This window comes from Bos indicus x Bos taurus, chromosome 1 (genome assembly GCF_003369695.1).
Source record: "Bos indicus x Bos taurus breed Angus x Brahman F1 hybrid chromosome 1, Bos_hybrid_MaternalHap_v2.0, whole genome shotgun sequence".
Lineage (NCBI taxonomy): Eukaryota > Metazoa > Chordata > Mammalia > Artiodactyla > Bovidae > Bos > Bos indicus x Bos taurus.
The window spans coordinates 140,907,810-141,030,191 of record NC_040076.1 but is presented as its reverse complement, the minus strand read 5'-3'; the positions used below and the strand labels follow the sequence as shown (position 1 = coordinate 141,030,191).

The following is a 122,382-nucleotide window of genomic DNA, read 5'->3' as shown; positions in this document are numbered from 1 at the left end:
GAGCCTGGTGGGATACAGTCCATGAGGTCACAAAGAGTTGGACACAACTTAGAGACTAAACAATGACAACATAGCTATAGACAGAACAAAAGCAATGAAAAGCAGAGGTCAAAGTAAAAGAAACACATCCAACATGGAGTCAGATTTTGTCTGTTATATTATCACTGCACCATTGATTGGGGAGAATATTCCTTCCCCACCCCACCTCCCCCCCAATATGGAATCTCAAGGGAAGGGAGGGGAGAGAGTGATACTGAGCAGGATCTTGTGGGGTTGCTGAGCACAAAAGCCTTTCTGTGTCCCCCATTTCTTGATTACAGAAAATAGGCTTCATTCAGCCTCCCTTCCTGAGTTCCAGCAGTTGCCGATTAGGGAAGGGAGGTGATGCTGAGACAAGGGAGAAACAGTTGAGAGGCAGTAGTACAGCCTTGGACCAGGGTCCTGGTTCCCCATCAAGGGACGTATAAAACAATATCTTTGAGCTGTTCTGCAGATACTGAAACTCTTGCCAGGTGGGAGAAATTAGTGGTATGTTGCCCATAAGTGCATAGACCTCAGAGGTTGATTCATCACCAACCAATGAGAAGAATGTCCACAAGCTGACCATGTCCTCTTTGAACCATTACCCTAAAACTTCTCACTACCCTCTTCAAGTTGGGACACACAGTTTTGAAGGCATTAGCTTATTGTGGCCCCCTTTGCCTGGCAAATCAATAAAGCTGTTCTTTTCTACTTCATCCAAATCTGTCTCCAAAAATTAATTCAGTGTGGGGGTAGAGAGGCTGGAATCAGCTTCAGGAGGGATCATATTCAAGCGTAGGCAGATCACCAGATTTTGATCAAAGCAGATTTCACCTGTAGGAGCAGGTCTACAGTGTCCAAGGGCAGAGGAGAAAGGAAGGCCGCGCAAGATCTCAGGGAACCCTGCCCCTCTGCCTGGATGTTAAATATAACTGCTTTTGTTCATTTCACAGGGAGACACCCGGACCTACCCATCTCTGAATGGCTGCAGGAAAGAAGAAATTAACCTACCCCTCCCCAAGACTGGTGAAACCAGGAGATATTTTACAGGACTTCTTTTACTTTACTTCCTCACCTCCTTCCCTTCTCTGTAAGCTGTCAGAGGCTTAACATACAGTGAATGGTCAGACCACATGTGAAAAATCTGACCTTTAGGCTGGAGCGACTTGTCTAGGAAACCAATTCATTTTTTGCGGTAGCCAACCAAGGAAGCCAGCCTGTCTCAGGCCAATTTGTAGGAAGTCAGATCGCTGTTTCCAATAGTCTGGGACGTCAAACAGTAACTCCTGGAACAATTAGCTTCAAATGACCAGGGATTTGTTACCAAACCAGGTCTGTTTGCAGCAGAGAAAGAGTTTATTCACAAAGCAGCCAAGAGTGCGGAAGAGAGAACAAGTCTCAGATCCACCTCCCAGAATATGAGGGAGTTGGAATATTTATGGGGTAAGCAGGGTGGTCTTAGAGTTGGGGAAAGGTGATGGAGATGGAGGAAAAAGCTGAGGTCATTGGCATTCTGCACAGGCACATCTGGGTTGCATACATTGACTAAAAAATTATTTAGAACCTAAAAGTTGAGAGTTACATTTTATTCAGCAGGGATTTTTAGGACTTCAAGCCCGGGAGGCAGGATCTCAAGTAAACCCGAGAGAACTGCTCTGAGGAGGCAATGGGGGGAGCCAGGATGAGTAGAAGTTTTTGCAGCAAACAGGTACTTGGAGCATCAAAAGATTACTGCTGCTAAAAGAAAACTAGGTGTCTCAAGTTAAGGAGTTGAGCACTTTTCCAAGTATGGGAAGATGCAAGAGTTTGGGCTCACTGAAATCTTATTCCTTTGATATGCACCTCACCTATCTGAGGCCAGGATTCTTTGTTTTCACATACTGTTTCCTCAGGGCTCAATTAGGGTGTAGCTGTAGTCTGATGGTTGCTAGGTGGCAGATATTCTTTTCCATCCTGAGTTCCCTCGGGGATACCGACTCACCATCAGCTGTGGCTGCAGTCACTGATCACTGTGACATCACTGTTTACTGATATGGCAGGAACGAATCCATTTATCACTGGTTTCTGTGTGGGGCTTCCCGGGTGACTCACATGGTAAAGAATCCGGCTGCAATGTGGGAGACCCAGGTTCCATCCCAGGGTCAGGAAGATCCCCTGGAGAAGGGAGTGGCAACCCACTCCAGTATTCTTGCCTGGAGAATTCCATGGGCAGAGGAGGAACGGGGTGCACAGTTTCAATTCGGTTATTATGTAACCACCAGATGGCATTTCTGGGGCCTCCAAGTCCTTTATGTCTGAGCACAGGAAAGAATTCAGCAAGAGGTAGTGTGATAGATATGAAGTGATTTATTAGAATATGAAGTTTATGTGACTTATAAGCAGGCAGGCAAGAGGGTGTTGCACCTCAAGAAATTAGTGGGATCCAGTTTTATAATCAAAGGAAAAGCGGGGAGGGGAAAAAGACCACTTTCTTCCTCTTTCTTGAATAGACGTCACACTTCCATCATCAGCTCCACTTCAGGCAGGCGAGTTTTCTTGTGCCTACACGGTCAATTCTGGACTGTCATGTTCAACAGAAATGAGCAAAAAGGTGGTAACATATGCTAAAAATAGAAAATCAGCTTAGGTTTTAGTATAATGTCACCTTTTCCATATATATATATATATATATATATATATATATATATATATTGGAGAAAGCAATGGCACCCCACTCCAGTACTCTTGCCTGGAAAATCCCATGGACAGAGGAGCCTGGAAGGCTGCAGTCCATGGGGTTGCTAAGAGTCAGACACGACTGAGCGACTTCACTTTCACTTTTCACTTTCATGCATTGGAGAAGAAAAGGGCAACCCACTCCAGTGTTCTTGCCTGGAGAATCCCAGGGACGGGGGAGCCTGGTGGGCTGCCGTCTATGGGGTCGCACAGAGTTGGACACGACTGCAGTAACTTAGCAGCAGCAGCAGCAGTGCAGAGGATGGTATCCTAGGAATTATTAACTTACTGAGCTCACTGGGCAGGATGTGAGTCTCATGCCACCATTGTATTTTTGTTTGGGGGCATGTTTCATGTTTCTGTTGCATGGTTTTGTTGCTAAGCAAGCCTGCTTGGTTTTGAGGTTTCGAAAACCACTTGAGCACTATCTTGAGTGATCATTCACTTACAAGGGTCTCCCATACTTTTTCTTTACTTACAATCCCTAGTGGGATTAACTATTTAATCACCTCCTTCTTCCTTTTACTCTGTCCCTACCAATAAAGTCTCACTTTTTTGTCCCCACTTTTAACTTAAGACTGTAAAGAAAAAGAATTGTTGCCTGACATTCCAGTTCTACAAGGATCAAGCCATTGGGCACCACAGTTGCCCACTCACAGTGCACCTGAGGGGAACACAGGAGGGGGAAAAAACAAGGAGCACTCTGTGCTTAGATACACCAGCCCTTAGATACCAATCATGAAGATGTACACTAAGGAAAAGTTTCAATGGCCCCAGATTCTTGCATCTTCTCCTATTTAGAAAAGCACTGAAATCATTAACTTGAGATATCTGTTCTTTGTGACCAGCAGTAATCATTTTCTGCTTGACCACATGTTTTTCTTGGGCTTCTGTGGTGTCTCAGGCAGTAAAGAATCTGTCTGCCAATGTAGGAGAGCCGGGTTTGATCCCTGGGTCAGGAAGATCCCCTGGAGGAGGAAATGGCTACCCACTCCAGTACTCTTGCCTGGGAAATCCCATGGACAGAGAAGCCTGATGGGCTACAGTCCAGGGAGTTGCAAAGAGTTGGACATGATGGAGCCTGCACACACACACATGTTTTTCCTAGCAAAAAATGTTCATAAATATCCTGGCTTCTCTGTTTTCTCTTTGGAGCAGCTTCTCAGTGCAATCTGAGCCTTCATTTCCGCCCCTCCCCCCCCCCCCCCCCCCCCGCCCCCGGCCGACCCCACTATTAAGCTTTCCCACTCCTCTGCCTGTCCTTGAGTTTCTGCCAAAATGTAAGCAACCGTGGCTGACCCGCTTGCTACCACCAGCTGTAAATGAGTAAGTTTGCTTGTCCTTGTGGACTAAGAATGCCTCCAGAAGGAACCAACCTTGCCCACACCTGGATTTCAGACTCCTGGCGTCCAGAACTGTGAGAGAACGAACTTCTGTTGTTTTAAGCCCCCCAGGTCGTGGTGCCTTGTGTTGGAGTCCCCGGAAACCTACACACCTGATACTGAGCATCTTCCCCAGATGCCTCGCACCTAAGTTTTGGGGTCAGTCCTGAGGTGGTAAGTGAGAAGGCTTGGTTGAGGCTGTGTGCATGTGCACACAGGTGTGAATGCATGTGTACACATGTGTGAAATGTACCAAGTATTTAGGGGCAGCTTTGACTATACAAGTTATGACACAAATGATAACATCAGATTTCATTTTTCTTAGATTCTATTGTTCACAACTGCATTTATACTGTGAAGGGATTTGATTCTTTTCTTTAGTTCTGCTACTATTTGTACCTGTGACCCAATTCATAAAATGAGGAGGGAAAGCCAAAAATAAGAAAAGTATGATACCTAAACTGAGACCAATGCTTGTCTTTTAAATTTTCTCATAATCTTCAATTTTGATATTACACTTCTTTAAAATCAGAGTAAATTTGTAAGACATGGATTCCCACTTGTACCACTTTTATTTAACATAGTATTGGAAGTTCTAGACAGAGTAGTTAGGCAATTTATGGAAATAAAAGGCATCCAAGTCAGAAATGAAGAATCAAAATGATTTTGCTTCACAGATGATATGACCTTGTGTGTATTAGAAAAACCATAAATATACCACAAAACTATTGTAACTAAGAATGAATTCAACAAAGTAGCAAGATATAAAATCAACACATAAAAATGATATATGTAAATTTACATGTATGTAAATTAGCAGTGAATGATTTGAAAAGGAAATTAACAATTCCATTTACAAGAAGACCAAAATACTTGGTAACTAAGGGACTGAAAAACTTGTACACAGAAAACTATAAAATATTGCTTAAAGAAATTAAAGAAGACACAAATAAATGGAAAGACATCCTATGTTCACGGATTGAAAGACTTAATATTGTTAAGATGCAAGCACTACCCAAAGCAATCTATGGATTCATTACAATTTCTATCAAAATCCCAATGACCTTTTCTTTTGGCAAAAATAGGACAACTCATCCTAAAATTCATATGGAATTTCAAGGAAACCTGAACAGCCAAAACTCATGGGAAAAAAGGACAAAGCTGGAGGACTCAGAGTTCCTGATTTCAAAACTTACAAGTCTACAATTATCAAAACAGTATAGTAATGTCATAAAGACAGTCATATAGACCAATGGAATAGAACAGAAAGCCCAGAAACAAGTCCTTGCATATATGGTCAAATGATTTTTGACAAGGGAACTAAGATCAATAGGGAAAGAACAGTCATTAAAAAAAATGGTGCTAGGAAAACTGGATATCCATATGCAAAAGGATGCTTATCTAACATGATATACAAAAATTGTCAAAATATCAAAGAACTAAATGTAAGAATTGACTGGAAGAGTCTTAGAGCTGAGGACTTCTCTGTAGACCTAGAGGTAAAGAAAAATTAGAGGGAAAAATTGCTGGCAGTTTTGAACACCTGCTTTGGGACACACAGTTTGTAAAAATGGTTTCACTTAACTCTCCTAAAATTGCTGTGAAGTCATTAGCTTAGTTCGAGGGAGAAAATAAAATTATCCATAATCCCCCGATCTAGAGATGACCACTGTTGTGAAGCTCTATATTTTTTTAAAAAATGTTTTTCATTATTAAATTTCTCTTTAAGACTTAATACAGCAATGGAGCTCACTGCATTCAGAGAAACTAAATTAAAAATGGTATCACTCAGCTGGTTTCCTCTAGGGGGGCTGGGAAACACCATCACAGCAAATGATGGGAAGCACGTGGTACGACTGAATTTATAAGAAAAGGACCAGCTAAGGGACACCATTCCAAACAACCAAACTGGATTTAAGCCACAGCCTCAGGTAATCCCCATCATTCATTTGTTCAATGAGATATTTATTAAGTGAACTACTATGTGCCAGAGGCCACGCAAGATTCTGGAAATACAAAAGAATAAGAACTGACCTTACCTCTCTGAGGTCTCCTAATCTAATGGGGAGGGGTGACAAGTGAACAAAGAATGGCGGTAGTATTTAAGAATATTGTAACTGGGAGCTATGGGGCCCAAGGACTGGAGAGACCCCTCTTCACAGAGGACCGGGAAGACCTCCTGGAGGAGGTGACAGCTCTGAGCGGCTCAGGACTTCAGATATAAACTCTTGTTCTGAGTGCAGTACAGCAGAGATAGATGCAGACAGCAGCAGAGAGGTCTGGCCCCACACAAGAGGCCAATTCCTGGACCACCTCCCTTAATGATCATGCACATAAGCAAAACCCAGAAGTACTGCTGTTGCTTTGGCATTTACCCCTTGAAATGGGGGAATTCGTAGAGAGCTTGCTGTGCCTGAGTCAGCCGAAAAATCTTCTCCTTCAGGAATTTCCTCTTGGTAGCTGTATCACTCTGTTCTTGAAGCAGCCAGGAATAGTGCTGTGTGTCCTGTAGTAGCTGCATCATGGCTTTCTGGACCTTATCGCCATTCTCTTGGAGCATAAAATACTGAATGATGAATGGGATCTGATTGGCGAGACGTTTGCTGGTTTCCTGGAAGAAGGGGTAAGAGGTCAGCTGGAGGGGTCTATGGTTGCAGAGAGAAGTTCCTTGGATGCATGCTAAGTCCTGGGGTCCTGTCCACCTCCACTCCAGTGGTCAGTACCAACCAAGGGAAGGATCTATTTGGGTTGCCTCATTTTCACTACTCAGGTATTCCCTCTGACACTAAGATCCACCTGAAGGCCAGCAGAACCAGCCACCTTCTGGACATCCCAGTCTTCCTGGAAGGGATCTCCTCCTCACTTCCACTTTCCTCCCTGGAGAGACCTCCTGGCAGTGAACCCCAGGTCCCTTCTGGGAGATGATCGGGACATATTTCAATGCTTATTTCATTCACTCGTTTCATCAGCATCTCCAGTTTGCCTGACAGCTGGACCCCACATCTGGGTCACTCTACTTTCTATCCTAATCAAGAAAGGGTTTCAGGAGTTGGGTAGTTTAAAAGCTACCTTCTTGGACTTCCTTAGTAGTCCAGTGGCTAAGACTCTGCATTCCCAATGCAGGGAACCTGGGTTCGATCCCTGGTCAGGGAACTAGATCCCATATGTCACAACTAAGATTCCATGCAACCAAATAAATAAATAAAAATTCAACTAAAATAAAAAGCTACCTTCTTTTCCATGCACCCTAATACTTTAATCAATGGATGAAGCCTTAGAAACCATGAAGTCAACTGGACCGCAAAATTTAGGGACAGGCTTTTTCACTTCCACTTTGTGGGACTTAGTTTGAGTTTGAGGCACTCTGGGTACCCTCTGAGAACATGCAGGAAAGCTAAAACATAGCCAGTAAAGTTAGTGCTTATGTTTGGCTGTATTCTGATCATAGTAATTTTGGAATTTATGCAGAGAATAAAATATAATGAACTTTGGAGTTGGAATTAATTTTGAGTACTGCTGCTGCTGCTGCTAAGTCACTTCGGTCATGTCAGACTCTGTGCAACCCCATATACAGCAGCCCACCAGGCTCCCCATCCCTGGGATTCTCCAGGCAAGAACACTGGAGCGGGCTGCCATTTCCTTCTCCAATGCATGAAAGTGAAAAGTGAAAGTGAAGTCGATCAGTCGTGTCTGACTCTTAGCGACCCTATGGACTGTAGACTACCAGGCTCCTCTGTCCATGGGATTTTCCAGGCAAGAGTACTGGAGTGGGGTGCCATTGCCTTCTTCAATTTTGAGTACATGTTCTGCTAAGATGAAAAATCTGATTTGGGGCAAATTAATTAAAAGTGTCTTATTAGGGTTACTGTCCCTGGTGGCTCAGATGGTAAAGAATCTGCCTGCAATGCGGGAGACCAGGGTTCAATCCTGGGGTGGGGAAGATCCCCTGGAGATAGGAATGGCTACACACTCTAGTATTCTTGCCTGGAGAATTCCATGGACAGAGGAGCCTGGAGGGCTATAGTCCATGGGGTCTAAAAGAGTCGGACATGACTGAGCAACTAACTCTTTCCCTTTCAGTGTTACTGTAAAACTATGATGAGATGATATATGAGTAGGTTTTCACAGCCTAAAGGGCTTTGTACGCAGCAGTGCCCTGTTCTTTGCTCAGCTAAGCAGCTGTCCACCAGGATACCTGCTTTCTGCTCGGTAGGGACCACAGCACACTGACTTGTATCCCTACATGCTCACCATGAAATATGCGTTCAGGTGGACCCCAATCTCAACGATGGAGGAAATCGAAGATTGATCATTTAAAAAGGGCTGCTTCGACTGAGGCGTCTCTGAAGCCTTTCCCATGGAATTAAAAATATCTTCTCGGACTTTGTTCAGAACCACGCCGTAAATCTGGTCTTGACAAAAAACCAGCTTCTCCATCCTGAACTGAAGTTGGATCAGATTTGCTGCTTCTGCCATTTGTTTTGTTTTTATGTCTTCGATCTTGTTCTGGTGGAATAAGGAAGAGAAATACATTACCTTCCCTTTTCTTCCCCTGCTGTTTAAACAGCTTAGGAAGTATTATTACTATTACTATAGTACCGTATTATACCATACTATTATTACTTATTATAATACCGTACTATTATCACTTATTATAATACTGTACTATTATTACTTATTATAATACCGTACTATTATTACTTATTATAATACTTTACTATTATTACAGTACCGTCGAACACTGAATTAAAAATAATCCAAGGTCAACGAAGGTGTGAGACTTTTCGAGCAATTTTCAGAAGCTCCCACTTTGCCCTCTGCTGTGTCCTCACCTGTTGCCTCTTGTGGCTCCCCGCCTTGCACATGCCATGCTCACCCTCTCTCCTGCCTGTTGTGTGTTTGTCAGTATATACGCTGCTGAAGCGAGCACCTGTCTGTTCTTTCTCTTGGCCCCAACCTGTTTCCTCGCACGTTACTGCCTTTCTGCTTCCTCAGTTACGGTTTAGTCCACAGGTTCAAGCCCATCACTCTTGTCTCTGTTGTTGGCTTGAATCGAAGCATTCAAGAATGCATGCAGTACTAATGAGCACCATGGGATAACAGCTCCATCTCTGTGCTTCCCAGAAATCCTGCGACTCCTGAGTCATGCACATGGGCAAGGGCATCCCAGGAAAGGGAGAGGTGACTTGGTGGAACTGGGTTACAGGTTGACTTTTGAGTTTCAAAGGGATTTTTGTGCACTGAAGGCAGAGACAACAGTTTGCGAGAAGAGAGAAAGTGAGAGCTTCACAAGGGCAGGTTCTTTGTTGGAATGTATGTGGCCACAAATACGTATGTGACAACTCACTCTCCTTGCAGATTGGGCGCCTGAGAGCAGAAATGGACTGTGCGTCACTTCCAAGAGGAGTTTTATGGAAGGACACAAGATCCTGGCTTCTGATCAGACTCAGGAGAAGAAGGTACAGATGGTGGAGGGAAGTGGCTGGCTGGGAGCCAGGAAGCTGCACCCAGACCTCTGTTCATCCCTCACCCAGACCTCTGTTCATTCCAGGATGCTACAGGGATCAGAGGCCTTTGAACTTTCCTGGCCCCAGAACAGCCTATGCTTGCAGCAGGTAAGAATACTGGAGTGGGTTGCCATTTCCTTCTCCAGAGGATCTTCCCAGGCAGGGATCAAACCCACGTCTCCTGCACTGGCGGGCAGACTATAAGCAAGCAAACTGCGGGAGCTTACCTGGACTGTTTGATGCAGATTGCAAAATTCAGCAAAATGCTTTTTGGCTGTGTCCTTGAAAGTTTGCCAGACAATTTCTGATCAAGGAAAGAACGAAACATCAGCAAAATGCAAGCAGGAATGAAATGGGTTAAAGACACAGGAGGATAAATCATGATACACTGGCCCCATTCTGGTGCTGAGCTCCTCAGATTACAGACCAAGAGAGAAGGCGGGATGGCACATAATACCATGGAGACACCAAATCCACCCCCATCCTAAGCAGATCCTGTCAACTTCTGGTCCTTTCCTGGGTGTGCATTCTCGGCAGGATTGCCGCTGTTGTTTAGTCACTCAGTCATGTCCAACTCTTTTGCAACTCCATGGATGGTAGCCTTCCAGGCTCTTCTGTCCATGGGATTCTCCAGGTCAGAATAGGAGTGCGTTGTCATTTCCTCTTCCAGGGGATCTTCCTGACCCAGGGATCAAACCCACGACATCTGTGTCTCCTGCATTGGCAAGCTTACTCTTTACCACTAGTGCCACTTGGGAGCCCCTTTCTGCAGGGTTAGCAGCTAATTATTCCACACACTGTGTCATCCAGGCTTAGGTAAGAGGTACATAAAGCTCATACACACTCTCAGTTCAGTTCAGTTCAGTCACTTAGTCATGTCCAACTCTGCGACCCCATGGACTACAGTACACCAGGCATCCCTGTCCATCACTAACTCCCAGAGTCTGCTCAAACTCATGTCCATCAAGTCAGTGATGCCATCCAACCATCTCATCCTCTGTTGTCCTCTTCTCCTCTTGCCTTCAATCTTTCCCAGCATCAGGGTCTTTTCCAATGAGTCCATTCTTTGCATCAGGTGGCCAAAATATTGGAGTTTCAGCTATAGTATCAGTCCTTCCAATGAATATACAGGACTGATTTCCTTTAGGATTGACTGGTTGGATCTCTTTCAGTCCAAGGACTCTCAAAAGTCTTCTCCAACACCACAGTTCAAAAGCTTCAATTCTTCAGCACTCAGCTTTCTTTATAGTCCAACTCTCACATCCATACGTGACTACTGGAAAAACCATAGCTTTGACTAGACAGACTTTTGTTAGTAAAATAATGTCTCTGCTTTTTATACACTGTCTAGGTTGGTCATAACTTTTCTTCCAAGGAGCAAGCATCTTTTAATTTCAAGGCTGCAGTCACCATCTGCAGTGATTTTGGAGCCCCCCAAAATAAAGTCTGTCACTGTTTCCATTGTTTCCCTATCTATTTGCCATAAAATGATGGGACCAGATGCCATGATCTTAGTGTTTTGAGTGTTGAGTTTTAAGGCAACTTTTTCACTCTCCTCTTTTACTTTCATGAAGAGGCTCTTTAGTTCTTCACTTTCTGCCATAAAGGTGGTGTCATCTGTGTATGTGAGGTTATTGATATTTCTCCCAGCAATCTTGACTCCGGCTTGTGCTTCATCCAGCCTGGCATTTCACATGATATAGTCTTCATATAGGTTAAATAAGCAGGGTGACAATATACAGCCTTGACAACACTCTCCCCCTCCCGCTAAATGGACAAACATCTGCAGGCTGTGTTTGATACTTCCATTCCAATCTCTCCCTCCAAGCACTGAGACCTATGGGAGGTACAAGCGTAACAATCTGAAAGTTTTTTTTATGAGAGTTCCTCACCCATGGCCTTCTGGAGCATCTTGAGTGCTGGGTCTATCAGCTGCCCCAGGTAATGCTTCACGACAGTCTCAAATGTCTTGTAATTGACAAATCCAAGAAGTTCTTTGCCTCGATACTTCTTTTCATATTTTGAGACTTCTTCGTTAAGGATACTTTTAACTGCAATGAAAACAAACCACCAGGATAAATTCTAATAATTTCACAGACAGTTTAAAGATAGGGATTTTTTTCAAGTCTTGCTTACCCAACGAATCCTATGGCAATGTTTCTAAATAGAGTTTCTTTTCATCATGAAAATAATTATCTGTGGCCTGATAATGCCAGTTTGAGAAATATTGACTGTTAAGAAACAAAAATCTTTTTATACTCCATTGTGTTTCAGTTGAGAGTCATCATGCCAGGAGAGAAGCTGAGTGTTTATAATTGGTAGGAAAAAAATCTGATTAATTAAATGAAAATAGAAACAAAAAATTCTTGTGGCCCTTACAGCTCTTCTTCCAAGGCTACATGTAGCTGGAAGGCTCTTACCATGGAAGGGATAGTGCTGCTTTTATTCAATGTCAAAACAGAGCTTCCTCAGTGGATCAGTGGTTAAGAACCCACCTTGCAATGCAGGGGACACTAGTTCCATCCCTGGTCCAGGTAGACCCCACATGCTGCAAGACAACTAAGCCCATGCACCGCAATCACTGAGCCCACGCCCTAGGGCCCATGAATCACAACTGCTGAGCCCACATGCAGCAATGACTGAAGCCCGAGTGTCCTAGAGTCTGTACTCCACAACAAAAGAAGCCCCTACTCTCTGCACCTAGAGAAAGCGTGTGTGCAGCAATGAAGGCCCAGTGCTGCCAAACATAAATAAATAAATATGGATTTTAAAGTGTCAAAGCAAAGATACACACACATACACACACTACAACACCACACAGGCACACACCCTATTGGCCTTTGGGCTGGAGCAGATAGAAGTTGGAACTCTGCCAGAGGAAGTAAGGAGTTTGTTGTCAAAGCATAAACCTTGCTGATCTCGGAATGGGGGTAAAGAGGAGGAAAGAGACAGGGTAAGAGAAACTGCCGAGCCTCAAAACACAGAAGCAAGGAGATAGTTGGAAGTAGGTGGTGGAATGGTCTACTATTGAATTGGCAAGGGCCGTGCTCCACAAGAATGGCTGGGAAGCTGTTATAGATACTAAGAGGTCCCTAGTATGGGCACAGTCGGCTCTTTGCACAATTTTTATGTGCCAGAAGTTGCTTCTGGTCTTGGTAAACGTGATGTTGCTTTTGGGGAAGCCCTGTCCCAGGACTTACCTTTTTCGATATTGGTGGTAAGTATGAGTATCCAGCTTGTAAACTCCTCTCTGATTTTGTTACATAAGCGAGACTCTGTCTCCATTACAATTTCTTCTCCTTCTATTAACTTTCCAATGTCCTCATTAAATACCTTAATTTTCTGAAAAGATGAGATAAAATCATCAATCTGTGCTGTAATTATATTAAAGAGCAGGGATCTGGATCAGCCGTGCATGGTGGGGTGGGGGCTGGGGCTCCAAGGGGGTGAGATGACCCACCACCCACCTCATACATCCCCCACCCCCTACCCCCTCCCCACACCCACCACCTCATGAGAAACAAGGAGGGCAGAGCAACAGGGAGTCCTGGGTAATCCCCACCTCAATGAGGAAGAACATTTTATCCCCTTCATCGCTGGGAATGTCGTCCCCATATTGCTGCAGCTCCTCTGTCGCCCTCTGGTGCTTCTCCTTTATTTGGTTTTCTAACAAGGGGAGCGATTTCTGAACAAAACAAGAGCAAGCAATGAAAGGCTGCAGCGTGATGAACTTGTTTTGTTTTTAAGTCGCTAAGTCCTATCTGACTCTTTTGTGACCCCAGGGACTGTAGCCCGCCAGGCGTCTCTGGGATTTCCCAGGCAAGAACACTGGAGTGTATTGCCATTTCCTTCTCCAGGGGATCTTCCCTGATAAGAGCAAACAAGGAAATGCTGCCGCTTGCTGAAATTAGCTGACGGGTATCTTAGGTGTATGGGCAGAATCCCGTTTGAAAGCATTCAGCTTCTATTATCCTGTGACTCTTGTTGAGCGCGACTCCTGCTAAGAACTCAAGGAGGACTCGGGATGCAATGCTTGAACAATCTGGTGTTGAGAATTCTGCAGCTCTGTCATGTGACCAGAGTGGGGAGGGGATCGGTGGTGGCCAGTTTGGGGTTTTTTGTTTGTTTGACTCAGAGCTTTCATTGAGATAACAAGTACCTTTGAATATAATGGAAGGTTTCCTTAGTGAAATGTTCCCTATAACATTTGAGTGTTATAAACTGATAAACGGTGCTTTGGAAGAGGTTATGCCTATGTGTTGGTGTCGGCTGGCAAAGGTCCAAAGCAGTCAATGTTGCGATGACAATTTAACAAAGTGGAGGAGCAGGAACGATGGAGAGGGCACCGAGGAGGGTTGTCTTTGGGTTGAGCATCATTCCAAGTCCTTTACATCTTAGTGAAGCCCTGCGCTGTGGTACAAAGCACATGACTTTGTTGCCTGTTTTTCACAAGAGAGGAAAAGGCTCAGAGAGACAAACTGTTTGATATCATCACTGAGGTGGTAAGCAGCAGACTTTACTTCACAGCTGCTCACACCTTTACAGCCCGAGCAGGTAAAAACTGCAGGTAAAGATATCTGAGTGAAGGATGTTAGTGTAGTCAGCCAGGCAGAATGAGCTATTGGGATTTAGAGGAAGTTTGTGGAGTAGCGTACCAAGAAGTTGATAAGGTCTCTCCTCTCTCTCTTTGGACAGTTTGTATCTGTAGGCAGAAAGGTATTAATCTTTTTCCTGGTATTTCAAACGATCATGATTGCGTCTTGATATAAATTTTAAAATTAATTTAAAATAGTACAAAACTGAAATTCAAAATTTTAAGTTCAATATTTAAATGTTGAGAACTGTTACAAAAAAATTATCAAAATACAACATCTTTTTAAAAAAGATGCTTTTCTCAATTAGATAGGAGATATAGCTTTTAGACGGGCTTCCCCAGTAGTGTTAGTGGTAAAGAAAGTGCTTGCCAATGCAGGAGACAGATGTAAGAAATGTGGGTTAGATCCCTGGGTTGGGAAGATCCCCTGGAGGAGGGCACAAAAACCCACGCCAGTATTCTTACCTGGAGAATCCCATGGACAGAGGAACCTGCCAGGCTACAGTTCATAGGGTCACAAAGAATCGGACACAACTGAAGGGATTTAGTACTAGCAGCATAGTTTTTAGACAGGGTTATTTCTTTTAGAATTCTCTGCTGCAAACTGAAGGGATTTCACCAGAATCAGTACTTCTCCAAGTATGTTCCCAAAGACCACCTGAGAAAAACAAATTCATGGGCCCCACCCCAGACCTACTGACTCAGAAGCTCAGCCAGGGCCCAGGAATACGAATTTAAACAAATTTTCTAGGTAACATTTTTGCCTGTGTGTTAGGCAAAAATTCTCCAGGCAAGAATACTGGAGTGGGTCGCCGTGCCCTCCTCCAGGCAATCTTCCCAACCCAGGGATCTAGCCCACATTTCCTACATCTGTCTCCTGCACTGGCAAGCACGTTCTTTACCACAAGCACCATACACAGTTTGAGAAATACTGCCCCTCTACAAACAAATATTTTGAATATGTGTTTTCTGGTTCAAAAGAATTCATTGTTTCCATGCAACGTGCAATTTAGCACGGACTGGGATCCAGCCCTTAGGTTCCACCTCTGTTCTCAAGGTTCATCTTCTCATGTACAAGGGTTCAGGCAAGCATGACAAATATTCCATTTATCATTTGGCTTTCTCTCTATTGTTCTGACTGAGTGATTTCCATTATTCTATCTTCCAGATCACTTGTTTATTCTTCTTCATTATTCATTCTGCTATTTATTGTCTTTAGATCAGCTTTCATCTTGGCAAATGAATTTTTTTTTTTTTTTTTGCTCCTCTTTATAGTTTTTAGTTCTTTTTTTATACTAACCTGCATTTCTATCCATGGCCTTTCTTAATTCCTCCAGTATTTTCATTATCTCCCTTTTGAACTCAGCATCTATGAGACTGAAGAAGTCTCTTTCATTGTTCTTTCAGGGGCATTCTCTTGGCCTTTTAATTGAGAGTTGCTCTTCTGCATCTTCATTTTACTTGTATTTCTCTTACTCAGAGAGTTTAGGAGAAATGATTATCCACTGTGGTCTCAGAGGGCTATTTTGAAAGGGTCCTTGTGTAGCTTGTGTGGGTTTAATATTTTTAATAGGAGGACTATTTTTAGTATGGACACCTGCCACTCTTTCCTCTGCATGTTCTGGCCATTATCCTCTTGATTTGTTGTTGTTCAGTCTATAAGTTGTGTCTGACTCTTTGCAACTGCGCAGACTGCAGCATGCCAGGCCTCCCTGTTCTCCACCATCTCCCAGAGTTTGCTCAAACTCATGTCCATTGAGTCAGTGATGCTATCCAACCATCTCACCCTCTGTCGCACCCTTCTCTTCTTGCCTTCAATCTTTTCCAGCATCAGGGTCTTTTCCAATGAGCCAGCCTTCCACATCAGATGGCCAAAGTATTGGAGCTTCAGCTTCAGCCTCAGTCCTTCCAATGAATATTCAGGTTTGATTTCCTTTAGGATTGACTGATTTGCTCTCCTTGCTGTCTACTGGACTCTCAAGAGTCTTCTCCAGCACCACAATTTGAAAGCATCAATTCTTTGGTGCTCAGCCTTCTTTATGGTCCAACTCTCAAGTCATCCTCTTGATGGGGGTATGCAGATGCAGTGGCTGGTGCCTGGTCCTGGAGCCCACAGTGGTGATGGTGATGGCTATAAATATTCTATTTCTCAATAAGCACTAAGCCAGAGTCCCCCTTCAATGACATCATGAGAACTTTGTGGTTTTCTTATTTTGAGAATCACTGAAAACCGAACATTTATTTCCTACAAGTTTGAAGGTAGGAAAATGTTTTATATTTATATTTTTAAATTATTGTTTAAAGACTTGTTGAGATGAACCATTTTAAAGTCTTTATTGAATTTGTTATAAGATTGCTTCTGTATTATGTTTTGGATTTTTGGCCTTGAAGCACATGGGGCCTCAGTTCCCTGACAAGGGATCCAACCTGCACCCCTGCAATGGAAGGTGAAGTCTTAACCAGTGTTCCATCAGGAAGTCTAAAAGGAAAGTGATTTTTATATTGTGAATTGTTAACAAACTATTAAAAATTTGCTAACTCAATATTCACTCCTTTTTACACTGCTAACCTGGTGTTAGAATTTTTCTTCTCTCTTTGCTTGCCCCAAATTGACAGATTCAACTCTTTATTTCAACACTATGCAGTTACTGCTTTTCTGTTTCAGAAGCTCTTTTGTGAGCCTCTGACCAGGAGTGATTTGGTTTTCAGAATGTTCTTATTTATCTGCTGGTTTGGACATTTCACTGGAGTATCCTAGTCAACCCATGACTAAGAAAGTGACCTGGACAGGCTGTCATTTTTTTTTTTTTAAGATTTGTTTTTTGCTGTGGATCATTTTTAAAGTCTTTATTGAATTCGTTACAATATTGCTTCTCTTTTATGTTTGGTTTATTGGCCACAAGGCATGTGGGATCTTAGCTAGAGGTTGAACCTGTATTGCCTGCATTGGAAGGTTAAGTCTTAACCACTGGACCACCAGGGAAGTACCCAAGGCTGTCATTTTATTTTATAGCTTGCAACTTAAACTACTGACTCACATTGATGTGCCAGATGAGCTCGGTGGTAAGTCTTTCTGCCAGAAGAGGCACTGTGGCCTTTCCTTCATCCAGAAGAACTCTGAAACAAGACAGAACACACATGAATTTAAGAAGGGCCCTTAGGATCACTTTCCAGTACTGTACCTTATCAGTGGGTAGATGAGCTCAGTTCCGTGGAGCGACACACACCATCAGAAAAGCCAGGTGGTACATGAGGACAGTTGATAATTAAGGAGCAAGATCACACCTAGGCAAGCATAGTACTAGAGAGGTTACTTTTTTTTTCTTTTTGTGTCCCAATAAACTCAGGTGGTAAGTCATTTTTTCAGGAAAAGCAAAACAGTACAATTTCATAGAGGTTAAGTGACTTGCCCAAACTAGTATTTTATTTCTTATAGCAAATATTTATCCTTGATTAGGTGTATCAATCTTGAAAAGAAGAAGAAAGCTAGAGACATCATATTTCTGATTTAAACTATATTGCAAAGCTACTGTAATGAAAGCAGTATGGAGCTAGAATAAAGACAGATATAGTCCAGTATTCTCATCTGGAAAATTCCATGGACAGAGGAGCCTGGCCGACTAGAGTCCATGAGGTTGCAAAGAGTTGGACATGACTTAGTGACTAAACCGTAACAGCAGAGACCTATGGGACAGAATAGCAAGCCCAGAAACAAACCCATGCTATGCAGTTCACTGATTCTTGCAAAAGTGCCAAGAATACACAATAGGAAAAGGATAACCACTTGAACAAATGGTGTTGGGGAAATTAGATAACCACAGCAAAATGGAGCCTCTTCTTACACTAGACACAAAAGTCAACGGAAAATTGATTAAGGGCTTAAATGTAAAACCCAAAACTGTAAAACTCCTAGAAGAAAACATGGGGGATCATCTTCATCATATCGACCTTGGAAATGATTTCATCAATATGACACTAAAAGCACAGGCAACAAAAGCAAAAATAGACTGGTAGGACGATGTCCAACTAAAAACTCCAGTACTGCAAGTGAACAATCAACAGAGCAAAAGGCAACCTACAAAGTGGGAGAAAACACTTGCAAAACCTTGTATCTGATAAGGGGTTAATTTTCAAAATATGCACAGAACTCCACAATTCAATACCAAATAAACCCTAATAACCCAATTTAAAAATGGGCTAAAAAACTCGAATAGAGATTTCCTCAAAGAAAACATAAAAATGGCCAAAAGGCACATGGAAAGATGATCAGCATCACTAATTATCTGGGAAATGCAAATCAAAACCACAATTAAATATCACATCATATCAGTTGGGATGATATTAAAAAAAAAAAAACAAGACAAGTGTTGGCAAGGATGTGGAGAAATTGCAACACTAGTATACTGTTGATGGGAACTCAAAATGATGCAGCCTCTATGGAAAGCAGCAATAAAGTACTGTAAAAAATTAAAAATGGAAATACCATATGATCTAGCAATCCCACTTCTGGGCATTTATTCAAAAGAATTGAAATTAAGATCTCACAGATTTATTAGGGCTCCTCTGTTCACTGTAGCACTGTTCACAAGAGCCAAGATGTAGAAACAATCTCAATGCTCATGGAAAGATAAATGGATTGAAAATTGTAGATACATGCAATAGGATATAATTCAGCATTTCACAAGAAGGAAATTTTGCAGTATGTGACAACATGAATTAACCTTGAAGATGTCATGCTAAGTGAAATAAACCAGTCACAGAAAGACAAATACTACATGATTCCATTTATGTGCTCTTTCTAAAACAGTCAGACGCAGGCAATCAGAGAGAGGAATGGTGGTTTCCAGGTGTTGTGGGGAGGAGGAAATGAAGAATGCTAATCAAAGGGCAAAAAGTTTCTGTTACGAAAGATAAACACATTCTAGAGAGCTGCCGAACAATATCGTGCCTGTACTTAACAACACCACATTGTGCACTTAAATATTTGTTAGGAGGGTGAGCCTCATGTTAAATGTTCTTTCCATAGTAAAATTAAATTTAAAAAATGTTTACATTGTCTGTACTAAGTGCCTATTCCATTCTAAGGGCTTTACAAATATTTAATCATTGAACAACCAATTTTAGAGAGCGAAAGGCAAAGGCACAGGAATGTTAAGCAGCTTGCCCAGAGTCACAGACCAGGTGGTCTGGCTGCAAAGTGTTTACCTTTAACATAAATTCACAAAGGACCCAGTAGGATCATTTTTTCCAGTGCTGCTGCGAGCATCTTTGCTGTAAAAGAGCTGAGTCCCAGCACTTGGGTACACAAGGATTGAAACGCAGATGTTCAGTGACAAAGAACTTCAGCACACTTTTTCATCCAAGCCTTAACTTTCCCAAAGACCTTGAACAGGGTTTTCAAAGTGTGGTCCCTGGACCAGCAACGTTGACCTCAACTGGGAAATTGTGCTTGTGCTTAGTCACTGCCATGTGACTCTTTGAGACACTTTGGATTGTAGCCTGCCAAGCTCCTCTGTCCATGAGATTTCTAGGCAAGAATACTGGAGTAGGTTGCCATTTTTTCTCCTCCAGGGGACCTCCCTGACCCAGGGGTCAAACTCAAGTCTCTCAAGTCTATAGCATTGCAGGTGGATCCTGTACCTGCTGAGCCACCAGGAAGGTCTGGGAACTTGTTAGAAAGTCTGGGGGCCTACCTTAGAACTCAGAAACTCAGATGGCACAGCTAGCTGAATTTTAACAAACTCTCCCACAAATTGGTCCTTGAAAGAAAAACTATGACAAATCTAGACAGCATATTAAAAAGCAGAGACATGACTTTGCCAACAAAATCTGTAGAGTCAAAGCTGTGGTTTTTCCAGTTGTCATGTAAGGGTGTGAGAGTTGGACCATAAGGAAGACTGAGCACTGAAGAATTGGAGCTTTCAAATGGTGATGCTGGAGAAGACTCTTGAGAGTCCCTTGGACAGCAAGGAGACCAAACTAGTCAATCCTAAAGGAAATCAAACTTGAATACTCATTGGAAGGACTGATGTTGAAGCTGAAGCTCCAATACTTTGGCCACCTGATATGAACCCCTGACTCACTGGAAAAGACCCTGATGGTGGGAAGGATTGAGGGCAAAAGGAGAAGGGGATGACAGAGGATGAGATGGTTGGATGGCATCACTGACTCAATGGACATGAGTTTGAGCAAACTCTGGGAGATAGTGAAGGACAGGGAAGTCTGGCATGCTATAGTCCTTAGTGTTACATAGAGTCAGACACAACTGAGTGACTGAACAACAATAACCCACAAATTCTGTTGCTTGCTCAGGGTTGAAAACCACGTGTGTGATTGTTACAGAATCTTCTCTTTGCTTGGCAGCAGTCTTCTCTGCTGTAACCCTCAATACTTCTGAAAACCTTCTATTTCTGTCATTCAGGGCCAGAGCAGAGAGAAAGAAGGAACCAAGGTGATATTTATGGTGTGCTGGCCAGAACATTTGCATGTGCCATGTTATTTAATCCTAAACCTAATCCCATGAAGCAGTAGCAGGACGTTCTGAGCAGATGAAAAAGCAGAAGCTCAGAGAGGTTGAGCCATCTCCCAAAGGCACAGAGTAAGTAGTAAACCAGGTCTGCAAAAATTCACCAGTTTCCCACAGTCACTCCTTAAAGTGGGAGTGACCACTATATCTTATTACCCTCTCCCCCATGGTTCAGGAACAGCAAGTTCCTAAATAAAAGGAAAGGAAAAAAGTATCCAGTTCAGTGGAAAAAATCCCAACGTCTTTCAAGACTTTGTGGGACTCAAAAGAGAGAGCAAGGGAAAACATTTTGGGAAACCAAAGTGTGCTATGCCCTGTGACAGTGGTTCCCAACCTTTTTGGCACAAAGGACTGGTTTCCTGGAAGACAATTTTTCCACAGAGGGGAATGGTTTTGGGATGATTCTCATAAGGATCTTGAAACCGAGATCCTTCACATCAGCAGTTGACAGTAGAGTTTGTGCTTCTATGAAAACCTAATGCTGCTGTTAATCTGACAGGAGATGGAGTTTAGGTGGTAACATAAGCAATGGGGAGCAGTTGTAAATACAGATGAAGCTTCACTCGCCCATCAGTCACCTCCTGCTACGTGGCCCAGTCCCTAAGAGGCCACAAACCTGCAATGGTCCATGGCCTGGGGTTGGGGACCCTTGCCCTGTGAAATACTCGACTTCAATTTTTAATCAGTGTCATCATCGGAATTCAAGAAAAAATGATTTAAGTAAGCCAATGCATTTAATACCAAACTAATGAAAACAGTTGGTTATGCTAATTGTGAATGTCGACATTTTAGGAATCAGCGAACTAAAATGGACTGGAATGGGTGAATTTAAGTCAGATGACCATTATATCTACTACTGTGGGAAAGAATCCCTTAGAAGAAATGGAGTAGCCATCGTAGTAAACAAAAGAGTCCGAAATGCAGTACTCGGATGCGATCTCAAAAACGACAGAATGATCTCTGTTCATTTCCAAGGCAAATGATTCAATATCACAGTAATCCAACCAGTAATGCTGAAGTAGCTGAAATTGAATGGTTCTATGAAGATCTACAAGACCTTCTAGAACTAACACCCAAAAGAGATGTCCTTTTCATTATAAGGGACTGGAATGCAAAGGTAGGAAGTCAGGAAACATCTGGAGTAACAGGCAAATTTGGTCTTGGAGTACAGAACGAAGCAGGGCAAAGGCTAATAGAGTTTTGCCAAGAAAACACACACAAGAGCAAACACCTTCTTTCAACAACACAAGAGAAGACTCTACACATGGACATCACCAGATGGTTAACACTAAAATCAGACTGATTATATTCTTTGCAACCAATGGTGGAGAAGCTCTATACAGTCAGCAAAAACAAGACTGGGAGCTGACTGTGGCTCAGATCATGAACTCCTTATTGCCAAATTCAGACTGAAATTGAAGAAAGTAGGGAAAACCACCAGACCATTCAGATATGACCTAAATCAAATCCCTTACGATTATACAGTAGAAGTGAGAAATAGACTCAAGGGACTAGATCTGATAGAGTGCCTGAAGAACTATGGATGGAGGTTCATGATAGCAAACGGGGATCAAGACCATCCCCAAGAAAAAGAAATGCAAAAAAGCAAAATGGCTGTTTGAGGAGGCCTTACAAATAGCTGTGAAAAGAAGAGAAGCGAAAAACAAAGGACAAAAGCAAAGTTATACCCATCTGAAGGCAGAGTTCCAAAGAAGAGCAAGGAGAGGTAAGAAAGCCTTCCTTGGTGATCTGTGCAAAGAAATAGAGGAAAGCAATAGAATGGGAAAGACTAGAGATCTCTTCAAGAGAATTAGAGATACCAAGGGAACATTTCATGCAAAGATGGGCTCAATGAAGGACAGAAATGGTATGGACCTAACAGAAGCAGAAGATATTATGAAGAGGTGGCAAGAATACACAGAAGAACTATACAAAAAAGATTTTCATGACCCAGATAATCATGATGGGGTGATCACTAACCTAGAGCCAGACATCCTAGAATGTGAAGTCAAGTGGGCCTTAGGAAGCATCACTACAAACAAAGCTAGTGGAGGTGATGGAATTCCAGTTGAGCTATTTCAAATCCTGCAAGATGATGCTGTGAAAGTGCTGCACTCAATATGCCAGCAAATTTGGAAAACTCAGCAGTGGCCACAGGACTGGAAAAGGTCAGTTTTCATTCCAATCCCAAAGAATGCTGAAACTACCACACAATTGCACTCATCTCACATGCTTGTAAAGTAATGCTCAAAATTCACCAAGCCAGGCTTCAACAGTATGTGAACTGTGAACTTACAGATGTTCAAACTGGTTTTAGAAAAGGCAGAGGAACTAGAGATCAAATTGCCAACATCCGTTGGATCATGGAAAAAGCAAGAGAGTTCCAGAAAAACATCTATTTCTGCTTTATTGACTATGCCAAAACCTTTGACTGTGTGGATCACAACAAACTGGAACATTCTGAAAGAGATGAGAATACCAGACCACCTGATCTGTCTCTTGAGAAACCTGTATGCAGGTCAGGAAGCAACAGTTAGAACTGGACATGGACCAACAGACTGGTTCCAATTAGGAAAAGGCTGTATATTGTCACCATGCTTATTTAACTTATATGCAGAGTACATCATGAGAAATGCTGGGCTGGATGAAGCACAGGCTGGAATCAGGTTTGCCAGGAGAAATATCAATAACCTTAAATATGCAGATGACACCATTCTTATGGCAGGAAGCGAAGAAGAACTAAAGAGCCTCCTGATGAAAGTGAAAGAAGAGACTGAAAAAGTTGGCTTAATGCTCAACATTCAGAAAACTAAAATCATGGCATCCAGTCTCATCACTCCATGGCAAATAGATGGGGAAACAGTGGAAATAGTGACAGACTTTAATTTTGGGGGCTCCAAAATCACTGCAGATGGTGACTACAGCCATGAAATTAAAAGATGCTTGCTCCTTGGAAGAAAAGTTATGACTAACCTAGACAACATAATAAAAAGCAGAGACAATACTTTGCCGACAAAGATACATCTAGTCAAAGCTGTCGTTTTTCCAATAGGTCATGTATGGATGTGAGAGTTGGACCATAAAGAAAGCTGAGTGCTGAAGAATTGATGCTTTTGAACTGTGGTGTTGGAGAAGACTCTTGAGAGTCCCTTGGACTGCAAGGAGATCCAACCAGTCCATCCTAAAGGAAATCAGTCCTGGATGTTTATTGGAAGGACTGATGCTGAAGCTGAAACTCCAATACTTTGGCCATCTGATATGAAGAGCTGACTCATTTGAAAAGATCCTGATGCTGGGAAACATTGAAGGCAGGAGGAGAAAGGGTCGACAGAGGATGAGATGGTTGGATGGCATCAGTAACTCAATGGACATGAGTTTGAGTAAACTCCAGGAGTTATTGATGGATAGGGAGGCCTGGCATGCTGCAGTCCATGGGATCACAAAGAGTAAAAAAGCTGGACATGACTGAGTGACTGAACTGAACTGATGTTAATTGTATAATTTTTAAATATGGTAATCATCTTGGCCAATTCTGGTAGGCAGGGCTGGTTTCCATCGAGTCCAAGGCTGTCGTAAAGAATCTTACCTGAAATACGGATGCGTCTCAAAGAACATCGTTTCTTTCCTGGTTGCCTCTGCCAAGCTCAGCTTGTTGGTGATATCCTGCTGGCCCCGGCACTTCACGATCATATAGCCCTTCTTGAGATGATAGGTGAGGTTCTGCATGACCTTCAGGACACCTTTCTCGGTGCCCTTGTCCACCAGGTCTGGTTTGGTCAGGATCCCTGTGAGATGATTAGAGGAGGGCAGTGGAAAGGTCAATTTTCTCTTCAAATATATTGAACACTGCTAGGCTATGGGGTCTTTTTTGGCCAAGACCAGCAGATTATCATTTTCCCATTGTATATTCTTACCACTTGTGCCCCAAATCAGCTAACTATACAGACATGGATTTATTTCTGGGCTTGCTATTCTTTTTGCTAGCACCATACTGCTTTAATCGCAGTCGCTTTGTAATATACTTAACATCAGGAATTATGATGCCTCCAACTTTCTTCTTCTTTATCAAGATTGATACGACCAAGAGTCTTTTCTGCCCAGTGCCTCTCAGCTCATTCTTTCATTCCATTTCATTCCTATCACTTGTATTTTTATTTGCTCATCCAGTCACTCAACTCATTAATTGCCTTGTGTAATTTATTTAACAAATGTCTCTTGGGTGCCCTCTGAGTCCCCAACACTAAGGCAGCAGGCATCATCAGAACCAACTCACTCCATCACCATGTCTCCAAAAGCACATCACTCCCTACTGTAAGGAGGGTCTGTGACTCTCTAGGGTCTCCTGTCACAGACTCACTCTGCCCCTCTAGTGGTACCTCCTTTGAGATCCTCCCTGCCTTCCTCTCCCACTCTCCTGCCCTTACTCCTCTCGCTCACACTGGACTGAAGGCTTTGAATTCCAAGCGACTGTGATCTTGGTGGATGCTTGGTTTGCTTCCACCTTTTGGCTGCTGTGTACTTGAGTGTATATTCCATTTCTTTTTTTAAATTTAGCATACTTTTCTCTATTTCTATACTTAACCTTGAATGCATGGAAAATTTGCACACTGTTATAAGGCTGTTTGGAATATACTAAGGCCTTATTGTGTATACTCTTTGTGTATAGTACTTAACTGAATTTACAACAATAATACTTATTATTTAGTGAAAGCTTACAGATTATCAGAGTTTGTGGCTAATGAATGCTGGAGTGGGTAGCTATTCCCTTCTTCAGGGAATCTTCCCTACCCAGGGATCAAACCCATGTCTCTTGTGTCTTCTGCATTGGCAGGCAGATTTTTTTTTTTTTTTGACCACTGAGCCACCTGGGAAGCCCCATGAGAAGAATAGAAAACTCCTAGTAAGAAGTATTACTCAATTTCTATAAAGAGATGGATATCCAAATAGATCTATCTACTTAACAGATGAAACTGTCTTCTGTGGTCCTTAATGAGACATCCCTAATGACTTATGATTGCATAATGGTGGATGACCCCAAACCTGAGTTTTCTCTCTGGTTCAATGTATTCTAGATGCCTGGAGAAGTCAGCAGGTAACAGGGTACAAGTCTAGTCTGACATATAATAACACATTAAACTTGAGTTGTATTCCCCTACTGTTATTTTTATCCTTATTGGAAACCTGGGCATTTGTTGGAAAAAAAGTGGAAAAGGCAGTAATATACTGGGTATCCATTTAGTCAAAGAAAATGACTGGCACGTTTTCAGGAAAGTAAGCTCAATGGGTAAGTGAAGTGACTGGGGAGAAGTGATATTCAGTAATATTATTAGAATTTTAAAAATAGCAGCTCTCATTTGCCCAAGGATATGTAGCCAGTAAGTTGTAGAGCAAGGATTGAAACACAGGCAATCTGTGCTCTTAAACCAAATCCCCTATAATGCCTTCTGTGGGGGACATTTTTTAAAAAGGAATTTAAGAGCACCCATCTCCCCAAGGAGGAGTTCTACTTGAATATAAACTCTGTAGACACCTGTGCTGCAGTGTAAACCTGTAAGTGTATTCCCGGAATACGTTCATACACGCCCTGGCAGGATCTTTTCCATGAACCAAAGACTCACAAGAATTTTTCCTGTGGACTTGCAGAGTTGATGGGCCAGTCATTTCCTCCTTTCTGGACCATTGTGGGAGAGAAAATAAGGCATTTCTCCTCCCCGATCCAGAATGGGTTGAGAATGCAAATAAGGGACAATAGGAAGGAGGGCAAAGAACCCCCAAATATTGGCCATACATCTAGCCCTGACCATGAGTGAGGGTGACCCGTCTGCTGTGTTCAACTGCACCCTGAGCCCACAGAGTTTCCCTGGGAACAGAGTTTGTATCTGATGCAGGATGTGGGCACCTCTAACAGAGCTATTACATCCAGGACCTTCCAAATATCTGAGGGGTCTCCCCCGGCTTCCTGTCCTCTAAGAAGCTTGGTGCTTTCTTCTTACCGATGGTCCTGTCTCCATCGGGGTCCACCTCCTGGGCCATGCTCAGCGCCTCTGTGGTGGCGATGTCCACGTTGCAGGGGACTACCACCAAGTTGATGGTCTCCTGCCTCTGGATGTACTTTTTGATGAGTGCCTTGATCTGATGCCAGGGAGTCACAAAGGAAGAGCACATCTCTGGTCACCCAAGAGCACAGCTGGTCATCCCAGAGCACCACCCAGTTTTCACACTTCTGAGCTTTGGCTTAGCCTATACCCTTCCTCTAGAATGTCTGACCACCTGCCCCCATTGAGCTCTCTGTTGATGTCCTGCTTATCCTCCAGAGCTCATCACTGGTATTTCTTCTTTCCCAAAGGCTCCCTGATTCCCGTGGTCAGATGAGACCCCTCCTTCCTCGACAGATCTTCCCTGGGATGCTTCTGAGCTGACAGCAGGAGGAAGAGGCATGCTCTGACCCCAGGCAAGCATTTTTGTCATGCCCTGGGAAATCCCACCCATTTACTGAGTGAAGCAGGGTAAGAAGTGTGGAATTAGTCCCTTAATTCAGGAAGGGGAATGACCTAATTACAAGGCTCCCAGAGACAGAGAATGGTGATCTGGATGTTGAGGAAGAAAGAGTAATCAAGTGCCTAAGACAGTGGGGCCAGCAGAGACCCATCCAAGAGGGACTGCCATGGTCTTAGTTGGGCTGTAATTGGGTTCCCAACACTGTCAGTGTACTCCCCCGCTTCGGAAAAGGCAAGAGGGCATCTGTGACCTCAGTCCCAGGGGAAGAGGATCTCATCTTCTCCCTCTCCTCCACCCCGTCTCTTTACACCCTGGACAGCAACCCTGCTTCTGAGACTGTCCTTGCCTCCTTGGCCTCCATGTGAGCTGGCTTAGCAAGGCTTGACAAGGCTGGTCTCAGGGTAGACCCAGCCAGAGATCAGGTGTGATTCTGGCATCCCTGTGATGACTATGTTCTCAGGCAACCTTAAGTGGGAAGGTCTTTGGTAAAGAAGCCCCAGGCTCAGCAGCTGTTGGTTTGTATCGGTCAGAACTGCTCTGCGGTTCTCATGCCTCCACTGTACCAGCCTTCTTGTCCCCAGCCAGAGACCACAATCTGTGTCCTGATTGACTTACGTAGAATTACTTAAAAAACTTGTGGCTAAAATTGGCAGATCCCATGTAAAAATCCAATGTCTGATTTCTTTTAAGTATTAGGATAGTGGTAACACTGGATCCATATTTCCGCAGGACAGCATTGGGCAGGGTGTGCGTTATACACCTCCAGGCCTACAGAGTCAGCTTTGCCTGTTTCCATGGCTGCTGGGCCCTTGTCAGACCCCAAGTATGAGGCCCTAGCCCTAGACTGTCCTCTTCAGTCTCTTCCTCAACTACTGAGAGCAGGCTGGGAAGGTGCACCAGAGCCCTGGGGGCTGCCGGCAGAGACCTCAGAAGTGCCCCCTGCTGAGCGTGGGGCCCACTCCCAAGTCGCAGAGAGGCTCACCTGCAGTCCAATGTCTTGTGGCTGGTTTTCCACAGCCACCCTGGTGATGCCAGGAAGGTCAATGAGGGTCAGATCTGGGACCTCAGGGGAGGTGATCTCCAGATTAATGAGCTCATGGCTGATGCCAAGTCCATTCCCAGCTATGATGTTCTGGGCTGTGGAGACCAAGAGAGGAGAAACCCTGAGTCCAGATGAAGAACCCAACCAAGCAAAAGCAGTGGAATCTGTGGGCAGATTTATGTTCCTCACCTATTTATGTGTTTCACCTGTATCTGGGGACAGTCCTAAGGTGAGAAACAGGGAGGCAATTTAAGCACAGCCCTGATGAATTGCCTAATTCTTTAGAGATTAGGAGGTGGGAGAATGATGGCAACCAGGCTACTTTGTAAATGTTTCCTGTTTTAGCTATCAATGCACCCCACTCCAGTACTCTTGCCTGGAGAATCCCATGGACGGAGGAGCCTGGTAGGCTGCAGTCCATGGGGTCGCTGAGGGTCGGACACGACTGAGCGACTTCACTTTCACTTTTCACTTTCATGCATTGGAGAAGAAAATGGCAACCCACTCCAGTGTTCTTGCCTGGAGAATCCCAGGGACGGGGGAGCCTGGTGGGCTGCTGTCCATTGGGTCGCACAGAGTCGGACACGACTGAAGCGACTTAGCAGCAGCAGCCCAGTCACTACTTAAGCTATGATTTTGTAACTCTGTATTGAAGTGAAACATACATACAGGAAAGTACCCTTTGTCTTAAACCTGTGACTTCGTGAGTTTCACAGGCGGGACCCATTGGTGTCACAGAAACACATATCAAGAAACAGAACATGGTCAGCGCCCCCTACCCTGCTAAAGCCCCTCTCTCCCTGTGGATCACTAGCCCTCAGGTAAAGTAGCACTTATCTTAAGCTTTACCAGCATCTACTCTTTTGCCCATTTTTGTACTTTATACTTGGTTGAGCTAAGTGAATTTGCTGATGGATAATCACTTTTGACCTACAAGACGAGCATTTTCCTGTGGTCCCACCTAATTATAAAAGGAATCATAAACTATGTCTTCTCTTGGTATCATGCATGTGTGCATGTATGCTAAGCCAGTCATGTCTGACTCTTTGCGACCTCATAGACTGTACCTCGAAAGCCTCCTCTATCTATGAGATTCTCCAGGCAAGACTACTGGAGTGGGTTGCCATGCCCTCCTCCAGGGGATCTTTCCGACCCAGGGATCAAACCCGAGTCTCCTGTGGCTCCTGCATCACAGGTGGATTCTTCACTGCTGAGCCACTTGGGGAAGCCCTCTCTTGGTCCTGCTTCCTCAGCTCAACATTTCGTTTGTGTGATTACCTTATACTGGTGCTTGTGGCTGAGGGCTGTTCCTTTTCATTGCCATTCTGTGTCTTGATCCAGTCTGTGGGGTGTGGGGGGGTTGGGGCTGGGGGGTGGGGGATGGGTAATCATAGTTGCTTGCTTGCTAAGTCACTCAGTCATGTCTGACTCTTTGCGATTCTATGGACTGGAGTCTGCCAGGCTCCTCTGTCCATGGGCTTTTCCAGGCAAGAGTGCTGGAGTGCGTTGCTGTGCCCTCCTCCAAAGGATCTTCCCGACCCAGGAACTGAATCTATTATGTCTCCTGCATTGGCAGGCAGATTCTTTTACCACCATCGCCATCCGGGTATCATAATAGTGCTGCTATAGAGATTCTAGAAGCGACTTTGTGTGCACATTTTGGCTGGGGTATACTTGGGATAAAGAAAGCTGAGAGCCGAAGAATTGATGCTTTTGAACTGCGGTGTTGGAGAAAACTCTCAAGAGTTCCTTGGAGACTGCAAGGAGATCCAACCAGTCCATCCTAAAGGAGATCAGTCCTGGGTGTTCATTGGAAGGACTAATGTTGAAGCTGAAACTGAAATCCTTTGGCCACCTGATGTGAGGAGCTGACTCATTTGAAAAGACCCTGATGCTGGGAAAGGTTGAGGGCAGGAGGAGACGGGGACGACAGAGGATGAGATGGTTGGATGGCATCACTGACTCAATGGACATAAGTTTGGGTAAACTCTGGGAGTTGGTGATGGACAAGGAGGCCTGGCGTGCTGCAGTTCATGGGGTCGCAAAGAGTTGGAAATGACTGAGCAACTGAACTGAACTGATACTCAGGATTAGAGTTTTGAGGTGTCATGGGGTGTGCACACAGCCTTAGTGGATATTTTGTCAATTTTCCAAAGTAGTTGCACCAACTCACACTCCTACTTGCAGTGGACCAGAGTTCCCAGATGCTATAGATGCTTTAGAGATGCTGTTCTAAAGATGCTTATTACTCATCCTTACACAGAACATTCATCCACGTTCACAGAACGTACCCTCCCAGACCTGCCCACAGAGCTCACAGCTAGAGAGACTGGGCAGATCTCAGCCACGCTGAAGGATGTGCTGGGCACATGTGGACAGGATGGGTGTAGCAGGCATGGCAGTGCAGAGCTTTTATCATTTGAAGCTAGGAAACTTGCCAGGTGAAGATCTCAGGAAGTTCCTGTTTTGGGGGTGGATCTAGAATTGAGGCAGCACCTTGCAATTTGGGGAGTGATCCCTCTGGTGAGCTAGCTGGAGACACAGGGTTCTCAGGGAGCTGAGCCCAAGGAGTCATGTGAAAACCCCAGCCTCAGATGCAGTTTGCTGCTCAGTGAGGCATAAGCCCATCTCCCTAGAATGGAAGCTATGGCCACAGAGTTTCTTGTTATGATCAGAGGGAATTTTTGCCTGTCTGGCTGAGCCCAGCTTGAGAGCAGGAAGGGGAAGATGCCTTGGGGAGGGGTGGGCAGGCTCAGGGACCTTGGAGGCAGGGCTGCGAGGGGATGACCTCCAGGGTCCCCTCTGAGTGGGTATGGAAGTGGATTTCAGGAGCGTGTGTGCGTGCTACTTCAGTCATGTCCGACTCTTTGTGACCCTATGGACTGTAGCCCACCAGGCTCCTCTGTTCATGGGATTCTCCAGGCAAGAAGGCTAGAGGGGGTTGCTATGCCCTCTTCCAGGGCATCTTCCCCCACCCAGGGATCAAACCTGTGTCTCTTATGTCTCTTGCATTGGCAGGCGGGGTTCTTTACGGCTAGCGCCACCTGGGAAGACATTCCAGGAGCAACTGAGCCTTCTCATTTGGTGGTTCCCTCAGGCTAATCTCAAGAGCTGGATGTACTTCTAGGAGTGATGGGTGAGCGGGGCTTGCCTTGGGGAAAACCTCAGGGCTTGGGGACAGGGATGCGGCCACAGGCAACCAGACACTTCAGGTTAGAGCAGCACCTCAGGACACACGTCCCCAGCACTGACCAGGGTAGCTGAAGCAGGAGTGCTGCCCGGGACACTTCCCAGAGGAGAGGCAGGTAAACTGACAGTCACAAAAGGGTAGGGTTATGTAGCAAGGAGGAGGGACATGTGAGAGGCAGAGGGCCGGCACGTGGGAAAGCCTGGAAAGAAGAGACGGTGCTCGCTGTGGAGCTGGAGAGGCCTGGGTGACCGCTGATGACCCCAGGGGGAGAAGGAGCCGACTTGCAGACGCCCGCAGGGCCCTACCTCTCCGAATCTCCCACTCCACTTCGGAGGGATTTTGCAGCTGCTGCGTAATGTTGCGGTAGGTGATTTTCCCGGTCCATTCACACTCCCGCTTTGTCAGTTTCAGCACCAGCGGACACCGGGTGATGATTCCTGAGAGAGAGTTTCCCAAACAGCCTCTAAGTTTCCCTTAAAAAGAAGTATTCACAGGTGCCCTTTTCTTTTCTTTTTTGACTGCACCACAAGGCATGTAGAATCTTGGTTCCCTGACCAGGGATCGAACCCCCATCTCTTGAACTGGGAGCATGGAGTTCTAACCACTGGACAACCAGGGAAGCCCCACCCTTTGCTCTTATCCTCCCCAGTGTCCTCAGAGGCCTTGTCTGAACTCTGTATCCCTCTCTAGGGAGGACTCAGTCCAGCCCCACTAATTACCCCCGGCCCTAGGAAGGCCTCAGGCACAGACCAGGTGGCAGCCAAGGGCCAGGACTGGGGTAGGAGTGGGAGGGAAGCAGTGAGATCTACCTGACCCCATCCAGCCCTCCCAGCCCCTGACACTCGGGCATGGAGGGAGCCCAAAGCACTACTGTAAGGGGCTCCTGCCTGCCCCGAAAGACTGCCAGGGCCACACCGGCCTCCAGACGCTTTGCTCTGTTGCTTTTCTCCTGGAAATGCTGAACCCAGGGTGGAGAGGAGGAGCTGCTGGTGTCCACTCTGACTCCATCACACACCAGAGTTGGGCTGATGGGGCTCTCACAGGAGACCCTGGAGTAAAGGACCGGCTGCCCATGCTTGGGAGGGCACACAGGCCGGGGCTCCTGGTCTGGGTGGTTGTTGAGGGCTGTGCAGGGTCCATGAAGCCCCCATACCCTCCTCTGTGCCCAGGAGGCAGCCCTGGCTCCCTGGGTTCCTGTTGTTTTTGACGGATGGGCAGTGCTGGAAGAAGATGGGCATGAGAGGGAATCAGGACAGGGGAAACTACCCACTTTAGGGTGCCAGGTCCATCCTTTTTTCCCCTTTATAATTATTTTCATTGTCAGAATGTATGACAGCTTTTTCATTCTGTGCTTGAATGTGTGTGTACTAAGTCACTTCAGTCATGTCTGACTCTTTGTGACCCCATGGACTGTAGCCGGCCAGGCTCCTCTGTCCATGGGATTCTCTAGGCAAGAATACTGGGGTGGGTTGCCATGCCCTCCTCCAGGCGATCCTCCCAACTCAGGGATTGAACCCAGGTCTCCTGCACTGCAGGCAGATTCTTTACCGACTGAGCCACCAGGGAAGCCCAGACGATCATAGTAGTAGTAGTGTTAGTTAGTTCTGTCCGACTCTGAGACCCCATGGACTGTAGCCTGCCAGTTTCCTCTGTCCATGGGATTCTCCAGGCAAGAATACTGGAGTGGGTTGCCATGCTTAATTCTACACAGGCTTAAATTTTTTTGTCTTTTGTTTTTTTTTGAAAGGAAGCAGGAACGTCCTTGGTGGTCCAGGGGTTAAGACTCTGCACTCGCAATGCAGGGGGTGCAGGTTTGACCCCTTGTTGAGAAACTGAAAGCCCACATGCCTTGAGACGGTGACCAAAAAAAAAATTTCTTTTTTAAAATGAAACGTTGTGTCTTATCACACCATGATCCTGGCTAGTAGCTTCTCAAATTTGAGAAAATTCTTCAAAAAGACTTTACATGTTACCAGAAACTAACAAATTAACATAGAAATGTTTCTAGAGTCTTAGAGGACTAGACAGAGAAGGCAATGGCACCCCACTCCAGTACTCTTGCCTGGAAAATCCCATGGATGGAGGAGCCTAGAAGGCTGCAGTCCATGGGGTCGCTAAGTGTCAGACACGACTGAGCGACTTCACTTTCACTTTTCACTTTCATGCATTGGAGAAGGAAATGGCAACCCACTCTAGTGTTCTTGCCTGGAGAATCCCAGGGATGGGGGAGCCTGGTGGGCTGCTGTCTATGAGGTCGCACAGAGTCGGACATGACTGAAGTGACTTAGCAGCAGCAGAGGACTAGAAAGAAACCAACTGATACAAAGCCCAGCAATGACTGTTGCCACGTGAAAGAGGACTCAGAACCTAGGGGCAGCAGGAGCATCCAGGTCCACCCCCCCACCGCCCCCTGCCCACATCACCGGTCCAGGGGGGCTTCCCGTGACCTCTCCTGAGCCTACTGGTCCTGGGATGCTCTGTGGCTTGCAGGAGGCTGCCCCAGCAGTACTTACCGCTGCCCCTGGGGAGGGCAACCCCCGACAGAGCCTCCAGCACGGAACTCTTGCCGGAGCTCTGGTCCCCGATAACGGCAATGGCGGGCAGGGCCAGGTCCTGCTCCACGCCCAGGGCCCGTAGGGAGTCGATGAGGTCAATGCAGGGCCGCACCTTCTCCTCATACTTTCTGTACAGGTTGTTTTCCGGCCCCTGGAGGAGACAGACAGACTCACAGCCTTGGCCTTTGATGGACTCCCATCGCTTTCTGGAATTTGCGACTGAATTGGTGAATCTGCTCATGTGGGGTTGGAGACAGGAGGGGCGAGAGGCGGACCCAGGTGTGCCAGAGGCAAGGCCTCTGCATTTGTTCCTGCAGAGGCTTGGCTTCCACTGCTGTGGGCTGGAGGTGGAGGTGCCCGTGTGAGTTGGGAGATGGCCCTGCGAGGGCAGGCACTCCCAGTTGGAGGGAGGGGAGAAGCCCACCCCGGGCCTGCAGGGCTGGGGTAGGGGGTGGCTGGCAGTATGACTGTGGCAGTCACAGTTGGAGGGAAAGCTCCCAGGCAGGAGACCCCAGCACAGAGAACGGAGGCCCCAGATCCATGTCCAGGAAGGTCATGGTGCCCCAGAGACTGTTTCTGCCCCTGGGGCTTGTTGGAAGTGCCCAGAAGGTTGGGGGAGGGGGAGGGCACCAGCTGTGCCATGGGGACTGGACTAGACTGGTAGGTTTTATTCCCCACTTCCCCCCAACCCCTCCACCTTCTTTCAGATGGTAAAGAATCTGCCTGCAATGCAGGAGACCCAGGTTCCATCCCTGGGTCGTAAAGATCCATCCCCTGGGGGAGGAAACGGCAACCCACCCCAGTACTCTTGCCTGGAGAATCCCATGGGCAGAGGAGCCTTGCGGGCTGCGGTCCATGGGGTCTCAAAGAGTCGGACACGACTGAGTGACTAACACACACACTTCTCTCCACATCCCCCCAGCCCTCCCCATGCATGCACCCTTCCTGACCCACCCTCCTCTCACCTTACCTTTGACATCTGTTGGCCCCCTTTTGCTTCTGGCTGCTGAGGGTCCAAATTCAGCTGATTGAAGTTGTTGGGAAGGAAGTCTGGGTTGCTCTCTTCCACCTGCCATTGTGGGGGACTCATTGTCTGCCCCAATGGTGGCCCTGGTGGCTGCTGATGGAAGTAAATGTCTTGCTTTGGGTGGTGCTGAGTGGAAGTCTGAGTGTGCCTCTTGTACTTCAAAGGCCTGAAGGACATCGACATGACTGTCTGCTCGGAGAGCTGGGGTGTGCGGTCTTCGGGGCTCAGTGCCTCTGGTCCTCTCGGCAAGCTCTGCAAAGACGCAAGACGGGAATGTGGCCCAGAGGTCCCCCAGCAGACCTTCCTGGGGGCTGTATTTCTTCCAGCTCTGCCTCATCTAATCCCTTACAACTCACCTGCTGCTCACCGACTCAGGGGAGACCAGCAGCCCAGCTCAGGCCTGTCTGCAGACGGGGCTGATGGCAGCAAACGGGCACAGAACACAAAAGGGACGTTGGTGGGCCTGGAGACAAGTGGACTCTACGCTTCCACGGGAGAGTCTGAAGGTTCTGCTGTCACTTCTGCTGGGCTCCGCGTTGTCACCTACAGCTCAGGGCGAAGAGGAAGCAGTAAGGCGTGGAGAGATGACAGGGAGCCCCTCCAGGGTCCCTTGGTAGCCAATCTCTGCCCCGCCGTTGCTGTTTCTCACCCAGGCTGGGTCAGGCTGCTGGAGATTCTGGGAGAAAAGGTTTCTGGGGTCTCTTACTTCTCCGTGGGACCTATAATCAGGTGGTCTTCCGCCTAGAGACAGCTGGCCTCACCCAGCACTGCTCTGAAATGCTCATTTCACAGCAACCTATGATGCTATTTTCACAGCAACCCTGCATGTCAGTGCCTAATATGCACTTTTTCAGGTCAAGAAGGTAAAGTGCAGAGGTCTAGATACTGGCCTGAGTCAGGGCCCAGAGGCCGGCCAGGGACTCTGGGTCATGAACATTTTCCCACTATGCCCAGCCCCCAGCCACCCCACTACTGGGGCCAGAGTGGAGACAGTGAGTTGGATGGCTTCGCTCCCTCCCATGCGAGTCCACCTGGATATGTGACTGTGACCTTATTTGGAAAAGTCTACTTGCAGTGGAATTGAGGCAGATCTGGGGATGACGGTGGGCCCGAAATGCAAGAAGAGACAGGCGGAGAGGGTTTGAGACTCAGAGCCCCTTGGCTGTAGGGCAACGGAGGCAGAGACTGGAGGGTCGCTGCCCCACGTCAGGGACCCCCGAGGGGATCAGGGGCCCAGAAGCTGGGAGAGGAGCCTGAAAGGGGTTTCCCTCAGAGCTTCTGGGAAGAACTAACTCTACCGACACCTCACCCTGGAATTTCTGGCCTGAGAACCGGGAGAGAATAGATGTCCTGTGTGTCTGAGTTGGGGGCATCTGTCAGGCCAGCTCCAGGGCACTAACCAGTGGGGAGGATTGGAGTCTCGAGGTGGTGCCTACCCCATAGCTGCCCCTTGGGGCATCCATGTGTGCCCCGTTTCCAGCCCTCCATCCATCCCCTCCTCACAACAGTGGTTCCACCCTTGCACACACTGTGGCCCTTTCCCGTCTAAACCCTGGCTCATCCTATCACTGCGCTTTCTAAAAACTTCTGGGGTCTTTTTCTTTCAGAACAAAGTTCCTAAAGAATTTGGTCCTAACCTACCTTTTCCTATTTGATGCCACCTCTGAATGCTGGGCCAGGTTTTTTTACCTTCCCTCAAACTGGATCTGCACATTCATCGCCTTGTGTGTGCCATTGGCCTAGCTTTAAAAGTGCGGGTGGTTCATTCACTTATTCATTCATTCAACAGATGTGTTTTGAGGACTGATGCAGGGTGAATTGTGTCCCCAAGTTCATAGGTCAGAGCCCTAACCCCTAGGACCTCGGTGTATGTCTATACTGGAGAGATGCCCTTTAAAGAGGTGATTGAGGTAAACAAGGTCACTAATCCAATCTCACTGGCGTCTTAGAAAAAACAGATTAGGACAAATACACACAGAGGCAAGAGCGGATGAGGACACGGGGAGACCGCCGTCTCCATGCCCAGGCGGCCTCGGGAGAAAGTAACCCTGCTGACACCTTAGTCTTGGACTTCTGACCTCCAGACTGGGAGAAAATAAATTTCTGTTGTCTAAGCCATCTACCCTGCGGCACTTCGTTACAGCAGCCTGAGCAAACTAATACGAGGACCAACTATGTGCGAGGTGGTTCCTGCCATGAGGATTCAGTGGTGAGCAAGCCAGATGAAGTCCCTGTCTCCGGTACACACATTCTGTCACGGGGACCCCCCCCCCCCAAAAAAAAAACACAAGAAAGCCGATCAATGAAGAAGCCTGCAGTAATGCAACCCCAGGTGACGATGGAGTGTCTGGACGAAAGGGCGTGGGTGACAGATGCTGGGGTCAGTGTCAGAGGTGGAGGCAGGGGCTGTTTGAGGGCGGGTCCGTGTTTACAGAAAACAGGAAATGAATGAAGAGAGGAACTATTATGTGAGGACCTGGGGAGGAACCTTCCTGGCAGAGCAAGTCCAAGTGCAAAGGTCCTGAGGTCAGGATGAGCTCAGGGAACGGGGAGAAGCACACTTGTCTCCTGGGGGCTCAGAAAGCCCAGCCCAGGGGCGGCTCCTTTCTTTGGGATTGGGGGCTGGCCCCTCTGGTCCTCTCTGCCTTGCTCTTTCCGGGCTGTGCCCTGGCCTTTCCTGACATGGCTGGGGCTAGACCTGACATTTGGGTATGGGCTGGAAGGAGGTGGAGAAGTCTTCTACCTGCACTTTTCTGAGCAGTCAGCCCCACTGACCTGGAGACCCTAAGGAAAGGGAGACCCCCCCAGGCTCGGCCCCGCTCCTGGGGGAGCCCTGCAAAGGCTGTCCAGTGGAGGGAGCACCCTTATCTCGGTGCTGAAATCCTAAGACAGCACCTCTGTTCCCTCCTGTGGATGAAGGGCAGTAAGACTGCTCAGCTGAGTGTTGGGTGGAAGGCCAATCTTACAGGTAACCCCAATCTATGGTCAGCCAATTCCCGATGTGTGGGGCTGCTGGGGGATGAAGCGGGCACTTCCGGGCCAGGAATTGCTGGCACGCAGCCCTCAAATGCCCTGTGGCTAGCTTTAGAGGAAAAGACTCTCAGCCAGCCCCTCCCACTGGTTGGGGACTAAAACTAAATCTGGGTTTTTACAGCTCTTTTGCATCTTTCTATTCTTCATTTCTCTGAGTCCCTGAGGTTTAGCCTTTTCTCTGTTCTGCATCTGATTGTTTCCCATGGGGCCAGTCTCCTCCACGAAATTCCTCGTCTTACAAAATACATGACCCTTCAGCAAGTGTCTAGAGAAAGTATGATCCCATGAAAAGGCCTCTGCTTTTTGGTTTTCATCCTGCTGGCAGCATCCTCAGATATTTTCCCCCAGTAGTGCCAAGGAGTGCTGGCAATGAGCAGAAGCTGGAAGAGACAGGGATGGACTCTATGCAGAATCTCAGGAGGATTTGCTAATGCCTCCATCTCAATCTTCCAGCCTCCAGGGCTGGGAGAGACTAAATTTTCATTTTGTAAGCCCTCTAGTCTGGGATACTGTGCCATGACAACCCTAGGACACTCACACCATTGCTGTTCAGTCACTCAGTCGTGTCTGACTCTCTGCAACCCCATGGACTGCAGCATGCCAGGCTCCCTCTTTCACAGTCTCCTGGAGCTTGCTCAAATTCATGTCTATTGAATCGGTGATGCCATCCAATCATCTCATCCTGTCATCCCTTTCTCCTCCTGCCCTCAACCTTTCCCAGCATCAGGGTTTTTTCTAATGAGTCGGCTCTTCACATCGGTGGCCAAATTTTTGGAACTTCAGCTTCAGTATCAGTCCCTCCAATGAATATTCAGGGTTGATTTCCTTTAGGATTGACTGGTTTAATCGCCTTGCTGTTCAAGGGACTCTCAAGAGTCTTCTCCAGCCCCACAGTTCAAAAGCATCATGGTTTATACCTAATCTGTTCCCCCCAAGTGCCTTTTTTGCTGGGTGGACTTGGCATCATATCTGTCTCTAAGTAAAATTCTGAAGGTGTAATAATCCACCAGTTCATGCTACAATGGGAATCAGCAAATGCTAGAAAGCAGGTGTCCTTGCCCCTCGAGAAACAGTGTCAGGAGGCCTCTTGGCCACTACTGCCTCAAGCAAGAGGGATCCTGAAGCTCTGAGATCAGGCTTTGGGGCTTCAATTCTGATACGAGTTCCAAAGTGTGTCATTCTATATCATCAAACAGTTGACTCAATTCAGACACTATCTACCGGGAGATGACAGCAGACTATTATCAGATGGGGTGCACCCTACTCACCTGCCCCCACCCCATCCTGCTGCCAATTGCAAATGGGCACTTGTCATCTGTCTCTAGGCTTCCCGGGCGGCACAGTGGCAAAGAATATGCCTGCCAATGCAGGAGACTTGGGTTTGATCCCTGGGTCAGGAAGATCCCTGGAGAAGGAAATGGCATCCCACTCCAGTATTCTTGCCTGGGAAATCCCATGAACAGAGGCACCTGTTGGGCTATAGTCCATGGGGTCACAGTTGGACACAACTGAGTGACTGAGCACACACACAGACACACACACACACATACACACACACACATCTAACTCTACAAGGATTAAATCCTGAGCCACTGCAGTAGCTCCCCTGAAAGTAGTTCAGGATGGAGATCAGGAACAAGGCCCTCTGTGCTCTGGGAAAAACTGGCAGAACAGGTATTCAGATAGATATTTTCCGGAGAAGATTTTATGAGCACAATTCTTGAATCTCCTCATATCTAGAAAAGCACTAAAATCAGTAATAGTGACATCTGCTCCTCATGACTAGCTGTGAGCTTCTGCCGAAATGCGTGCTTGATTGCATGTACGCCCTTCACTAAAATCAGATATTACTGACTTCCCCACTAGCTGTTTGTTGCAGCTCCTCAGAGCTATCCAAAACGCTGTCTCCCAGTCTACCATCCTCATTTTGCCCCAAATAGAACTTAACTCACAAATCTCATGTGCATTTTTTCCCCAGTCAACACTGCCCATTTCAGATGCAAACTGCTAGCAAAGACACCCCCAACCTCATCCCACCGCCCCTCTTGGGTTTGAATAATCTGCTAGAGCAGAAACCTTTCACTGACTAGATCACAGGTTAATTATAAAAGGATTTCCCAGGTGGCGCTAGTTCTTTACAGAACCTGCCTGCAATGCAGGAGACAAAAGAGACACGGGTGGGAACCCTGGGTGGGGAAGATCCCCTGGAGGAGGGCACGGCAACCCACTCTAGTGTTCTTGCCCAGAGAATCTCCATGGACAGCCTGCTGAGCTACAGTCCGTGGGATCACAAAGATTCGGACATGACTGAGTGAAATCGCACGCACACAGACACAACTCAGGAGAAGTGAAAGTGAAAGCCGCTCAGTCACGTCCGAGTCTTTGAGACCCCATGGACTATACAGTCCACGGAATTCTCCAGGCCAGAAAACTGGAGTGGGTGGCCTTTTCCTTCGTCAGGGGATCGTCTCAGCCCAGGGATCGAACCCAGGCCTCCCTCATTGCAGGTGGATTCTTTACTAGCTGAGCCGCCAGGGAAGCCCAGCTCGGAAAAAGCCAGATGGCAGGCGCCGGGCGAGGGTGGAGCTTCCGCTCCGTCTGCGAGCGCCGCTCTCCCGCATCTCCAGCGCGCTCCAGAAGCCCTCCAAACACTCGGGTTTTCAGGCGGCTTCATTGCATAGACCTGAGTGATTTCATCACTGACCATCAGAGATTGAACTCAACCTCCTGCCCTGCTTCTCTTCCGGGAGGAAGGGAGTGGCTGGAAGTGCCAGTCCTCTGTCACGTGACCGCTCACCTAGGTAACCGGCTCCCATCTCATTAACATAACACAGGGACCTGACACCACCTGATTACCATAACAGAAGCCGACGCTCTCCTCCCTTCTGAGGGTTTTAGGAACACCTGTTAGGCTGGAACTGACACAGACCAAATAATCTCTCCTTTTCCCCTACAATTGTGAATATTATGAAATAGTCACCTGGATGAGTTAATATCTATCCTCATACTTACTTTTTTTTTCTTGCGATGAGGACTTTTAAGATCTACTGTTTTTGTTGTTATTGTTTAGTCTCTAAGTCGTGTCTATTTTGCAGCCCCATGGACTGTAGCCTCCCAGGCTCCTCTGTCCATGGGATTCTCCGGGCAAGAATAGTGGAGTGAGTTGCCATGCCCTTCTCCCGGGGATCTTCCCAACCTGAGGGTCGAACCTGCATCTCCTGAGTCTCCTGCATTGGCAGGCGGGTTCTTTACCACTACTGCCACCTGGGAAGCCTTCTACTCTCTTAGCAACTTTCTAAAATGCTACACATTATTAGCTGTGGAGATGCAATGTACAGCAGGTGACTATAGTTAATATATTTCTTATTATAAATCACAGCTTCACAGAGCATGAAACTCTCTCCCCTCCTCAGGATGTGCAACTTCCATGGAAGTTCCAGAAGCCACCTCTGAGTGGTCACAAGGTCTTTGGCCAGACTCGGGGAGATGGGGACCCCCTGTGTTCCCAGTCCCGCCGCTCCCTTTCTAGAGCGTGCATGCAGGGATGGCTAGGGGCCAGCACCAGCGCACAACGCAGGCAACTTCAGAAACAGCATCTTTCTGCCTCCAGCCTTCTGGCACAAGCCACGTTTATCAGGAAGCAGATCTGCTGCAGGAAGACGCAATAAGCAGCCCTCCCCGCACTGACCCAGCTCTTACCTGTGCACTTGTAGGAGGGAGGCCGGCAAGTCATCTCTGCCCATTCCTCCCTTTCTTTTTATAGGATCCCTCCTGCCCTCGTGGCTTGCTTTCCCAGAAGTAAGGGAAATGAAACTAACGGCTTGCCCTAGAAACGAAACCATTAGCCTGCCACAGAAATGAAACCTGAAGCGTCCATCCATTTCCTGCTGCTTCACACAGTGATACTGACTTCAGCTGCATCAGTCTCCTGGTGGGCTCGTGAACCACAGGGAGGGGCGGGGTGGGGGGGCGCGGGTAATGGGGCTAACAGGTTCTCCGGCAGGCCGGGGCTGACCACACTTGGAGAATGGGTCACTTAGCATGGCGCTGCCCAGGCCTTTCTGAGATTCTGTGTGCTGCCACTCTCTGCCCGTATTAAGCTCTGAACATTCCAGGAAGGGACATCCACAGCTCCTCCACAGCATCCTTCATGTAAGCGCGAGGTGCGTACCCTCACACTTGGGCTGGTTCCCAGGAGTGAGCCTGACTTCCTGGTCCTGTGTGGGTTACTTCGCCTGCAAAACTACAGGTATGCACCCCCTGGGGGTCCCAAAGCCCTCCCTTCGCTGTGACTGAAGTGAGGGTGAGTTGGGCACTCCCATCACCAGAGTATTGGGGGCCCCAAGGAGACCTGGGGGTTCTGGGCTGGCACAGGATGGGGGGATTCTGCCTCCGTCTCAGCGTCACACCCATGAGGCTTTCCAAAACAAAACAAAAAATCTTAGAAAATTAATAAAATGAATCCCGAGCACTTTTTTGCTCATTCACCTGACTTGTGGGCAAAATTTCCTCTAAAGAAGAAATTTGGAGGCTTAAAAGATGGTTTTCAAAGCCTGGCATGAAGAGGTCCTGGGGGGAGTTTCCAGGATCTGCGTCCTGCAGGACCTGATGCCCAGGTCACCATCCAGAGACCCCTGGGCAGAGGAGGAAGATGGAGGGAAGAACTGGACAGCTGACTTTGCAGTGAGTTTTCTGATTCATCAACTGTGTCACAGGGTGGATGCCTTTGCAGCTCCAGGAAAGGCACAGGGAAGACACTGCAGAGGCCAGACAAAGTGGGACCACTTCCATGGAGGCAGCGAGGGAAGTTCGCTAAGGAGGTGGCTGAGGACCCACCCTCCCCAGCAGCACAGCAGCGCCCCTCGGCACGCCCTTCAGGAAGTCTCTCTGGGAAGGATCAGGGCCTCAGCAGCATCAAGGTGCTGGACTAGTTCGTAAACTGCTGTCCGGGGTTTCAGGCCGGAGCTTGGTGATGAACCCTGGCCGGGGTCCCTCATCCCACCCGGCCCACTGACCCTCCGAGGAAGGGCTGGCCCGGGTGCTCATACACCCTCAGCAGGACTGCTCCTTCTGAGTTTGCTTTCTCGGTTGCGCAGAGACCATGCAGTGTCTCCCCCACTAATGGCTTGAGGAGGTGAGGAACTGGGAGCCTGTGCACAGGTGAGGAGTTCTAAGTGTGTGTCTGTGCAGGGTGGTGGAGTGGCAGAGGCCTCTGTGGGTGGAAATCCCCCAACTTGTCACTGTCTGGACCCCCCCTTGCTCCAGCGGTGCAGGGGCGGGGCTGGGGGATGATGGTGACCCATCTCAGGGCAGGTGCTAGGAGGCTGTCTGCCCTCATGCATGCATGGTGCCTGTGGACGGAGGACAGGCCTGGGTGGGCAGTGTCTGTCTGGGCTAGGGGGTGACAAAGGGCTGCTGGGCAGTAGAGGGGCTCAGCTCCTTAGACAGGAACATGCTCCATTTCTGAATCTGTGATGTCTAAAGTCCAGTGTGTGTGTGTGTGTGTGTGTGTGTGTTCAATCACTCTTTTAAGACCCCTTGGACTGCAGCCCACCAGGCTCCTCTATCCATGGGATTCTCCAGGCACAAATACTGGAGTGGGTTGCCATTTCCTTCTCCAGGGGATCTTCCCGACTCAGGGATTGAACCCGCATCTCCTGCATTGACAGACGGATTCTTTACCGCTGAGCCACCAGGGAAGCCTGTCAAAAAATCCAGGCATATTGGTAATAGAGATTCTTAGAGCTCAGAAGTGCCTGCCTTTCACAGGGTGGAGGTTAGAGGCCCTGCCTTCTCATGGGAGGGGCAGTCCTTGCAGGTCCACCCGCTCTCCAGCAGCAGAGAGAGGCGGGGCGGCCCTGCTGGGAAAGTTCTTAGGGTGGGGCTGGGGGTAGGGGAGGCTCAGGCTGACTTCCACATGGGGGCAGGGTGGGGCGTCTGGGGAGAGAGGACAGACGCTCAGGACGGGTGGCTGCCCATCTGAGTCTGTTTCCTTGACAGCTTTGTTTTGTAATAGACTTTATTTGTTTTAGGTTCACAGTAAAAAGAGGAAGATACAGAGATTTTGAGATTTCCCCTAGACTCCCTGCCTCACCCCCCATCACAGGCACAGCCTCCCCTCTGTCGACCCCCCCTCCCCCCCCTCCAGAGGGGTGACCCCCGGACTGACACATTGTCATCACGCAGAGCCCATGGTTTACAGTAGGGTCACTCTTGGGGTTGGACGCCCGGTGGGTCTGGACAAGTGTGTAATGCCAGGCGCCCACCGTGAGTCCTGAGAGGAGTCTGCTGCCCTTCAAGTCCTGATCACCCCTCCCTCCTCCAGCCCCCACCCTCCTGGGATCTCCATTCTGCTGCCTTTTCAGTGACCCTCAAGTTCCCTTCCAGGCTTCCTCTAAGGTGGTTCAGAGCCCAGAAGGGGGTTCTCTCTGATGGCCTGTTTGTGTCCAAATTTCTCCTTTTTGTTAGGACACCAGTCACACTGGATAGGGGCCACCTGACTTGAACTTATTACACCAAGAGTGACCCTATTTCCACACAAGGTCACATTCTGTGGTGCTGCCGGTTAGTTATGACTCAACTCACGAGTCAGGGAGGAACAGAGTCTAGCCTGTAACAGGGCCCCAGCCAAGATCCCACCGAGTGGTTTGCAGACTCCTCTGCAGAAAGAGACGCAGGCTCCCTGAGGGGCCGACGGTCACCCCCCGCCACTGCCAGGAGGCTGACGTTCACCCTGGTTGGCAGCGGGATGCAATGATGAGGGCTCACATGTGTCCTGGCAGGATCTCTGGCAAACATCTGCACTTGTGCTCTCTCTGGCTTCCATGCCCAATAGGGACCCTCCTTCAGCCTGGCCCCCACGCTCAGAATTGAGCCTCCACTGCCCTGCAGCCCGTCTACAACCATGGAGGACTCAGCACTGCTGTCAGCCACTGAGACTTGGGGAGTCGGGTCCTGCAAGGATGCTGAAATTCAGGGTGACACATACTGCCATGTTTTTAAAAGGAGGCCTGCTGATAAACGTACTTGAAAACCGTTCAAAAAAAAAAAAAAAGAAAACCGTTCATCTGTTCCAACCCCTCTATGGATAGATGAGAAACTGGAGGCTAGATAAGCACTATCAAGCTGGCATCAAAGTCTCCTATCGTTTCTGGGAGCCAGATTTGGGAGGGAGGTCAGAAAGAGCATTTGGCAATGACTTGGTTTTCTTAACCCCAAGGCACTGGGCATCTTGGTATGTGGATCTACTGTGTGTCTCCTAGGAAGTCTGGGTTGTACAGTGGTCCTCCTGAGAGCAGCCCCTGCCCACCCAGCCCATCAGAGATCCCTCCTCCCCATCCTGTTAAACAAGGTGCCACTGGAGCAACACCCCTGCATGGAGGCAGACACTGAATCTCTTCACCATCATATTGCTTGTGCCTGAGTTAGGCGCACCCACATTTGTGGGATGAATGAATAAGTTCAGGGACCTGCAGGGAGAGCTCAAGAAGGTTGACCCAAGAAGGTAGCTAAGCCCTATGGCTGCTGCTCATTGTCCCTACGAGATGACCGTCCATAACAAGGGTGTGCTCCGTGGTCGGAGAATAAAGGTTTTCTCTCTGCAGAGCTATCTGGACCACATGGGTCAAACTTGGATCTGATGATAAAATAGCTCCACACCTGGACAGGCAGGGGCTGCTTCCCAGGTGATGTCACTGAATCCTCTTGAACACTCCCGTGTATTTCAGCTCAACATCTTCACTCTATAAACACTGGCATAAAAAGTCTGTGGGACAAGATTTTATACAACTGGCAAATATTTTGATTGGTTGGTTGACAAACCTGAAATATTCATCAAATATTGACCATTGGAAAAGGGCCGTAGTCCATTCAGGATGCATTTGTCTATAAGAAGCCCATTTATCGAGGCGGGGCAGTGTTAGCTGGGCCCTTTTGGTATGCAGCCTTCTACCTGGATCTCGGCTGGCCAGCCAGAATACCTGTTCTTCACATCATCTGAGTGGTTGATCTGTGCAAAGGAAAGAAAAGGATTTAATGTATCCATTCATCTAATCAACAATGTTTAATGTGCCAGCTGTGAGCAAAATAAGAAAAGAGGATCAATTCCTAGAATGGGATTTGCTCCAGCCTACTCAGTAGTCACTTACGGATGTGAGAGTTGGACCATAAAGAAGGCTGAGTGCTGAAGGATTGATGCTTTTGAACTGTGGTGTTGGAGAAGACTCTTGAGAGTTCCTTGGACTGCAAGGAGATCCAACCAGTCCATCCTAAAGGAAATCAAGCCTGAACATTCATTGGAAGGACTGAGGCTGAAGCTGAAACTCCAATACTTTGGCCACTTGATGCGACGAATGACTAATTGGAAAAGACATTGGTGCTGGGAAAGATTAAAGACAGGAGAAGGGGATGACAGAGGATCCCCTTCTGAGACGGTTGGATGGCATCACTGACTCAGTGGACATGAGTTTGAGCAGGCTCCGGGAGTTGGTGATGGACAGCGAAGCCTGGCGTGTTGCAGTCCATGGGCTTGCACAGAGTCAGACCAACCGAGCTACTGAACTGATAACTGACTTATGTTTCAGGTACACTGCGAGGTGATTCAGTTATACATGTACACATATATTATTTTTCAGATTATTTTCTGTTATAGATTATTACAAAATATTGACTATAGTTCCCTGTACTATATAGTAAACCTGTGTTGCTTGTTGCATATCTATAAAATTCATCTATTTAAAGTGGTTTTTACTGGTTTTAATGGTAAAGTGGTTACTCAGTGGTTTTCAGTATATTCAGAGACATGCAACCATCATTACACTCAATTTTAAAACATATTCTGGGAATTCCCTGGCAGTCTAGTGGTAAGGAATTGGTGCTTTCACTGCTGGAGCCTGGATTCAAACCCTGGTCAGGGAACTAAGACCCTGCAAGCCACATCCTGGCAAAACACAAACGAAAACATTTTCACCCCTGAAATAAGAAAGCACATACCCACTTACCATGCCTCATAGCCCAGTGAGCTCCTAATCTACTTTCTCTCTCTGGGTTTTGACTGTTACGGAACTTTCATACGCGTGGAATCATACGGTATACGGCCTTTTGGTTTTGGTTTTCCTCACTCAGTGTGTTTTCAAGGTTCACTCATGTCACAGCATATATCAATACTTCATTTCTTTATGTGCCTGAATAATGTTCCAGTGGGCACTTATATCTATTTTATTTATACATTTTTAAGTCCATTCATCCAATCTTTGGGTTGTTTCTGCTTTTTTGCTGTTAGGAGTAATAGCACATTCCTGCGCAAGTTTTTGTGCGAATATGTGTTTTTGTTCTCTTGGCTGTGCATCTGTGAATGGAATTGCTAGGACATACGGTAACTGTCTGAGAAGAAGGGATGTTTAACAACCACTCACCTTTTCTCTCTGAATTCCTGCAGGAAGTTCAAAGCCTTTTGCTGCCACAAACACCCAGCTTGACCTGAATCGCATGTTCCTGATCTCTGTACTTCCCAGGGCTTCTATGGCCTTCTTGGCATCTTCCTTCAGCCTGGAGGGATGCAAAGGGGGGAAGCCTATGAATGTCTCACCTGCAGACTTGGGTGTGTACCCTAGAACACAGTCTGGTCCTAGGACAGGTTTCTAAAGCAGCATCTGCTATCCTGGGGCACAGGGCAGGAGAGAGACGTGAATACTGGCTGAGTGTGTCACATCTTTGTGTGCATGTGTGCTCAGTCGTGTCCGACTCTTTGCAACCCCATGGGCTGTAGCCTGCCGGGCTCCTCTGTCCATGGGGTTTCCCAGGCAAGAAGACTTGAGTGGGTTGCCATCTCTTTCTGCATGGGATATTCCTGACCCAGGAATCGAACCTGTGTCTCCTGCATTGGCAGGCAGGTTTGTTACTGCTTGAGCCATCCGGGAAGCCTCTAGTTACCCATAAAGCCACATCCAGGACTCTTTGGAAAAGACCCTAATGCTGGAAAAGATGGAGGGCAGGAAGAGAAGGGGGCAACAGAGGATGAGATGGTTAGATGATGAATAAAAAACTCAAAACTCAATGGACATGAGTTTGAGAAAACTGGGAGACAGTGGACAGGGAAGATCACAAAGAGTCAGATGTGACTGAATGACTGAACAGCAACAACAAAGGACCGTTTTAGATTCAATCTGGGCACAGAGTTTTAATTCTCAATTCTGAAAAGCCCTGGGCTATGGTCCAATTATCCTCACCCCCAAACAACATAATTTCCGGTCCTTGCTGCTGCCTGTTTACTGACCACAGAATAAAACAGACAGAAAATGCTGAAAGATGAAAGCAAATGTCAAAACTGTATCTTTCATATTCACAAAAGTCAGTATCAAAAAAGAAAAAAAAAAACAAACCTAAACATCTTGGAAGTGAAAGTCACTCAGTTTCGTTAAGACTCTTTGTGACCCCATGGACTATACAGTCCATGAAATTCTCCAGGCCAGAATACTGGAGTGGGTAGCCATTCCCTTCTCCAGGGGATCTTCAACCCAGGGATTGAACCCAGGTCTCCTGCATTGCAGGCGGATTCTTTACCAGCTGAGCCACCAGGGAAGCCCTAAACAATCTTACTTTGTAGAAAGCTGCCATTTAGAGCTCACAAAGGAAAGAGGGCAGAAAGGAAAAGAAAAAAATAAGCTCAGATTTTCCTAAGTGGGCTAAATCCAAGTTTTTCAAAGCATATGCCAAATAATTTCCGCCCGGGAAGATACTCTATTAAAGAAGAAGATCTGAATTCAAACACATCTGGGAAATGTCTTGTTCAGTAGTCCCATCTTGGGAAGTCACAATGCAAATCAGGACCTTGAGGTTCTCGGAAGTTATGCAGTGAAGATGCACATGTTTACTTAGACGAGCACATCTGGAGAAACACTGAGCCAGGTCACTTTCTCTCTCATAAAAGCACTGTATCTGAGTGCACGTGTGTGTGTGTGTGTGTGTGTGTGTAAATCCCACTCTGTGTTTAGCTCTCTGGCCAAGAAATAGCTTTGCTATTTTATTTACTGTCAGTGATGAGTTTGTCTTGCTACCTGGAAATAGTTCTTATTTCTAGGATTCATGTGCTCCACCAGCTCATCATTTTTGTGGAAATGCAATCTGTTCATTGTGGCCTCCCATTCCTTCTCCTTGAAGGAGCCTCCTGTTCCTTGGAGCTCTGTTCTCTCCCAAAGGGTGTCCTGCGGGACCCTGACAGGGCTGGCACTCTGCCCTCAGCTGGCATCTCTGACTCTGGCCCCTGCGGTGATACAACTGTACACTTACCTGCTGCTGCCATCATCGTGGGTTACCATGAAGAGCAAGGACTTCGAGGGAGCGCTCTGAATAAACTTTGTCATCAGTCCAGAGTTATCTGCCGGGTCAACGTACATCAGATTTAGGACCTTCTCCGTCAGGTGAGGCTGTGACCCTAGAGGTTGCTCTGCTCTCAGCTCTGTGCTCTGTGTTCTGAACCTCTGATTCTAGAGCTGTCTCTCCCCCATGCACCTGATCCTCTAGTGCCCTCATGTAAATGACCTGGGTTCCACGGTGGGGCCACGTGAAGTGGGCAGCACGATCAGATCATAAAGACTCTTGTGGTTGACTCTCAAACCAACCAGCAATGACTTCACAGATCAGGTGGGCTTTTCTCTACAATCACTGAGAAAGCACCAGACCTGGTGTGACCATCTTAGAGCTGAGTGGCCCTAGGACACTGAGGAGCAATAGGAGGCATACACACCTGACCCAGACAGGTAAGTCTTTGCTAAGAGACCCCTCTGTTTCTTACAGGGAGAAAACAAAGGCTCAGCTCAAACCCCGTTATTTACCATTGGAGCTTGTTATTTATAGTTACGATCAAGTTTAATGACACAGTGAAAACACAGTATTCCCAAGGGCATTGGGATACTTCTTAATTGTTCCTCTCCATTACCTTTACAAAGAGTTGTTTCTGTTAATTCTCAGGGTTAAATAAAAATAACTGCAGTGGAGATTCAGAGCCCAGAATGGAGGGATCATTGGAGGAGGGTGGGCACATGGTCTCCAAAGTCATGCCGACCAACAAGCCCATCACAGGGAAGACAACGATATATATGATGACATTCAGGACTGGGCACTGAGCACGTTATTCTACCTGTCTGGTTTAAAACAAAAAGAGATGTTTTTTCTTTTCCTTTATCTGATGAAGGAACAGAAGCAAAGTTCCAGGACAAGTGTGAGCAGAGAAGAGACACTCTCTAGATCATGCCTTCCAACTGAAACAAACTCACTTAGAGACCACAAGGATTGTGTCAGACCATTCTAGAGCACTCACGTGCACTTCCGGCAGCTTTCTTGGTAGACAGAATAAGAACGTTTGACATTTTTGATTGCGGGTTTTTAATCTCAATTCATTTTAATTTGATATAATTCATTTTAAATTTAAGAGGAAAAGAGTTTTCTTACCACCTTCGTACATATCGAAATACTGTGTTGCTATCACTTTCCCAGTCACATCTGGAAATGAAAGAAACAGCTTTTGAAAGATGGTTCATGGAGACTCAGGGTGCACGTGTGGTACTGCGGTTCTGAAAATGGGCGTCCCTGGTGGCTCAGGGGTAAGGAACCTGCCTGCCAATGAAGGTGACGCAGGTTCAATGCCTGGGTCTGGAAGATCCCACAGGGGAGAAAATGGCAACCTGCTCCAGGATTTTTGCCTGGAGAATCCCATGGACAGAGGAGCCTGGAGGGCTATAGTCCATGAGGTCAAAAAGAGTTGGACACAAGTGAGAGACTGAACAATAATACCAAAGTTCTGAAAATGGTGTGTTCCTTCTCCCTGTCTTCTAGGAAGCATGATGTCTGGTCCCACCTGAAGGAAAGGCCTGCCTTCCCTGGAGGGGCCCCCAAGGATGTGGGTCAGGAAGGTAGGGCTCCTCATCTGCCCAGAGCTTCCCTCCCACCTGCTTCCAGTTAGATTCTCATCTATGCTCTTGCGCAGGGCACCTGCCTCTTCCTGAGAACACTGGGGCCGCCCTCAGCCCTTTCTGCTCCCTCTGTATATCTTCCTGCCTGATTATCAGAGCAGGCACACATTCCTCAGGATCCTACAGCCTGCGATCACAGGAGTCTGTGCTCACTTCGCTCACAGGGACAGACACCACTGGAAGCCCCTTCCCTAAACCTGCTACCGTCCTTACTGTCAGGGGTCCCAGTGGCAAAAGGGACAGGTGTTCTTTTCCAGGCCTAAGAGGAGGTCAGGCTGTGCTTCTCTGAGGTCCTTTCATCAGACAAGGTAGGAACTGGTATCACCCTCTGCTAGGCAGCAGAGCAAACATGAGGCCCACCCCCAGGGCGTCTGTGTGCTCAGGTCTGCTGATCCTGTTTTAGCTCTGACTTCTGCAGGTCCTTCTTTGTTTTCTTAAAGTCGTTTTAGATTCCACAGATATGCACGAATACAGGATATGTGTTTTTCTCTTTCTGACTGACTTCACCCTATGAAAAACTCTAGGTCCACATGTCTGTACAAATGACCCTATTTTGTTCCTTTCAGTGGCTGTACCACATCTTCTTTATCCATTCATCTGTTGTTGAAAATTTAGGACATATATACAATACCATATGTAAAATAAATAGCTGGTGGGACCCTGCTATAAAGCGCAGGAAGCTCAGCTTGGTGCTGTGTGGTCCAGAAGGGTGGGATGGAGGGAGCAAAGCCCAAGAGGGAGAGGATACGTATACACACATAGCTGATTCACTATATCGTACAGCAGAAACTAACACAACACTGCAAAGCAATTATACACCAATAAAACTTAGTAAATTTATATCCGATTTCATTTTTTGGGGGGAAGAATCACAAATTTATAGAGTGAGGCATTGTAAAAATAGTTAAATATATACTCTTAAGTGCATTAAAATATAAACCTAGACTAGACTGTGTGCAAAAATCATAAAGAAACCCAAGGTACCACGGAATACCCAATCACAAAGCTTTTAGACGTGTTTTAAAGAAAACATTTAATAACTTACAGTTGACAATGGCAATGTTTATTCCTCTTGCAACATTTCCAGTCTTTTCTCCTATGAGCCTGAAATGTAAATAAGCATCAATCACAGAACTTTCTCACTGAGCAGTGAGCAGCCCTCCCGGCTCTATAAGATCTTCTCTTGGTAGAATTACTATTTATCCTTTGTCACTTATCATTTCCTTGTAGATATACACTGGCTTTGGCCCAGCTCCCTTGAAAGTCATCCCTACACTTGCTGTATGCATATCCATCCCCACACACAGGTCTGTAGATGGAATCCCTCAGGGAATCTGGGAATTGCATATAGTGTCATAATCTACACAAACAGCCAGGGAGAGAAACACCAGTGTTTGCTTAGCACAGCATTTCTGCAAACACTCTCTCACTAAAGCTTTAACCTCCTCATAGGAGGGCATTCATTTTCCAACCATATAAATATGGAGAACAACCACCAATAGAATGCATTAGAAGCCAGAAAGTCTGTAGACAAACAGACACACACACACATACTTTACCTGGTTACTTGCATAGTCTAATGAAAGTTTACTAGACCATGAACAAGGAGATGAGAAATAGGAAGAGAAAGGAAATGGCAAAGTAAAGAGATATTGAAGATGTATACTTGCTGGGCTTCGACAATGGGTGGGATGTGAGACACACAGAGAAGGGGGTGGCAAACATGACTGACACATTCAGCCTGGCTGGCTGGAAAAAATGAGGTACAAGAGGTGAATGAAAAGAGCTGGGTCTGATCCAACTCTGGTGTCAGCTTCTATTCATCCTGTTCTGCTCACTGCTCTGACAGAGCTTTTGCTGATGCCTGGGAAGCTTGGCCTGTTGCAGTCCATGGGGTCATAATGAGTCGAACATGACTGAACGACTGAACAACAAAGAATCCTTTTATCCAACCACAAAAAGTAACCCTGTTTATCTCCTTAAATAAATTCCATTCACTATCTCACTTAATTTTTACTTTTAAATTGGAGAATATGAAATGCCCAGGTTCAAGCGGATTATGCCTTAAAACCAAGGAGAAAACTGACTATCCTGGAAATGGGAAACATTACTGAAGACCTCTGGAATTGTGTGTGTGTGTCCATCTGTATGTGTGCACGCATCCTCTGTCAAGTTTTAGAATCAATGATACGATAGCTTCATAAAAAGAATTTGAAAGCTGTCCTCCTCTTTCCGTGCTTTAGAACAGTAAATACGGCCCTGGAATATTCTGTTCTTGCCATGCTTATCTAAAGTCCCCATGGATCTTCCAAACTAAGTCCTTTTGCAGAGAGTAGCTTTTAGGGGGCAATTTTAGAGAATATCCTATAACAATCTGAAGAAAGAAAAAATGGGTATTATAAATCTATTCTCTTATAGGGAAAATTTTTTAAATGGAACTTAAAAAAAAAAAAAAGATCTGCTGAAGTATGCTAGATTACCTAGTAAGTAGTAAAGCATTCTTAGCCAAGATTTTTGAGAAGGCTAAATTTCAAGGTGGTGACCAGCATTTAAAGTCACTTTAATACTAGGACCATTTGCTGATTTCAGAGAAAGTACAAAAGATGAGTAGCATTTCTGACAACCATCTGAGGCAAGGAGGACAAAGGTTGGAAGCTAGGGCCAACCAAAGGGAGGGCCCTGATAAACCCTCCACTTTTGTTTGGGTTGGGGTCAAAAAGAATTGAATCCTAGAAGTGAAAATGAATCAGAAAAAAAAAAAAAAAAAAAAGAACTTGCATGGCTGTGATGCTGTTTTAAGTCCAATGGGTGGCTCAGAAAAATAAATCTCAATCCTTAACATATATTCAGATCATTCTGTTTTGCTAAAGATTCTGCATCCCTATCAGAAGCAAAAAAAAAAAAAAAAAAAATCCTCAGTAGAAGATAATACCATCTAATGCCTCAGTAAAAAACAAAACAAACAACAAAACCCAAAGCAAAGCAATTTATCAAATGCACTCTCTGGCATACTGCATGTAAGGAGAGAAGCCAACATAAAGAAGAACCAACACAACCAAAAAAAAACTGATGATAAGGATAGACTCATGGACCCCAAATAGTAGAATTATCAAACAGACTTTCAAACAACCATACTTAATATGTTCAAGAAGATGACAGATAAGACTGAAGATTTCAGAACTGGAAACTACAAAAGAAAGATAGATTAGAAAAATAAAGTTCGGATAATAGAATATTTAAAATTAATAATTTAACGGCAGATTATCCCACGTCCGAGGTCAGCGGCAGTGGCCAAGAGTGCCAGACTGCGATGGCGCAGGAACGGCCGAGAGGAGCTACCCCACATCCGAGGTCGGGGGGGCGGCCGAGAGGAGATACCCAGCGTCCGAGGTCAGGGGCGGCAACAAGAGGAGTTACCCCGTGTCAGAGGTCAGGGCGGCGGCCGAGAGGAGATACCCCACGCCCCTAAGCCTGAGGCCAGGGGCGGCGGGTAGGAGTAGCTACCCCATGCCCCCACACCCAAGGCCAGGGGCGGCAGCCGGGAGGAGCAACCCCAAGCCCGAGGCCAGGGGCGGTGGCCGGGGAGACCAACCCCACGCCGTGGCTGCTTGGGCACAGGAGGGCCTAGAGGAGCTATCCTACATTGAAGGTCAGGAAGGGTGTCGGTGAGGAGATACCCCTCGTCCAAGGTAAGGAGCATTGGCTGCGCTTTGCTTTAGTAGCCGTGCAGAGATACCCCACGTCCAAGGTAAGAGAAACCCAAGTAAGATGGTAGGTGTTGCAAGAGGTCATCAGAGGGCAGACACACTGAAACCATACTCACAGAAAACTAGTTAATCTAATCACACTAGGATCATAGCCTTGTCTAACTCAATGAAACTAAGCCATGCCCGTGGGACAACCCAAGGTAGGCGGGTCATGGTGGAGAGATCTGACAGAATGTGGTCCACTGGAGAAGGGAATGGCAAACCACTTCAGTATTCTTGCCTTGAGAACCCCATGAACAGTATGAAAAGGCAAAATGATAGGATACTGAAAGAGAAACTCCCCAGGTCAGTAGGTTCCCAATATGCTACTGGAGATCAGTGGAGAAATAACTCCAGAAAGAATGAAGGGATGGAGCCAAAGCAAAAAGAGTACCCAGCTGTGGATGTGACTGGTGATAGAGGCAAGGTCCGATGCTGTAAAGAACAATATTGCATAGGAACCTGGAATGTCAGGTCCATGAATCAAGGCAAATTAGAAGTGGTCAAACAAGAGATGGCAAGAGTGAATGTCAACATTCTAGGAATCAGCGAACTGAAACGGACTGGAATGGGCAAATTTAACTCAGATGACCATTGTATCTACTACCGTGGGCAGGAATCTCTCAGAAGAAATGGAGTAGCCATCATAGTCAACAAAAGAGTCCAAAATGCAGTACTTGGATGCAATCTCAAAAACGACAGAATGATCTGTTTGTTTCCAAGGCAAACTATTCAATATCACAGTAATCCAAGTCTATGCCCCAACCAGTAATGCTGAAGAAGCTGAAGTTGAATGGTTCTATGAAGACCTACAAGACCTTTTAGAACTAACACCCAAAAAAGATGTCCTTTTCATTATAGGGGACTGGAATGCAAAAGTAGGAAGTCAGGAAACACCTGAAGTAACAGGCAAATTTGGCCTTGGAATACGGAATGAAGCAGGGCAAAGACTAATAGAGTTTTGGCAAGAAAATGCACTAGTCATAACAAGCACCCTCTTCCAACAACACAAGAGAAGACTCTATACATGGACATCACAAGATGGTCAACATCGAAATCAGATTGATTATATTCTTTGCAGCCAAAGATGGAGAAACTCTATACAGTCAGCAAAAACAAGACCAGGAGCTGACTGTGGCTCAGACCATGAACTCCTTATTGCCAAATTCAGACTTAAATGGAAGAAAGTAGGGAAAACCACTAGACCATTCAGGTATGACCTAAATCAAATCCCTTATGATTATACAGTGGAAGTGAGAAATAGATTTAAGGGCCTAGATATGATAGATAGAGTGCCTGATGAGCTATGGAATGAGGTTCGTGACATTGTACAGGAGACAGGGATCAAGACGATCCCCATGGAAAAGAAATGCAAAAAAGCAAAATGGCTGTCTGGGGAGGCCTTACAAATAGCTGTGAAAAGAAGAGAAGTGAAAAGCAAAGGAGAAAAGGAAAGATATATCCATTTGAATTCAGAGTTCCAAAGAATAGCAAGAAGAGATAAGAAAGCCTTCTTCAGTGATCAATGCAAAGAAATAGAGGAAAACAACAGAATGGGGAAGACTAGAGATCTCCAAGAAAATCAGAGATACCAAAGGAACATTTCATGCAAAGATGGGCTCGATAAAGGACAGAAATGGTATGGACCTAACAGAAGCAGAAGATATTAAGAGGAGGTGGCAAGAATACACAGAAGAACTGTACAAAAAAGATATTCACGACCCAGATAATCACGATGGTGTGATCACTCACCTAGAGCCAGACATCCTGGAATGTGAAGTCAAATGGGCCTTAGAAAGCATCACTACAAACAAAGCTAGTGGAGGTGATGGAATTCCAGTTGAGCTATTCCAAATCCTGAAAGATGATGCTGTGAAAGTGCTGCACTCAATATGCCAGCAAATTTGGAAAACTCAGCAGTGGCCACAGGACTGGAAATGGTCAGTTTTCATTCCAATCCCAAAGAAAGGCAATGCCAAAGAATGCTCAAACTATCACACAATTGCACTCATCTCACACGGTAGTAAAGTAATGCTTAAAATTCTCCAAGCCAGGCTTCAGTAATATGTGAACCATGAACTTCCTGATGTTCAAGCTGGTTTTAGAAAAGGCAGAGGAACCAGAGATCAAATTGCCAACATCCAGTGGATCATCGAAAAAGCAAGAGAGTTCCAGAAAAACCTCTATTTCTGCTTTATTGACTATGCCAAAGCCTTTGACTGTGTGCATCACAATAAACTGTGGAAAATTCTGAAAGGGATGGGAATACCAGACCACCTGATCTGCCTCTTGAGAAATCTGTATGCAGGTCAGGAAGCAACAGTTAGAACTGGACATGGAACAACAGACTGGTTCCAAATAGGAAAAGGAGTTTGTCAAAGCTGTATATTGTCACCCTGTTTATTTAACTTATATGCAGAGTACATCATGAGAAGCGCTGGACTGGAAGAAACCCAAGCTGGAATCAAGATTGCCAGGAGAAATATCAATAACCTCAGATATGCAGATGACACCACCCTTATGGCAGAAAGTGAAGAGGAACTCAAAAGCCTCTTGATGAAAGTGAAAGTGGAGAGTGAAAAAGTTGGCTTAAAGCTCAACATTCAGAAAACGAAGATCATGGCATCCGGTCCCATCACTTCATGGGAAATAGATGGGAAACAGTGGAAACAGTGTCAGACTTTATTTTTCTGGGTTCCAAAATCACTGCAGATGGTGACTGCAGCCATGAAATTAAAAGACGTTTACTCCTTGGAAGGAAAGTTCTGACCAACCTAGATAGCATATTCAAAAGCAGAGACATTACTTTGCCAACAAAGGTTCGTCTAGTCAAGGCTATGGTTTTTCCTGTGGTCATGTATGGATGTGAGAGTTGGACTGTGAAGAAGGCTGAGCACCCAAGAATTGATGCTTTTGAACTGTGGTGTTGGAGAAGACTCTTGAGAGTCCCTTGGACTGCAAGAAGATCCAACCAGTCCATTCTGAAGGAGATCAGCCCTGGGATTTCTTTGGAAGGAATGATGCTAAAGCTGAAACTCCAGTACTTTGGCCACGTCATGCGAAGAGTTGACTCATTGGAAAAGACTCTGATGCTGGGAGGGATTGGGGGCAAGAGGAGAAGGGGATGACAGAGGATGAGATGGCTGGATGGCATCACTGACTCGATGGACATGAGTCTGAGTGAACTCCGGGAGTTGGTGATTGTCAGGGAGGCCTGGCATGCTGGGATTCATGGGGTCGCAAAGAGTCGGACATGACTGAGCGACTGATCTGATCTGATATTCAGTAGAAAAGAGAATTAGGGAACTGAAAACAGCCCTGTCCACAATGAAGGGCAGAGATACAAAGATGGGAAACAATAAATGGAGTCTATCCTTGGAAGGAAAGTTATGACCAACCTAGATAGCATATTCAAAAGCAGAGACATTACTTTGCCAACAAAGATCCGTCTAGTCAAGGCTATGGTTTTTCCTGTGGTCATGTATGGATGTGAGAGTTGGACTGTGAAGAAGTCTGAGTGCCACAGAATTGATGCTTTTGAACTGTGGTGTTGGAGAAGACTCTTGAGAGTCCCTTGGACTGCAAGGAGATCCAACCATCCATTCTGAAGGAGATCAGCCCTGGGATTTCTTTGGAGGGAAGGATGCTAAAGCTGAAACTCCAGTACTTTGGCCACTTCATGCGAAGAGTTGACTCATTGGAAAAGACTCTGATGCTGGGGAGGGATTGGGAGCAGTAGGAGAAGGGGACACCAGAGGATGAGATGGCTGGATGGCATCACTGACTTGATGGACGTGAGTCTGAGTGAACTCCGGGAGTTGGTGATGGACAGGGAGGCCTGGCGTGCTGTGATTCATGGCGTTGCAAAGAGTTGGACGCGACTGAGCGACTGAACTGAACTGAACTGAACTGATTTTACAGAGAACATAGCAATCAAGTCTGGCATACGTTTCATCAAGAGTACTAGAAGTATGGGAGACAGTGAATGGGGCAGAAGATTCAATGATGACGAATTTGTTAAATGTGATGATGGACTTCAATAGGCACATATTTAAGAAGCCAAATAAATTCCAAACAAGATAAAGCAACAAAAACAATAGACAAAGAAGGTGCAAGTACTGAAAACCACAGACAAGGAAAAAAGTCTTTAAGGTGATGAGGGGGGGGAAAAAAAGAGTTACTTTTACAGTATCAGCTTTTAGATTGTTGGTTGACCTCTCAAGAGAAACAATAGAAGCCAGAAGACAATGGAATGGTATCTTGAATGAGTTGAAAGAAAAATAATAGCCAACTCACCACAGAAAAAAAATCTTTTAGAAATGAAGATGAAATAAAGATATTTGAAAAAGACAGTCAAATAAAGAGATTTGAAACTTAGAAAATTCTCCACCAGCAAACCATTCAGTAGCTTTTGCTCCATGTCTTTTGCTGTAACAAATTTTATCTGTAGTATTAACTCTTTTTTAGTCTTATGAGTCCTAGTCATTGAAACTAAGGGTGTTTATGCCCCTCCCCCAATACTCAACCAAAATATATGCACATATGCAGCAAAAGTATGAATAGAACTATTTATAGCACCAGGATTAATCACAACTCCAGAGTATAAATGACCCAAATGTCATTCAACAGGAGAATGAATAAATAAATTGTACTATATTTATGCAATTCAATATTATACAGCAATGCAAATCAACTGCTTTTATATACTAGCAACAAAAAATTGGAAATTAAAAATTTAAATTATTTTGTAGGTTTTAATTTAAAAAAAATGCACAATAGCATAAAAGTGTGAGATGTTTAGAGATTAAAAATGGCAAAAGGTCTGTAAGATGCATACACTGAATACTACAAACCATTACTGAGACAAATTAGATTTAAATAAATGGAGCTGAGTAAAAGACTCAATATTACCAAGATGTCAATTTCCCCCAAATTATGTAGAGATCCAACACAATCTCAATTAAAAAAAAAAAAAAATCGAGTTGGCTTTTTGTATAGACATTTATAAGTTTATTCAAAAACTCATATGGAAATAGAGTTTCCATAGAGGATTCAGTAGAGAAAGACAGTGTGATGAACACATGGTTGTAGAAAATTAGCCACATTTTTAAATGATTACGATTCACATTTCACATCATTTGCAAAAAAAAAATTCAAAATGGATATATCATCTCATATAAAGTGAAAACCTAAAACTATCAAAATTCCAGAAATTTAAAAGAAACTTTGGAACACTTTGGAGAAAAAATCTGTGACCTTGGGTTAGACAGAATGTTTTTAGATATGCCATGAAACACATGTTCTGTAGAAGGACAAAAACTGGTAAATTAGATTTCATTAGAGTTAAGATTCTCTGGGCTTTGATAAACACAGCTAGGAGAAGAACACAAGACACAAAATGGGAAAATCTGTATGCAAATCTTATATTTAATAAAGAGCCTGAATACAAAATATATAAAGAAACCTCGAAATTGATAAGAAAACAACCCAATTAAAAATGAGCTGATTTGAATAGGTATTTCACAAAACAAAATACACTTACAACAAATAAACACATGAAAAGAGGCTCAACATTATTAGTAACTAGAGAAATGCAAATTTAAACCACAGTCTGCACACCTATTAGAATGTCCAAATTAGAAAGACTGACCATACCAAGCACTGGTGAATATAGTGTCTAAACTGTAACTCTTATACATAGATAGGGAATTAAAATGGTATGCTCACTTTGCTTTAAATATTTCACTCCAATTTCTTCTTGCATGGTTTCTTCTTGCTTGCATGATTTCTGAAGGAAAGTCTGATGTAATTCTTATCCTGTTCTTTTACAGGTAAGGTGTTTTTTGTTTTGTGGCTATTCCCACCTCCCCCGGCTAGTTTCAAGATTTTCTTTTTTGTCTTCAATCTTCTCTAGTTTGAATACAGTTTACTTAGGTGTACATTTTGGGGTATTTATCCTACTTGGAATTCTATGAGCTTCCTGAATCTGTGGTTTGGAGTCTGTGTCTAATTTTGAAAAGTTCTCAGCAGTATTACTTCAAATATTTCTGTTGCTTTCTCTTTTCCTTTTTCTGGTATTCTTATTACATTTATTATACTTTTTGAAGGTGTCCCACAGTTGTTGGATGTTCTCTTCTTTTTGTTTTTCCAAGTTTTTCTCTTTTTTTCTTCTCCTTTTCTCAGTTTGGGAGGTATTACGGACATATTCTTAAGCTCACTGATTCTTTCCTTGGATGTGTCTAGTCCACTAATGAGCCCATCAAAGGTGTTCTTCATTTCTGCCTTTTCCTTTTGATTCTTCCTTGGGATTTCCATGTCTCTGCTTACATTACTCATTTTGTTCTTGCATTCTGCCCACTTTTTCCATTACAGCTCTTAGTATATTAACCATAGTTGTTTTAATATTCCTTTTGTGTTAATTCCAAAATCTCTGCTCTATTTGGATAAGCTACTGATGCTTTTTATGTCTTTTAAATTGTTGTTGTTGTTTTTTTTTACTTTTAATAAGCATTGTTATTTTTTGCTGAAAGCCAGACATAGATAACTCAGTGTTTAACATGAACTTTATGTTCATCTGGCAAAGAGTTGGGTTGTGTCAGAGGCTAACATTTCTCCCTGCCTTCTTGAGTATCCCTATAGGCTTTTTAGACCCTGATGCTGGGAAAGATTGAATGCAGGAAGAGAAGGGGGTGATAGAGGATGAGATGGTTAGATAGTATCACTGACTCAATGGACATTAATTTGAGCAAGCTCCAAGAGATTGTGAAAGACGGGAAAGCCTGGTGTGTTGCAGTCCATGGGGTCACAAAGAGCCAGACTTGACTTAGGGACTGAACAACAACAGACTCTTTAACACTGGGTTTGAGACTTTCGGTTCTTCTCAGCTTTAATCCTTTGTTATTTTACAGGAGCCCTATTATGTGGTACAGAGATGTTGGATGAGGACGTGTTCTCTAGTCATGTGACTAGGTCTCAGTCTCTCAGTGAGCCTGTGCCCCTGGGTTGTGGCCTTCACAAGTGACCTTATTTTTTCTTTCACTCCTTAGGTGAGACAGAAAGGCCAGAGGGGCCTGGAGTTGGGTATTTTCCTCCCCAACACAGGTCAGCCTTTGTTAAAATCTACATTGGTTAGACTCTGGTAAAACCACTTCCCTTGAAGGCAGGCTATTGTTAAGGAGAACAGAACACTGTGAACTTATTTCAAAAGGGCTATTTTTCTACTGGCTTCCCTGGAAGTTCAGCTGGTAAGGAATACACCTACAATGCAGGAGACCTCAGTTAGGTTCCTGGGTTGGGGAAGATCTCCTGGAGAAGGGATTCCCTCCAGTATTCTTGGACTTCCCTGGTAGCCCAGTTGGTAAAGAAGTGAAAGTGGCTCAGTCATGTCCGACTCTTTGTGATCCCGTGAACTACACAATCCATGGAATTCTCCAGGCCAGAATACTGGAGTGGGTAGCCTTTCGCCTTCTCCCGGGGATCTTCCCAACCCAGGGATGGAATCCACATCTTTTGCATAGCAGGTGGATTCTTTACCAGCTGAGCCACAAGGGAAGCCCAAGAATACTGGAGTGGGTAGCCTATCCCTTCTCCAGCAGACCTTCTGGACCCAGGAATTGAACCAGAGTCTCCTGTATTGCAGGCGGATTCTTTACCAACTGAGCTATCAGGGAAGCCCTAGTTGGTAAAGAATCGGTCTGCAATGTGGTAGACCTGAGTTTGATTCCTGGGATGGGGAAGATCCCCTGGAGTGGGAAATGGGAACCCATTTCAGTATTCTTGCCTGGGAAATCCCCATGGACAGAGGAGCCTGGCAGGCTACAGTCCATGGGGTTGCAGAGTCAGACACTACTGAGCGACTTAGCAAAGCACAGCACCACACAGCACTTTTCCACTGCCACTGCCAGAAGCTCAAGGGGATTTTTTTTTTTCTTTTGATTTTCACTCTGAAAGCCTGGTAGGGTTCTTGGAGGAAAAACTCAGGAAGGCTTAGGAGCTCCTCCAAGGCTTGGCTTCCAGGAGTTAATTTCTCAAGCTTGTCCAAGCTCAATCTCCAGCAGTTAGTCATTTCACCTTTAAGGGTTCCTACCTAATGCAGGCTCCAGCTGAGCTCTCTGCTCCAGGTAAGCTGTGATTCTATGAATCTGCCTGTCTCTCCAGTTTTCAGGGTACTGGTTTGCCCTGTGATCTCAATTATTTTGTATGTACATGTTTTTAATATACAGCATAATTTGGGAATTTTGTGCTGTGATTCATCTAAGAGTCACCTTGGCAGTTTATAGGCCACTTATTAACATGTGAGATATATTTGTTTTTTTGTGTGTGTGAGTGTGATGCTTTTATACTTGTGTTGTTTTCGTTGCTTTTCAAATATTTAAACTTTTGCTTTCACTATATGGGGTGTATTTGCTTTGTTAAAGGTCCTACATTAACTACAGCATGGACATGCTTAGTCATTCAGTCATGTCCAATTCTTTGTGACCCCATGGACTCCTCTGTCCATGGGACTTCCCAGGCAAGAATGCTGGAGTGGGTTGCCATTTCCTACTCTAGAGGATCTTCCTGACCCAGGGATTGAACCCATGTCTCTCGTGGCTCCTGCACTGGCAGGAGGATTCTTTACCACTGGGCTACCTGGGAAGCCAAAACTAAATCATGTTGTGCTTCGCTTAGTCACTCAGTCATGCCTGACTCTTTGTGACCCCGTAGACTGTAGCCCACAAGGCTCCTCTGTCCATAGGAATTCTCCAGGCAAGAATACTGGAGAGGCTTGTCATTCCATCCTCCAGGGGATCTTCCCAAACCAGGGATCAGAACCAGCTCTCCTGCATTGCAGGTGGATTCTTTACCATCTGAGCCACCAAAGAACTCATGGATAAGCATGTTTAAAAAAGGTGTCTAAAAAATAAAAAGCAAAGTATGGAGAACAGTTTTACAACACAAAAGGGCTAACTACCTTAATACATAAAGAAATCAATTTTAGAAGCCCAATGATACTAATAAAATGGGCAAGAGATATGAACAGTTCACAGGACATATCATCCTCCTTCAGTCTCTGCAAAGAGTTGGTTCCAGGATTTGCCATGGATACCCAAATCCAAGTGCTGAAGTTGCATAGCTGATCTTTGTATCTGCCAGATCCACATCAGTGGATTCAACCGAGCACAGATCATAGACATAGAGGGGGAGAGCTGACATACAGCTAGGTGTTTTTAGCATGAAAAGACCCTGGATTCACTTGGGTTCACACACAGCAAGAATGATGAGAGTAAAACACTATCTGAGATGAACATTCTTCTCTTGGAATGGAAAAAAATAAAAATATGGGTCAACATGCTTTGTTGGACACACTATGAGGAAGCCATCATTCTCATTGTGTTCATATGAGTCCTCTGAGAAGCAGATAACGAAACAGAGCTTCCCAGGAATGGAGCTTCCTGCTTCTAGGTTCTGACAAGGGTTATTATCTTTTTGGCCAAAATGTATTCAAGCTCTCCAAGCTCTTTTTCAAATTTTAAAAATAATTTTATTTATTTATTTATTGAATTTTTGGCTGTGCTGGGTCTTGGTTGCTGTGCAGACTTTTCTCTAGTTGTGGCGAGTGGGAGCTACTCTCTAGTTTCAGTGTGTGGGCTTTTCATTGCAGTGGCTTCTCTTGCTCTGGAGCATGGGTTCTAGGAAGCTCCGGCTTCAGTTGTTGTGGCTCCCAGGCTCTACAGCACAGGATCAATTCGGACTTAGTTGCTCCGCAGCATGTGGGATCCTCCCAGATCAGGGATTTGAACCTGTGTCTCCTACAATTCTGAAGTTCATGGGCTCGCAAAGAGTTGGACACGACTGAGTGACTGAACAACTCCTGCATTGCCAGGTGGGTTCTTTACCACTACTGAGCCACCAAGGAAGCCCTGCCCTGAAATCTTTTTAAACTAGGCGTGACTTTGGATAAACTTCAGTGTTTATCTTCACATTCTCCAATTTAAGTAGGAATTCTGCTAAGTCAGTTTAAAGGTGTGGTTAAATGTCCCCCCTTTGATATCTGATCATCACCCATATAAAATCAGTTTCCTTATCCTCCTAGCCTCTAGGTGATGTCTGATCATCATGGCCCACCTTTAGCAAGAATCTTGTTAGCCTGTTTAGCCAGAATGCCCTAATCCCCGGTGCTTCCTCTTGGTAGGCTTCCATCCATGGTCTCCACACTGTTTCTTGACTCTCACTTCTTGCCCACGATGTATCTGGAGTTGAATCCTATTTCTCACCTTCACTGCAGGACCTCACGGCAGTTGTCCCCACATCTACTGCCATCACTCCCTTGAATAAAGTCTGACTGGCCATTTTCACAAAGTGTCATGAACATTTTTTTTTTTTTTTTTTCTGTAACAGTCCTCAGTCACTGGCTGGAAGCAGACAGGGGAAGCCTGGTCTCCAGCAAACCTGCTAGGGATTTCAAAATGCAGCAGCTGGAACTCTTCCTCAATGAACTTCCTGCCACTAGAAATCTGAGAAGTGCAATCTCACAGTCACCTTACTCAAATGTTGCTGGAGGGACAGTTGCTTAATTCCAGGCAATGACTTAAGATTCAAAGTGGATGCTATTTATACAGTGCTGTGCTGTGCTTAGTCATGTCCAACTCTGCGATCCTACAGATTGTAGCCCACAAGGCTCCTCTGTCCATGGGATTCTCCAAGCAAGAATACTGGAGTGGGTTGCCATGCCCTCCTCCAGGGGCTCTTCCCAACCTAGGGATTGAACCCAGATCTCCTGCATTGGAGGCAGATTCTTTACCGTCTGAGCCACCAGGGAAGCCCATGAATACTAGAATGGGTAGCCTATCCCTTCTCCAGGGGATCGTCCCGACCTCGGAATCAAACAGGGGTCTCCTGCATTGCAGGTGGATTCTTTACCAGCTGAGCTACCAGGGAAGCCCATTTATATAGTAACACTGTAGTAAGTATGCGGTAATCAATAAGTCTGTACTCAGCCAAACTATCAGTTGATTGTGAGTGGGAATGAATACACTTTAAACATAAAGAATCTTTAAAAAAAATTACCTCCCCTTGTACCCTTTTCTCAAGATGTTACTGGAAGGTGTGCTCCAGCAAAACAAAGGTGAAAACTAAGAAAGCAGAAGGTACTGTATCCAGGAAACAGGGGCTCCAACTGCAGAGAAGGAGACAGAGGTCATCCAGAGTGGTGTTAGAGAGGGGTCCTGGGATGACAGACACACAGTGGCTTCAGGACAACCTGGCTGATTGGAGCGGAACAGAAGCTTCACAAGGTGAAGTTGGCAAATATCTGATGTGAGAGATTTATTTTAACTGGAGGAAATTTAGGGATTAAATTGACATTAAGTTCATGGAAAACCAAGAAGAGTCGACCACAAACAAAACGTAATTATTGTACACAACACGCTTCAGTCATGAAGAACATTTGCTTCATCCCATTAGTAAAAAACCAAACTAGAGGCTAGAGTTTGAATATATCCTGAGACGGACCCTCACAGCCACATAACCAAAACTTAAAACCTTCCTGATGTCCCCCCAGTGCTCACTTTGACCTTAAACAAAACCTACACTTTCTTCATGTCATCATGAACTTGCAGTTACGAACAAGTCAGCTCATGCAATACAAAAACATGTAAGTTTCTAGTAACAAATCACACTAGAAGACAAGGCACTTATTCATACAAGATTTATAAACCCAGTCGTGAGCACTGGGAGCCACACCTCCTAACCACCTTCCAGCTGGAAGTATCCTTGTTCGCCAGAAGTTGGGTTCTCACTTGGTAAAATATTCCAATCAATTAAAGGTCTCTGAATTTTATGCTCACAGTTATAATCATGTAAAGGATGAATTTTGCTCAAACCACGATGACAGTATAGTGAATTAATCAGAACAATGGTAAGGAAAGTGGACAGGAATTGTGTGATACAATAGAAGACAGCTAAGCTCCCAAGGGGCAAGTTCCCTTCTCCAGGGGATCTTCCCAACTCAGAGGTCAAACTCAGGTGTCCTGCATTGCAGGTAGATTCTTTACCATCTGAGTCAGAAGGGAAGCCCAAGAAAAGAGAATAGAAATTGTGTGGCACAGTAGAAAGAGAGCTGACCTACTCGGGCAAGGCAGCAGATAAAACAGGAAAACGAGAGTATGGTATAATCTTGCTGATCAGAGGCAGGGATGTGAGTGAGCAGGGAGCTCTGCTGACAGCTGGAGGGGCTGTTCCCGGGGCAGGAGTGCCTGCAGGTGCCCAGACCATGACATTTGTAGGGCTGAAGGAAATGCAAAAAAAAAAAAAAACCAACAAAATACTTGTCATTCTGCACAAATCTGCTTCTTTTCTATATAAGACAACGAGGTCTCTACAACCTGAACTGTCTGTTCCAGGAGTCAGTAACGAGAAAAATACAATGCTAAAGCCACAAACAAATGTCTTGGCATCTGGCCGCATTTATTCCTGTTCCTTTTAATTTGCTTTTATTTCTGCTTATCCTGCTTTATTCTGCATTGAATTCTGAAAAACATCTAGAATATTGTTGGAAGCAGGCAAGCTATTATTGGGTGCTACACATTCATAGAAAGATTTAGTGGTTCCTTTAGATGACTGGATTCAAGGTGGTCCACTCAGCAGATCCTACGCTCCCCAGGGTGGAATCCTGGTCCTGTCACTAACAGCTATGTGATTGGGGGGGCAGGTGATTGAACCTCTCACCTCTCTGTGACTGGTTTTCTTGTCAGTATCATGGGAATCATAATGGTAACTACCTCAGAGGGAGTCATATGAAGTTAATGTTTAAGTGAGGTGGTGTGTACCAGGTAGGATGATATACTCCTATGTCATGGTCTGGAGAAGGTGTCCGGAACTGTGGAGCAGGGCGACTCCTAGGCTCTGGGGTCTGAGCCTGACTAACCCCCTTCTGATGATGTGATTCCAGATAAGCAACCTGACCCCCTGTGCCCAGTCCTCCCAGGTCTTCCTACCTCTTCCTTTCCAAGGGATCCTGCTAAGTTTTCAACCTATCTCATGACAATTCTGTTCATTAGGCCATCACCTCTGAAATTACATCAATTAGGTTCAGTTCAGTTGCTCAGTTGTGTCCACTCTGACTCTTTGCAACCCCATAGACTGCAGCACGCCAGGCTTCCCTGTCCATCACCAACACCAGGAGCTTGCTCAAATTCATGTCCATCGAGTCAGTGATGCCATCCAACCATCTCATCCTCTGTTGTTCCCTTCTCCTCCTGCCTTTGATCTTTTCCAGCATCAGTCTTTTCCAGTGAGTTAGTTCTTCCCATCAGGTGGCCAAAGTATCGGAGCTTTACCTTCAGCATCAGCATCAGTCCTTCCAATGAATATTCAGGACTGATTTCTTTAGGATTGACTGGTTTGATCTCCTTGCAGTCCAAGGGACTCACACAACTACCATACAGCATAACCATCAGTTCAGTCCGGTTCAGTTGCTCAGTCATGTCCAACTATTTGAGACCTATGGACTGCAGCATGCCAAGCCTCCCTGTCCATCACCAACTCCTGGAGTTTACCCAAACTCATGTCCATTGAGTTGGTGATGCCATCCAACCATCTTTCATCCCCTTCTCCTCCCGCCTTCAATTTTTCCCAGCATCAAGGCCTTTTCCAATGAGTCAGTTCTTTGCATCAGGTGGCTAAAGTATTGGAGTTTCAGCTTCAACATCAGTCCTGCCAATGAATATTCAGGGCTGATTTCCTTTAGGATTGACTGGTTGGATCTCCTTGCTGTCCAAGCGACTCTCAAAGTTTTCTCCAACACCACAGTTCAAAAGCATCAGTTCTTCAGTGCTCAGCTTTCTTTATGGTCCAACTCTCACATCCATACATTACTACTGGAAAAACTATAGCTTTGACTAGACGGACCTTTGTTGGCAAAGTAATGTCGCTGCTTTTTAATATGCTCTCTAGGTTGGTCATAGCTTTTCTTCCAGAGAGTAAGTGTTTTTAATTTCATGACTGCAGTCACCATCTGCAGTGATTTTTAATCCCCAAAAATAAAGTCTGTCACTGTTTTCCTATCTATTTGCCATGAAGTGATGGAACCAGATGCCACGATCTTAGTCTTCTGAATGTTGAGCTTTAAGCCAACTTTTTCACTCTCTTCTTTCACTTTCATCAAGAGGCTCTTTAGTTCTTCATTTTCTGCCATAAGGGTGGTGTCATCTGCATATCTGAGATTATTGATATTTCTCAAGGCAATCTTGATTCCATCTTGTGCTTCATCCAGCCCAGCATTTCTTATGATGCTCTCTGCATATAAGTTAAATAAGCAGGGTGACAGTATACAGCCTTGACATACTCCTTTTCCTATTTGGAACCAGTCTGTTTTTCCATGTCCAGTTCTGACTGTTACTTCCTGACCTGCATACAGGTTTCTCAAGAGGCAGGTCAGGTGGTCTGGTATTCCCATCTTAGAATTTTCCACAGTTTGTTGTGATCCACATAGTCAGAAGCTTTGGCATAGTCAACAAGGAAAAAATAGATATTTTTCTGGAACTCTCTTGCTTTTTTGATAATCCAACGAATGTTGGCAATTTGATCTCTGGTTCCTCTGGTTTTTCTAAAACCAGTTTGAACATCTGGAAGTTCACGGTTCATGTACTGTTGAAAGTATTACCATGGACATTGGCAAACTCTGTTCTCTCCATCTATACCAATGGTTCTTCTTCTTTTTTTTAATTGAAGGATAATTGCTTTACAGAATTTTGTTGTTTTCTGTCAAACCTCACCATGAATCAGCCATAGGGATACATCCCTTACCTTTTGAACCTCCCTCCCATCTCCCTCCCCATCCCACCCTCCTAGGTTGAGACAGAGCCCCTGTTTGAGTTACTTGAGCCATACGGCAAATTCCCATCCGCTGTCTATTTTATATATGGTATTGTAAATTTCCATGTTACTATTTCCATACATCTCACCCTCTCCTCCCCTCTCCCCATGTCCATAAATCTATTCTCTATGTCTGGTTCTCTGTTGCTGCCCTGTAAATAAGTTCTTCAGTATCATTCTTCTAGATTTCGTATGTATGTGTCAGAATGTGATATTTATCTTTCTCTTTCTGACTCACTTCATTCTGTATAACAGGTTCTAGGTTCATCCACCTCAACAGAACTGGCTCAAATGTGTTCCTTTTTATGGCTGAGTAATATCCATTCTGAGTAATACACAAGATGGTCAACACTGAAATCAGATTGATTATATTTTTTGCAGCCAAAGATGGAGAAGCTCTATACAGTCAGCAAAAACAAGACCGGGAGATGACTGTGGTTCAGATCATGAATTCCTTATTGCCAAATTCAGACTTAAATTGAAGAAAGCAGGGAAAACCACTAGACCATACATGTATGACCTAAATCAAATCCCTTATGATTATACAGTGGAAGTGAGAAATAGATTTAAGGGACTAGATCTGATAGACACAGTGCCTGATGAACTATGGACTGAGGTTCGTGACACTGTACAGGAGACAGGGATCAAGACCATCCCCATGGAAAAGAAATGCAAAAAAGCAAAACGGCTGTCTGAGGAGGCCTTACAAATAGCTGTGAAAAGAAGAGAAGTGAAAAGCAAAGGAGAAAAGGAAAGATATAAACATCTGAATGCAGAGTTCCAAAGAATAGCAAGGAAAGACAAGAAAGCCTTCGTCAGTGATCAATGCAAAGAAATAGAGGAAAACAATAGAATGGGAAAGACTAGAGATCTCCAAGAAAATTAGAGGTACCAAGAGAAAATTTCATGCAAAGATGGGCTCAATAAACAACAGATATGGTATGAACCTAACAGAAGCAGAAGATATTAAGAGGAGGTGGCAAGAATACACAGAAGAACTGTACAAAAAAGAGCTTCACGACCCAGATAATCACGATGGTGTGATCACTCACCTAGAGCCAGACATCCTGGAATGTGAAGTCAAGTGGGCCTCAGGAAGCATCACTACGAACAGAGCTAGTGGAGGTGATGGAATTCCAGTTGAGCTATTTCAAATCCTGAAAGATGATGCTGTGAAAGTGCTGCACTCAATATGCCAGCAAATTTGGAAAACTCAGCAGTGGCCACAGGACTGGAAAAAGTCAATTTACATTCCAATCGCAAAGAAAGGCAATGTCAAGGAATGCTCAAACTACCACACAATTGCACTCATCTCACACGCTAGTAAAGTAATGCTCAAAATTCTCCAAGCCAGGCTTCACAATACGTGAACCGTGAACTTCCAGTTGTTCAAGCTGGTTTTAGAAAAAGCAGAGGAACCAGAGACCAAATTGCCAACATCCGCTGGATCATCGAAAAAGCAAGAGAGTTTCAGAAAAATATCGATTTATGCTTTATTGACTATGCCAAAGCTTTTGACTGTGTGGATCACAATAAACTGTGAAAAATTCTGAAAGGGATGAGAATACCAGTCCACCTAACCTGCCTCTTGAGAAACCTGTCTGCAGGTCAGGAAGTAATAGTTAGAACTGGACATGGAACAACACACTGGTTCGAAATAGGAAAAGGAGTACGTCAAGGCTGTATATTTCATCATGCTTATTTAATTTATATGCAGAGTACATCATAAGAAACGCTGGGCTGGATGAAGCACAAGCTGGAATCAAGAATGCCAGGAGAAATATCAATAATCTCAGATATGCAGATGACACCACCCTTATGGCAGAAAGTGAAGAACTAAAGAGCCTCTTGATGAAAGTGAAAGAGGAGAGTGAAAAAGTTGGCTTAAAGCTCAACATTCAGAAAATGAAGATCATGACATCTGGTCCCATCACTTCATGGCAAATAGATGGGGAAACAGTGGAAACAGCTGCTGCTGCTAAGTCGCTTCAGTCGTGTCCAACTCTGTTCGACCCCATAGACGGCAGCCCACCAGGCTCCACCTGGGATTCTCTGGGATTCGTCCCTGGGATTCTCCAGGCAAGAACACTGGAGTGGGTTGCCATTTCCTTAGACAGAATTTATTTTGGGGCTCCAAAATCACTGCAGATGGTGATTGCAGCCATGAAATTATAAGACGCTTACTCCTTGGAAGGAATGTTATGACCAACCTAGATAGCATATTAAAAAGCAGAGATATTACTTTGCCAACAAAGGTCCGTCTAGTCAAGGCTATGGTTTTTCCAGTAGTCATGTATGGATGTGAGAGTTGGACCATAAAGAAAGCCGAGCACAAAAGAACTGATGCTTTTGAACTGTGGTGTTGGAGAAGACCCTTGAGAGTCCCTTGGACAGCAAGGAGATCTAACCAATCCATCCTGAAAGAGATCAGTCCTGGGTGTTCATTGGAAGGACTGATGTTGAAGCTGAAACTCCCATACTTTGGCCACCTGATGCAAAGAGCTGCTCATTTGAAAAGTCCCTGATGCTAGGAAAGATTGAGGGTGGGAGAAGGGGACGACAGAGGATGAGATTATTGGATGGCATCACCGACTCAATGGACATGAGTTTGGGTAAACTCTGGGAGTTGGTGTTGGACAGGGAGGCCTGGTGTGCTGTGGTTCACGGGGTTTCAAAGAGTCGGACATCACTGAGCGACTGAACTGAAACTGAATATTCCATGGTGTATATGTACCACAACTTATTTGTCCATTCATCTGTCCATGGTCATCTAGGTGGCTTCCATGTTCTAGCTATTGTAAATAGTGCTTCAATGAACAATGGGATACAGGTCTCTTTTTCAATTTTGGTTTCCTCAGGGTATATGCCTAGGAGTGGGATTGCTGGGTCATATGGTGGTTTTATTCCTAGTTTTTTAAGGAATCTCCGTACCTTCTTCTATAGTGGCTGTATTAATTTACATTCCCACCAACAGTGCAAGAGCGTTCCCTTTTCTCTACACCCTCTCCAGCATTTATTGTTTGTAGATTTTTTGATGATGGCCATTCTGACTGGTGTGAGGTGATATCTCATTGTAGTTCTGACTTGCATTTCTCTAATAATGAGTGATGTTGAACATCTTTTCATGTGTTTGTTAGCCATCTGTATGTCTTCTTTGGAGAAATGTCTGTTTAGGTATTTTTCCCACTTTTTGATTGGGTTGTTTGTGTTTCTGGTATTGAGTTGTATGAGCTGCTTGTGTATTTTGGAAATTAATCCTTTGTTAGTTGTTTCATTTGCTATTATTTTCTGCCATTCTGAGGGTTGTCTTTTCACCTTGCTTATAGTTTCCTTTGTTGCACAAAAGCTTTTAAGTTTAATCAGGTCCCACTTGTTTACTTTGTTTTTATTTCCATTACTTTAGGAGGTGTGTCATCAAGGATCCTGCTTTGATATATGACATCGAGTGTTCTTCCTATGTTTTCCTCTAAGAGTTTTATAGTTTCTGGTCTAACATTTAGGTCTTTAATCCATTTTGAGTTTATCTTTGTGTATGGTTTTAGGAAGTGTTCTAATTTCATTCTTTTACATGGAGCTGTCCAGTTTTTCCAGTACCATTTATTGAAGAGGCTATCTTTGCCCCATTGTATATTCTTGCCCCCTTTGTAAAAAAATAAGGTACCCACAGGTGCATGAATTTATTTCTGGGCTTTCTGTCTTGTTCCATTTGTCTATAGTTCTGTTTTTGTGCCAGTACCATACTGTCTTGATGACTGTAGCTTTGTAGTATAATCTGAAGTCAGGAAGGATGATTCCTCCAGCTCCATTCTTCTTTCTCAAGAAGACTGCTTTGGCTATTCAGGGTCTTTTGTGTTTCCCTATGAATTGTGAATTTTTTTGTTCTAACTCTGTGAAAAATACTATTGGTAATTTGACAGGGATCAGATTGAATCTGTAGATTGCATTTGGTAGTACAGTCATTTTCACAATATTGATTCTTCCTACCCAAGAACATGGAATATCTCTCTCCATCTGTTTATGTCATCTTTGATTTCTTTCATTAGTGTCTTATAAATTTCTGTGTACAGTTCTTTTGTCTCCTTAAGTAAGTTTATTCCTAGATATTTAATTTTTTTTTGTTGCAATGGTGAATGGGATTGATTCCTTAATTTCTCTTTCTGATTTTTTATTGTTAGTATATAGAAATGCAAGTGATTTCTGTGTATTGATTTTGTATCCTGCTACTTTGCTAAATTCACTGATTAGCTCTAGCAATTTTCTGATACTATCTTTAAGGTTTTCTATGTACAGTTTGATGTCATCTGGAAACAGTGAGAGTTTTACTTCTTCTTTTCCAATCTAGACTCCTTTTATTTCCTTTTCTTCTCTGATTGTTATAGCTAGGACTTTCACAACTATGTTGAATAATAGTGGTGAAAGTGAACATCCTTGTCTTGTTTTCGATCTTAGGGAGAATGCTTTCAGTTTTTCACCATTGAAAATAATATTTGCTGTAGGTTTATCATATATGGCCTTTACTATGTTGAGGTAGGTTCCTTCTATGCCCATTTTTTGAAGAGTTTTAATCATAAATGGGTGCTGAATTTTGTCAAAGGCTTTTTCTGCATCTATTGAGATTATCATATGATTTTTATCTTTCGATTAGTTAATATGGTGTATCACACTGATTGATTTGCATATATTGAAGAATCCTTGCATTCCTGGACTAAACCCAACTTGATCATGGTGTATGAGCTTTTTGATGTATTGCTGAATTCTGTTTGTTAAAATTTTTCTGAGGATTTTTGCATCTATGTTCATCAGTGATATTGGCCTGTAGTTTTCTTTTTCTGTGTTGTCTTTGTCTGATTTTGGTATCAGGGTGATGGTGGCCTCGTAGAATGAGTTTGGAAGTGTCCCTTCCTCTGCCATTTTTTGAAAGACTTTTAGAAGGATAGGCATTAGCTCTTCTCTAAATGTTTGACAGAATTCTCCTGTGAAGCCATCTGGTCCTGGGCATTTGTTTTTGGGGGGATTTTTGATCACAGCTTCAATTTCAATGCTTATAATTGAGTTATTCATAATTTCTATCTCTTCCTGGTTCAGTCTTGGAAGATTCAACTTTTCTAAGAATCTGTCCATTTCTTTCAGGTTATCCTTTTTATTGCCATATAGTTGTTTATAATAGTCTCTAATAATCCTTTGTATTTCTGCATTGTCTGTTGTAACCTCTCCTTTTTCATTTCTAATTTTGTTGATCTGACTGTTCTCTCTTTTTTTCTTGATGAGTCTAGCTATAAGTTTGTCAATTTTGTTTATCTTCCCAAAGAACCAGCTTTCAGTTTTATTAATCTTTACTACTGTTTCTTTCTTTTGTTTTTCATTTATTTCCGCTGGAGTTTTTGATTTCTTTCCTTCTACTAATTTTGGTGTGTTTTTTTTGTTGTTGTTGTTCTTCTTCTTTTTCCAGTTGTTTTAGGTGTAAAGTTAGGTTGTCTATTTGGTGCTTTTCTTGTTTCTTGAGGTAGGACTGTATTGCTATAAACTTCCCTTTTAGAACTGCTTTTGCTGCATCCCATAGGTTTTGAGCTGTCGTGTTTTCATTGTCATTTGTTTCTAGAAAATTTTTGATTTCCCTTTTGATTTCTTCAGTAACCTGTTGGTAATTTAGAGACATGTTGTTTAATCTCCATGTGTTTGTGTGTCTTACAGCTTTTTTCTTGTAATTGATAACTAGTCTCATAGCATTGTGGTCAGAGAAGATGCTTGAAACGATTTCAATTTTTTAAAATTTACTGCGGTTTGGTTTGTGACCCAAGATGTAGTCTATCCTGGAGAATATTCCATGTGCACTTGAGAAGAAGGTGTATTCTTCTGCATTTGGATGGAATGTCCTGAAGATATCAATGAGATCCATCTCATCATATGTGTCATTTAACACTTGTGTTTCCTTATTAATTTCTGTTTTGATGATCTGTCCATTCACGTGAGTGGGGTGTTAAAGTTTACTATTGTTATGTTATTGTCAATTTCTCCTTTTATGTCTGTTAGTGTTTGTCTTATGTATTGAGGTACTCCTATGTTGGGTGCATAAATATTTACAATTGTTATGTTTTCCTCTTGGATTGATCCCTTGATCATTATGTAGTGTTCTTTCTTATCTCTTGTAATCTTTATTTTAAGGTCTGATATGAAGATTGCTATTCCAGCTTTCTTTTGCTTCCCATTTGCATGGAATATATTTTCCCATCCTTTCACTTTCAGTCTGTAAGTGCTTTTTAGGTCTGAAGTGGGTTTCTTGTAGACAGCATATATATGAGTTTTGTTTTTGTATCCATTCAGCCAGTCTGTGTCTTTTGGTTAGAACATTTAATCCATTTACATTTAAAGTAATTATTGATATATTTGTTCCTATTGCCATTTTCTTAATTGTTTGCAGTTGATTTTGTAGATCTTTTTTTCTTCTCTTGTACTTCTTGACTATAAAAGCCATTTTAACATTTGTTGTAAAGCTGGTTTGGTGGTACTGAGTTCTCTTAACTCTTGCTTGTCTGAAAAGCTTTTTATTTCTCCATCAATTTTGAATGAGATCCTAGACAGGTACAGTAGTCTTGGTTGTAGATTTTTCCCTTTCAGTACTTTAACTATATCCTGCCATTCCCTTCTGGTCTGCAGAGTTTCTGCTGAAAGATCAACTGTTAAGCGTATGGGGTTTCCCTTGTATGTTACTTGTGGCTTCTCCCTTGTTGCTTTTAATACTCTTTCTTTGTGTTTAGTCTTTGTTAGTTTGATTAGTATGTGTCTTGGCGTGTTTCTCCTTGGGTTTATCCTGTATGGGACTCTTTGTGCCTCTTGGACTTGGTTGACTACTTCCTTTTCCATGTTGGGGAAATTTTCAACTATAATCTCTTAAAAAATTTTATCATACTCTTTCTTTTTCTCTTCTTCTTCTGGGATCTGTATAATTTGAATGTTGGTGCATTTGATATTGTCCCAGAGGTCTCTGAGACTATCCTCAGTTCTTTTCATTCTTTTTACTTTATTTTTCTCTTCAGAAATTATTTCCACCATTTTATCTTCCAGCTCACTGATTCATTCTTTTGCCTCAGATGTTCTGCTATTGATTCCTTCTAGAGTATTTTTAGTTTCAGTAATTGTGTTGTTTGTCTCTGTATATTTATTCTTTAATTCTTCTAGGTCTTTGTTAATTGGTTCTTACATTTTCTCCATTTTGTTTTCAAGGGTTTTGATCATTTTTTACTATCATTACTCTCAATTATTTTTCAGGTAATTTGCTTATTTCCTCTTCATTTACTTGTACTTCTGTGTTTCTAGTTTTTTTCCTTCATTTGTGTAGCATTTCTCTGCCTTTTCATTATTTTTTTTTTAAACTTACTATGTTTGAGGTCTCCTTTTCCCAAAAGACTCTTGATGAAAGTTAAAGAGGAGAGTGAAAAAGTTGGCTTAAAGCTCAATATTCAGAAAACGAAGATCATGGCATCTGGTCCCATCACTTCATAGCAGATAGATGGGGAAACAGTGGAAACAGTTCCAGACTTTATTTTCTTGGGCTCCAACATCACTGCAGATGGTGATTGCAGCCATGAAATTAAAAGATGCTTACTCCTTGGAAGGAAAGTTATGACCAACTTACATAGCATATTGAAAAGCAGAGATATTACTTTGCCAACAAAGGTCCATCTAGTCAAGGCTATGGTTTTTCCAGTGGTCATGTATGGATGTGAGAGTTGGACTGTAAAGAAAGCTGAGCACCAAAGAATTGATGCTTTTGAACTGTGGTGTTGGAGAAGACTCTTGAGAGTCCCTTAGACTGCAAGGAGACCCAACCAGTCCATACTAAAGGAGATCAGTCCTGGGTGTTCATTGGAAGGACTGATGTTGAAGCTGAAACTCCAATACTTTGGCCACTTCATGCAAAGAGCTGACTCAGTGGAAAAGACCCTGATGCTGGGAGGGGTTGGGGGCAGGAGGAGAAGGGGACGACAGAGGATAAGATGGCTGGATGGCATCACTGACTCGATGGACGTGAGTTTGAGTGAACTCCGGGAGTTGGTGATGGACAGGGAGGCCTGGGGTGCTGCAATTCATGGGGTCTCAAAGAGTCGGTCAGACACGACTGAGAGACTGAACTGAACTTTCCCAGGCTTCAAGGTTGAAGTCTTTCTTCCTTTTGGTTTCTGCCCTCTAAGGTTGGTCCAGTGGTTTGTGTAAGCTTCTTTTCGGGTGAGATTTGTGCTGAGTTTTTGTTTGTTTTTCCTCTGATGGTCAAGGTTGAGTTAGGTGGTAATCCTGTCTGTTGATGATTGGGTTTGTATTTTTGTTTTGTTTTGTTTAGATGAGGCATCCTGCACATGGTGCTACTGGTGGTTGGGTGATGCCAGGTCTTGTATTCAACTGGTTTCCTTTATGTGAGTTCTCAGTATTTGATACTCCCTAGAGTTAGTTCCGGAGAAGGCAATGGCACCCCACTCCAGTACTCTTGCCTGGAAAACCCCATGGATGGAGGAGCCTGGTAGGCTGCAGTCCATGGGGTCGCTAAGAGTCGGAGACGATTGAGCAACTTCACTTTCACTTTTCACTTTCATGCATTGGAGAAGGAAATGGCAACCCACTCCAGTGTTCTTGCCTGGAGAATCCCAGGGACGGCGGAGCCTGGTGGGCTGCCGTCTATGGGGTCGCACAGAGTTGGACACGACTGAATCGACTTAGCAGCAGCAGCAGAGTTAGTTCTCTGGTAGTCTAGGGTCTTGGAGTCAGTGCTCCCACTCCAAAGGCTCAGGGCTTGATCTCTTTTCAGGAACGAAGATTCCACAAGTGGTTTGTTATGGCATTAAGTGAGATTAAAACAAATATCCAAAAATGAGAAACCAAAGATGAACTGCAGACAAATGGCAGTTAGAAAACTGGCAAATGAGAATTAAAAAAATGAAATATACACATATACATATACACCCATGAGCAAAGAGAAAACAGTCCAACAAAAATAAAGTACAGTAGATTGACACAGCGAACAAAGAAATCAAAAATTATATTTACCAGTTATAAGAACAAAGCTAACTAAAGCACAAACTGGAAAACAAAACTAAAACAAGGTGCCAAGGGGGAAATAAAGCAATGAAAACAAAAGTAACAAATATGTTGAGAGGAAAGGAAAGAAATAAAAGAAAGAATAGACATGCAAGGTTAAATCGAGGTAGATGAAGAAGATTTATATATATTAAAGATTAATTTAAAGGGGAAAAGAACAGTAAGAAAGCCAAACAAAGGTATAAATGTAGAAAAAATAATAACAGGTTTAAAAAATTTTAAATTTAAAAAAGAGAAAATAAAAATGAAATTAAAAAAAAAAAAAAAAGGAAAACTCCACAGAACTGCAAAAGCCCAACATAGAGGCAGAGGTTTATAACAACAATAGAAAATGTGGCTGAGGAAAAAAAAAAAAAGCTCAAAAGCTTAATTAGATTTCATAGTGCTGATAAAATCGTCAACTCCAACAGAGAGGGGATAAAAGGGGGAAAAAATCCAAAAAATCTACAGAACAAATGAAAACATAAGAATAATAAACCTTTTTCTTGAGTCACTGCTGTCAGAGTCCTTTCCTTGGCTTGGAGTCATAGTCCACCTCACCTCCCTAGAATGCCCTCCAACACTGTGCTGATGTCTGTACCTGCTGTGGGGGCAGCTCAGATTCTAATCTGGTCCTTCTCCTGTGTGTTCTTGCCTCCAATGTCCACAGCTATCAGAACTAGTGCGTTTTCTTCTGTGGGAGCTCTCAGTGTCCTTTTATATATTTCATAGACAGAGTCTGCCTAGTCGATTGTGTGGATTTTGTCTGCAGCTTGTACAGCTGGTGGGAAGGTTTTGGGTCTTTCTTAGCCACACTGCCCCTGGGTTTCAATTGTGGTTTTATTTCCACCTCTGTATGTGGGTCATCCACTGAAGTTTGCTCCTGAGTCTTCCCTGGAGGACTTGGGTTTACCCCTGTGAGGGCCAGGTATGGAGGTCGTGAAGCTGCCTGGGTTTCAGGGGTTCTGGCAGCACCAGGTAACTCAGGGGAGTTGGCGGCTAGGGCAGCAGGAAACACAGTGCTCTAAGAAGGGTATGGCAACCAGTATTGGTCAATACATTCCAGTATTCTTGCCTGGAGAACCCCCTCCCTGACAGACAAGCCTGGCAGGCCGCAGTCTACAGGGTCACAAAGAGTCAGACGTGAGCGAAGCGACCCTGCGCACATGGATGAAAGACTTTTTTTTGCCTGTGGCAGCTCTGCCCCAGTGAGAGTTGAACATGAAGGCAGCGCAGCTGCTTGGCTTGAGGCGACCCTGGCGGCACCAAGTGTGCAGGGACACAGACTGCCTCCACTGCAGGAGTTATGGCTCTATCAGAGTCTTTTTTCGAGCCTCTTGTAGCTGGCGATCAGAAGGCCTCTTTGGCCAGTGTTTCTCCATAACTCTGCCCATTCAGACACTTAGAGGGCTCCCTTCCCTGAGGTCCTTCTCTGTTGTTTGGTGCATCAGGCACACAGAGGGGGCCCCTCTGACTGGGGTCCTACTCTGTAAATCAGCGCATCAGGCACTTAAAGGAGCACCCCGAGTGGGGTCCTGCTCTGTAGTTCAGTGCATCAGGCGTTTGACAGGCCAGCCTCTCTATTGTTCAGCTGCCAGTGCTGGCATGTGGGGAGAGAGAGCCTATGGTGATGGCCCCACCCACTACATGTGACTCAGCAGTTTCGCCTTGCTCCTATGGCTGCCCAGTGGAGCAGTGGAAAAGGAATCTTTTCTCCACAATCTCTTACCTCACATCCCCTCAATCCACCTCTCCATAGTCATCAGCAGCCCTCCCCCTGGGATTGCTCCACAATCCCTAAACTTCAGCTCCTAGCCGCTGTGTCTTCCAGAGGACCTGTGTCCCTGTCCGGGGTATGTATGGCTGTGGCAAGGACTGTCTGATTCTCATTTCATTTAGGCTGCCACAGATCAGCTTTTTCACTCTCAGCCCTAAATGTCTCTCCTCTGCCTCAGACAACTAACCCGATGTGGGGATTGGACCCCTGCTTCAGTCCCCCACCCGCCGAGGTCCAGTCCTACTAACACTCCAGTTTTTCCCCGTAGTTCCTTCATGCTACTGAGTTTTGCATGGTTTTATATATTCTTTTCCACTGGTCAGGTACTCCTGTTGGCTCTCAGCTGGTGTTCCACATGCACTTCTGTGTCTGAAGGTGTATTCCTGATGTATCTGTGGAGAGAGATGTACTCCACGTCCACCTACTCCTCTGCCAACTTGTTCTCTCCATACCAGTGGTTCTTAATGGGGTGGGGAGTAGGATTATGCCACCCTGGGGACATGTGACAATATCTGGGATGAGTGCTGTTGTCATAGCCAGAGGGAGGGGGGAAGGCTCTATGGCATCCAGTGGGTGGAGGCCTGGGGAATTGCCAAGCCTGCAATGCCCAGTGAGGCCCCCACCACACAGAACCAGCAGGCCCTTGTGGCCATGGGGTTGAGGTGGCGAACCCTGAACTGTGATGTCAACTTCTTGGGCAGGAGCCACATGTTCCATGTCAGGGTCCCTCCACTGAGTGCCTCACCCCCGGGGGTTCATTGGTGGATGAACGTTTGTCAATAAACTGTCTGGCAGAGTGAATGGGGCTTGGAGAAGGGATGGACCCATAGAGGGGCTATTTCTACCCAACTCATAAATACTGAACAAAGGATATGCCAGGACCAAGTAAGGCATGTGGAACTGAATCTGACCCCCTCTCTGAGCATGCTGCCCACTCCCTGGTGGATGAGGTGTGTGCAGAGACAAGTGACTGAGATGGAGGGAGGAAAATGCGAATGAGCCAAGTGCTCTAGGCAACAAGTAACTAACAAAGAAGGGAGGGTTGGCCTGGCTTTGGGGGAATTGGTGGGATGATTCCAAATGACCTCCTACTCAGGGTTAGGAGCACTCAGTTTCTTTTATCTGCAGTAATCACTTAATCACCCAAACCATCCTTAATTTGGGTGTTGTGGGTTACCCTGTGTTCCCTCAAAGTTCAAATGTTATACTAATCCTAAGAACCTCAGAATGTGACCTCATTTGGACACAGGACCTTTGAGTAGATGACTCATTTAAAACAAGTTCTTTAGAGTGACCCTAATCCAATATGAAACAGCCTCTTGATGAGGGTGAAAGAGGACAGTGAAAAAGCTGGCTTAAAACTCAACATTCAAAAAACTAAGATCATGGAATCTGGTCCTATAACTTCATGGCAAATAGAAGGGGACAATGTGGAAACAGTGACAGATTTTATTTTCTTGAGCTCCAAAATCACTGTGGACGGTGACTGCAGCCATGAAATTAAAAGACACTTGACCCTTGGAAGAAAAGTTATGACAAACCTAGACAGGGTATTAAAAAGTAGAGACATCATTTTGCTGACAAAGGTCTGTCTAGTCCAAGCTATAGTTTTTCCAGCAATCATCATGTATGGATGTGAGATTTGGACCATAAAGAAGGAGGAGCATCGAAGAATTAACACTTTCAAATTGTAGTGTGGGAGAAGACGCTTGAGAGTCCCCTGGACAGCAAGGAAATCAAACCAGGCAATCCTAAAGGAAATCAAGCCTGAATATTCTTTGGAAGAACTGATGCTGAAGTTGAAGCTCTAATACTTTAGCCACATCATGCAAAGAATCAACTCATTGGAGAAGACCCTGATGCCTGGAAAGATTGAAGGCAGGAGAAGGGGGCGGTAGAGGATGAGATAGTTGGATGGCATCACCGACTTAATGAACAGGAGTTTGAGCAAACTCCAGGAGATAGTGAAGAACAGGGATCCTGGTGTGCTGCAGTCCATGGGGTCACAACAAATTGAACATGACTTAGCAACTGAGCAACAACAGCAATCCAATATGAACGGTGTCCTTTCAAAGAGGGGAATCTGGGACCAAGACACAAGGAGGGAAGGTGATGTGAAGACCCAGGGTGAAAATGGCATCTGCAAGTCAAGGGGAGAGCCTGAGACAGACATTCCCTAGCAGCCCCAGAAGGAACCAGCCCTGCCCACACCTTGATCTTGGCGTTTGGCTTCCAGAGTGTGAGAGAATGAATGTCTGTTGCCTAAGCTGCACTGTCTGTGTACTCTGTTATGCAGCTCTAGTCATGGAACACGCTGGGCTAGGAGTGTTCCAAGTGCCAGGGATTAGTGGGCTATTAAGGGTAAGGCAGTTGCAGGGAACCTGGACTGAGTTGAGCAAGGGGTGTGGGCTGCAGGGAGAGATGACACTGACTATTCAGGAGGGTGAGACTCAAAACCCAAATGCAAGGACAGCTATGTCCTGAGTTTTGGTGTTTCCCTGATTTTGAACGGCTAGAGTGCAAAATATATCCTGAAGTTTGTGCTGTGTGTGTGCAAGCGTGCTTACTCGCTTCAGTTATGTCTGACTCTGATGCTATGGACTGGAGCCTGCCAGGCTCCTCTGTCCATGGGATTCTCCAGGCAAGAATACTGGAGTGGGTTGCCATTTCCTTCTCCAGGGGATCTTCCTGACCTAGGCACTGAACTCCCACGTCTCTTACATCTTCTGCATTAACAGATGGGTTCTTTACCACTAGTGCCGCCTGGAAAGCCCTGAGTTTTGTGCTGACTGCTGTCAGATGGAAGCTCAACATGTGACACATAAAACCACGAGAGACAATCCATGTGTCCCCACCCCACCATGGGCACAGCAGGCTTTCTCAGCTCCCCTCGGATGCCCCTAGCCTCTGGCTGAAGTCCAAGACATGCCTTTCTCTCCTGGGACAGACTTGTTGCCTAGTCAGTTTCAGATTCTGCCTGCAAAGTGGGAGACCTGGGTTCGATCCCTGGGTTGAGAAGATCCCCTGGAGAAGGAAATGGCAACTCACTCCAGTATTCGTCCCTAGAGAATCCCATGGACAGAGGAGTCCATAGGGTCAGGAAGAGTCAGACACAACGAGCGACTTTCATTTTCACTTTTCAGCCTCAGAGAAGGCAAACAACCACGCAGGGGAGCTAGGCTTTCTTTTCTTGCACTGATACTTACATCTCATCCTCAAAGCAGATCTTGGCGTATTTGTCCCTGCCACCCCCGCTGAGCAACCGGTAAGCGTAGGTGTCTTCAGGACACGGGGACCAGTGGTCACATTTTTGCCTTTTTGGGGTTGGGGCTGCAACAAACAAGAATGTAACAGTTAGCACCACACAGTACTGATCAGGAGAAACCACTGCTTGGCTATGAATGGCAGTTTGTCTGTCCCAGGACTTCGTACTGGCAAATCCCAGGAGTGGTAGAGGGCTTCTCAGGTGGCTCAGATGGTGAAGAATCCACCTACAACACCGAAGACCTCAGTTTAATTCCTGGGTTGGGAAGATCCCCCAGAGGAGGGAATGGCCTCCCATGCCAGTAGTGGTAGAGGAAAACTGGGAAGATGTGAAGCTAACTGAACCTGCTTTTGTATTCAAATACCAAATATGCAAAAGGAGGGGATGCTGAGTAGGTGGAACCATTTAAAAGGAGTTGGGAATCACTCTTAATCGTTAAGTATTATGGTGAACCAACCAGTAGCCTGTGGAACATCTGTCCAGCTTCTGAATTTACATACCTAAAACACACACACACACACACACACACACTCCTAACTACTGTTAGTCCTGCCCCCAGGCCACAGGTGCAAGACCTTGTACCAAGGCCAGAAGGAGAGCCCAGAAACAAGGTCACCTCATCGTTGCCAAAAGCCACCCCTTAATCTTCATGAACAGGCTTCCTGACTCCATATTAGGCAAAAATGCCCTTTCCAGTGCTCACCCTAACCAATCAACTAATGCCACCCTTCCAGCACAAATTTTCTTTGTTTTGAGGCTATAAAAATTGGCTACTAATCCACGAAAGGGGTCAGCTCTCCTGGTCTGTCTGGAGGTATCAGCCTGCTAGCTCGCAGCACCCACATTATCTCTGCTCTTTGGTCTCTATAAACTCACTCCCTTCTGAGATGCTCTGTGTCTGGAAACTCTTTTCCAACCCACGTTCAGATTGCCTCCACAACACCACTCTGGCCCTGGCTGACCTCTCTCCTTTCCCTTAAGCTGGAGACACTGAGGTTTTCTGCCTGGGCTGCTATGTCAGTGGTGGCAGGCCCCAGAGATGTCTTGCCCAGCAATAGAGGGCAGCAGTTGGGGAGGATGGGGTCAGCCAGCCCTGGGCACTACCTGCATCTCCCACTACTGGGTGCCTCGTTGCCATCACTTGTGTCTCCCTCCTTTCACAGGTGCAGCTATCTGTCATCACCCACAGAACCCAGAGTCTTGTGCTGGGCTTAAATTGTAATCCTGAGTCTCCAGAAAAAAATGAAAATCAGAAAGTGCTCCCACTCCTCCAGTTTGAGTGGGGACATGCTGCATTATGGATCCCTGCAGTGCTCTTCTGTTTCATCTACCTGGATGAAAGCTCGGCCGGCAGGGTGGCTGGGAGGCCCTGCTGTGGGAGTCAGGACTACCCGTGAGTGTTGTGATGGCCAAGTGCCATGGGGCTGAGCTGGACCAGGGCTGAGCTGCTTGGGGATCATGCGGATGCTGGTCCATGCCCAGTCCTGGTGCCCAGGAGGCCACAGAGTTCTTGGGGGGAGTGCACCCCAACATCGCACTTAGCTCTTCACACCTTTCGTCCCCTCACTGGCACTACCCCCATCACTAACCAAAGCTTCAACCCACCTCGCACCGTCCAGCTTGCCCGTTTTATTTTCTTTTGCTTAGTGCTCATCACTGTTTAACACCCCATAGTTCCCTCTTTAAAAGCTTCTGCATGAGGACAGGATGTCATCTGTTTATTTTCACAGCACCCCCAGCACCTAGTGGGTGTGCAGCACAAGCAGCTGCTCCATCAACATGTTGAACAAATACGTAACGGAGCAGGACCCTATGGGGTCTTCCTGGGCCAGATCCCCACTCTCCCCCTGGCCCCACAGTCCTCTGCCTGCCTCTCGTCTGTAGAAGAGCTTAGTCTCCCAGGACTCCCCAGAGTCACAAAAGCCTGACTCAAGGATTAATGACTGAAGGTATGTGATTGTATAGTGACAAAAGTAGCAGTTGGGCCAGGAGAACTGGTAACAATTCAAACAGTAAATCAGCCATATGGCAGTGACAGAATCTTTAGTTCCTCCCTGAAGTCCACAGCAGGGCTAACAGTATCTCATGCACATCACTGAGTTGTTTTCCAGGTTCTAAAACCACCACCAAAAGGAAGAGGTTAACTACCCAATGACTACTGTGTGTGTTTTAAGTTGCTTCAGTCGTGTCTGACTCTTTGTGACCCTATGGACTGCATCCCACCAGGCTTCTCTGTCCATGGGATTCTCCAGGCAAGAATACTGGAGTGGGCTGCCATGCCCTCCTCCAGGGGATCTTCCCTACCCAGGAACTGAACCCACATCTCTTACATCTTCTGCACTGGCAAGCAGGTTCTTTACCACTAGTGAGTGCCACTGGGAAGCCACCCGATGACCACTATTAGCATGTATATTCCAGACCTACTGGAGCCTCAGGAGTGATTACGTTAACCCCTGGTACCCTGCCCTGTCACCTCTCTATCAGCCAATCAGAGAACTGTGCACAAGTTGATCATGTACTCTAAGGCTCTCTCCCTCAGGTTGCCTTTAAAAATGCTTCCCTGAAACCCATCAGGAAGTTCTAGTCTTTTGAGCACTAGCTGCCTGGACTCCTTGCTTTGCACCTGGAATAAATGCTGTACTTTCCTGCAGTACAACCCAGTGTCAGCAGACTGGCTTTGCTGCAAGAAGGTGAGCATATCAAGGTTTGGTTCGGTAACAAGTGAATGGACATCTGGCCCTTTGGTGAGGCAGAAACCTTACTTACTTTGGCAGAAAACTCAGAGCCACTGAACCTGCTCCCCCACTACAAAGGGGATGAGCAACCTGGAGTCAGGGCTTTCTGTACATGCGCTACAGCAGCTCTGGTTTGCTTTTAGTAATAACAAAGGACCTTGGGATTTTATCTTTTTTAATCTAATTTCTGAAGAAAAAAATTGAAAGTAATAGAAAGGCAAAAAGAAGGGAAAAAGTCTTATGTATTATTCTAAGTAATCATCACTGTTTTCTCTTTTGGTATATTTTCTTCTGGACTTTTCTATGCCTGCAGAGGACATCTGCAAAGTTGGAAAACATGGATTAACAATATATAAACAGTTTATCTATAACATATATGAACATATATGTTACCTCACTTACATTTTCATATAATATACTAAATACATTTTTTCTTAATCTCCAGTTACCTAAATTTAAAGCAAGTTGTCCAACTATTAACATGCGAAAGTGCTATAAATACAGTATCTTCTCAATGTTTCTCAGTTTTGAACATGAAAGTGTATTTATTTTAGTTTTTTAAAAAATTAATGATAATGCTCATTACTTTGAATTCAGGGGTAGTTTACCTAAAAACACACTGAGCATAATATTTAAAAATGTAACTAACACGCTGCCTAAAGTCTGTTTCCAGACTCTGCTGATATCCTGAGTGTGTACAGTTGGTTCCTTATGATGATTTATCTTTATGATGAACTTATGATGGTTCATCTTTATGATGGTGTGAAAGAAACATGAATTCAGAGAAAACTATACTTTGAATTGTGAATTTCTATCCTTTCCCAGGGCTTCCCTGGTGGCTCAGTGGCAGAGAATCCGAATATTCATTGGAAGGACTATTGCTGAAGCTCCAATACTTTGGCCACATGATGTGAAGAGCTGACTCACTGGAAAAGACCCTGATGCTGGGAAAGATTGAAGTCAGGAGGAGAAGGGGACGATAGAGGATGAGATGGTTAGATAGCATTGCCGACTCAATGGACATGAATTTGAGCAAACTCTGGGAGATAGTAAAGGACACAGGAACCTGGCATGCTGCAGTCCATGGGATCGCAGAAAGTGGACACGACTCAGTGACTGAACAACAACGATCCTTTCCCACCTAGTGCTGTGGGGTCCAGTGCCTTTGTAATGCTGGACAGTGGCAGTCACAGCTCCTCCCAGTCAACTGCATGATCACAAGGGTGAATAACCGGTATGTGGACAGCCATTCTGTTTTTTTTGTTTTTAGCAAATTACAGGAGATAATCAACACAATTATAAACAGACTTTGTGATAGATGAATTTGCCCACCTGTAGGCTAATGTACATGTTCTGTGCCCAGTTAAGGTAAACTTGGCTAAGCTAGGATGTTCAGGTGTATTAAATACATTTTTGACCTGTGATATTTTCAACTTATGATAGGTTTATTGGGATGCAACTCTATTGTAAAGTCAAGGAAGCGGGACTTCCCTGGTGGTCCAGTGGTTAAGAATCAGCCTGCCAATGTAGGGGACTAGGATTTGATCCCTCCTCCAGGAAGATCCTACATTCACGGAGTAACTAAGCCTGTAGCCACAACTACTGAACCCACAAGCCACAGTTACTGAAGCTTGCATGTCTAGAGCCTGTGCTCCACAAGGAGAGCAGTCACTGCAATAAGAGGCCCCCACTTGCTGCAACTGGAGAAAGCTCACGAGCAGCAATGAAGACCCAGCACAGCCCTCAAAAAAGGTAAGCCAAGGAGGCTCTGTACTGTCTAGAGAGAACACTCCTAAAGTGGGATCCACACTCATCCTGCCTGCCACCTGTATTTCTCTTCCCAAGGACACAGACTTGCTCAGTGGACCCTGCTCTTCTTGGCAGGACTTCTTTGAGATTCCTCTTCCCCCTGCTCTTGGAGAAAGGCAACATTTTCAGGCCCTCTGCCATCATCACCATGCTGGTAGGTGCCCTGGCTACATAACCCTCTTGTCCTCACCGAGTTCTGGACGTGCAGACAGCTGTGGTGTGACCAGCAAGATGGAAGGTCTAATATGGCCCAGCCCCAGTGTTGCTTAAAATATCCCAAGGTCATGGGGACACTGTACCTCCTGACCCCCAGTGGAAGTGGTAGTTTGGAGACAGAATGAGAGCAGATTAGTATGGGAGGCAGGGCGTGGAACCGGAAATGGTATTTTACTCTATTTTTAAGCCAGCTGGAAAAAGAGAAGCAAACAGGGCCTGGTAACATCACAAATAAGTGGGACAAATATTCCCACAGGGTGAAAGAGGCAGCCTGTCTTCCGGAACCTGGGCAAAGCATCACCCATGCTGCTTCTGAGGGTCCATGGTTATCAACAACGTCCTGGGTGTAACCAACCATGTTCCCAGCCATTAACCCTGTGCTAGCTATCTCCTGAGCAGGCCTGCTCCGTAAGGGATTCCATGACACAGCCCAGAAAGCAGAGAGAAGTTAAACTCAGGTGAGGAATTCAACTTCTGAGTAACAGGGAAGGAGAAGGCCATAAGGCAAGGGAACCCGTTTTGCAAAAATGTTGGGAAGATTTAAAAAATAGCCTGTCTTTTTATGATTCAGCTAAGGGCTGTGCCTGCAAACATATCAAATGCAGTTTTATGTATTTAATATGATTTCAGTAAGATTCAAATACATTTTTATGTTGAGAAAATAGCAGTGAGTGGTTTCCTTTTTATGGAAGAATAGCTCATAGTTGATTTACAATGTTGTTAGTTTCAGGTGTGTGGCAAAGTGCTTCAGTCATATATACATATATATATATATATATATATGTATGTACACACACACATATATATATGCATATTTGCTGCTCAGTTGCTAAGCCATATTGGACTCTTTGTGACCCCATGAACTACAGTATGCCTGTATACACATACATTATAATAATTAATATATATTATATACATTATATATTAATATATTATATAACATATTAATGCATATTAATACATAGTATATATTAATATATGTATCTATTAATATATACTTCTACCAGTGGAGCCTTATATATAGTAATATTAATATACTTTATTATTATACTTTATTAAAGTATAATACTATATTAAAGTATATTATATTAGTATAGTATATTAAATTATATATAGTATATTAAGTATATTATATTATATATATTAAATACATGTTAAATATATCAAATATATATACTATATATAGTATATTCAATGATAGTATATTCAATATATTAAAGTATTAATATACTTTATTAATATATTAATGTTATAGTTTATGTATTATATATAATGTTTATATATAATATATAATGTATATATTATATATAATATGTATTATATATACATATTTATGGGCTTCCTTGGTGGCCCAGATGGTAAAGAATCTGCCTGTAGTATGGGAGGCCTGAGTTTGATCCCTGGGTTGGGAAGATCCCCTGGAGAAGGAAATGGCAACCCACTCCAGAATTTTTACCTGGAGAATCCCTTGGACAGAGGAGCCTGGTGGGCTATAGTCCATGGGGTCATAAACAGTGCCTAACACTTTCACTTTCATACATATATATTTTATATATATATATATATATATATATATATATATATATATATATATATAAAGTTTATTTCTCCTAGAAATAAGCTGTGACACTGAAGTAGCGGGTAGTCACTCCTCACCCTTCTTTTCTGGGTTCTAGCAGCAACAGGCCCTTGAGCCCCAGGTCTGGCCTCTGCGTGCCCCTGCATGACAGGTGCCTGAGGCAGGAGCAGCAGGCTGCCAGCTGAGAGCAGGAAGGAAAGCGGGACCTGGCAGTTCTCTGAGAAGCACAGCTGCATGACGGCCTAGCGTGCTTGGGCACCAGGGAGTTGGGGTTCCTCCCTCAACTGGCCCTTGTTCCTCCTCCTGCCTGTCAGAAAGAAAAATAAGGTCAGCCCTCCCTTCTCTCTCTGTGGATTCCACATCTTGGACTCAACCAACCAGGAACTGAAAAGATTTTTAAAAATTTCTGAAAGACTCGAAAAGCAAAACTTGAATTTGCGTCTGGCAGGCAATGCTTTACATAGCATTTACATTGTATTTACAACTATTGACATATCATTTACATTGTACTAGGCATTGTATGTAACCTAGCAATGATTTAAAGTATGTAGGAGGGTTGTTAAGACAGCAAATGCTCAGAGTTCTCATCACAATTTTTTTTCTATTTCTTTAACTTTGTGTTTATATGAGATGGTGGATATTTACTAACTTGTGCAAACCATTGCATGATGTATGTAAGTCTAGTCATCATGCTGCACACCTTAAACTTATTCTTGGTTGTTTAGTCGCTCAGTCATGTCCGACTGTTTGTGACCCCATGGACTGTAGCCCGCCAGGCTCCTCTGTCCATGGGATTATCCAGGCAAGGATACTGGAGTGGGTTGCCATGCCCTCCTCCAGGGGATCTGCCCGACCCAGGGACTGAACCCATGTCTCTTGCCTTGCCAGGTGGATTTGTTACTACTGACCACCAGAGAAGCCTCCAAACACATCTAGTGCTGTATATCAATTATGGGATTCCCTGGTAGCTCAGCTGGTAAAGAATCCGCCTGTATATCAATTATATCGCAATAAAATTGAAAGAAAAAGAGATGAAGTATAAAGGAGGATGTGGGTGGGTAACATGCAGAAATTGCGCCATTTTATATAAGGCACCTGAGCATCTGTGCACTTTGGCATCTGCAGAGGTCCTGGAATCAATCTCCCACAGATAAGGGGGATGACTGTAGTTGTCTAAATTGGGCTTGACATTCCAAAGGTCATTGGAAGCCTGAGAAATGCTCGTCATAGCGGCAACTTGCCGCTTTGTGCCTGTCCCACTGGGAAACTTGGGAAGCTGGGAACTGCGCCTGTTGCTGAGAACGGCGGGAGACAGGAGCCAGTTCTGGAAAGCTGTCAGGCTCGACTGAGTCACCTGAACTGACAGGGGCGGTGTGGTTCCACTCCTGGGAATGTAAATACCAAGAAAAGTTTCAGCCATGTCCACGAGGAGACCTGTGGGATGTCTGCTACACAGCATCTGTGTGGTGACAAGCTGGAGGCAACGGGGAGCTGGCCCCCACTCCCAAGAGAAAGAGGAGGAAAATGCGAAGACTCAAGCCCCAGGCACCATGCAGCCTGAGCAGCGTCAGAGGAGAGGCACCCACAGCCAGATAGGGCCTCAGGCATGGCGCTGAGCGACACCAAGAACCAGGTCCTTGCAGCACCGAAATGCACGCCTGCAAAACAGGACAAGCTGGCATGCAAGTAGGTGTTCATCAGAAGGGTGTCATTAGATGCATCAGAGGCCTGCGGGACACTGGGTGATGTCAGAGAGGGAAGTGGGGATAAAGGGAGAAATAAATAAAATGAGAGAGCAAGGAGGAGATGCATTAGAGGCCTGGGGGATGCTGGGTGATGTCGGAGAGGGAAGTGGGGATAAAGGGAGAAATAAATAAAATGAGAGAGCAAGGAGGAAAGTGGGGGAAAGGATGGATTAGGAGATTAGGATTGACATATATACACTACTGTGTATAAGATACACATTAATAATGTATATATAAAATAGCTGAGAAAAAAGAAGCTGAAGGCAAAGGAGAAAAATATACCCACCTGAATGCAGAGTTCCAAAGAAGAGCAAGGAAAGATAAGAAAGCCTCTTTCAGTGATTGATGCAAAGAAATAGAAGAAAACAATAGAATGGGAAAGACTAGAGATCTCTTGAAGAAAATTAGAGATACCACGGGAACATTTCATGCAAAGATGGGCTCAATAAAGGACAGAAATCATATGGACCTGACAGAAGCAGAAGATATTAAGAAGAGGTGGCAAGAATACACAGAAGAACTGTATAAAAAAGATCTTCATGACCCAGATAACCATGATGGTGTGATCACACAACTGGAGCCAGACATCCTAGAATGTAAAGTCAAGTGGGCCTTAGGAACCATCACTACGAACAAAGCTAGTGGAAGTGATGGAATTCCAGCTGAGCTGTTTCAGGTCCTAAAAGATGATGCTGTTAAAGTGCTGCACTCAACGTGCCAGCAAATTTGGAAAACTCAGCAGTGGCCACAGGACTGGAAAAGGTCAGTTTTCATTCCAATCCCAAAGAATGTTCAAACTACCGCACAACTGCACTCATCTCACACACTAGCAAAGTAATGCTCAAAATTCTCCAAGCCAGGCTTCAACAGTATGTGAACTGTGAACTTCCCAATGTTCAAGATGGGTTTAGAAAAGGCAGAGGAACCAGAGATCAAATTGCCAACATCTGTTGGATCATTGAAAAAGCAAGAGAGTTCCAGAAAAACATCTACTTCTGTTTTATTGACTATGCCAAAGCCTTTGACTGTATGCTGCTACTGCTGCTAAGTCGCTTCAGTCGTGTCCGACTCTGTGCGACCCCATAGATGGCAGCACACCAGGCTCCCCCGTCCCTGGGATTCTCCAGGCAAGAACACTGGAGTGGGTTGCCATTTCCTTCTTCAACGCATGAAAGTGAAAGTGAAGTCGCTCAGTCGTGTCCAACTCTTAGCGACCCCATGGACTGCAGCCTACCAGGCTCCTCCATCCATGGGATTTTCCAGGCAAGAGTACTGGAGTGGGGTGCCATTGCCTTCTCCGACTGTATGGATCACCACAAACTGTGGAAAATTCTTAAAGAGATGGGAATACCAGACCATCTTTCCTGCCTCCTGAGAAATCTGTATGCAAGTCAGGAAGCAACAGTTAGAACAGGACATGGAACAACAGACTGATTCCAATTTGGGAAAGGAGTGCCTCAAAGCTATATATTGTTACCCTGCTTATTTAACTTACACGCAGAGTACATCATGTGAAATGCCGGGCTGGATGAAGCACAAGCTGGAATCAAGATTGCTGGGAGAAATATCAATAACCTCAGATATGCAGATGACACCACCCTTATGGCAGAAAGCAAAGAAGAACGAAAGAGCCTCTTGATGAAAGTAAAAGAGGAGAGTGAAAAAGCTGGCTTAAAACTCAACATTCAAAAAACAAAGATCATGATAGCCAGTCCCATCACTTCATGGCAAATAGATGGGGAAACAATGGAAGCAGTGAAAGACTTTATTTTGGGGGGCTCGAAAATAAAAAATCATTGCAGATGGTGACTGCAGGCATAAAATTGAAAGACATTTGCTCCTTGGAAGAAAAGCTATGACCAATCTAGACAGCTTATTAAAAAGCAGAGGCATTACTTTGCTGATAAAGGTCCGTCTAGTCAAAGTTATAGTTTTTCCAGTAGTCACATACGGATGTGAGAGTTTGACTATAAAGAAAGCTGAGTGCTGAAGTATTGATGCTTTTGAACTGTGGTGTTGGAAAAGACTCTTGAGAGTCCCTTGGACTGCAAGGAGATCAAACCAGTCAATCCTCAAGGAAATCAGCCCTGAATATTCATTGGAAGGCTGATGCTGAAGCTGAAACTCTAGTCCTTTGGCCACCTGATGTGAAGAACTGACTCATTGGAAAAGACCCTGATGCTGGGAAAGACTGAAGGCAGGAGGAGAAGGGGATGACAGAGGATGAGATGGTTGGATGGCATCACTGACTCAGTGGACATGGGTTTGAGCAATCTCTGGGAGTTGGTGATGGACAGAGAAGCCTGGCGTGCTACAGTCCATGGGGTCACAAAGAGTCGGACAGGACTGAGGGACTGAGCACAAACACATGTATGAGATAGATAATTAATAAGAACCAACTGTAGAGCACAGGGAACTCTACTCAGTATAATTCAAGGAAGGGATATATGTATATATGTGGCTGATTCACTTTGCCGTACAGCAGAAACTAAGGCTACACTGTATTTTTTCCCAATAAAATTTTTTTTTAATTAATTCATTAATTAAGTGAGGGCAGCCTGGTCCATGGCAGGTCACCTCTACTCCTAGTCCAGAGGTTCTGACCACTGAAGATGGCTGTCCTCTTGCTCTCTGTCCCTCCCTGGCTCCACCAGTGCTTGCCTCACATCCATCCACTCACCTGCCTGACTTTCCTTCCTACGACACTTGTCCCAGGCCCACCTAGTGACAGTTCTTATTAAAGGGGCAGTGAGGGGCCTGCCTCTCTGCTGGCTTCCCTGGTAACCGATGAGCCCACCTGGTTCAGTGTCCCCTGTAACTGATAACCTCCCCCTTCCCCCGGGAGCAAAACCTGCCACCAGGACCTGCTCCCTTGGCAGCACAGTGAGTGTGGGTGTCACCCCAGGACCCTGATTCCAATGTGTAAGCCCCCCATCCATTAAACCAATGATGTCTGTGTTGCTGACTCTGGGTGCTTTCTTGGGTCTTGAAACTGGGCAAGTGCAGGGCTTGTAGGCCTGCTGGGGGACAGCCCGACAGGGAGGAAAGGAAGGAGTGGGTCAAGGAGGAGAGACGTGGGAAGCCTTACCCCTTAGGGGGAGGGAGACTGTGTGTTTGTCCTGTCGTGGAGGCGAGCACAGAACCTTCTACAAAGTCCTAATCTCCCCGTGAAATATGAGAAGGGGGATGCAAGGGTTAATAGTCAGTTACCTGTCGCTCTGGGTAAGCCATGAGAAGAACAGCATAGGTAAAGAATATAAGCCAGATATAGCAACTAAGTATAATCTAAAGAAAACGTACATCGGGCTGATTAGTTGGGCTCGTCATGCCTTGCTGAGCTAAGGAGGAACATGGTGTGAACCTTGGAACTCTGGGTCAGCACAAGTTCAGAACGCTGCTTGTGCACACACTGACGGTTCTTCTGATGTTCCTGCGAAGATTGCTGCCCCCCGGCTGTGTGATGCCCTTGGCACTAGGAGGTAACATAAAAGTACAGAGAAGAGCATTAACTCTGGGATGTGACTGGGGGCATGGGAACCTTATGTTATCTAAAAACCAGATACTTTCTGCATACCAAGAGCTCAATAAAAGCAATGTGGAATCAGTCAGCAGGGCTCTTGATCCTAGAGGTCATGAGTCCCCTGGTCCCATCTTTAAAACACCAATACAGTATACTAACACATATATATGGAATTTAGAAAGATGGTAACAATGACCCTATATGCGAGACAGCAAAAGAGACACAGATGTATAGAACAGTCTTTGGGACTCTGGGAGAAGGTGAGGGTAGGATGATTTGAGAGAATAGCATTGAAACATGTAAATTATCATATGTGAAACAGATCACCAGCCCCAAGCATCCAGTATTGTGCATCGAACCTGGACTGGCGACTCGTTTCATATATGATATTATACATATTTCAATGCCATTCTCCCAAATCATCTCACCCTCTCCCTCTCTGAAAGAGTCCAAAAGACTGTTCTATACATCAGTGTCTCTTTTGCTGTCTCGTATACAGGGTTATTGTTACCATCTTTCTAAATTCCATATATATGCGTTAGTATACTGTATTGGTGTTTTTCTTTCTGGCTTACTTCACTCTGTATAATAGGCTCCAGTTTCATCCACCTCATTAGAACTGATTCAAATGTATTCTTTTTAATGGCTGAGTAATACTCCATTGTGTATAGGTACCACAGCTTTCTTATCCATTCATCTGCTGATGGACATCTAGGTTGCTTCCATGTCCTGGCTATTATAAACAGTGCTGCGATGAACATTGGGGTACACGTGTCTCTTTCAATTCTGGTTTCCTCAGTGTGTATGCCCAGCAGTGGGATTGCTGGATCATCGATTCCTACCTGCTGCTCTGGCCGCAGCAAGTGGTGCCCAATGCGGGGCTCGAAAGTGAAGGATCGCCGAGAGGGAAGCTAAAGTTAAACAATCGTAGCAGGGTCCCGAGGAAGAGTGGGGTGAGGCCTCTGGAAGTCCCCTTTTGCAGTAAGTAACACTCCCTCAGGCACTGAAACCGGGGTTAAGCCTGGGAAATTCAAAAAGCTCGGAACAATACCCGCCGTATATATGCCTTGTAAGGCAGCTTTTAAGAGGTGAGGCAGCGGGGTGGAGGAGGGCCGGCTATTGGAGCTTTTACCAACCATTGAGAAACATTGCTGGTGGTTCCCTTCTTTAGATTTAGGAACATGGGAGAAGGTAGGTAGTGAATTAGAGAAACTTCTTTGCAAGGGAGTGCCCTTGCCTGCATCTATCAGGTCAATTGGACACTGAAAATCTGCTTTGGAACCTCTTCTGAACCCTAAAAGCTCAGAAGGGAGTGAGGATGAATGTGAAACCCCATCAGAGGGAGGACCTGAATATACAGAGCCCAAGGGGGTAGAACAAGCTGCAGTTCCTTTTCGCCTTTGTTTAAGAAAGGAATTTCCTCTGCCTCCTCTTCCTCCCCCTCTTGTCTTAACTGCTGGAGCGGCTCAAGCTTTTGCTTCTTTAGGACAGACAGCAGTTCTGTCACTCCTCCAGAAAGGTTTTTTGGCGCTCGACAGGAGGGGTGATTTGGAGGTTATGGCTAGGGCATTTCCATTGACAATACATGAACGGATAGCTCCTGGGACAGATCCTAATACTCCTAGTGAGGTGTGTAAGGCTATACACAAGCAGATTCAAAATATTAAAGGAACCTAAGCAAGCTGTTCAGAATTATGGAATAAATTCTCCTTTCATCATGGGAATAGTGCAGGGACTAGCTGAGGGTTCCCGTTTGATAATGGAAGCTCATGACCAAGTCAGGTAGATCCCCATCTCTTCAGATCAATTGATAGGCAGTGGAAATTGGGGGAGAACTCAAGATCAAGTGCTTATGGAAGATCAGGCTATAGAACAGGTGAGGCGACACTACAGAAGAGCCTGGGAGAAAATAGAGGTTAAAGGACAGGCTTTCTTTACTTTAAGAGAAGACCTCACCGCTCCAGAGAGACAATCCCTGCTGGAACATCTTATCAGTCAGGCCACCCCTGTCATTAGAGCCCATTTGAACACGCTTTGGTTTATTTTTTAGCTATGAAACTATGACTACAAAAAAGATGACATTTTTGACACTGAGTGGCCAGGATATTCTTTAGACTCCAGAGAAGACTGGTTAAAATAAAATCTTATTTGAAATTGCAAAACCGGTTATTCTGGCATGTACAATTAGGAAAAAGTTGACTTGTTAAAATACTTTTTTGGAGCTTCAATTCTGCCTGAGAAACAAAAACAGGCCTGGGAAAAAACCTGAAGTTGGGATACACAGCCCATTCTATCTGGGACTCCAGCCATGAACAAATTGGTAGAACTTAAACCAAGAAAAAAAAAGAAGAGGCAAAGAGACATTTTAAATTTCAAGAGGAAAACTATGAGATCTCTGTCCGTCTGTCTGTCTAAATTTATCTGTATCTCAGTGTGTGTCTTTGTTTTAGGATAATATGAGGTTAATTTATAAATGAGCTGTATTTAATTTCAGGTTCACATGAACTGAGAAATATTAAATATTAACTATCTAACATTAATTTTTTTTTATTAAGCTAATTATGTCTTGAGTCAACATTGTGTAATACTTTGATTGTGCCTAGGCTTAATGTAAACTAAATCTGTCGACAAGGAAAGTAACTCGAGTGAAGAAACTTCAAAAATAACACACACATACAAATATATATGAGATGAAAACTTTTAGATAAACTCTACTAAAATAATTATATTATAGAAATGTCCATCTAAAATAATCTGAGGACTGGGGTAACTTAAATTTCTAGGGTTGTGCTAAACTAAATGATAAAAGTTTATTAAATAGCTAGGTCATTTCCAAACAAATTAAGATTTTGAAACATTAATTACTGAACACTAACAGCGAAACTAAAGAGATTTTGGATTATTAATAAATATGTTTAGTGCCATCCTGAGATGTTCTCTGTTAAGAAAAAATTAAAACTGGTATTTATGTTCACCAATCTACAAAATGCTAATATAAAAGACAGTTTATGGTTTAAGGAAAATGAGATTTATGTTTTTAATAAAAAAAGGTATGAAAAATAAAATTACAGTCTATTAAAAAAGAAGTGAGCCTAAACTTACCGGTGGTTATTTGCTAAATAGATAAATGAAGTGATGAATACAAAAAAGTGTGAAAAAGGTTTGTAGCAAATGAAAGAAGAGTTTTGTGCATGGTACATTTTCTTAAGACATTAAACTGCCTTTGAAGTCTTATTGTTACTTTGACTAAGTAAAAAAGCTATTATTTTACAGTGAATATAAGCTGGTACCAAGCTGGAATTTGGTTTTCTCTTCCAAACAAAGTTTGGAATATGGCTTTTGATAACAGATTATACAAATTTCTTTGTCTTTAAGTGATTCATCAGTTCAGTTCAGTCACTCTGTCGTGTCTGACTCTTTGCGACCCCATGAATAGCAGCACGCCAGGCCTCCCTGTCCATCACCAACTCCTGGAGTTCCCTCAAACTCACATCCTTCGAGTCGGTGATGCCATCCAGCCATCTCATCCTCTGTCATCCCCTTTTCCTCCTGCCTCCAATCCCTCCCAGCATCAGAGTGTTTTCCAGTGAGTCAACTTTTCGCATGAGGTGGCCAAAGTACATACTTGCTTATAAAATCTTTTGTTACTTTGATAAAATGAATGAGTGTTATTTCACAGTGATCTATGGAGACTATGGCACACATGGACAAAGATCATTCTGCTTCTACAAAATTAACTCCTCATCGGGAAATTTAAAAAGGATAAACAATGGTTATAAACCAATGGCAACCCACTCCAATACTCTTGCCTGGAAAATTCCATAGACGGAGGAGCTTGGTAGGCTGCAGTCCATGGGGTCTCGAAGAGTCGGACACGACTGAGCAACTTCACTTTCACTTTTTACTTTCATGCATTGGAGAAGGAAATGGCAAACCACTCCAGTGTTCTTGCCTGGAGAATCTCAGGGACAGCGGAACCTGGTGGGCTGCCGTCTATGGGGTCACACAGAGTCGGACATGACTGAAGCGACTTAGCAGCAGTAGCAGCATAAACCAAACAGTCAGGGCTATGGGAAGTCCAAGACAGCCACTTGGCTTTTCCTGGGTCCCTTTCAAACCTCACTTTTATTTCATAAGCTAAAGCCTTTCCTGGCTTCAGGGTTGATATCTCACAATAGAAAAGAAAAAAAAAAGTTAAAATGTGTTTTATACAATCTCCAGTGATTGGGTCATCCACTTTGCTGGACAGGTCATACAGACATTGGCAAAAAACTTCACAAACTTCTTGCAGACTATCATTTTTACTGATGTCCTTGGTCGTCAGGCAAGGACCACAGAACATGAGATTGAACAGACTGCTAAATATGACTAAAGTTTTCATGACTTTTTGTCTGACATATTACTGGCTTCTCATTTTTGTTTTCAGATATAAAAAAGCTCTTCTCCTCAAGTCACTGATGGTTTAAAACAATTTAGTCATTTACACCTGTGGGTAAAATTAAAACATTTTCTCTTTTCTCTTTACCTTGTCCCTCCAGAAACTGGAAACATTTGGGTTGTGAACAGCCTCATCAAGGTAAAAAAGAACTGTTTCCAGACATTTACAAAAATCTCAGAGTATACTGAGGATTTCTAAAAGAAATCTCCACCCAACTAATGTCAGGCCTATAACATCTATTTCACTGAATCTTCAGTTCTAGTTTTGTTAATAAGATCTGTATTTACTAAGGGGGCTTCCCTGGTGGCTCAGATGATAGAGGTCTGCCTGCAATATGGGAGACCTGGGTTCAATCCCTGGGTTGGGAAGATCCCCTGGAGAAGGAAATGGCAACCTACTCTAGTACTCTTGACTGGAGAATTCATGGATAGATGAGCCTGGAAGGCTAGTTCCTCGTGGTTATGTTACACTGCTAAGAGGTTTAATTCAGTTATTTAAAAGGACACTCTAAGTTTGTTTCTAAAGATTATATCAGTAACCAGTCTTTGAATGAAGATCAGATGCTCCAGGATCTACAACCAGCAAATTAACAACAGGCCATAGTCATTTAACAAACTAAGTCAGATGACCTGGAGATGTTACTGAGCTATACCTAATGAAAGTTCTTGACTTAAGTTCTTACTTATGATTTTACTATTACTGCTAACTATATTGCTTTCTATATTGCCTGTTTCAAAAAGTGTTGTCCCTTACATTCTCAAATGTGTGACTAAGCCACTGATACAATAATGGTATATAGTTCCATATGAAACCCATAGTTATAATGGATATAATTCATATATCTTCCTTTGGTAATCTCTCTTACATACATGTGACTATTGATACATTCTCTCAATTTATATGGACCACTACTCAATCTGGCGAGCCTACAAAATGTGTACAAAGACATTTATATGCTTGTTTTGCTGTTATAAAACTACCAAAACCTCTAAAAACTAATAACGGCCCTGCTTATACCAGTAGAGCATTCCAACAATTTCTTAAAATTTGGTCTATAAAACATTCTACTGGCATGCCCTATAATCCACAAGGACAGGCCACGGTGGAGAGGGCTAATCAATCACTTAAACATATGATACAAAAACAAAAAAAGGGGGAGATGCCACAGGACAATAAATAATATTGAAGAAAGCTTTATTTACTCTCAATTTTTGAATATTTCAGCACAAACTACGGAAACTGCAGCTGAGTGACATTTTCAGGCTACATCCACAAATAAAACTAAGCCTGTGATTTGGTGGCAGATCCACTAACAAATGCTGTCACTGGGAAAGTTAATTACATGGGAATTAATTACATTGTAATTACATTGTAATTAATTACATGGGGAAGAGCAGTTTGCTTGTATCTCCCCAGGAGAAGGTCTAGAACCTGTGTGGATTCCAGCTCATATAGTAAAACTGAGCAGAAACAATCAGTGACTCCAGGAAACCTGATCATGGCTATGTTTGCCCTGATAACCATTACAGTGAGTATACCCCTGACCTTGGCAGAAGCAAAGAATTATACCTATTGAGCCTATGTACCTAATTCCCCCATTGCTAAGGCCTGTTAATTGGGGTGAAGGATCTATCCCTGTTTATGTTAATGAATCCTCCTGGATCCCTGGTCCAGAAGAGAAGCGTTTGCCTTTCATAAAAAGGAAAAGGGGACTCCCTACAAGAGTACTTTGGGTTTTGACCCTTGGCTTGTTTGCCTGGGTGCTGACCAGGCCTGTCTTAATCTATTAATGCAGGCGTGGCTTTCTGTAAATTCTTTGAACAGAAATCACACTATGGCTCAACAGTATTTGCTTTCTGGATTGAGTTTTGGATATCGAGAAACTAATCAAAATAATCTACCACATCAGATAGACCCATGTGAGAACAGACCCATATGAGCCAACCGACAAGACCAAATACAATGGGATACCTGTCGCGGGACCGAGGGGGTGATCTGACTTAATGGTTCCTGTGGAATTGTCTGGGACTGGTCCCCTGAGGGGTATACAGTCTCTAATTGCTTACACCGTAACTCACCCTGCAATCCTTAAAAGAAGTTGCATTGGCATGTATGTGAGTGCAATCACACTACTATTACTACACACTGAGAATACCCCATTATCTGGCCTGGCAGTGGCATGACTTCGCCACAGCCACAGCTCGAATCAGGTAGGGCTCAGACATAAATATGGAAGTTGGCCATAAGCCTGAAGAGATATCGAATTTGGGATGGAAATTATTCTCATTCCACAATTTATACTCTGTCATTCAATACATCAACAAACTGGACGTTTTATACTCAAACTTGTGTCTGGGATCCATATGTGATTATTACTGGCACTATAACTATTAACAAGACAGAAAGGGACCTAACCTGCCAGGATTCCAAACTATATACTTGCTTGATTCAACTGTAACCATTCCTATGTGATGTTGCGCAGATGTTTAGGAGTCTGGCTGCCAGTAACTCAAAGCAGGCCTTAGGAACTCTCCCCTGACATGCATACTTTGCTCACAGTACTAAATACCATTTTGAAAAGATCCAAGCGTTTCATTGGGCTCCTTATTGCTGCCATAATGGTCATTATTGCCATCACTACCACAGTGGCAGTGGCAGGAGTAGCTCTCCATCAGATGGTACAAACCACCACTTTTGTGCAGGAGTGGCATAAAAATGCCAGTTCCGCTTGGGGAGCCCAAACTCATACAGATGAGGAGATTAACAACAGGTCGGTGGATGTAGAAAGGAACCTACATCCTGCAGTGCTACTCTTAGGGGAAGAAGTGCAAAATCTTAAATTACAAATGCATTTAAAGTGTGACTGGAACATTACTACTTTCTGTGTGACCCCCCCCCCCCCCCCAGGAATATAAGCAATCTGAACATACCTAGGAAAATATTAGACAACACTTGCAGGGCTATATGGCTGACAACCTTACTCTAGATATTAAACAAGCAAAAATCATGGGCATGCAGCATGCTTCTCTTAGACTACTACCAGGAACAGATATACTTCAAGGAATAGCAAAGGGCCTTAAATCATTGAGTCCTCTTGAGTGGATCAAAGGTATCAGAGGTGGTCTCATTAAAACATTACACGTGCTTTGTTGTTTCACTGTAATCTTCTGTTTAGTCTTCAGAGGCACATGAAAGTCCTCCAAGAACTAATGAAGAAAGAAGTCGTGAGATTGACATATGTTCTGCTACAAAAACAAAAAGGGGGAAATGCAGGGGTTAATAGTCAGCTACCTGTTACTCTGGCTAAGTCATGAGAAGAACACCATAGGAAAAGAATAAAAGTGAGATAGAGCAATTAAGTATAATCTAAAGAAAACATACATCGGGCTGATTAGCTGGGCTCGTCATGCCTTGCTGAGCTAAGGACGAACATGGTGTGGACCTTGGAACTCCAGGTCAGTGCAAGTTCAGAACGCCGCTTGCGGAAACACTGATGGTTCTTCCGATGTTCCTGTGAAGATTGCTGACCTTGGCTGTGTGATGCCCTTGGTACTAGGAGGTAACATAAAAACACAGAGAAGAGCACGAACTCTGGGACTTGACTAGGGGCATGGGAACCTTATGTTACCTAAAAACCAGATACTTATGCATACTAAGAGCTCAAAAAAAGTGATGTGGAATTGGTCAGCAGGGCCCTTGATCCTAGAGGTCATGAGTCCCCTGGTCCCATCTTTAAAACTTTAATTCTGTCTCTAGTTTCCTTTTTCCAAACTGTGTGTTGACCACTTTTGATCCCTACGTGCTGCGCTGGCTGCAGCAGGGGGAGGCAGGGAGGCCAGAGGATGAAAACCTGCCGTCCAGGCAGATTCCAACCACTGCCCAGGTTCCTGAGCAGAGGAGACTGGCTCTAGAAAATAAGCCAAGTCAGCGGGACTTGCCCATGCATGCAAAATCACACGGATATGGTAGGGAGGCTACACCCAATCTACTGACAGATGGTGTGAACCCAGGGAGAGCTGGATTTACAAAGGGAAGGGTCAACTTCGTGGAATTCCAAAGCCATGATCAAGGGCCTCCACAGCTATGTCAAGAAATGGGCCATTTTAAGAGAATAGGTAATGAAGTGGGAAAAGCCAAGCCAGGAATGAAGGGGTGGGAGCCCACGGTGGTGGATGCAGATGGTCTCACTCCAGGGCCTTGGCCATAGGGTTTCAGTGCTCAGAGCCCCAGTTTCAAGGTTCATTTTGCTCAGTGCCCGACACTGACCTCACACCTCCACGTGATCTTCCTTTGCTGCTGATTCTGAGTGGATGTGTCACTCACAGTGGCCCGTAGCCTTGGGGACTGAGGAATGTAGGTCAAACTCTGTGCGGAGCCCAAAGTAACAGAGGATTCCAGGGCCCTGAGGCCTGCAGGAGTTGTGCTCTGTCTTTGAACCTGGTCCTGAGGCCAGGAAAGCATCCTCTACCCACCTGTCTGCCAGGCACAGAGGGGCTCTAAAGGTGGCACCTGGACAGGGGGCACCTGTCCCTGGGGAGCATCCATTCCCCCAGCCACACTGTGGATAACAGCCCAGACTAAGTGTGGCCGCAAAGCCAGCCTGACCCTGTGGATGATGCTGTCCCCTTTTAATCTTTTATCCACGTAAGAAATGGAATATTTCCTGCCATATCAGTAAACAAGGATGTCACAGTCATCAGCGATTGCAGCCCTCCTACGAGAGCCGGTGAGCCTTGAGGGAACTCAGGAAGGAAAGAACACCTGCCATCTTTCAGCCGTCAGAATGAAGCCACTTCCTACGGTGAGCTCTGAGGAACTCAGGACACAAAACAGGATACTGGCCCCAGAGAGCTGAGATGCAAATAAAAGGAAATGATTTCAGTGCACCTAGATTCTTGGGTGCTAAAGTGCTAAATTCCTTAACTTGGGATATTTGGTTCTCTTTAATTAACCATCATCTTTTGATGTTCAGACTACCTGCCTTTTGTTGCAAAACTTCTATATATACTGACTCCTCCCCTTGCCTCCTCAGAGTTTCTCTCTCAGAGCTACTTGAGATGCTGTCTCCTGGACCTAAAGTCCTAAAATTTCCCACCAAATAAAACATAACTCTCAACTTTTAGGTTGTGAATATTTTTTAAGTCAACACATGTGAGCATCAGACTACGAATCACAAGATACAACCTCCACACTCTGGGTCCATCAGACTCCTGAGCAGTCATGAGTTCCCCCAGAGCAGAGGCTCCAAGCCAGTAGGATCCAGGACACAGCTGCTGGCTTTCAGCACTACCTTTGGTTCCCAATAACTCGACGTGCTTTGTCACGAGGGAGGGTGACAGGGCCTCCCCTTTCCCCTGGTGGGAATCAGAAACCACATGAACTAGCCCACATAAAAAGATCAGGTTAGAGGCAGCTCCTGGAGGCAAGCCCTCACCCAGAACAGACTTCCCATTTTGTGTAAAATCGGAGAAAATGAGAAAGTCAGCCCTTTGAAAGCAGATCCATTCCCTGAACATTCAGGGTCTCCCCCAGCGTACTGGCCTCATCCATAATCCACATGCAATAAAATCCATCTGATTACAAGCAAATTCACTGCGAAAAATCCTACTTAAAATAAAAACACTTCAGTCATAGTCAATACATAAAAAGTTCTTTTTTTTTTTTTCTGGCCACAAAAGGTAATTAAGTTTGAAAAGGAATGATTTTTATAACATTTTAAAATCATTACCTGGCTCTTCATATGTGTGAAAATTAATTTTGTATCATTTATTTCTGTTAAAAATATATCAGCTACCTGTTTACAATGAGATTGTGGAAAAAGGTACAGATGATGACTTCAGGGTCTCACACATTTTCCAATGTAACTTTTAGTGGATATTTTGTAATTTCACTTCATCCCCAATTCCAGTGTGAATTTTTAATGCATCCCACATATAAAGCTTGTTTTCCTAACATCATGGCGTGCTTGGGGTCTCATGGGGTGTGAGCAAGGCAATGGAGTGGGAACTATGGGAGAGGATTCTTCCTCTTCCTCCTCCTCCTCCTCCTCCTCTTTTTCATCAACATAAATGGCAGTAGAGACCACAGCCCAGTCTCACCGCTGCAGCAGGGCTGCAAGTCCTTGCCTTGACCCCACCGTGGTACCCACCTTTGAGGACGGGCCTCTTGCCAATGCTCTGGATGCTGTAGACGGCGCTGGACAGGTGCACGTCTGGGATGAGTTCTGCCAGCAGGTACCCGGAGTACCAGGCACACAGGGAGGCGAAGATGAAGAACACTGCCTTCAGGGTGCCTGTGGACAGATGACAAGATGCATGTGGGTGCCCCCACCTGCTCTCCTGACCCCATCCAGGCCTTCCTGATGGCACCCTTGAGTCTTAGCAGAATGCCCCATGGGAAATTCCTCAGGACGGTGGGCTGGCGAGGGCCTGGGGCCACTCAGTGGAGCCCATCAGCTTCTGAGCACAGCTGCTGAGGGGAACAGGATTGGGTGAGGTGAGCGGGTGACAGGAGTGGGATGTGAAGGCAGTCGGGCTGAGGTTCCCATCTGCTGCTATGCTGGGTCTCAGAGCTTCCTCCCGGGCTCACATCAAGGGCTCGTCAGGCAGCCCTGACGGCCTAAGGACAGACGAGGCCCTTCCCTCCAGAGCCCATGGGACTTAGGAAGCTCCTGGAAGCAAACAGAAACCCAGCGGGTGGCGGAGGCACCCTGGTGTGTTTACCGTGTCACCAGTGCTGAGGGTGGTACCTGTGCCTGTAAGCAGGCAGTCACCCCTGTGACACTGGAAATGGTCCCAGACTGTCATTATCCTCAGGCAAGGCTGGAGGGACACTCACGGTTCCTGGCGAAGGATGTTGGTGAGTTCTGCTGCAGGCCACAGGTGCGAGGCTTTGCACAGATCACACGGAAGTGGAAGCAGAACCCCGAATCAAGGTCACCTCTGAAGCTGACTGAGCCCCTTTGTAACCATTGCCAAAAGCCCCCTGATCATTACTAACCAGCTTCCCGACTCCCAGTTAGACAAAATGCCCACTCCAGTAAACACACTGTGCTGTGCTTAGTTGCTCAGTCATGTCTTAACTCTTTTCGACCACGCTGACTGGAGCCCGCCAGGCTCCTCTGTCCATGGGGATTCTTTAGGCAAGAATACTGGAGTGGGTTGCCATGCCGTCCTCCAGGGGATCTTCCCAACCCAGGGATCGAACCTGTGTCTCCTGCATTGCAGGAAGATTCTTTACCACTGTACTACCTGGGAAACCCTGCATTTGGCTGGTCCTCCTGATTTGTATCCTAAAGGATAAAACTGTAATCACAAATATAGTGGTGCTTGCGGTGTTTCTGTGAGTCGTTCCAGCAAATTACAGAACCCCACCCCCTACCCCGACCCAGGAGTTGTGGGAACCCCCAGTTTTGTAGCCGGCTGCTCAGAAGTGTGGGTGGCCCCTGAGGCTGGCATCTGAAGGCAGGGCAGCTTTGCAGAGGGCACTGCCCTTAATGCCTGGGCTCTGGCGCCTCCTGTGGATGGTGGGTGTCAGAGGTGAACTGAATGGCTGGACACCAAGTCCATGTCAGAGGACTGGTGACTCCCCACCCAGAGCCCTGAGCAGAGACCAGTGGGTATTCCCCAGCCCCCTTTCCAACTCTCCAGAACCCAGCCCTGGGTATCCTCTTTCTCTGGCCATGATGAAATGCAAACCTCTGTCAGTCTGGCCGTGTTGAGCCCCGGATCTCAGCTCCCTCCTCCTTCCTAGTACCTAGAGATTCCCTTCTCCTCCGCCCCTCCCCCGCCGACCTGTACTAACATGGGGTAGGTTATATCCATCAGTGTTGCAGGTGCTTGCGGAGGGGTGTGTCTGGTTAGCTTAGGTAGTCACCTGGTGAAACAGGGCCCTCTGCCTCACCTGGATCATTTAGTCTTTTTTCAAGTGCATAATTTCAACATCAATTCCCTCTTTTTTCCAACCATGCAGTTTCTGAGACGGTTAGAGCATAATGCAGAGAAGGCTTCCTGCTGGAAAATGACTGAGACAGTGTGGTCATTGCAGTCCCTGGCATAGGGACATCTCCAAGCTGGAAAAACCAGCCACAGAAAACTCAGTGAGAGGCCAGGGGAAGCCGGCATGCTGTCCCGGAAACCCCTGTCTGTTCTGAGCTCCAGCCGTGCTGACCCGCTGCCATGCTGGCCTCTCCATCTGCACCCTGGGGGTGAGTTTGTCCCTCTGCCCCCACGGTGCCCACCTCCAGACCCCTGGCCATCTGTTCCTTCAACAGCCCCCGCGCGGATCTGTGGCCTCCTGGGTGTGGCCTGCACGGCCACCCTCAGGTCAGCACATCAGCGCTGCCCACCATGTTTCCCCTCCAGGTCTGTGCTGCACACCTGGGATGGTGCGAGGGTCACAGGGTGTTCCAAACAGGCTGCTAGATGCGCCCTGAGTGAACCGTGTGATGCGACTGCTGGAAACATGGATTCGGCGTCAACAGAGTCTCAGGTTCAAAAACAATAGTTCACTGTGTCCCGTGTGTCAATTCACAAACAAGTGTCGTACTTGAAGAAAACTGGCAAAGCGGAGCTTATTCAGATCTTCTCAATGTCACACGTGAGATCTTTGAGCAAAGGGTTGCTGTTTGGTTTGGAGGAGACTGAAAGGGAATGGGGTGCCACCTCTCTGATGCCTTCCCACTCCGAAGGGAGGCATGGTTTTGTTCTCAGGTGAACAAGGACAAACCGGTGGCAGTGACAGGGAAGATAATGAAGAGAGAATAAAAGCCCAGACATCCTCACGTGGAGAATCATGAACTTGGAACTCCGGGGGAGGGGTGCAGCTGCTGACCCCCAGGCCAGATTTCCCACAGTGGCTGGGAGGAGCCAGGATCTGCAGCCAGATCCCTCCTGGGGAGGGAGGGCAGACCCACAGCATGCACTGGGACCAGTTTACGGTAAGATGAGGCACGAGCAGGTGGTGGAGCTAGCACCTGGGGCCACGTGGGGAGCATGGCTGAGGATTCCTCTTGGGAAAGGTGGGGGCTCAAGACCAGCCCCGGTGCGGGGGGCGGGGAGGTGGAGGTCTACCCCAGCAGGAGAGGTCCAGCACCTTCAGACGTGGAGGAGGAGACAGAGGAAGTACACAGAGTCCAGGAACTTCTGTGATTCTGTGACCAGGATCTGGTCTTTCCTCAAAAGGCAATAAAGTTGTCATCAGCCCACAGACATGTCCTGAGCACTTCCACCAGCAGTCACCCGTGAGCATTAGAGCAAAGGCCATCCTGGGCACAGGTAGGAAGTTGGAACTTCCTCCTTAGAGACCCTCTGTTAGGGCACATGTGTGCATGCCCTACCCTCGCCGCCCTCCCTCAGATTCTCGGGTGTTTCAGGCTGGCACTGACCACTTAGGCTGGAGGACAAAGCCAGTGCACACTAAGGCAGGATACTGGTGAGGAGGGTCTCAGGATCCCCCTGCCCATCCAATCCTGAACCTACAAGAGCACTCTCAAGAGGGATTCCTTCCACATCAAGTGGACTAGGATGCTGTTTGTCACTGGCAGCCTCCCCACGGGGACCCACATCCCCTGGACCCCGGAGCAGCCACACCTGCACTTCTTGTCCTTGAGAGGCTGGGGGCGCTGAGGGGTGGGTGAACCAGACTTGGATTTCAGCAGCTTTGAGGCTCCAGGCCCTGCTAGCCCCAGTGGCCACAACTGTCACAGTCCTGTCAATGAGGCTTTTTGGCAGTAGGGCTGGGAAGTGTCATACCTGAGCATCTTGGCAGGTTTGCAAGGTAACCCACCTTTCAGAGTTCACCCGCCAGCGCCCTTACTTTTAAGGAATTGGGATGACTGCTCCAGGTGGCTGCCCTTCTCCTTCAGTCTGGGTGTCCTTCCTAGATCCTTCCTAGAGCCCTACCCGGGGCAAATCTGGGGCTTGACTGAAGTGTCTAGGGAAATGCTACTTCCACACACTGCCAGATCCTTAGCTAACAAAATCAAAAGTGGCATAACCTTGATCTTTTGTGAGTATTCTCTCTGGCAGCCACACCCAGATAAATGCAAACTCGGTGTGACCTCAAAGCTTGACATGAAAGGACCACATAACTCACAAATGAATCACAAGGACTGCGTGTGAAAAAGTAGTAGGTGGGGGGAAAAGCAATCTAATAATATTCAATTATTTTCCACCCAGTCAGCAGCAAAATCATACAATAAGTATATACCAAATAACATATTGTGCTCAGATGCTCGGTTGTGTCTTAGTTTTTGTGGCCCCATGGACTGTAGCCCACCAGGCTCCTCTGTCCATGGAATTCTTCTGCAAAGAATGCTAGACTGGGGTGCCATTTCCTCCTCCTGGGGATCTTCCTGACCTAGGGATTGAACCCACGCCTCTTTTGTATCTGGCATTGACAGGCAGATTCTTTACCACTAGCGTCACCTGGAAAGCCCAAGTATATAACGTAGAAATAATGAAAAAAATTCTTCCAAAATGGCTGTAATAAAAGTCAGTGCCCCAAGAGATATATTTTCCCCCAAGCAAATAGGTGCATCGTCTCACATTTATCCGGCAAGCCATGCAAGTTACCCAAAGCAGTACTGTTCGTAGGAAAATGGTTTTGTAGAAAGCACGGATATTTTACACAAATACAATAAAAATCTTAAAACTGGGCTTTCCTACATGTTGGGCATGGAGCAGAAAGGCAGTGAGTGGGACTCTCTGCAGTGTGGTCATACAACCATAAGCCTCTCAGGGAGGAAGGAGATCACCTGCCACCCAGGGATGGAGGGCTGACCTCTAGAGAGTCCAGGAGAATGCTTTTGATCTTTTCATTTCTTCCCACTATGCTGCCATACTCTGGGAGGAATCTAGATTCCTCAGATTATGGAAGAAACAGCAAAATCGATTAGAAAGGGAATGTGTGGCAGGAACCAGAGGTTCACATGGACCCCAGAGTGCCTGAATTCACAGGCAGGTGGGAGGGCGAGGCGCACAGAGGCCACTGTTGGGAAAACCGAGTGCTAGGAGATGAAATAGTGTCTTTCCTACTTTTTCCCCAAACCTTCTGCAGGCTCAAGTAGTTTGGAGGTGAGGAGTGGGGAGTAGGGAGTCTTATAAAAAGATGCTACCAGAACTGTCATAAAAGGGACAATGGGGCCTTCCTTGATAATGAGCCCCCACTTCCCAGCCACCCGCAGACAGGTGACTTAAAACAGTCTCAGTTTCTGCACTTTTCATAATTCTCTGGGTTCGTCAGGTGGACCTGTGGCTCAGGATCCCTGGCTTCAGCCAGAGGGACCCCAAGTGCAGTTCACAACGGCCTCTGACCGGCTCGGGCGGACCCCTCCCCGCTCAGGAGCGAGGGGGCACTTGAGCAGCTCCCGCCTAAGGGCTCACTGGGTTCCGCTCCAGCTGCGCTCAGCCACCGCCTGCTTTCCAGGCAAAGCGTCACAGTCACTGATTCCCCCCTTTGCTCCGCCCTGCACGCCGCTAGGGCGGTGGGGACAGGCGGGAGGGTGGATGAAACCTCAGCCCACTCGCGCCGCGGCTGGATTCGCTTCGCGCATCCCTGATCCCGGAAGAGAAGACCCTCCTCGTGCCGCCCCCACCTCTGGCTCCGCGTGGCAGGTCCCGGGAAGGGCGAGGGGGCGGGCGACTCTCCAGTGCCGGGGGCCCCCCTTCCCGCCTCCTTCCGGTGGGGGATTGCACTCACCGGCAGCCACGGGGCGCATTTTCCAGGTGCGGCTCGGGCCCTTCTGACCCTTGGCCGCAGCTCCGGGCGACCGAGAGAGCTTCTCGAGGGCTGGACTGACCACTGGGCGACACGCCCTGGGGGGCAGGCCAGCGGCAAGGAGGGCGGGCAGATGCGTGTGCTGGTGTGCCAGGCGGGTAAGGGCGGGGCAGGTGAGCGCGGCAGGTGCGCTGGCGGCGCCCTGGAGCTCTGGGTCAGCAGCCCAGGCTGACTAGGGGATCAGAGAGAACCAGAGGGTTTTGCTCTGAAGGGAGGACGCCCTCCCTTTATGGTTGGCAGCTCTAGACCCCAATTAACGTCTCTCAAGGTCAAGAGACTGCCAAGATAGCCATATTCTGAGTTTTTAAGATGTTCCACCCGAATCCAGGTTCAAAGTCCAGGTCACCACAGCCACTGTTCTAAGGCTCTTCACTTCCTCCAGAAATTTCTGCCCACTGCTGTTTGCACAGCCCAGTCTCCTGCCTCTTGCTTCCTCCTTGACTCCGGCAGTTGATCGTGGAAAACAGAACAATGTCCCAGGCCCCGTGGTCAGGATGGCAGGGCTGCAGGTCCTTGAATTTCCAGGAGGCCAGGCATGCTTGAGCGGGAGGCCAGCAGATGTTGGAAGTGAGCTTCCCAGAAGACGCAACATCTCCAAAGAGAAAGAGCTGCTTCTCACCCACAGATGGCTTGCACTCCAGATATCCATCAGGTTGTAGGGGCTTTTGAAAGTCATGGTGGACTCAGACTCCCAAGGGCAAGTTAAAGCTCCAAGGGCAGTTGGTCACTTTTGTGGAAAAAAGAGTTCCCAAGAGGCAGGGAGCACCACCCTCTGGATCTATTGGCTCCTGAAGTTCTGCTCCCCTAAGAAAGCCCAGAAGATTCCAAAGTACCCTGGGTGGTGGTGGGGGGCCAAGGAAGCTTGGCTGTGACCCACCCAGAAGACAGGGGTCTGTATTCCTTCTCTATTCCTTCTCTAACTCCTCCTCTGGGACTCCAGCTTCCCTGGTAGTTCAGCTGGAAAAGAATCCATTTGCAATGCAGGAGACCCCAGATCAATTCCTGGGTCTGGAAGAGCCACTGGAGAAGGAATAGGCTACCCACTCCAGTATTCTGGCCTGGAGAAGTCCATGGACAGAGGAGCCTGGTGGGCTACAGAGGCAAACCGTCTGACGCGAGTGAGCGACTTTAACTCACTTCACCCCAGGACTCCAGAAGGGTAACCGGCTTGAGCATGGCACATTTCAGTCTGGATGCTTTTCTGAGCTGCTCTATGGTGCTACTCAGAAGTCATTTCCCAACTATTCCTAACAACTACGCTAAACACTGTGCATCAGCTCATTAAAGGGAGTGTGGGTTTCATCTCATCTTTGTCTTGAGCTCACCTCATTTCAGAGATGGAGCTTTTATCTCTGAGTTTGCTTTCATTTTAAAAAAATGTGGTCAAAAGTGCTCTTAACAGAAAATTTATCACTTTTTACCAAATTAAAATAAATGTACACTTTTAAGTGTACAGTTCAGTGATGTTAAGACTAGTCACATTTTTGTACAACAGAACTCTAGAACATTTTTATCGTGCAAAACTACAACTTTGCTCCTATTAATCAACTTCCCATCCCCTCCCCACTAGCACCTGGTAACCACCATTCTATTTTCTGTTTTCAGACTTTGAGTACTTTGGATATCTCAGATAATTGGAATCATACAGTGTTTGTCTTATTACGACCAGCTTATTTCCCTTAGTATAATGAACCTGAGGTTTATCTGTGTTGTAGTATGAGACAGGATTTCAGTCCTTTTTAAGACCAAATACTATTATCATATGTGAAACAGATCGCCAGTCCAGGTTCGATGCATGAGACAGGGTGCTCAGGGCTGGTGCACTGGGATGACCCAGGGGATGGGGTGTGGAGGGAGGTGGGAGGGGGGTTCAGGATGGGGAACACATGTACACCCATAGCTGATTCATGTCAATGTATAGCTTTGTCAATATTCATGTAAAGTAATTAGCCTCCAATTAAAATAAAAAATTTAAAAAAAGACCAAATACTATTCCACTATATGTATAGGCTACATTGTCTTTATCTGTTCATCCCTTGATGAACACTTGGGTTGTTTCCACCTCTAGGCTAGTGTAAATGATGCTGCTATGAACATAGGTGTGCAAATATCTTTTCAATTCTCTTGGGTATGTACCAGAAGTGGGATTGCTGGATCATATGGTAATTCTATTTTAATTCTTTTGAGGAACTACCATACTGTTTTCCACAGTGGCTACACCATTTTACAGGCCTAATAAGTCCATTTTACAAGTGTTCCAATTTCTCTGCATGCTCACCAACATATTATTTTTATTTTATAGTAGTCATCCTGAAGGATGTGAGGTGATAGCTCATTGTAGTTGGATTTCCATGTCTCTAATATATCAGTATTGTTGATCATCTTTTCATAGCTTGTTGGTTATCTGTATATTATCTCTGGAGAAATGTCTGTTCAGGTCATTTGCCTATTAATAAATCTGGTTGGTTTTGTTGTTGTTGAGTTGTAGGAGTTCTTTAAATATTCTGGACATTAACTCATGATCAGACATATGGTTGACAAATATTTCCCCCAATTCATAGTTTTAACTGTGAGGACTGTGCCCTTTGATGTGCAGAAGTCTTGTTTGATGTAGTTTTTATTTGGCTCATCTACTTTTCTTTTTGTTGCCTGTGTTTTTGGTATCATACCCAATATATTATTATCAAATCCAGTGTCAGGAAACTTTCCTCCTATGTTTTCTTCTAAGAGTTTTACAGTTTTAGGTCTTGAATCCACTTCAAGTTAATTTCCTTGTACATGGTTTTAGGTAAGGGTCTGATTTAATTCTTTTGCATGTGGACTAATTCTTTTGCATGTGGACTTTCAGTTTTTCCCAACTCCATTTGTTGAAAAGACTTCCTAGTCTGTTGTTATGCCAGTACCACACTTTTTGGATGACTGCTGCTTTATAATAAGTTTTGAAATCAGGAAGTGTGAGCCCTCCAACTTTATTCTTCTTTTTCAAGGTTATTTTAATTGTTCAGAATCAACTCAAATTCCATATGATCCCAAGAATGGATTTTTCTATTTCTGCAAAAAGCAGAAATATTTTGATAGGAATTGCATTGAATCTGTAGATTGCTTTTGTGTAGTATAGGTGACTTGTGTGTGTGTGTGTGTATGTGTGTGTTAATTGCTAAGTTGTGTCTGACTCTTTGAGACCCTATTGTAGCCTGCCAGACTCCCCTGTCTGTGGAAATCTCCAGGCAAGAATTCTGGAGTGGGTTGCTATTTCCTTCTCCAAGGGATCTTCCCAACTCAGGGATCAAACCTGGGTGTCCTCAATTGCAGGAAGGTTCTTTACCGTCTGAGCCATCAGGGAAGCCCATGGGTAGCTTAACAATATTAAACCTTCAGATCTATAAACACTGGGTGTCTTTTCATTTCTTCGTGTCTTCTATAGTTTCTTTTGTAGTCTTGTACTTTCCAGTGTACTTAGTTAGGTTACTGTTTGCTTTCAGTTTGCTGTAATCACCGTACTCCAGACCCCACTCCCGATTCTCACACTGTCTATGAGAAACTTCCTCAAGTTCTCCTTAGCAACACAACATAGGTTCCATGTCTGGGGAGCTGTACTAAGGAATTTTCTTTAAAGAAGAAATGCCATGTACACACAACACTGAAAAAGGTAATGAAATCTAAGGGAGTGACAAATGACGGAGTTATTGTTCAAATAAATTACTCTGTCACCACTTGTAACGCTATGAAGGAATTTAAAATGATTGCTGTCAGGAGCATTCATTACTTGTAATACACATGAAACATGTACGTGAAATACATGTTAAGTGGCAAAGCAGGAAGAAACAGTGGACACTGGTACATATAAAGAGACTGGAAACACATCAAAGTGAAAACTGTTTCATTTCCTGGAGCAGACTGGAGTGGGTAGCCATTCCCTTCTCCAGGGGATCTTCCCGACCCAGGGATGGAACCCAGGTCTCCTACACTGTAGGCAGATTCTTTACTGTCTGAGCCACCTGGGAAGCTGGTATAAGGCCACATTACTTTTAAAATTTTGAAAATAAATGTGCACTGAAAACTCCTATAACCTCTGCTTCATCCCCACTCCATACCTCATGCTTTCCTGGGCCACCAGCTCATTCTCAAAACTCTCCTCTCACAGCCCCTCCCCACCCAGCAAGTCTGTTTCATAGGAGTCCCCTCTCCTTCACAGGTACTTCCCCCAAGTCCAGAGTTCCCTTCTCAGAGACCACCACTGTCCCAAGCATTTCCTGTAGCCTTCAGAGCTATCTCACCCAAGCCCACATATGAGTCCCTCATCCTTTCTATACACAAGCTATAATTTTGTACATGGTATTTCACGACCTACCTTTTATGTTATAACATCTCAGAGAGCATTATATACACAAGCGCACACAGAATTGGCCTGTTATAGTGGATTCCTGTATTCTTTTCTACTGTTGGATTCTTTTGTTGTTTTATTTTTTTCTATTCTTTTTATTGTTTGATGAACCGTCTTTTATTGTTGGATTGTAGATCTTTTAACCATATTTTTTATTGTTGGGTGATCCTTTTCTTTTGTTAAAAAAAGTTTTTTGGCTGCCCTGGATCTCCATTGCTTAGCTTGGGCTTTCTCTAGTTGCGGTGATCAGGGGCTACTCTTTGCTGCGAGGCACGGGCTTCTCATTGCAATGGCTTCTCTTGTTGCGGAGCACTGGCTCGAGGTACACAGGCTTCAGTAGTTCTGGCTCCTGGGCCCTAAACTCAGTAGTTTGGCACACGGGCTTAGTTGCTCCATGGTGTTCGGGATTACCCAGGAGGAGAGATTGAACCTGTGTCCCCTGCATTGGCAGGCAGATTCTTATCCACTGTACTACCAAGGAAGTCCTCTATTCTTTAAATAGGCTATGGAAAGGGCATTTTGTTTTTTTTTCCCAGGCTTTTCTACTATGAACAATGCTGCAGGAAACACCTTTATGCATCTGTCTTGGCAGACATATAGGGGTGGATTTAAAGTAAATTCCTAGAAGTGAATTACTGAATCAAAGGGTATGTGAATTCTGAATTTTACCAGATACTTCCCACAGCTCAACAGAGAAGTTACACCTATTTACAAGCCAGCCAGCAGCACACGAGAATCCCAATTTTTCATATCCATCCTGACACATTATCCAACTTTTTGATCTATACAGCATATTGTTGAAAAAACTTAGTATTGTTCCAATTGACTCTCTCATTAAAGTGATGGCCTTTGCATACTTCCATAGGTTTAAAAGCTGTTTGTGATTGGTGCCTGTTTGTTTTCCCAGGAAGTATCTAGTCATATACTTTGCACACTTTTCTATTAAGTTGTTAACTTTTTTTTTCTGATTATGTTAGGAGCTCTGAGAAGTAATTTGTGGACTAGATAATACATGTATATAGTTCAATTTTATTAAAAAATTTTTAAATTGTAGTTATTTATTGTTTTTGGCTGTGCTGGCTGTTTAGTACTGCATATAGGCTTGCGTCCAGTTGCGGCGAGCGGGTGCTACTTTCTAGCTACAGTGTGCAGGCTTCTCGTTGCAGTGGCTTCTCTTTGCGGAACACGGGCTTGGCCGTACAGGTTTCGGTAGTTGCGGCACTCGGGCTCAGAAGTTGTGGCTCGCAGCCTCTAGAGCTCAGGTTCAGTAGTTTTGCCACAAGGGCTAAGCTGTCCTTCGGCATGTGTGATCTTAGTTCCCGGATCAGAGGTCAAACCTGTGTCCCCTGTATTGGCAGGTGGATTCTCAACCATTGGACCAGCAGGGAAGTTCCCATGGTTCAATTTTTAAAAGTATATTAAAAGGTTGATAGTAATAAATTGCCCCCTTACTCTTGCATCTTCTCTACCCAATAGAAAACCAATAGGTTTTTAGTAGGTTATTAACTTCTTGGGAGTCCTTCCAGAATTTCTCTATACATATTCAACTAAATAAGAATATCCCAAAAGACTGTTCTATACATCAGTGTCTCTTTTGCTGTCTCATATACAGGGTTATTGGACTCTGTGGGAGAGGGAGAGGGTGGGATGATTTGGAAGAATGGCATTGAAACGTGTACAATATCATATATGAAACGAGTCGCCAGTCCAGGTTCGATGCACGATACTGGATGCTTGGGGCTGGTGCACTGGGACGACCCAGAGGGATGGTACAGGAAGGGAGGAGGGAGGAGGGTCCAGGATGGGGAACACGTGTATACCTGTGGCGGATTCATGTTGATATATGGCAAAACCAATACAATATTGTAAAGTTAAAAAAAAAAAAAAAAAGAATATCCCTACCGGCCAACACTTAAACTAACATAGTCTCACTCTGACCCACCTCTTGCCTCTCAAGATATCTTGGAGAGCCTGCTGCTTGCGCACACAGAGATTTTCTTCATCTTTCCACACCTGCAGAGCATCCTACAGCAAGGATGGATCACCGTTTATTAGCTCCCTAACTCAGCTGTTTCTTTTCCACCTTCTTTTAGGACTAATACTCTGTAATGAAAACCTCTCACATAGAACAAGTTTGAAACAACTTGTTTCAAACAAGTGAAGAAAAGTAAATAAATTCCTAGAAGAACTGCCGAGCTTGTCTATCAGTAATCCTAAGATTCTGCCAGAACAGACCCGGATTGGAGGCTGTGTTCACGGACATGTGCCCCTCCTCCCCACCCCCTAGCAGCGTTCGTGCATGGCTCCCTTTAAGGGCTTTTCAAGGAAAATTTTTACTGCTCGATTTTCACCTTCACTTGCTTACTTTGAGAAAGCACTGCTGTTTAAGAAGGGACTTCCCTTAAAACACATTCTGATGTGAAGCAACTAAAATAGCAAGGGGGAAACACCTTGGTTATAGTGCAAAGCCCCCCTTCCTACACAGAGGGACATCTGCTGTACACAGGGATGTAGAATTATAAAGTGTGTATTACAGTTTTTACAGTTTTATATTTATTAGTTCCTTATTGCAGGTAATAAAAAATTTTGTTCCCTGTTTGTTTTTACTTTGGATATCAAAATTTTCTCTTTTGTCAGCTAAAACATGTTTGATTTTTCTTTTCATAGTTTTGTTTAGCTTAGAAAGACCTTTTTCTCCCTCCCTTTCCCCTATATTTTCTTATTTTTAAATCAAAATATTTGATTCCTCTATACTAAGTTTTGATGGAAATTCAAACTGCAGCTGCTCAGCCAGTTGTTCACTGTTTGGTGAATGGTAACCTTCCTTCATCGATTTGAAATGTCTCTTCCTCATATTAAGTGCCGTGTGTGATAATCTTGTACATATCTGGACTTTGTTCTCTTCTTTCTGCCTTATTTCCTTCCACGTAGGTATTTTCTAGTGATTTGTGCATGTTTACTTTCCACATGAACTTAAAAAATTTGTTTTTAATTTATTTTATATTGGAGTATAGTTGATTAACAATGAATGTTATATTAATTTCTGCTGTACAGCAAAGTGATTCAGTTTTACATATGTATCTCATCTTTTTCAAATTCTTTCCCCATGTAGTTATTGCAGAGTATTGAGCAGAGTTCCCTGTGCTATATAGTAGGTCCTTGTTGGTTATCTATTCTATATACAGCAATGTGTACATGTCAACCCCAGAGTCTCAATCTATCCACACCCTTCTTCATCCCTGGCAACTATAAGTTCATTCTCTAAGTCTGTGAGCTTTTTCTGTTTTGCGTTAATAAATAAGGTCATGTTTACTTTCCCCATGAACTTTGGGTTCAGCTGACGGTTCGTGAATCGTTACTACCCTCCAGCCACGAAGCCTGCACTCTGTTTTGGATGTTTTACTGAGAAATCTTTTTCAAACAGCACAATAGCCTAAAGGGGAGATATCGGAACCATTTTACGGATGGTGAAGTAAAACATCAGATGTCACGAAGTTCATCAGTTAGTGATCGAAGTTTCTCCAGGATTGAAAGTGGCTCCACACATCCTTCCTCGGTAAGTTCATCTGCTTATTTAGCTCATCAATTAAGACAACTCCAGGGCCTCCTAATAATTCTATTTTAATAACTATGATCCCTAAGTTCCATCTACTTGTATCTATGAACATCCTTGCTTCCGAAGTTTCATTCTCCATCTCAAAAATTCACAGCACATAAAATGCTAAGACTTCAAAAAATTCTTTAACGTAATGACATTTAACTTCTTTACAACTAAGTCAATTCTGATTTTTCTCGTTTATTGTACAGCTGCTGCTGCTGCTGCTGCTGCTAAGTCGCTTCAGTCGTGTCCGACTCCGTGCGACCCCATAGACGGCAGCCCACCAGGCTCCCCCGTCCCTGGGATTCTCCAGGCAAGAACATTGGAGTGGGTTGCCATTTCCTTCTCCATTGTACAGCTGGATGTATTGAAATGCCCCGAAATTTCTGAAAACTAACTTCCCTTCTTCTGCAGCTGTGAGATCTTATCACTGTGTCTCTCCAAAATTGCTCACCCTTTCTCTATTTGTTCTCTGTGTAGCTTTTTCTGACTTTCCCTCCAGTTCACTAATCATATGCTCAGCTCTATCCAACCTGCTGTTAAACCTATTCGTTGTTTGTTGTTGTTGTTCTGTGTGTGTGTGTGTGTGTGTGTGTATGTGTATATTATTTCTAACCCTATAATTCTAAAGGGTTCTTTTTCAAAGCAGTCCTCCCTAGGACTCTTCTTCACTCTTCACTCCTCTATACCTGTTCAAATTCTCTTCCTTGTTTGGGGGAGCTATATACTGTCTGTCTCCTTCAGCAGGATATAAGCTCTACCAAGGCAGGACCTCCTTGTAAGCATCTCTGGGACACTAGCACCTGGAACAGAGCCTGACATGAACGGGTTTCTCCATGAGTTTCTGGTGAACACTGAGTACACGGATAAGGCGTGAACCAGTGATCCCACAGGAAGAGACAGCAAGTCAGGAGTGGGTGGCACCCTGCTACAGGAGCTGGGTTATGAGGCTGGCCTGAGTGAGGGGCAAGAGGCTGGCTCAAGGGGCAGAACCCAGGAAACAAGAGGATCCACAGGATCCTGGGAGGGAATGATCAGAGACAGAGAAGGAAGCATCCAATCAATGGTAATAAAGACCACCTGTTTCCTTTTGACCACACAGATTACAAATGAAGGATGTTTGGAGCAGAGGATGTTTGCAACCACATCTTTATGTCCTGGGATCAAAACATCCTAGATGTCTTTTTTTTTTTTTTCAGTTAACACGAAAATTTTAGAGCGGTTTTAGGTTCACAGCACAATTGAGAAGAAGACACAGAAATTGACAATATATCCTGTCGCCCACTCAGGGATAGCCTGCCCCGTTATCAACGTCCCCCCCCCAGAGGGTATATTTGTTAGAACTGATGAACCGACACATCATTACAATGAACTGACACATGAAAGACACCAAAAGCCCACCGTTTATATTAGGCCTTTTTCTCAGTTGTGCAGGCACTGAGGGTTTGCACAAATGGACAATGGCATCTACTCAGCTTTATGGCCTCATACACAGTCATTTCACTGCCTTAACCCCCTCTGCCCTGCCTGGTCATCCTACCACTCCACCCCAACCACCCATCTTTTTATTGTCTCTGCAGTTTTGCCTTTTCCGGAATGTTACGTAGTTGGAACCATACAGTGTATGATCTTCTCAGATTAGCTTCTTCTTCTTTTTTTTTCTTAACTTAGTAATAGACATTTAAGGTTTCTCCCTATCTTTTATGACTTAATAGCCCACGTCCTTTAAGCACTGAAATGTTCTATTATCTAAATGTACTAGTTTCTTTATCCATTCATGTACATAGGACATCTGTTACTTCCAAGTTTGAGCAGTTATTAATAAAGCTGCTGCAAGCAAAGAGGGAGTAAAGAGCCTCTTGATGAGGGTGAAAAAGCTGGCTTAAAAACTCAACATTCAAAAAACTAAGATCATGGCACCCAGTCTCATCACTTCATGGCAAATAAAAGGGAAAAAGTGGAAACAATGACAGATTTTATTTTCTTGGGCTCCAAAATCATTCTGGATGGTGACTGCAACCATGAAATCAAAAGACGCTTGCTCCTTGGAAGAAGAGCTATGACCAATCTAGACAGCATGTTAAAAAAACAGAGATATCACTTTGCTGACAAAGGTCTCTATGGTCAGAGCTATGGTTTTTCCAGGAGTCATGTATGGGTGTGAGAGGTGGACCATGCAATGTTGAAGATTCTGGTTATTCTAATAAGTGTGTTCTGGTATCTCATTTTCATTTTGATTTGTATTTCCCTGATGACATATGATATGAAGCATCTTTTATTATGTGTATTTGCCATCTGTATGTCTTCTTTGGTGAGGTGTCAAGGTATTTAATCTTTTTTAACAGGTTGTTTTCTTGTTAAGTTTTACAATTTTTATTTATTAATTTTATTTCTTTTTGGCTGTGCTGGATCATCATCGTTGCTCATGGCTTTCTCTAGTTGTGGTGAGCAGAGGCTACTACTCATTTCTGTGCACAAGCTTATGATTGTGGTGATTTCTCTTGTGGCCCGAGGGCTTAGCTGCGCCACGGCACGTGGAATCCTCCCAGACCAGGGATGAAACCGATGTCCTCTGCATTGGCAGGCAAATTTCTACGCATTGTACCACCAGGGAAGTCCTTGTCTTTAAGTTTTAAGACTTCTTTGTATATTTTGGATAACAGTCCTTAATCAGATTGCTAAAGGTCTGTGGCTTATCATAATTTTCTAGACATTGTCTTTTGCAGGGTAGAGTATTTAATTTTAATGAAGTCTGCTGCTGCTGCTAAGTTGCTTCAGTCGTGTCCAACTCTGTGCGACCCCATAGACGGCA

The 122,382-nt window shown here is 44.9% G+C and overlaps 2 protein-coding genes and 1 long non-coding RNA gene across 4 annotated transcripts; 1 reads left to right on the top strand and 2 right to left on the bottom strand.

Moving 5' to 3' along the window:
• Positions 1-4,671: 4,671 nt before the first annotated feature.
• On the bottom strand, positions 4,672-41,995 carry MX2 (MX dynamin like GTPase 2). Its single transcript, XM_027546640.1, has 15 exons — positions 41,790-41,995; positions 35,414-35,600; positions 35,001-35,309; positions 33,989-34,181; positions 31,781-31,912; positions 28,226-28,380; positions 26,739-26,877; positions 24,332-24,530; positions 17,258-17,336; positions 13,188-13,310; positions 12,826-12,967; positions 11,518-11,676; positions 9,853-9,929; positions 8,370-8,624; positions 4,672-6,729 (listed from the first exon to the last, which is right to left on the bottom strand). The coding sequence occupies exons 3-15, from the start codon at positions 35,238-35,240 to the stop codon at positions 6,490-6,492; spliced, it is 2,133 nt and encodes a 710-aa protein (XP_027402441.1). The 5' UTR covers positions 35,241-35,309; positions 35,414-35,600; positions 41,790-41,995; the 3' UTR covers positions 4,672-6,489.
• Positions 41,996-42,069: 74 nt separating this feature from the next.
• On the top strand, positions 42,070-45,144 carry LOC113895476. Of its 2 annotated transcripts, XR_003511846.1 has the most exons (4): positions 42,070-42,339; positions 42,806-43,009; positions 43,187-43,250; positions 44,926-45,144. It is a non-coding gene; the product is annotated as an uncharacterized LOC113895476 (long non-coding RNA). The 2 variants fall into 2 exon arrangements; XR_003511845.1 differs by having other exon boundaries at positions 42,806-43,250.
• A 710-nt stretch (positions 45,145-45,854) lies between these two features.
• Positions 45,855-112,579, bottom strand: FAM3B (family with sequence similarity 3 member B). Its single transcript, XM_027546706.1, has 8 exons — positions 111,511-112,579; positions 105,959-106,102; positions 83,710-83,833; positions 52,104-52,162; positions 50,538-50,588; positions 49,377-49,464; positions 47,504-47,636; positions 45,855-46,098 (listed from the first exon to the last, which is right to left on the bottom strand). The coding sequence occupies exons 1-8, from the start codon at positions 111,527-111,529 to the stop codon at positions 46,009-46,011; spliced, it is 708 nt and encodes a 235-aa protein (XP_027402507.1). The 5' UTR covers positions 111,530-112,579; the 3' UTR covers positions 45,855-46,008.
• Positions 112,580-122,382: the final 9,803 nt, after the last annotated feature.

Coding starts and splice junctions, on each gene's coding strand:
- FAM3B (XM_027546706.1), bottom strand. Junction 52,163..83,709: donor ATCTGCTTTGAGGATGAGAT/GTAAGTATCAGT, acceptor TTTACATTTCAG/GCTCATAGGAGAAAAGACTG. Junction 50,589..52,103: donor AAACATTGCCATTGTCAACT/GTAAGTTATTAA, acceptor TTTCATTTCCAG/ATGTGACTGGGAAAGTGATA.
- MX2 (XM_027546640.1), bottom strand. CDS start 35,240: ATGTCGATGTCCTTCAGGCCTTTGAAGTACAAGAGGCACACTCAGACT. Junction 31,913..33,988: donor TGCCCTCCCCAGGGGCAGCG/GTAAGTACTGCT, acceptor ACTCTCTCTCAG/GAATCATCACCCGGTGTCCG. Junction 8,625..9,852: donor ATCTGCATCAAACAGTCCAG/GTAAGCTCCCGC, acceptor TTATTCCACCAG/AACAAGATCGAAGACATAAA.